The sequence below is a fragment of the Onychomys torridus genome, chromosome 8 (assembly GCF_903995425.1).
Source record: "Onychomys torridus chromosome 8, mOncTor1.1, whole genome shotgun sequence".
In the NCBI taxonomy this organism is placed as follows: domain Eukaryota; kingdom Metazoa; phylum Chordata; class Mammalia; order Rodentia; family Cricetidae; genus Onychomys; species Onychomys torridus.
Genome location: NC_050450.1, coordinates 86,855,160 through 86,986,258, shown reverse-complemented (window position 1 = coordinate 86,986,258; position 131,099 = coordinate 86,855,160). Strand labels below are relative to the sequence as shown.

Genomic DNA, 131,099 nt, shown 5'->3' with positions numbered 1-131,099 from the left:
CACTTGCAGATACAAATGCTCATCCACTCTTAGAACGGTCCCAGATAAAAACGCTTAGATACATTCCGGGTCATGACAGCCCTCCCCTCGGGTACTCACTTACTTGCATGCACAGCAAGACTCATGTTATGTGTCCTCTGCAGAAATACAACCCAGATGATCAGATGACAGAACACTATTCACACTAGTTCATAAGAACATCTGTATTCTCTCCTTGGCCCCAGGAAGACTCCCAAAGCCGTCATAATTCCCTACAAGTACAGACTTTTTGTCTTCTCCATAGCAAACTAACAATCCCATCATCCCCATAATCTAAGGACAGCACCCCAGTAATCTTAAAACCTAACCCAGCCAACCAGGCTTAATTTATAAGACCCAGGGGAAGCTGAGACTAAAGGACAGGCTTTATTAAGGAAAATTCTAATGGAGAATGAGATTCAAACACGATGCAGACAACTTCAGCATCCACAGCAACAAACTAGCAACTACAGAAAGTTACTTGGAAGTTTCCTGATGCTGAGTTCAAAATTCTCTGAAGTTGCAGCTAGAGGCAGAGCTCAGAGGCAGAGACTGGCCTACCTGCCTCATGAGGCCCTGAGTCTGGTCCTCAGTATCACCAACATTAACAAGTGAGCTAACTGAAGTACCTACCTCATCTTCCAGGAAAGCCCACACCCTTGCCTGACCTCTCCACTTCTCACCCAGGCACTAGCTATGAGAATCTTCTTTCCTCAAAACACATTCCTTCCTTAGGACCTTCCCCTAAACCACCCTTTTTATCCTTTTCATGCCCCCACCCGTCCTGAGGGTTCACCTTAAAAGTCAGTTTCTCCAAGCTCTCCCCTGACTGCTCTCTACTCAGCCAGGCTGGGCTCCCCAACAGCTGCCTGCACAAGGTACAGCAACAGCTAGCCCTCTCTTCACAGGAGGTCTTTTCCACTAGACCAGAACTGTCACAGAGGCCAAAGCTCTGCTAATTTGTTCTCAGCTGTATCTCTAACATCCAGCACAGTGCTTGGCACACATTAGGGAAATGTCCTTATTTTCTGACCTTCAGAATTACTTCAAAGGAAAAAATATTTTTAAAAAAAGGTGAGCATGTGGCACACACTTAAAGGCTAGCCTGAGCTACAAGGCCCTGCCTTGAGAAAACAAAACAAGGAGCTAGAGAGATGGTTCCACTGTTGAGAACATTTGCTGTCCTTTCACATGACCCAAATTTAATTCCAGCTTCCCCACTGGCCGGCTCACAATCACCTCTAACTCCAGCTCGATGAAGTCTGACAACCTCTTCGGTCCTCCACAGGCATGTATGAGCAATCATGCACACATATGTCATTTATTTTTAATGAGCTAAGGGTTGGGCTATAGTTCAGTTCATAGAAAACAGAGACTGAGAAAAAAAAAACTCTAAAATCAACTTCAAAAGGTCAATAATACATTGTGGTAATTTTGGAGCATAGCATGTAAGAGTTTGAAACTGTATCAGGATAGGACAAATCTATTTATCACTAATGGGGAATAATGACCAAAATACATTTAAAGACAAGAGATGTATGCTGAATTGGGAGCACATACACTAAAACTGGACCAATTTGGAGAAAATCAGCATGGCCCCTGCTCAGGATGACATGCATATTGGTGAAGTATTCCACGTGTTAAAAAGCAAGAACAAAGCTGGGCATCGGTGGCGCACACCTTTAGTCCCAGCACTCGGGAGGCAGAGCCAGGTGGATCTCTCTAATTTCGAGGCCAGCCTAGTCTACAGAGTGAGTTCCAGGAAAGGTGCAAAGCTACACAGAGAAACCCTGCCCCCCCCCAAAAAAAATTTGCAAACACCAATTTCATCTTTATTTTTCTTTTGAAAGTTGTATGTCAGCCAGGCGATGGTGGTACATGCCTTTAATCCCAGCACTTGGGAGGCAGAGCCAGGCAGATCTCTGAGTTCAAGACCAGCCTGGTCTACAGAGTGAGATCCAGGACAGGCACCAAAACTACACAGAGAAACCCTATCTCGAAAAACCAAAAAAAAAAAAAAAAAAAAGGTGTGTGGTGTGCCACCCAGTGGTAGCGCATGCTTTTAATCCCAGCACTTGAGAGGCAGAAGCAGGCAGATCTCTGAGTTTGAGGCCAACCTGGTCTACAGAGTGAGTTCCAGAACAGCCAGGGCTATTACACAGAGAAACTCTGTCTCAAAAAAAAAAAAAAAAAAAAAAAAGTTGTGTGTGTCTATCTGAGTGCATGCCACATACGTGGGTGCCCACAGTATCCAGAAGGTGTAGCTGGAGTTAGTCAGTTGTGAGTGACATCTGATAGTGTTAGGAACTTGGGACCAGTGAAGTGGCGAAGTAGTGTATGCCCCTCAACAATGCAAGCCTGATGACCTGAGCTCAATCCTTGGAGCCCACATAAATGTAGGAGAAAACTGAACCCATCAATTTGTCCTCTGACTTCCACATGTGTACAGTGGCATGCACACCCTTACCCTTTCAACACAAACACACACATACACACAAACAACGCATATAATAAATAAATAAATAAATAAATAAATAAATAAATATCTTTTTTGTGTGGGTTGTTTTTTGTTTTGTTTTGTTTTGTTTTGTTTTTTTGCCAGACATGGTTTCTCTGTGTATCATTTCAGGGTTACCTCCAACGTTATGAGGCTACTGCCATACAGTCAAGAAAACATCTTCATAGCCACACACCCCACCCCTCACCCCCAGCAAGATCCACCGGAGGGAACATCATCTTCAACTACCTACTTCCTGAAGAATAAACAATCGGCTAGCCTGATAGCCAGGTAGCCAAGCCCTTGCTCAGGTATCTGATAACCTATGTGCCTCCACAGAATCTCTTTGCATGCCAAGCCAAATCTCTTAAGTTATTAAAGACTGGCTTAGATATTAACACACCTATCAGCAATTTTTCCCTAACGTCGTCATTAAGTTCTTCAGACTCCGTCCCTTTAGGACAGGGTCTTACTCTGCAGCCCAGGCTGGCCCTGCCTTTGCAGTCACCCTCTGCCTCCCAGTGCTGGGATCACAGGCAAGAGCCACATCCGGCTTGTAGTGAACGTTTTTCAATATCCTTTTGTGGTTGTTGTTTTAATTTTATTTATTTATTTTGTTTTTCGAGACAGGGTTTCTCTGTGTAGCCCTGGCCACCCTGCATTTAATCACCAGATAAATAAGAAGTAGAAAGAATTGCCAAACACTCCGTGGAGAGTTCTGCCTCTATTTCCTTGCAGAGCAGCTCTTGAGATCTAGCAGAGGACTTCATTGGACGTGGGATATCCCATGCATTCTAATCCAAGGCATACATCCCACAAGAGACAGTCAATCAACCAGAACTCTGCCAGCTTCTTCTTGGGAGCTGTGTGAAGAACAGTTAACAAGAGCTTACTTTGAGAAAGAGATCAACAATCACACTCTTAAAGAAAAGAAGTGATTTGGCAAAGGGATGCATGTTGCCAAAATGTTAGTCACAGCTTCCAGGTCCCAGTCTGTGTCTCTGCCACTATTCTTTGCTTTGACAGAGTCCATTCTCTGGCTCAAGGAACCCAGCTCAGCTTCTGTCAGCCTCCACATTTGAAGCAGTCAAGAATCCTTTCATTTCGGTGGCTTCAAGCTGTGACACAGACAGGATGCCCACCAGAAGAGAGGGAGGGCAGCTTGCCACTTGCCACTTAGGCCGAGTTGAAGCAGCGCGATGGGAAAATGTGTCAAGACAGGAAAAATGAAAACCACTGTGTTACAGAAACAAGCCATACAGCAGCCATGAGCTTCCATAAGTTACAGCAAAACCCTCTTAAGAATAAACCAAAAAAGCCGGTGGTGGTGGTGGTGGTGGTGGTGGTGGTGGTGGTGGTGGTGGCGGCGGCAGAGGCACAGGCACAGGCACAGGCACAGGCACAGGCACAGGCACAGGCACAGGCACAGGCACAGGCACAGGCACAGGCACACACCTTTAATCCTACCCTGGGAGCAGAGGCAGCAGATCTCTGGAGGCCAGCCTGGTCTACAGAGCCAGTGCTAGCACAGCCAGGCTACACAGGAAAACTCTGTCTCAAGAAAACAAACAAATAAAAACACTATCACACAGGTTTTCATCTCCAGATGAGTGCACACACTTCATCCCTGCAGCTAGCTCTCCTGGAGTTGGTATGAAGACTAGGGTTTGCTAGAACAGCCTGAACTAACAGGCCATGAACTTCAGAATTACTTGAGGGCAACAAGAAAAGCACACTCAAGTGTGCCAGGGAGCAGTTCAGAAAGTTAAAGTCAGGCAAGAACATGTGATGGTATTCCCTTCAACAGAAAAGGATTCCTTTTCTTAAACTCCAGGGTAAAACTCAAAGCTATATCGACTTGTCCCAATACCCTTCCCCTCCCCACTCACCTGTGTGTCCACATCACTAATCAGCACCACCTCATGTCAACACCATTTCTGATATCAAGAGTGAGGCAGAATTAAAACTGCCCAGTCTTTGGCAAATCACATCAGACCTCAGAAATGCCAAGACTCTCAGAAATGCTTCTAGGCAAACAAGTTCACTTACCAACTATCAGAGTAGCACAGCCAAAGAAAAAAGCTGAAAGAAAATCTCAAAGGACTGACAATAAAATCCTGTCTACAAACAGGCCCCACTCTGACAGCAAGGCCACAGATACTGACTGACCCAAGGCATATGGCTCACCTCTCTAAAATACTCAGGTAGTTAGAAAATAAAACACTGCATTCTCCAGTCACTAACAGCTCAATTCATTCCGACTCTAAAATCCATATCTTCCTCTTGGTGCTAACCAACACAGTAACTTAAAATTTTTGACTATTAAAAATATTAAGGGGTTGGAGATTTAGCTCAGTGCTAGAGGACTTGCCTAGCAAGCACAAGGCCCTGGGTTCAATCCTCAGCTTAAAAAAAAAAAAAATTAAGATATAAACTAGTATAAAACTAAAGATTATATATTAAAATGCATATAGATGCTGGGCAGTGGTGGCACACATCTGTAATCCCTGCACTCAGGAGGCAGAGGCAGGTGCCCACCCTCCATGAGTTCAAGGCCAGCCTGATCTACAGAGCAAGTTCCAGTACAGCCAAGGCAACACAAAGAAATCCTGTCTCAAAAAACAAAAAACAAAAACAAACAAACAAAAAAAAAAAATAGCATTATCTCAATCTTGTTTTTCTTTACACAGACTTCAAAGATCTAACAGGTTAACAGTCTTTGAGGGGACAGATGGGTCAGACCTATACTGCAAAGGAGGAAGAGAATGGGAGTTTAATGATCTGTCACAAAGTTACATGTAAATCTATCTATACATGAGCTAGAGTACTTCTTATTCCCCAAAGTTCTCTTGTTGTTCATGAAAAGAGAAAAGAGTAGCCAAAAACATGTGACATGTCAGAAGACACAACTCTAAAGCAAAAGTAATAAGCATGAAAAAAAGGAATGGGTCCAGGGAGAGATCAATCTTACTATTCAAGTCGCTTTAAAAATATGAGCTCCAGCTGGACGGTGGTGGCACATGCCTTTAAGCCCAGCATTCATTCAGGAGTCATTCGGGAGTTCGAGGCCAGCCTGGTCTACAGAGTGAGTTCCAAGATAGCCAGGGCTACACAGAAAAATCCTGTCTCGAAAAACCAAAAGCAGAAAAAAATTCCAGGGTTCGGGAGCAGGTTAGAGGTAGAGCCCTTCCTTGCCCAGCATACAAGTGGACCAGGATTCAATCCCCAGCAAGGAAGGGGGGTTGGGGGAGATCCCAGTGCACACCAGCTCCCTCCAGCTTCTCGTTCCAATACTATCCTTCCAGAATACGCCTTCCTAACCATTCCTAATCAGTAACTCAACCGCACGCACAGCCTACGTTTAGCGCCTTCAGATTTCCAGTCCCTCATTTCCCACCGCTCCAACAGGAACCTCCAACTCCAGGTGCTTCCAAACGCGTCTCAGACGTCTGTCTCTCCGACTCCCTCTCACCGACACTCTCAAAATCTCAGACGCCTCCTCTGATGCACGCCAGCTTCCCTCTCAACCATCCCTTTTCACCCGAATCAATCCCCAAATGTCACACCGGCCTCCTCAACTCAGAGCATCCTGCTAATAATTACCTTTCCCAACAGGTCCTCCCTCCCTTCCCCATCTCCCCCTCTGCGCACGCTTCGCCTCCTTCCTCGCGCAGAGCGGCCGTCTTACTCACCTCACCCAACCCTTCAGGATCTCTAATTTCCTGTCTCTCCAAAACCTCCCTCCTGCCCACTTGCACTGTCCGCCCCGGCCGCACACCACCGCCCTCCACTCGGACGGCCCACGCCCCCTCTCCAGGGTCCCCAGGCCCCGCCCCCAGCCCCCTCCCCGCCCCAGGCCCCTCCCCCGGCGTCCCCTCCCCCAGGCCCCCCTTCGCGGCTCCCCCTCGCACTCAGGTCCGCAGGTCACCTCAGCGGCGGGCTCCGCCGCCCCGGCGTCTCTCCCACCTGGCCGGGCCTGCTCCGGGAGCGACTCCTCCGTCACCTCCGTCCTGGTTTAGTCCTGCCCGTTCGCCCCGCGGCAAGCTCTCTTTCTCGCCGCCGCCCCTTTTACCAACCCGGAAATGGATCCGCTCCCACCGTCCCCAGCGTCCGCGAACAAAATGGAGGCGGGGGAAAAAGGAGGCGGGAGCCGGGAGCCCGGAGACGCGGGGCGCATGCGCCTTGAGCAGCCGGCCCTCTCCCGGCGCACGTGGGGGCGGAGCGCCACCATCTTGAGAAGGTCGCAGGACGAGCTCCGCAGTGGAAAGCCGGGTTCGCCTCCTGGGCTGCGGTTGGGACCTCCTGCGGGGCTTTCAGGGACTGGTGATGCCAGGGTTCAGCCCGTGAGGTGCTTATTTAATTGGTCAAATTCAGTCTGACCGTTAAACTTGAGCAGATGATTTTAACTTCTGGCCAACGTAGAGAACCACTGAGCTAACCGCTGTTTCTTAAATATGAGTTTTTTTCCCACTCAGCGGGCACGCGCGCGCACGCACACACACACACACACACACACACACACACACACACAAGCCCTTATATGGTCTAGAATGAAGGACACGACTCCGCTACCCTTGCTGGAGCCCAGTAGACGAGCTCCGGTTGTCATAGCAACCGAGAGGCAAGCTTCTTCTTACATGTCATTCTAACCACTGAACACCCTCCTCAGCAAGAGTATCCCCAGCTCACTGGGCTAAGCGGTGGTGTTGTGAACTCCTCTAGGGATAGTAGTGGGGCTTAATCCCCACTTCCTAGCAATGTGCTCTGAGGCCTCAGCTACCTCATAGCGTTTGTCCTTTCTAATAGAGTCCGTGAAGGCTCATCGGGTAATGAATGGGAAAGCATGTGATACGCCATAAGCTGTTATTATTTTTGTTTTCCCTGTGTTCTGCCTCAAGGGCTGGGCCCCACCCACTAGTGAAGCAAATGTCATATTGAGTATCTGCTATGGGTCACACACTAGGCTAGGTACCAGGAGATGGTTCCAGAGGTGACTAAGAGTTCTGCCCTCGGGGAACTCACCCTGTTGGTGCACAGACTGACAGGTAAACAGCTAGCTGAGATCCAAGTCAGCCTGTGATTAGTGTTATGGTGACGAGTGCTGGGATGTCACAGGAGTGATTAGTTCCTGCTGAAGAACGAGAAAAGATTTTATAAATGGCTTGAACTGGTCCTTGAAATATGAGTAGAATTTGCTGGGTATGGTGGCCCTCAGGAAGCAGAGGCAGGTGGATCTCTTGAGTTTGAGGTCAGCCTGGTCTACAGAGCAAGATCGGCACATGGAGAAACCCTGCCTCAGAAAACCAACAGAAAAGGAAAAAAAAAAAGAAAGACAGGTAGAATTCCATTACTAATCATCGAAGGCAAGGAACTCATGCCAGGCAGGATCAGTGAGTGCAAAGGTGAAGATGCGCAGGAAGCTACATCCTGCATACCTGACAGTGGGGTGATTGGACCCATTGGGCAGTGGATCTAGACTGTTTCCTAGCTCTTTGCCTCATTGTTTTTCCTGTCTCATCCTTAGTGGCTCAGCATTATGTGGACCTACTCCCAGTTCCTGAAACATACAATGGAGTTTGCACCTCAAGGCCTTTGAACAGGTTACCCTTGTCTCATCAAGCCTTGGTCAAGCCTTTGATTCATGCCTCCCCTCCAGAGGGTATCCCCTGCCCAGTATAGCTAAGTAAGCCCCTGCTCTCTTATTACATCACTCTCTGTTGTCAAAGGCAGCCTCTAGAGTAAATACAAGGAAATCTCATTTGGGGACATATCAGTAATAAGCTTTACGAAGAAAGAAACCAAGAGGCTAACTCTCATTTTCTACATGAAGTCTGTATGAAGGGGCCAGGGTAGGAAACAAAAGAAAGCATTCTTGGGAAAAAAAAAATTGTTCAAAGCAAAAAGAATTATTTTCCCTCCACCCCCCACCCCCCCCCCCTTTTTTTTTGAGACAGGTTTTCTCCGTGTAGCCCTGGCTGTCCTGGAACTCGCTCTGTAGACCAGGCTGGTCTCAAACTCAGAGATCCACCTGCCTCTGCCTCCCGAGTGCTGGGATTAAAGATGCATTTTTTGTTTATTGTGTATAGGGGAGCACACCACAGGCCACGTGTGGAGGTCAAAGGACAATTTTCAGGCACTGCTTCTCCTCCCATCATGTGGATTGTTGACGGGCTGGAGGGTGAGCACCTGTGCACCGAGCCCTCTCTCCAGCTCCTCCCTCCCAGAACAAGGGCTTTGGTGTACTTAGAGCTACAGCAAAGGAGAAAGAAAGCAAGGTTTAAAAAGTAACTGAGGCCAGGAGGAGTGGCCTAGCCTTTGGGATACAGAAGCAGGCCTGTCAGTTTCAAGCTAGTATAGAGTACGTTGTGAGTTCCAGTTGTGAGTTCCAGGACAGCCAGGGACACACAAGGAGACCCCGTCTCAACCAACAGGAAGACATGAGAGGAGGAGGGAGCATGTTGGACAGAAAAGTTCCAGAGGGAGCAGGAGGGAATAAAAGATACAAATTTTAAAAAGAAACCATAAGGTTTGACATTTATTGCAATTTGCCATGTACCAGTCATTGTCATAACTTCACATGCCATCCTAATCTGTTTAACTCCTCAGCTTTCTCAAGAAGGTAATAGTACTCTCCTGCTTCCCAGGTGAAGGAAAGGAGAGACCCAGAGCTTAACCATCAACGTTCAAGTCACCTACCTGCAAAGTAGCAGTCATGGCTTCAGGTTCTGTGCTCTCCATGCTCACACCAGCGCCTCTGGCCCCTCCTTGTTGTAAATGAGTGGTTCTTAAGTGTATGAGTGTTCTGCCTGCACATGTATGTGTACCTCAGGGGAGCCTGGTCCCTTTGTGGGTATGAAGAAGGCACTGTGTCCCCTACAACTAGAGCTGCAGATGGCTGTGAGCCACCCTGTGACTGCTAGGACTCGAACCTGCGTCCTCCATAAGGGCAGTAAGTGTTCATAACTGCTGAGCCATCTCTCCAGACCCATGATTGTAGTTTTTATTATTTGTTTATTTATTTGGAGTCTCACTATGTAGCTCTAACTGGCCTAGAACTCACAATATAGACCAAGTTAGCCTCAAACTCATATTGCCATGGTTAAAGGCGTTCACCATCACACCCAGCTTATGAGACCTTTTTTTTTTTTTTTGGAGCTGAGGATCGAACCCAGCGCCTCGCACTTGCTAGGTAAGCACTCTACCACTGAGCTAAATCCCCAACCCGAGACCCTATTTTTAAATAATAATAATAATAATATTAGAATTGGGGAGGTGGCTCAATGGTAAAGTGCTTGCTGCCTAAGTGGGAGGACCCGAGTTTGGCTCTGCAGCACCTATGTAAATGCTGTGTGAAGGGCAGTTGTAACCCCAAAGGTGGGGGACAAAAACAAGTGGATCCTGGGGTAGCCAGCTGGGCTACCTAAATCAGTGAGCTTCAATGAGAGACACTGTCTCAAAAAATAAGATTGAGGATGGGCTTGTGACCCATACTCTTAATCCTGGCACTTCAGAGGCAGAAGCAGGCAGATTTCTGTGAGTTCCAGGCCAGCCAGAGCTATACAGTGAGACCCTGTCTCAAGTTGGGGGAAAGCTCTAGGCCAGATTCCCACTCCTAGGCACCTTGAGAAAGTGTTCTCTGTGGTGACACCTGGCGGTTGAGAATGTCACTGCCTAAATTCCTTGCTCTCCCCTACTTACCACTTCAACAGGGTTCTGGATAGGCTGGTCTTTGGACCACTCCAGATTCTTTTTATCATCTTACCATCCAGTGAGACCCAATGCTTCCGTTCAAAGGGTGGATTTGAGACCCAGGATAACAAGTTGGCCTCCTGTTGCTTCTGGTTTTAATTTTTTAAAATTTTGTTTAATTTATATGCATTGATGTTAGGCCTGCATGTCTGTCTGTCTGAGGGTGTCAGATCCCCTGGAACTGGAGTTACAGGCAGTTGTGAGCTGCCATGTGGGTTCTGGGGATTGAGCCCGGGTCCTCTGGAAGAGCAGTGAGGTCAGTGCTCTTAACCACTGAACTATCTCTTCAGCCCCTCGTTGCCTCTGTTTTAAAAAAAGAAAAAATGTCTCTATCCAGAGATGATGGTTTACGCCTATAATTCCAACACATGGGAAGTGGAAGCAGTTGGATCAGGAGTTCAAGGTCATCCTCAGCATCATGGAGAATTAATTCCAGGTAAAAACAAAAGTCTCTCAAGTTCTCAAATTTTCAGCTAGAAAGTAGAGCTGACACAGCCAGCCAGCTCTGTGGGTTTGCTGGAAAAGAGAATATGAACAAACCCTAGAATCTCAGAACTCAGGAGGCTGAGGGGGGAGGATTCGGAGTTAGAGGCTAAGCTAGGGAAACAAACCACGAACCTGAGCACAGGAAATGGCAAAGGCCCTGTTCTGGAATGTCACCCTGTAAGTAATGACTGATGACTGGTGGTTCCGAGAGTGGCTGAGACCAGGATGAGAGGCACACACTAACTAGGTCACTTCTGTTGCCTGCCCTGGGCTGGGAGCACAGCAAAGCAACATCCTCCGTACACAGCCGAAACTGCTCAGCAGCCACGCTCCCGCTCCCCCTGGAAGTCCTGCACTGGTCCTATAGGACGGGGCAGCCCTCCATACTGAGAGAAGCCCAATTCCTGAGCGACCCCAGTGGCTCTTCTCCAGCTGTTCAGTTCCATATTCTGGCTGCCGATGGAGGTACATGCATGTAGCCCAGCACTCAGAGGCTGAGGCGGGAGGGTGGAGAGTTTGAGACCAGCCTCGCTACATGAAAAGACCCTCTCTCCAAAAACCAAACAACTGGGTTGGGGATTTAGCTCAGTGGTAGAGTGCTTGCCTAGCAAGCATAAGACCCTGGGTTCCATTCTCAGCTAAAAAACAAAAATAAAAACAAACAAACAAAAAACCGAAAACCAAACAACCAAGCACACCAGCAAGAAGAAAACAGCCAACCCTGGCCCTGCTGTGGACTCATCTCTTCAAAGGAATTTTCTTATTTTCTCTGCTCCCATTCCCAGGCCAACAGTGATTCTCCTTGGCCTAATTCCTAGAGCACTTAGCATCTTGCATTGTGTCCTGCTCCTCTGGTTCCTATTACAACCAACTTAATTTATTCATTCAACAAATATGTATTGAGTATCTGCTCCGTGCCAGCTACTATTGCAGTTACGGCCAACGAGCAAGAAAGATCCACTCCCAGGGATGACCCATTCTGGTGTGGGAGGTAACCACCAAGCAAATGGACGAAGAAGCATAAGTGATGTCATGAGTGAGGAGCGCCTTGAGCAGAGCAGAGACAGAGAACAGAATAGAGGGTGGGTTTTGTCCGAGTGGCCAAATCTGGCTTAGGGAATGGAAAAGGCAAAATCATTTTGCCAACAATGATGGTCAGGATGGCCAGAGGAGAGTGAAGGACAGACAAAGGAACAGGAGATGTGATCAGGGACAGGGGAGAAGGGGTTATATATAATATTTAAAGATAGCCCTGGCTAGCCTGGCTAACTTTCTGTATAGAGCAGGCTGGCTTTGAACTTGGCAGAGATCAGCCTGCCTCTGCCTACTGAGTGCCAGGATTAAAGGCATTACAAAACATATACATTTTATGTGAATAACCCAATGGGTATACACATGCCTGTGGAAGGTTCACAATATGGGACATTTCTATTACTCCAGAAGGCCCCAACATAGGCCATACAAGTCCTCAATATCCCTAAGGACCACCCTTTTTTTTTTTTTTTTTTTTTTTTCTCTCCAGGCTAGTCTTGAACTCACAGAGCTGTCTGCCTCTGCCTCCCCAATGCTGGAATTAAAAGGCATGTGCCACCACCACCAAAAACATTTATTTTTTTTTTGTGGATTTGTATTCTCCTGTGTTGTAGTGTGTATGTGTGTGTGTGCATGAATGTGCATATGTGTATTTTTGTTTTGGGATGAATTCTTCCTCCATAGTTCAGACTTGCCTTAATTTATGACCTTTCTCCAACTTCCTAGAGTGCTGGAATTCTACATGTGTGTCATCATAGCCAGCTTTCTCTATGGTGTATGTGCATATATGTATTCAGGTGCATTTGTACATGCATATGAATACAGAGACCAGAGGAGACTGTCAGGTGTCCTTTATCGCCCTCCACCTTATTCCCTTGAGACAGAGTCTCTTACTGAGCCTGAAGTTCACTGTTTCAGATAGGCTGGGGGGCCAAGAAGCTCCTGAGAACTGCCTGTCTCTGCTCCCCAACACTGGCACCGTAGGTATGTGGGGCCATGTGCAGCTTTTATGTGGACGTTGGGAATTCAAACTCAGATATTCATGCTTGCATAGCAAGTGATTGTACCCACTGAACCATCTCCTCAGCCTCCCACACAGCTAGCTTTTCTATCTTTGTGTCTTTGTTGTTTTGAGATAGGGGTTCACTCTTTTTTAAACAGGTTATTTTATTATCTTTGTGAATGTGGATGTTTTGTATGCATGTACATCTGTGCATCATGTACACGCCTGGTACCTGCAGAGGCTAGAAGAGGACGTAGGAATTCCTAGAACTGAGTTGCAGATGGCTGTGAGCTGTTACATGGCTTCTAAGAATTGAGCCAGGATCCTCTGGAAGACCAACCAGTGTTCTTAACTGCTGAGCCATCTCTCTAGCTCTGTCCCCCTTTTCTGTTCTTTTCCTTTGCTTCCCTACGCCCAGCCCTGAGGAACTGAGCAGGTGTTCTACCATCAAGCTATACTCCCAACCCCTCTGGAATGTAAGGCGTAGCTGAAGCTAGCCTCGGTTTGCAGCAACCTTCCTGTCTTAGCTAACCAAGTGCTGTTTAATTCATCACTATAAAATTGCCGTAATCACCTAAGTGGTCCCCGGCTGTAATGTCAGAACTTGGAGGCAGAGGTTAGATGACTGAAGGTTCCAGGCTAGACCAAGCTACATAGTGAGACTGTCTCCGAGTGGGAAGAAAGAAGGAAAAACAACCATAAAACAAAACAAACAAAACCCCTCCATGATTGCTAGCATATATGCCTTGGACTGATTTCTCTTGGGTATGTGCTCATGAGTGGAAATGTTAGGTCATGCACTATGTATTTGTTATATAACCCACTTTTAGCAGATATTGCCAGTTTTCCAAAGTGGTAGTGCCAGTTTACACTCACCAGCAGCCTTTAAAAGTTCCAGTGGGCCGGGCGGTGGTGGCGCACGCCTGTAATCCCAGCACTCGGGAGGCAGAGGCAGGTGGATCTCTGTGAGTTCGAGGCCAGCCTGGTCTACAAAGCGAGTTCCAGGACAGGCTCCAAAGCTACACAGAGAAACCCTGTCTCAAACCCCCACCCCAAAAAAGAAAAAAGAAAGAGAGCTGGGACTGGCTGATAAGATGAGAGAGGCTGGGCATGGCAGTGCACCCTTTAACCCTAGCACTTGGGAGGCAGAGGCAGGTGGACCTGCTGTGAGTGAGATCACATAGTGAGCTCCGGGCCAGCCAGAGCTATCTAGTGAGGCCCTGTCTCAAAAGCAAGTGAGCGAGCAAAAAAGATGAGGGAGAGTACGTGGAAAGAGAGAGGTAAGTTCAGATATTCGTTTCAGACAGGGTCGAGCTATGTCGTCCATAGACCTCGCTATCCTGCCACCACCACCCCCAAGTGCTGGGATTACAGGCACGTACTACCACACCCAGCTGGTCAATGTGTTTGTGGATGGGCGCATGCGCAGAAGCCACGGTGGGTGCATAGCAGCCAGGGGACAATTTGTGATGTCTTTTCTCTCCTTCCACTTTTACACAGGTTCCGCTTTCAAACACTGGTCATCACCAGACTTGCAGGGGAAGCACACTTTACTCGTCAGCCAGCTCACGGGCCCCTAAGTTCTGGCTTTTGCCTTGAAAAGCTGAGTGGAAACCCAGTCAAAAGCAGAGCAAAGTTGGGAGAATGAGAGGTCTGATAGCAAGATCCAGGGAGACTTAGACGAGCTAAGGGCTCACATAAGGCTATCTAAGTGCGCAGTGTCTCCTGGAGGTCAGGCTACCGCGAGCGTTAACACAGGCTCCGTGTGCCTCTCTGTCTTGGCAAGACTGGTAACTGCCGGCTGCTTTTTAAGCTTGTGTGGCCTGCAGCAGGCTGAGCAGGGCCGGGAGAGCAGGCCTGCCCCATCCAGCCCTATAACTTCACCTCAGACCTTGCAGGGTTAGAAGTGTGAGCCCATATCCAAGTGACCCGGAAGAGGTGAGAACAGAAACATCTCCTGAGTTCCAGACACCAGACACAGATCTTGTGAGGCAGGCTCCTTCTTCTCCCACTCACATTTGCCAGGTCACTCTAGACAGCCCTGCTGAGGAGGCTTAAGTGCTGGGAGGGCACCCCCTGTTCCCTCTCCCAAGCTCAGCCCTTCCCCCCACCCCCCCGTTTCAGAGAAACACTGGAGAACACTGGGCAGTTCATTCATAGACTTGAGTGTATTTTCTCTATCCAGCGGTTTCTTCATTGACAACTGGGCCTGTACAATACACACGGTTCACTCCGTTAAAGCTACAGGGTTGGGGGGTGGGAGCCCCTGAGAAGCAGTGGGGCAAGCATCACAATCAGAGGCAAGCAGCAGCCAACGGATGGGGAGGAGGTGTTCTTGGAGGCTAGGGAACTAGAGAAGGCTGATGAGGGGTTGCTGAAGAGGGGCAGGAAGCTTGGGCTGCAGGGGGAGCAGCCAGAAGTTGCATGGAAGAAGCAGAGTATGGGGAGATATGGTTACCATTACCATCATGGGCTGGGGGTGGTGGTGGCATGGTCACCATCACCACTAGGAGCTTGGGGGAGTGGTATGGCATGTCTGTGGGTATTTTGACAGGAACTGCTGTATAAAAGGGACTGTACAACATAACCTATGATACAATGTTTACATATGATACAAGGTTCTTTCCCTCTTTGGGTTTTAAAAAATAAATGTACAATTCCAGAGCTTTGGGTAAAAAATATATCCACTCCCAGAGCAGGAGCTACAGCTGATTTCCCAGCTGCCACGGCCACCGTTACCTCTTCAGAAGGGTCAGGAAGGAGGGTGAGGCTGTGCCAGGAAGCCCCACCCAGTAGCTGCCAAGAGCCCCTGCAACCCCTCAGCCCTGGAGCCCTTGATGGGAGAGGGAAGGGTGCCGGAGAGGTAATAAAGGCCTTTCTGGAGCCCAGCTTCTTCTTTACAACCAATGCTGCCCTGCCTCCCCACTTAGGGAGGCGCCAGCTGCCCCAGGTACTGAGGTCCACCCTGAGTCTATAGAAAGACAAAGGGCGGGGTAGGGGTGAAGACAGATAGCCAGACTGTGTGGTTGGTGGCAGACACAGAGCCAGAAGAAGGATGACAACTCCCCCCTTAGCAGTGAGATACCCCCAAAAGCAGAGAGGTATGGGCAACAGGTGCCCCTCCCTATCTCCCGATACCACTGCATTCTACCCACTGCCGGGCAGAGATGCAGGGTCCTGGAGGCAGCGTAAGCCTGTGTTTCCCTGAGCATCTTTATGCCTCTCACTGTCATATACCCAGAAATCTTGGGGAAGCTTGGATGTGGGATTTACAGGAGCTAATGGGTACTAACTCTCTTGCCTTCTGATATTGCCTGCCTTCAGGAACAGGTTGGCCCACAGTTTTCACATGTAGGACAGCAGGTGGAGTTGGGCAGGGAGGGAGGGAGGGAGGAAGGAAGGGAGGGAGACAGAGTCAACAAGGGTAGCACCAAACAGAAGGGATCCTCAAAAAACAAAAGCAAAAAAAAACAAAAACAACCAAGCAAACAAAATCCCCACTTGTGATACTCTCCCTACCTTATCAGATGCACTCTTGTTCCCTAAGAGGGGACATGTAAATCACACACACACACACACACACACACACACACACACACACACACACTGTCTTGGGGTGTGTATCCAGGGATCTCAGCCCCCATAAGGGGGAAATAATCAGGTGGCGGGGAAGAAGGCTTCCAGTGCCTCCGGTACCACAGCTGAGATCTGGCAGCGGGTGCTTCCTTCCTGCTTGGGAAGCAGAGTCTGGAAACTCCATCTCTGGAATAGACCTCACTGGGAGAGGTCAGAAACCAGGAGTGTGGAGGAGCATGGTAAGAGGGCCTCAGCAGGACAGACAGACACACTTATGCATTCTGGTAGATCAACCCAACTCCAGGGGAAAGATGGCCGATGTGGGTTGTTGAGGGCGTCGTGCAAAGTGCTTGAGTACCAGGTGCCAAGGACCTAGGTGGGAGCAGCTGGGCCCCTCAACTCTCATTGACTATTAGCCTCCAGCTTGTAGGAGAGCTCGAAGAGGAGATTCTGGTTGTCGATGACCTGGAACTGGCGCACATAGGCCTTGGTCTGCAGGTGATGTGGGGAGGCCTCCATGTCCAGGCCTGGGGTGTAGAGAGGGAGAAGTGGTCAGCTCTCAGCTTCCTTTTATCCCCTATATGCATGCCTGGGCAGGGCAGGGCAGGGCGAAGGGGTGAATGGGGACAGCTATCGGCAGGGAGCCCAAGCGAAGAAAGAACTGAGCAGTGTAACAAAACATGGAGTTCTCCCACTCCCTCTTGCACGCTCACTGAGGACCAGGTACTCACAGAGGGGCCGGCTCCGGTATTTTCGGATTGTCCTCACTTTCTCAGCCACGGAATGCTGGGAGATGACAAGGAATTAGCCCCGAAAAGGGCACAGACAGCCGCTTCCCCCTTCGTTCTCAACTGAGTTAGCCAGTTCTGCCATCTCCAGGCTCCAGGGATGGGGCCTCTGAAGGGCCAAAGGATGGGTGAGAGCAAGGTGCCAAGAGAGGGAGGTAGAATGGCCCGCAAACTGCCTGTCAGCTTTGCCTCTGGTGGGTGGGTTGCCACAGTGACGCCACCAGAGAGACAGTCTGGAGTCTGTTAGGCAAGCTGGGCACCAGAGGAGAAGGCTGCTATTTTGAGGAAGTGACAGTGACGGGAGAGGGGGAAAGGATGGGCACAGCCCCTCGCTCCCAGGTACCACTCACCAACTTCTCAATGTTCACCAAACCATCCACCAGGGTCTTACTCCCCTCGTGCAGGAAGGTCAGGTCTAGGGAACAGAAAGACAGCTAAATGTGAGGACTGTGTAGGCAGAGGGAACCCATGCCCCCCTCCAAGACACATGCGGTTTGGGGGGGGGGCACTTCTCTGCAAGTAGGCACTCACAGCTGAATTGAGAGGGGCTCTGAGGCAGGCCTAGGATGTGGAAGAAGGGATTGTGGAGAGGAGAGGCACAGCGTGGGAGGGACTGACCTTTGAGGATCAGGGGCACGAACGGAATCACAGGGGGCTTCATTTTGGAGATGATTTCTCGGTAGCTTTTATGGTTCCGGCAGGGGTCCTAGCATTCCAGAGAAGGAGCAGAAACAGATGGGCCCCTGGTACCCCCCCCCAAAGGTGTTTCTCATTCTCTAGGAGCTGATGAAAGCCAACCCCACTCACCGTCAAGTCCTCAAATTTGCGGAAGAGGTTCTTGAATTTCCCTGGCAGTTTCTGCAGAGAGTTCGAAGGGAGAAAAAAAAGAAATGTCAGCGTGGAGCTTCTTGAATTTCATGGACGCATGTGATTAGTCTTTCTTAGAGGGTTATAGGCTTACATGTCTTTCAGGGGGAGGAAATGCTAGCAGGTGAGGACATAGAATCAGCCCTAAGGGTAAACCAGCCTGGAACTCCCTGAGGAACAAATTATTCTGGACATAGTAAGACCTATGCAGGCACCGTGGACAAAGGCGCTCCCAGTGAGTGCTGACAGAGACTCAGCTGATGCTCACAGTAAGGGCACATGGGCTGGGAGTCTAGCTACCTTTTACTAATTTGCAAAGACGTGATGTGCAAAGCTCTACGCCCTGAGAAGCAGAGGCCAGGAGAGGGCACCTGCTTCCCACTGGCACAAAGATTCCCCACAGAGCAGCAGCAGCAGGAGGGGACCACAGATCCTGAGGTGGCATGACCAGTCTGGCACTGTGGGGAGAGAAGGGAGAGGTCGCCTCACCTCCCAGGTGAGCCGCAGGCGGCTGACGGCAGCGTTATCCAGTCCCATAACCACAGCATAGAAGGACAGGAGGTCCTGATTCTGCTTGCAGCTGTGTGGGAGGGAGGGAGGCAGCGAGGTTAGGGCGCATCTGGGAACTGGTACCTCCCCAGCCTCCAGCAGCAGCAGCACTCACATGGCGGCGATCTTGATGAACTTCTTGAGCAGCTGGACCCGCTTGCCCGGGGCCTCACAGAGCAGCACCTCCGTGGCCACCCAGTGAGTGACCTCGCTGCAGCGCTGCAGCAGCAGCTCCAAGTTGGCTGTCTCCCGGCGACCACGCTCCCCGTGGAACACATAGTCCACGAACTCCAGCTGCAACCACCGGGCAGAGCGGAAGCCGGGGCAATGGGGATGTGGGTAGGAAGACGGCCGGACCGGACGCACAGAGCACATGGAGAAGGAAAGACAGGAGTGAGTGGGTATGAAAATAGAAACATGGGACAGGAGAGGACTTACTGGAGACAACTAGTGGGAACAGTGTTCTCCACGTAGTGAGCAAGGAGGGACCACGCCCATGCCCTTGCTGAAATCTGTGTTCTCTTCCCTCTGGGAGACACTTATCACTGCCTTTTATCTTTCTTTCTTTTTTTTAGAGGATGGAGCGATGGCTCAGTGGTTAAGATCACATATTGATCTTGCAGAGGACCCAAGTTCAATTCCCAGCACCCACATTAGGCAGCTTACAACTGCCTGTTACTCCAGGGAATCTGACACCTCTATGACCTTATACACAGAAATATACAAGTACTCATGAATAAATAATAATAATAATAATAATAATAATTTAGAAAATGTTTTTTATTTTTGGGGCTGGAGATATTGCTCAGTGGTTAAAATGTGTACTGATCATCCAGAAAACCTAAATTTGGTTCCCAGCACCCACAAAAGGAGGTTCACAACTGTCAGGGGGATCTGATGTCTCTGACCTCTGTGGGCAACTGTATCACATGTGGGCATGTATGCATGCACACACATGCACATACACACACACATATACACTCACAATTAAAAATAAATCTCAGAATAAAATTGCCAGGTGTGATGGTGCATGCCTTTAATCCCAGCACTCAAGAGGCAGAGGCAGGTGGATCTCTGTGAGTTCAAGGCCAGCCTGGGCTACAGAGTGAGTTCCAGGACAGCCAGGGCTATATACTAAGACTCTGTTTCAAAATCAACAAACTAAGACTTTAATATTTATTTGTGTGTGTGTGTGTGTGTGTGTGTGTGTGTGTGTGTGTGTGCGCGCGCGCACGCGCACACATCTATGTGCACATTTGTGTAAAGGCCAGAAGTGGGCATCAGAGCCCCTGACGCTGGAGTTACAGGTGGTTGTAAGCCACTGGCCACTGGTTTTGATGGGGCTGGGACTCAACTCTGGCCCTCTGGAAGAGCAGCAAGCACTCTTAACCTCTAAGCCAATTCTCAGGCCCTCATTTTTTTTTTGTCTGTTTGTTTTAATTTATTTACTTTTATTTCACATGCTTTGGTGTTTTGCCTGCATGTATGTCTGTGTGAAGGTCTTGGAGTTACAGACAGTTGTTAGCTTCCATGTGGGTACTGGGATTTGAACCTGGGTCCTCTGGAAGAGGACCACTTAACCATCTGAGCCATCTCTCCAGCCCCCTTATTTTTTCGTTTTGATATGGGGTTTCCTGTATCTCCAACTCATCATGTAGCCCAGGATAATCTGGCTTCTTCTGCCTCCACTTCCCAAGGGCTGAGACTACAGGCATCCACCACCACACCTGATTTATTCAGTGGTGAGGACCAAACCCAGGGTTTTGTGCATGCTAGGCAAGCACTCTACCAACTGAGTTACACCCTCAGCTCGATAGTAAACATCTTTATGAATCCTGATATGAATTCCAATTCAGAGTCTATGTAGGCAGCCCCTGAAACAGGCTGCCTTAGAGGCTCTCTCCTGTTTTCCCAGATGAGGGACAAAGGCCTACAAAGGTTTTACTTGTGCTCTGCCCACCTGTGTGCTGCCAGGGAGCCTTCTAACTAGGACTGTCTGCTGCAAAAGCAGCCGCCTACCAGCACCTGGCCCACCCCACCTCCACCCCCAGCACAAGCCTCAGGCCCACCTCATGCACACATCGGAAGAGCTCCCAGTGGAAGGCGGTGAGATGGTTGGCAATATCTTCAGGTTCCACCCGGTGGATCTCTGTGTCTCCAGGGGAGACCTGGATCTCCTCAGGAAGGGGTACCTGGTGGCAGGTGGGGTCAGAGAAACTTGGCTCCCTGTGGTAGGGTGAGAGACGTGCTCTCGGCAGCCCCTCCCCCCAGCTCTTGTTACCAGCCAAGACAGGTGAAGGAATTCTTACCAAAGCCTCATAGCTGTCCCGGGTACAGGCAAACAGGTGGCTGTTGATGCCCAGAGTGGTGAAAACACAGTCTTCCGTTGGCTGGAGGAGGACCTTCTCTGCAGAGGAACAGGCTGTTCAGCTTTGGCCACCTACACCTCTCACATACATACCTGAGCCACCATCACCCTTCCCACCCAGAAACCTATAACACTCTTCGGACACATCCTAGATTAATGGGATTCTTATCGTCACCAGCTTATACCATATTTACATTAAATTGTTAAACGTTTTCTCCTGCATTTATAGACTCCACCCCATATGTAACCTGTTTCTCATTCCTTCATCTCTATGACACTGGACAGGCTGGAACACTTTTTTTCTTTATGGAAAATAAAGCAAAGATTAGCATGACTGAGCATGCCTGAAGTCCTGGCACTTGGGAGGCTGAGGCAGGAAAGACTGTAAATTCTAGACCAGCCTGAGGGGTTTTTTTTTTTGTTGTTGTTTTTGTTTGTTTGTTTGTTTGTTTGTTTTGGTTTTTTTGAGACAGGGTTTCTCTGTAGCTTTGGAGCCTGTCCTGGACTAGCTCTGTAGACCAGGCTGGCCTCGAACTCACAGAGATCCACCTGCCTCTGCCTCCTGAGTGCTGGGATTACAGCTGTGCGCCACAACCGCCTGGCCTTTTTTTTTTTTTAAGATTTATTCATTTATTATGTATACAGAAGAGGGCACCAGATCTCATTACAGATGGTTGTGAGCCACCATGTGGTTGCTGGAAATTGAAGTTGGGACCTCTGGAAGAGCAGTCGGTGCTCTTAACCTCTGAGACATTTCTCTAGCCCTCAATATAAGGTTTTATACAATACACACACACACACACACACACACACACACACACACACACACACACTATGCTATTGCTGGCTCTTTGCCTCTCCACAGGATTAGGACCTACCCTATGTCTTCAGCCTTAAAAAAAAAAAAAATGGAGCATATGAAATGCTGGGGAGAGTTGTGTGTGAAGGACCAGAACACAATCTCCAGGTGGGTATTAGGTAGCACCCAGGACAGAACTGAATGATTCTGAACCAGTGTGTCCCAAATTTAAATGTGCATAGGGATCCCCTGAGTGGGAGGGGGGCGGGTCTGGTCCAAATTGTAGATTCTAATCCTGTAGATTTGGGGTAGGGTCTCCTAGGTGATGCATGCACTCACCAAGGCTGGACCCAAGATGACACTCTGAGTATCAAGGATCTCGAATTTAGCCTTTACCCCTGCCTAATGTGCTGACCCTCACCTCCAGAGGAGGCAACAGCGACCAGGATGAGGGCATCCTCACGCTCTGCCGGCTCTTCCGAATACTGCAGCTTCTCTGTCACAGAGCCCAGAATGTCCTGCACTGATGCTGAGAGGCGGCTGCGTATGGTCACGTAAGAGTGGTCAGGCATGTAGACCCGGCAGAAGACTGGGCAAAGACAGGAAGGGTTCTGTGAAAGGGGCTGTGGAGACTCCGTTGAAGGTGCAGAAGGCCCAGGGACCCCATCCACCTCCCTGAGCCACCCCAGAAAATTATGCTTTTCCTGATGGCCATACTTACTCTCATCAGAGCCCCGGAAAGCGACCCGGGTCTGCAGACAGGAGTCTATGCGGCGGAAGTGGCGGAAGAGCGGTTTAACCGGCTTGCCGGGCGGCTGGCTGTCCTCTGGAGTCCTGGCAGGAACACAGCCGGGCATCAGCAAGCCCTGCCAGGCATATGGAGCACCAGGCAGGAACATCAACAGGGAAAGCACAAGGACCAGCATAGGACGACTGTCCAAGTGATGATCCGGATCCAATGCCGCCTCTTTCAGGGGCTCCTCCCTAGGCTACCCATCTAGGAGTCTCAAATGCCATAAAACAATATTGTTTGTGTTCAGGACATCTTTTCTACAAGACTGACAGGTTTTGAGGAACGGGATTAGTTTATACGGAGTGTTTTTCACCCTTCAGGGTCTAGCACACTTCTTGGCACATGATAGGTAGTAGGACATCAGATGTCTGAGTTTTGCCGAAAAGGACTTCACAGTCTGCGAAGGAGACAGACGTGCACGCAGCTACTTCTAACACCAGCCAGGAAGTCAGGAAGTGTTGGTGAGATGGCAAAGGTACCGGGGAGTGATGTGGTGTGGGGGAGGATGGAAACTCTTCCCGAAGGAAGGGCAAATCTGAGGTGTTTCCATGGAAGAGATGGCCCCTGACCTGGACCTTAAAGGATCACGGGAAGAAAAAGTAGGGACGCACAAAAGTTGCCGGAGTAACAGGTGAAGAGGGATGTATGAGAGGAGATGGGAAAGATCAGCAGATGGCAGGAAGGGAGGGGGGTGCAGGAAGGGAGGGGGTGCAGGAAGGGAGGGGGTGCTGATGCTGTGCGAGGGCATTTAACTTGGAGACGTTAGGGAACACGGATGCTTTGGGAACAGGAGGGTGGAGGCATCGTTTGAGGAAGTCTAGAAAATATCTTTGGTGTCAGAAGAGAGGAGGCAGAAAGATGCAAGGCCAGGAGCTGAAGTCCCGAGCGGGAAGTCCTGAATGGGCCATGGCAACAGTCTAGGCAAGAGTTAATGAACCTTGTAGCACCAGGAATGGAGAGGAGAAATGTACTCCTGTCCTGAAGCTAGTGAGGTCAGTTTGGGGGAATTCTACCAACTGTTCGTTTAGGTAATTGCGGGGCTTAAACCCTGGACCTTACACATATTAGACAAGCAGCCCACCACTGAGCTATATCCCAAGCCCTTATTAATTTTTTTTAAAGACTTATTTATTTATTATGTATACAATGCCCTGCCTGTATGTATGCCTGCACGCCAGAAAAGGGCACCAGATCTCATTACAGATGGTTGTGAGCCACCATGTGGTTGCTGGGAATTGAACTCAGGACCTCTGGAAGAACAGCCAGTGCTCTTAACCTCTGAGCCATCTCCCCAGCCCTAATTTTTTTTTTTTTTTTTTAATTTGAGACATGATCTCACTAAGTTGTCCAAGGTGGCCTAGAATTGATGATTCTTCTCCTTAAGCCTCCTGAATACCTAGGATTACAGGGATGTGCCACCACGCCTAACTGATAGATATTGTTTTTGTAAGATTCATTTGTATTTTGAATGTGTATGGGTGTTTTGCCTTGTGTACCATGTGCAAGCACTACATTTGGAGGTCAGAAGAGGGCATCAGATCCTCTGGAACTGGAGTTACAGGTGGTTGTTAGTGGCCATGTGGGTGCTGGGAATCCAACCTGGGTCCTTTGGAAGAGCAACAAGTGCTCTTAACCACTTGTTAAGAGCAGTCCCTGCTAACTGATTTTTTTTTTTCCAAGACAGGGCTTCTTTGTGTAGCTTTAGCTATCCTGGAACTCGCTCTGTAGACCAGGCTGATCTTGAACTCATAGAGATCTCCCTGCCTCTGCCTCTCAGGTGCTGAGATTAAAAAATGTATGAGCCACAGTACACTAACTGACTTTCTAAGGACAGCTATTAAATATGTGTGTGTTCACTCATACACACACATTTTGCAAACTTGAGGTCAAATAAATTATTATAAAAAAGACAGTTCCAAGCCAGGCAGCACGGCACAAATCCATAATCTCACCTTGGAGGCAAATACAGAAAGATTGCTGCAGGTTTCAAGGACTCTGTCTCAAAAATAAATAACTAAGAAAAAAAGAAAGGAACGGTAGTTTTCTAAGTTCTTTTTTGCTGTTTTGTATTGCCTACGCTCCGGCTTTTTGACGCTTCTGTAACAATGTGGTGGGAACACTAGTAACCACTACTGCAGATCGCATCCCAGCTTTGCGGTCAGTGATGCCTTGTTGATAGCTTGGTGAGAGAATTTACACTGTGAGAATCAGAGCGATCAACCAGAGCTGTTTCTCATAAAGCACAGGTTGTTAAATATCTGCCAGAACACTACCATATTAATAGACAAACCGATGGAAAAATGGACAAAAACTAAAAAAGCCTGGACCTGGTATCTGAGACAGGAAGATTATTGGTAGAAGCCATCTTGGGCCACACAGTAAGTTGGGGGTTAGCTTGAGCTATATAGTAAGACATGTTGCTTAGCCCTCCCCACCAAAAAAAGAAAAAAGAAAAAAAAAAAGAAAAAAGACTGGGTTAGAAACAGTGTTCTGTGGTTCTGTGTTACTGTCCAGTAAAGGAAAGGAGCTGAAAGAAACCATATTGAAGAGTTGAAGGGGCTGGAGAGATGGCTCAGTGGTTTAGAGCACTGGCTGCTCTTGCAGAGGACCCCATCTCTGTTCCCAGCAACCACGTGGTGGCTCACAGCTGTCTGTGACTCAAGTTCCTGGGGACCCAATGCCCTCTTCTGACCTCAGCGCACCCAAGCATGCAGGTGATACACAGATACACATGCAGGCAAAATGATAAAAATAAATAAATATCTCAGAAGCAAGCAAGCAGACAAACTAATATGTTGAAGCCACAAGACCAGAGGCAGCCCCTATAATAGAGGAATTCAGGGAACCCCTCCCCCTCACTTTAGCTCCACTGTCTCCACCAGCTGGTGCAGCCTCAGAGTGTCCTCTCGGAGGTCTTGGTAAAGGGACTCATCCTTCATAATCAGCAGATACAGTTCCTAGAGAGAGTGACAGATGAGGTGAAGGCAGATGTCTGATCCTAAGGACCACTCACTGCAAGGACTGAGGCATGGCCTCCATGCCTCAAGCACTCAGGAATCACAGGGACCGAAGCCCACTGGCATCTTTTGCTCCAGATGCCCACCTTGCAGAGTGTGACTCCTTCAAAGGGCCCCCTTCCAGAGCTGAGAGCCAGCTCATACACCTTTTCCTTGTCAGGCCCACCTTGATAATGTGGCCGGCCCCTTCTTCCTCTTGTAACAGTCCTTGGTAGGTATCCAAGAAATGGAGGAGTAGAGCTAGACAGGCTTGCTTCCGGCCCAGCCCCTCTGGACCCTCCACATCCCTTGACTGAACAAAGCTGACCCCTAAGTTAAGTAAAAGTTCTGGATAGCCAAGGAAATTGGGAAACGCAAATTGCCCCCAAATATTCTGGGCTTGGGTACCAGAGGAAAGGTTTTCAGGGCCTTGGAACCAAGAGTTTTTTACTCATACCAGCCACGGTTTTGCTGACAGTACAAGGAGTGAGGGCTTCAACTTGACCACATTCAGCTCTTGCCTGTTAAAGAGGTTCGCTTGAGAATATTGCCAGGACCCATCTAATCTCTGGCCAACCCACAAACCTGACCTTACCTCATGGTGAGGCCTGATTATTCTAAGAGAGCCTGACATTCTCCTCAAGGGCCTGACAGGTACAATCAGATTCTAAAATAATTCAAAGAAGCCAGGCATGGTGGTACAGTCCTGTAATCCCAGCATTCAGGAGGCAGAGGCAAGAGGACCACCACAGGTTAATGATAGCCTGATCTACATTAGAAGTTCCAATGCCTGGTGGCACACACCTTTAATCCCAGCACTCGGGAGGCAGAGGTAGGCGGATCTCTGAGTTCGAGGCCAGCCTGGTCTACAGAGAGAGTTCCAGGATAGCCAGGAACACGCAGAGAAACTCTGTCTCAAAACAACAACAACAAAAGTCCAAACTACCCAGGATTACATAGTGAGACCTGTCTCTAAAAACAAAAACAAACAAACAAAAAACAAGTAAAGTGAATGCTATATGCTAGCAGGAGACCCAACCAATAGGCCGGCAGTAGCTCATCTCTAGCTGACCCCACTGAAGCACTACCACGGCCTAATGCTGATATCAAACCCTACGTTTAGAGCAATATCTTTTATTTATTTATTTTTTTATTATGGTTGTTTTTTTGAGACAGGGTTTCTCTGTGTAGCTGGCTGTCCTAGAACTTGCTCTATAGACCAGGCTGGCCTGGAACTCACAGAGATCTGCCTGCCTCTGCCTCCTGAATGCTGGGGTTAAAGGTGCCTATCACCACTGCCCGGCTTGCACCTTCCACTTGTATAGGTCTCCCCAGAGCACTCCCACACCTGGGGCAAGGCTGATCCTCAGAGCAGCCCCGAGCAGAGCAACTATTTATCTCCACTTGACTGACTGAAGCAAACTGAAGCTCCGGGTGTGAAGCCATCTGCCCAAGGTCACACAGCTGATGAGATAGAGAGCCGGCTGTATCTTCTCAGGGAAAGCTTGCACTGGGTTGTAGTTTGTGGGTGGGAATGACTCCCCTCTTGGTCTGCCCTTTTATAAGCTCCATAAAAGGATATTACTGGTGTAACTCTTGTAGAAACTTCTCGGTTGGCAGGAAGAGGGAATGGGTGAGGACAATGTCATCAAGCAGAATATCTGTGGAGATCAATGGGTGTCGCAGATGTCAGGATGGCGCTTCTAGAACCGTCTGGAAACCCTGCGCCCTCATTTCTTGCCTCTTTGGTAAGGCTGGAGCCCTGGCCACCTGCCCTGTCATGCTCTGCACACGCGCACACACATGTATGAAGGTTCTGGGCAGCCGCTGCGGGGGTGGGGCTGGCAGCTGCCAAGGCAGCTGGAGAGAAGGGGGGGGGTGCCTCTGAAGGCCATGCACACTTCTTTTCAGTGTGTGGGAAGTTGGTCAGATAATACACCGTGCCTGAGGTCTGCTAGGAAAAAAGGAGTCCACAGAAGGGACCCTAAACAGAGAAGTGGCAAACAGAGGTTATAGTCAGAGGGTGTAGGTGTGTGGGGATGTATGTCCATCCTCCCTCACCACGCCTTACCTCACAGCTTTGAGACGGCAGGTGGGGACCAGCCCCATTAAAGTTAGGAGAGACAGACTGCCACCCCTTGTTCTCAGGCTTTAAATAGAGCTCCTGTGTCCTCTGGGTGCCCAGAGGTGGAAGGGTTAATGATGAAGAGGAGAGGGGAGGGTTCCTCTCACCACCTTCTTCCACACCCCTGTCTGGGCCTGGCTCAGCCAGTCAGCCAGGTACAAGGTCGCCCTGACTTGCAGCCAGCCTTGGGGTGGGGCAGGGCTGCTTGGCACACACAGACAGACAGGCAGGGCACAGGGTGGGAGCCAGGTGTCCTCACCAGGACAGGTTAGGGCCAGGTCCCCAGGCACTGCTCCAGGACAAAACCAAGGCTTCTGACAATTGCCCTGCTGCCAGTGCCAGCCCTGAAGGGAGAGGGAACCCAAGATTGTCTACTTCAATCTATTTCATTTCGCAGATGAGAAACTGAGGCCCACAGCTAAGAGGCACTTGCCTCGAGCCAAAAGAACCTAGATTACTGAGTTTTAGTTCTTTTCTCAACAGAGAGGCAAACAGGGTGTCAGAGTAGAATCTAGTGGCCACAAGGGGCTGCCTAGACTTCTGAGGGGCTCTGGCTGGGTGTGGAGAGCCCTCAGCAAGCAGTTGCTTCCTCCTACAAGCCTGGGAGGAAACCAAATGGCTTGAGAACACGGCTTGTATTGGAAATATTGGAGTGGCAGGTTAAGCTGGTCGATTTCCCAAACCAGTTTCTCTGGGGATTCAGCCTGCCAAGCCAGATAATCTGGGTGACAATTCGGGAGTCTTAACCCAGGGGAAACTGAACAATCTGTGGCATCATGCCCCTGCAGAAAAAGAAAGTCAACCTCTCTCTCCCTCTCTGACCAGCTACCCTGCTGAATTCTGAAAGTAAATGAGAAGCGCCCTGGCCCTCATGCCCAGCTCCATGGATGGGGACTAGGCATAAGGTGGCCTGACGTTCTTCCTAGCATCTTTATCTCACTAGAGTGTGAATGATAAAACCAGAGTAAAGGGAAAGGAACATGGGCAGAGTGGGGGAGATGCTGATACGGGGGCTACAGTTTGGCATCTGTTTCTTCCAAAGCAGGCTCTGGTCCAACGCACAGCCTCCCTGGGGAATGTGTCATAGAGACACAGGGTGTGTGGTGTAGGCGGGAAGTTATGGTTAAGAGAGCTGTGTGTGTCTGATATTTTTTCTAATTAAATCCAAAAGGTGTCAGCTCCCCAGGGCAACTGCAGCCCGAGCCAAAAGAGAGGACCCAGACCTTCAGGAAAAGAAAAGGGGGGAAAACAAACAAACCAAAAACCAAACAGAGTAGAGGGGAGCGACATCTACTTCTAAAGACAGCATTTTGCAGAGGATGAGGAGCAACGTGTAACGCCCTCATCTTCAGGGTCTCAACTTTGGGCTCCCAAACCTAAGACCCTTATGGGTTCAGTGGAGTGTCTAATTAGACCTACAGACCCTGATGTCCTCCACCTCAGTGCTAACCAGTAATGTGGGGCCTCGGTTCCTCATGAGCTCTCTAATAGGGTGCTGGTGGAGTGGGGTGAAACGGTATCATCATTTAGGGAACAAGCCTCTAGGGGTGTGGCTATTATTTTTCAAAGAAGCCTTATGCTGAGGCATGACATAGGGAGGGTGGGAGCCGCTGAGGCCCAGCTCCTTCTGGATGCTGCAGTCTCCTGGTGCCTTCCTTAAAGACCTTCAAATTCACCCCCAAGGAGGACACTTTCCCAAAAGGCAGCTGGGCCCTATGCCTATCCACACTGCCCCACCAAGAGAGCCAGCCTGTGCTCTGCGGTCGTCCACACAGCCAGGGGAATCTTGTCAAGGTTTTTAGGCCTCGGATATGGTCTGGAGGGTGGTAAAACCTCAGCTGGAAAGCTTCCTTCCATCAGGGTGTCAGGCCCTAATTTGGGGGCATGGGAGGAGGTAGGCAGTATCAAGGGCCACGGGGGACTGGCTTAAACGTCCAAGGGAGAGGGAGGAGGATGGCTGAAGGAGAGGATGGTTGGCTTCTTCCCCGAGGATGAGGCTCACGTTCGGAGAAAGGTCGGTGGGCCTACCATGTCCCCTTCCCCTATATTACTGCGGGGTTACCCTCAGCTCCTACACTGGTGCTAAGGACAAGAAAAGAAACCAGGGCACCCCCTGGCCCTGGGAGGGATGAGCAGACTTACCTGAGGCGCCGCTGTCCCTGGTAGTCCCTCCAGCCAGGCGCTCCAGAACCCGGTTCAGAAGATGCTCTGGCCGCTCGGGGGCGCCCAGGGGGGCCCAGGGAGGTGAAGCCAGGGGCTCGCCCGGGGATAGCTCATCTGAGGAGTACGAGGAAGGGGAGCGCAGGGGTACCCCGCACCCCAGCGGCCCGGGCTCGGGCACCTCCTCCAGCTGCAGCCAACACGGCCCCCCGCTGCCCGGCTCCTCCGAGAGCCCTAACGGCTCTCCCCCTTCCTCCTCGGCCGGTGGCTCCAGCCCGGACTCGGCTGAGGGCTCTCGGAGGAAAGCTGGGAGCAGCAGGCGAGACACGCTCTGACGCCGCTGCAGCGGCCGCGGTCCCCCGGTCGGACCGCCGCCCCCGCCAGGGCCGCCACCCCCTCCCGGCCCTCCGCAGCAACCCGGACCCCCGCCGGGACCTCCTGCCACCGCTCGCCCTGCCAGCTGCGACGTCTGCTTCTTCAAAAATTTCTCCAGTGGCTTCATGCCCCCCCCCCCCGCCCCTCTCCCAGGGGCCGCCGGGGGACCCAGGTGTCCCAGGCGCGGGCGGGGGGGGCGGGGACACGATGCTCAGAGCCGGAGGAGCAGAGCCGAGGGCCGTGCCAGGCGCCGGACTGCCAGCCAGAGGTGGCCGAGGCTCGCTGGCCAGAGTCCAGTGGCCAGTGGCCGGGGGAGGTGCCAGAGGGGAGAGGAGCTGGCTCTCAGCAGCCCCCCATGCTGGCTGCGGCCGAAGGGCGGGCGGGCAGGCGGAGGGGCCGGTGTCCCCGGCTCAGCGCTCCGGGGCCGGGCTGAGGCGGCAGAGGCAGCGGGCGGAGCGCAAGGCTGAGGACGCGGCGGCGGCGGCGGCGGCTGCGCTCCTGGCCCCGGGGAAGGTGGCAGAATTGAGACCGCGCCCCCTCATCCAGTCCCCACCCCTACCCTGCCTAGGCCCGCCCCCACGCGGCCGCGCGAGGCTTGAACTTGGGCGCTGGTGCTGACCGCGAGGAAAATTCGGACTTGGTTTCTGACAGTCGCAGAAGCTAAAGGGCAAAAGAGGGGGCGGGGGGATTTAGCAATGGAGAGGGGAGTGGAGAACCAATGGTTCTCGATTACCGGGTCTCTTACGATCATTTCAAATAACCAGGGAAAACCTTTGAAGTACACCTTGACGCGCCGACCTGTACACAGGTAAGGCTTAGAAGACTTCTGAACTCGTGGCATCTTTCCCACAGTTATGTGGTCTTTATCTCCCACCCGTGAGAAGGGCTGGGACGGCGTCTTGGGTGAACTGGCATTGGCACTGGGGGCGGTACCCACATCCTTCTCTGATAGGGTATAGTAGGTGGTGCAGGGCCGCCCTGTAAGGCAGGTACCGGCAGGTAGGAAAGAGCCAGGCAGACCAGCAGGTCGTGGCAGGTCTAATTGGGGTGAAAAGATAGTAGGCAGCGAGAGGAGGCCAAGAACACAAGGGCACCCTAGCCCAGGTAGCAGTAGCAAAAGGAAGCCAGACCGAAGAGGTGGGTGGTAGGTCCCCAAATTGCTGACTATTGTCACCAAGCACATAAAGTTCATGGAATGGGAGAAATGCTGTCCTTACTCCTGATGGCCATGCCAGAGCATTCTGCCACCCAGGGTACACTGCGATTGGAAGATGAGGCTGAAGAGACAGTGTGAACACATCCAGGCTAGGTATGCACAGTGAGGGAGTATCACCAGGATCCTGGTGGGTGGGGCTCCTTGGACAATTCTCCAACCCTGTTTACTGTGCACCAGCCAGGCATGGAAGGACAGGAATGCTAATAGCTGGGAGTGGTGGGACTGACGGGGTGTGCACTACACTTGTGTTGCTGTCTGTGCAAACCCAGTTGCATGTGTGCATGTGTTCACAGAAATAAAGCTCTGCACACCCATCTGTGGATTTGGAGAGGGAACAAAAAAAAAAAAAATAGCTCTGATTTTGGCTAAGAAGCTAGGTTTGAGTATTGACTTTCTGGGTTCCCGTACTCGGACACTCAGCATCTCAAGGTTGAAAGTAGAAACTGGCTTAGAATGGCTTGGAGCTCCCCAGGTAACCTTTTAGGAACCAAATAAGAAGAGGGGAGGGCTTCTCTTGTGCACATGCCACAGTTACCAGATTAAGCGGTTGCCTTGGTAACCTCCTCTCTGGGCAGGATTTGGGATTGTCGGTTAGGAAGGGTGAAAAATTAGGGAGGGTAAAGGGTGTGGGGGCTGGAAATAAAAGGGACTGAGAGACTTCTAGAAACTAAAGGCTTGGTTTTCCAACCCTTCCATTCAAGGCCTTGAATCAGAAGAAAGGGGGGCATTAAGTACTCCCAGAACATCAGTGGTTTCCACTATGGCTACACACTGGAATCACAGAGGAGCTTTTCAGAATTGCTGGTGCCTGGGTTACACCATAGATCAATTATGAGATCCTCTGAGGCAGGCCCAAGGCTTCTGTTAGATTAGAAAGCTCCCCAGGTGATTCAAATACCCAGCATTGGGCCAGGCAGTGGTGGCACACACCTTTAAGCCCGGAGACGGGAGGATTTGAGTTGGAGGCCAGTTTGGTCCACAGAGCAAGTTCCAGGACAGGCTTCAAAACTACACTGAGAAACCCTGTTTCAAGCAAACAAAAAAACAAACAAAACAAAGCCGGGCAGTGATGACACACTGTAATCCCAGCACTCAGGAGGCAGAGCCAGGCGGATCTCTGTGAGTTTGAGGCCAGCCTGGTCTACAGAGCTAGTCCAGGAAAGGCTCCAAAAAGCTACAGAGAAACCCTGTCTTGAAAAACCAAAAACCAAACAAAAAACACCAACCAAAAAACCCAAATAGCCAGAGTTGGTCAACCCTAGCAGGCTGCAGATATCAGAGGTATTTGCAATTGCAAATCCTTGCTGTTTTACCTACAAGGTTGGTCCATGAACTGACCCTACTGAGTGTGGGGTTTGGGGGGATTGATAGGGCATCTGTACTACTATAAGAAAGGTAGGGTGGTGTAGAATTACTTAACTGAGGGAATGGAGGCCAACAAGCTTAACTGAGCCTGCCCAACCCACGAGCTTCTAAAAAAGGTATTGGACAGGGCTACCAAAGGCAGTAATGTATCTGCCCCTTAAACTCCCATTATTTCTGCCCACAGAGAGGCAGGCTGAGAGGACGGAGAACCTGAAGGCTTTGCTGAGCTTGAGTTTCTTCTTGCTGAGCCGGTTACCAGGGCAACAGAGAGAGCAATGGGCTCTAACCAGAGGACTGGGGAAGAGGCAGGGGTGAGGAAGAAGCATCCTAATATTCCTTTCCTGCCAAAACCCACTCCCAAAGTTGGTTGGCATTCTTTGCATGACCCAGGAGACCAGGCATATAGTTAGTTACCCATCACCTGTGGGACAGAGGGAAGATGTCCCAATGACACCCACACCACCAGTGTAAAGCTTTGTGGAATCAAGAACCATTGTTTCCAGCCCCACAATACCCAAATGTTCTTCCATACCCATAGTGGCCTTCGTATAACAGTTGAGAACTTCCACCCAGGGAAAGTTAATTCAAAACTGGTAATTACTATGTGTCTTCCTGAGTCTCAAGTGAAAGGCAGAATGAACCAGTTGGTGGTTTTGTTTTCCTTGTCTTTACCAGAACCAAGACTGGTAGCTGTCCTTCAGACTGTAGGCCTTGGTATTTTAGTACAATTTCCCCCTACCCTTCTACCCTCAAGACAGGGTTTCTCTGTGTATACCTGGCTGGTGCTCTGTAGACCAGGCTGCCCTTGAACTCAGAGATCCTCCTGCCTCTGCCTCCCAAATGCTGGAATTAAAGACCAGCATTCTTTAATCCCACTATGCCCAGCTGCGTATAGTTAGTTATCTTTCTTGGAAAGTAAAGACAGCACTAAAAGCCAGTCATAGTAACCCACAGTTTTAATCCCAGTACTTGGGAGGCAGAGGCAGGTGGATGTCTGTGAGTTCCAGACCAGTCAGGGTTACATAGTGGGCCAGAAATTTTGTGTGGTAGTACACACCTGAAACTCTAGCACCTGGGAAGTGGAGACAGTAGGATCAGAAACTGAAGGGTGAGTTAAGAGGCCAGCCTGGACTGTATGAGCCCCAGGTCTGAAAAACAAAAAAAGAGGGATAGAATGAGAAACTATTGGTGAGCACATTCAAACTTGGGGCCTCACAGGGACTCCTTACCTCTCTGACCTTCCATTTTACCAGTTTGTGCTGGCTCAAATTATGACTATGATTCTACAGTGAAATTAGAGTGTCTTTCTTTCCTCCCAAATCAAGATACATATAATAACTGGCAACAGAGTCAAGTCTATAGTCTAAATTTTATTATCTCCAAGTCACAATGCTGATCACAAATATGCACCTTTAAAACAGTAACAAAAACAACACACAGGGTGAAATCTTTGCAACTAAACACAGTGGACCAACAGACAACTGTCACAGTGTCTTAAGGTCTGGGAATTTGGGCATGCGCCCACAGGCTTGAGGAAACATCTTCAGGTTTAAGGCAAAGGGAAACCCATAAAAGGCACAACCACCAGCTACCCCTGGAAGAACCTCCTTGGGGGTTACCCCCCACCCTGACTCAAGAGTGGTTAGGCCAGCTGTAGGAGGGAAGAATAAAAACAGTGACATTACTGGGGAGAGACAACCACCACCTTTTCCCTCAGGTTCTGTAGGAACCCGGCAGGCATAGTGTTGCAGTAACAGACTTCCACAGAGGCACAGGGATGTGGTTTGGTGCCATGGAGAGGAATGACAGGAGGGAGAGCCTTTGCCCAGAAGGTGATTTGCTTCCTTAGAAGTCAAGGTACAGTTACCTTCTGTTTCCAAGTACAGGAGCAGAATTTGGGGAAAGTAAGGTAGTAACATCTAAAAACACTTGTAGCAGGGAAGGCATGGAGAAGAACTGCAAAAGACAAGGCAGACAGACTGCTGGATAGTATCTGTCTCTAGAGATGCATTGGTCCACAGCAACTGGGAGGGGATGTAGTAGGAGGGATGTAAAGAAAAGAAGCAGGGCCCACTAGTTCCACTTACCTCAAAGACAGCCCTGAGGACTCAGCCATGCATTCCCCCATCCTGCAGAGGATCTCACTCCACCCTCCCTTCTCACAAAAGCATCCAGTTTGTTTTCTCTCTCCACAGCAGAGTCTACCTCCGTGGAGGACTGAAGCCCATCAGAATAGAGGTACTGAAGGAGGCTCAGACTTGTAAGATCTACACCCCAAACAAGGGCTCCTACTCACCTACTGAGCTCTCCTCTACAGTGGGACACTGCGTGCAGATAGTTTCCACAGGGTTAGGAGTTAAGAGACTAATAAAGACCAATCACAAGGAAAAGGCCAGCTATTTTTACACTTGGTTCAAACAGTCTCAATTATGTGGGAGTCAAGGAGGAGTCAAAAGGGACTCCAGAAAGGGTAGTAAACTAGACTGAACTTGTTTCATGTAAAGTGAAGGGACAGATCAGGGAAAAGGAGAAAAAACTAAGAATATTAATTTAAGAAGAGTAAGTCAGGCTTTAAAAATGAACATTCAAACAAATAAGCAGGAAGGAACTTCCCAGGGAGCAGAAGACACTTGAATTTTCGGGGAGAAAGTAAACAACAGTGAGATGCAGGCTTCTGACTCTGCAGGAATCTGGACTCTGAAGCCTGGGCTGTCCAGTCTCTGCTCCCATGAGTCTAGGCAGCTGAAGTGAAGAGTGGAGGTTTCTTCTCTCTATATAGCAGGCCTGTCCTCAGAGGAAGAGGGCCTCTCGTGCTCAGCTGGCAGGGTCACCCCACATTTCTCATCTCCCCCAAGTTTTCACCTTTCCTGTTCTGTTGTGAGTTAAAAAGAGAAGAAGGTGTCAGTGGACCTCTGGATATTCATATAAGCCTTCTCAGAAGGCCACATTTCTAAATAGTGTGGCTTATTTGGCGCCAATGATCATCCTGGGCTTCTAAATAATGTGTTTGAATGACCACAAAACAAAACAAGAGCAATAAAAACACCCCAGAGTCAGGTGTGGCAGCCCACACCTGTAATCTGAGCAGTCAGGGGTGGAAGCAGGAAGATGGAAAGTTTGAAGCCGGCTAGGATTATACAGTGCGATCTTTTTTCTTAAACAAAACCACACTCCTCCAAAGTTCTGTAACAGTCCCACAGCCGCTCTCTTCTAATAGCTTTACAACTGGCTTCTCTGGCTATAACAACTTAAATTCAGATTTTTTTCTTTCTTTGATCTCTAGTTTAGATTGGGCTCCTGTTTTTCTTTTTCTTTTCGGTTTTTCGAGACAGGGTTTCCCTGTGTAGCTTTGCGCCTTTCCTGGAACTCACTTGGTAGCCCAGGCTGGCCTCAAACTCACAGAGATCCTCCTGGCTCTGCCTCCCGAGTGCTGGGATTACAGGTGTGCAACATCACCGCCCAGCCAGGCTCCTGTATTTTTATACTTCAGTTTCCCAAACAAAACTTTGAAGGTAGGGATGGTTTCTCTTCAATTCTGCCCAATGCATTCATAAAACAATTTCCCTGAGATATCTCATGACTATAATGTAAAGCATTAGGTGGTTTTACATTTATTTCTTATTTATTCATTCATTCATTCATTTTGGTTTTGTTTTTTTTTTGTTTTTTTTTTTTTTTGAGACAGGGTTTATCTGTGTAGTTTTGGAACCTTTCCTGGAACTCACTCTGTAGCCCAGGTTGGCCTCAAACTCACAGATATACACCTGGCTCTGCCTCTTGAGTGCTGGGATTAAAAGTGTGTGCTACCACTGCCTGGCTAGGTAGTTTTATTAAGCACATAAGGGTGAGAATTAGTTTTAGACTAGAGTCACAGTACACTGGGTACTTACTTTCACATGATGTTACACTTAAAATATTTGCAAACTCAGTATTAACTGGAACCCCTGCTTACAACCTGAAATAAAAGAAAATTGGAATTTGTTATGTTACACACAAAAAGACTTCCATTAGCTAGGTGTGGTGGCACACATCTTTGATCCTAGCATTCTGGGAGACAGAGGCAGGATCTCTGAGTTCAAGGCTAGGCTGGTCTACAGACTGAGTTCCAGGATAGCCAGGGATACATGGAGAAACCCTGTCTCAAAACAAACAAAGACTTCCATAGAAACACAACCCCTGGAGAAAGCAAGCCCACATGCTTAAAGTGTGGGAATGAGGCTTACCTCAGGTGGAGGGGGCTTGATGGAGACTGGCTGGGGAGTCCTCCGGGGTGGGGAGGGTTTTGGCTGCACCTGCTGCTGGGCAGGGTTATAGTAGGTCACTCCTCCATACACCTGCGATGGAGCCTAGGACCCCCATAAAGGCAGGAGAAAAAAAAAAAAAGTTAAGAATTAACCCAAATTAGGAGAAACAAAACATTAGCCAGCTACAAAAATAAAAAGCATTGAAGAACTTCAATTTTTTAAAAAAATGTTTCTTTTCTTTTTTTCTTTTGACAGGTGGAGTGGAATGCTCTACGTAGTGAGACCTTGTCTCAAAAAAATAAACAAAACAAAACAAAAAGAAAGAAAGCAGGCTGAGCAAGCCATGAGGAACAAGCCAGAGAGCAGCACTCCTCCATGACCTTTGTTCCTGCCTCCAGGTTCCCAACCTGACTTCCTTCCAGGATCAACAGTGATGTACAAGTGTAAGCCACATAAGCCTTTCCCCCAGGTAACACTGATCACATGACTGCTTTTGTTTCACAGCAACAGTGACCCTAACTGAGACAGTGTCTGTGGGACTGTATGCTGGTGTCCTCAGAGGCCAGGAAGACCCCTGGAGCTGGAGTTACTGCCAGTTGTGAGCTACGTGCCATGGGTGCTGGCACTGAACCTGGGTCCCTCCACAAGAGCAAGTGGCCTTAACTATTGAGCCATCTTTCCAATTCCTGGTTTCCATCCTTTAAAGTAGTCCCACTCTTCCCAGTCCATCCATTAGCTGACAAATAGAAAGGCTGAGCTTAGTGGTGGCATTCTATCTAGACTCCAGATGATATCAAGCACTCTCAGGACAGGGATAGGATATGTTGTCCAGGACAAGAATACACTGCTTCGTACAGCTGAATAAATAACACATGGGGCCTGGTGGTGGTGGCACACACCTTTAATCCCAGCACTCGGGAGGCAGAGGCAGGCGATCTTTGTAAGTTCGAGGCCCGCCTGGGCTCCAGAGTAAGTTCCAGGAAAGGCACAAAGCTACACAGAGAAACCCTGTCTCGAGGAGGAAAAAAAAATCTGTAACATATGGGGAAACCCATGATATACTGTAAGATACTGATCCTTAAAGAAACTGAAGAGGCATGGTTTTCCCAAGGCTGAGGATCATATATATATTCCCAACCAGTGAGACCCTGCCTCAAAATACACAAAACAAACAAACAAACAAATAATAAAAATAAAGAAAAACTGAAACAAAAAAATCAAGGCCACACTTAGTAGTGCATGCCTTTAATCACAGCACTCAAGAGGTACAGGCAGGAGGATCTCTGTGAATTTGAAGCCAGCCTGGTCTACATAGCATAAGTTCCATGCCAGTAAAGGCTATATGGTGAGATATCCCACATCAAAAAAAAATGTAACACCGACAAAAAAAATACTCTGAAATAAGAAGCAATGACAGATATTACATAACCTGCATTTCCAGCTTCTGACCACCAGAGGGTATTCTAGTGCCACACAGGAGAATCAGGGGCACTGAAATGATCTTACAAAATTCTTTTTAACATTTTCCCCTTCCACATTCCTGTGCGATTTAAAGGATGTATACCTGGAAGAAAATTAGGCATCTTACCTGTGTGTTAGGATACAGATGAGGAGGTGGAGGAGGAGGTAATGCTCCTGGAGCATAAGGGTAACTGGGATTACCAAAATTCATGACACCTGGAGCAGAAAAGTAAGTAGGAGCAAGCAACTGCTGGGGGGGGTGGTTGTCCAGGAGACATGGACACTGGTGGTGGGTAGAGACCCGGATTGGGCAGAGGTGCTGGTGACTGATGGGGATGTAAACCTAGGCAAAGAAAGACAAACAAACACTGTAAAGGAGGATACCACCTCTGTCATGGGATGGCTTAACTTGGACCACCGAGCACAACAGGTTAGATTGCAATCCTTAAGATGGACTTATAAAATTGAGTTTGCTACATAAACAGCCAGGGTGGTCAGCATCATTGGATAGCATAACAGTGTTGAAAAGGTAGGGCTTGTAGAGTCCCTAACACAGATCCTTGCACACTGTAAGCATACAAGAGGGATGCAAGCGTACCTGGGTGAGGAAGGTGCATTTCTGGCTGTACAATCATTCCCTGTGGAGGCAGTGGGGCAGGGCTGTCACCATGAGTATAGATTGGTCCCTGGAACTGCACTGTAAGATATATTGAGATTCTTATAAACCCCGACTCTTCATACCACATCAGCAACTCTTTCTGTCCTATAGTAGACCTTTGATGTTTGTTCTAAATCTCCCATATGAAGAAAATAGCAACTAGACAATGAGAGAGAACCACTGTGAAGTCAGAAGGGAATTAAACGGTAGAAGGCTGGACACTGACAAGAAAGGTATCCCAACAATAAGAAAGAACTCACATGGATCATAGTAATGTCCCTCCATGATACTGATATGCACAGGAGGAGCAGGGGGCTCGGGCACAGGTCTCTGCCGCTGGGATGAATAACGTTTAGCTCGACCACCCTGGACGCCCTGAGATAAAGAGATGAAAAATATCAGCATTTGAATGAACCCAAACCCTCTACATTTCTGAGGTTCAAATTAAAATAAAACAAATCCCATGAATAATCAATGGAAAAACTGCTATCAAGAACTTATATGGGGGGGCTGAAGAGATGGCTGTTTTTCTAGAGGACCTGGGTTCAACTCCCAGCACCTACATGGCAGCTCACAACTGTCTATAACTCCAGTTCTAGGGCTTCTGACACCCTCACACAGACATTATGTGCAGGAGGGAAAAAAGAACATAAAAATAAATTATAAAAGAAAAAATTTAAAAAGCTGGGCAGTGGTGGTTCATACCTTTAATCCCAGAACTTGGGAGGCAGAGGCAGGTGAGTTTGAGACCAGCCTGGTTAGTTCCAGAACAGCCAGGGCTATTACTCTCAGAGAAACCATGTCTCAAAAAACCCCAAAAAACAACAACAAAAAACCCTACCAAACTTACATTGGCTGGCATATCAGCCTAAGCCTGTAGCCTCAGGATTCAAAGCAGGAGGACTGAGTTTGAAGCTAACCTGAGCTATATGATAAATTCCAGGGTAGTCTGTGTTGAAGGATGAGACCATCTCAAATAATAAAAAGAGCTTATTTTGGTTTTAACAGTGAAAAAGTGTAGTGGTCTCAATGAGAGTGAACCACATTTGAATACCTGAATACCCCAGTTAGTGGAACATTTGGAAAAGATCAGGAGGTGTGGCCTTGTTGAAGGAGGTGTGTCACTGGGATGGGCTTTGTGGTTTCAAAAGACTGGGCCTTTCCAGGTGTGCTCTCTCTGCCTCCTACTTTCAGCCCTCAGATGATCCTGCTGCTATGTCTGTGCTTTGCCACCATGGCCTCTAGCCCTCCGGAACTGGAAGCCCAGTTACATGCTTTCTTTTATAAGTTGCCTTAGTCATGGTGTTTTGTCACAGTAACGAAGGTCCAGGCATAGTGGTGCACACCTTTTAGAGGAGAGGCTGACAGATCTAAGTCCAAGGCCTGCCTAATCTACATCGGGAACTCCAAGTCAGAGCTAAACAGTGAGATTCTATCTTAACACTTTTTTTGATAGTACTGGAAGCTGAATCAAGGGTGTCATGTATTCTCTACCACCAAGTACACACAACCCCAATCCTCCTCCTTCCCATTTTGTACCATTTCTTCAATCCGGTTAAACTGAGGCGGAGGGCCTGCTCCCATATGGATATGGTTGGGCACACCTGTAATACACCAAAAGTCACTGGTTGAACTCACATGTAAGTGAATAGGAATCAAAGGTCATCAAGAAAGTAAGTGCAGCTGGGCATGGTGGTGCATGCCATTAATCCCAGCACTTGGAAGGCAGAGGCAGGTGAATCTCCATTAAGTTTGAGGCCAGCCTGGTCTACAAATCAAGTTCCAGGAAAGCCAGGGCTGTTACACAGAGAAACCCTGTCTCGAAAAACCAAAAGAAAAGAAATTAACAAATGCATTCTTCTCTTCTTTTAAACTACCAAAATTCCTTTTAAAACCGTCTGCGTAACTTGTCACTCTTGCAGAGGACCTGAGTTCAGTTCCCATCATCCACCTGCAAGCTTATAACCATCTGTAACTCTAGTTCCAGGGGATCCAATGCCCTCGCATGTACACACATCAACTCAGGTGCGCGCGCGCGCACACACACACACACACACACACACACACACACACACACACACACAAAATAAATATTTTAAGCTATCTGCTTACTGTCAATGCTAGCATTTGAAAATTTGCCCTTGTTGCCCAACATCTTTATTATAACAACAAAGTCCTTGAGAAAAGACTGGAAAATAAACTCAAGTTCAAATTTTTCCTACTAAATAAGGTATTTCTCTATATAGAAACTTTAGGAGGTTGTAATTAGCACATTAAGAAACATGTTATAAAGTGCTGGCCCAAATGTTTTCTAACAACACTAGCTATGAGAAAGAGAGTACATTCTCTCTGGATAAAAGTGACTTGGAGGGGGCTGGAGAGATGGTTCAGAGGTTAAGAGCACTGGCTGTTTTTCCAGAGGTCCTAAGTTCAATTCCCAGCACCCACATGGTGGCTCTCAACCATCTGTAATGAGATCTGGCTCCCTCTTCTGGCCTGCAGGGACACATGCAAACAGAACACTGTATACATAATAAATAAATCTTTAAAAAAAAAAGTGACTTAGAATAAAAAGATGGCTCAATGGTTAAAAGCACTCACTTGGTGGCTCACAGCCACCAATAACCTATCCCCTTCTTCTGGCCTTGGCCTCCTCAGGCATCAGATATGTATATTGCACAATTAAACATGCAGGCAAAATACATAAAGTAAATAAATCATAAAAATTTTATTTGTTTGTTTGTGTGTGTATGTGACCAAGGAAGTCAGAGATGTACTGGCTCCCTGAAGCTGCAGTTCTATGCAGTTATGAGCTGCTTGATGTGGGTGCTGAGAATTGAACTGGGGTTCCTCTGCAAGAACAAGCCTTATATGCTCTTAACCAATGAGCCATTTCTCTAGTCCTAAAGCAAATAAATCTTTTTTTTTTGGTTTTTCGAGACAGGGTTTCTCTGTGTAGTTTTGAATCTTGCTCTGCAGACCAGGCTGGCCTCAAACTCACAGAGATCTGCCTGGCTCTGCCTCCTGAGTGCTGGGAATAAAGGCGTGTGCCACCGCCACCTGGTGCAAATAAATCTTAATAATAAACAAATAAGTAAGCAAGTAAGTAAATAAATAAGATGGGGGTGGGAGGTGGCTCATGCCTTTAATCCCAGCACTCAGGAGGCAGAGGCAAGTGGATCTCTGAGTTTGAGGCCAGCCTGGTCTACAGAGTTCCAGAACATCCAGGGCAATATAGAGAAACCCGGTCTTGAAAAACCTAAATAAATAAATAAAATAAGTAAAAATGATTTTTTTTAAGTTAAAGGGGAATGTTTTATAGACAGTCTCCCAAAGATAGTAAAGTATCAGTACAAAAAATTAAACTAGCGGGGCGGTGGTGGCACATGCCTTTAATCCCAGCACTCGGGTGACTGAGCCAGTCGGATCTTTGTGAGTTCGAGGCCAGCCTGGTCTACCGAGCAAGATCCAGGAAAGGCACAAAGCTACACAGAGAAACCCTGTCTTAAAAAACAAACAAACAAAAAATTTAAACTTCTCTGTCCAGAAACCAACTAGGACAAATACAGTTTATACTAAATTTTAGTGCTCAAAAATTGCCTGTACCAGCCCAGAGACTCCTCAGCTGGAACTGATCTGAAAGCCTCTTCCCTGATTACTAGCTTTTGTGGTTCCAAAAGGCACCATGCAAGCTTCCAAAGTAATCAAGAATACCCAGCTAAGACATCCATGAACCACAATGAGGACCGGCATGGCCCGGATGACCCAAGGGTGGAGTGGCACACCAAGCTCCGTGGTAACCAACAGCTCTCTCCACCCCTTTCCTAAATCAGCAGAATCCCTAACTTCCTTCTAAATCTCTGTCCTTATACCCACAGATAATGTAGTCCTGACCACTCATCAAGGAAACTTCTCTTTGCAATAGATGAAGACCACTGCAGAAAACCACAACCAATCAAAATGCAGTTTTAGAGCATGTCCCAACAGATACATCTATAAAACAACTTCCACACCTAAGAATCAGGGATCACTGAGGAAGAGTGGGGCAGAAGAATCTTAAGTGCCAAAGGATCAGGGAGTCTGCTGAGAGATTTTATTTCCTAGTATCAAAGAAGCCTTATGCATAAAACCTCACAAACCTGAGACGAACAATGACAACAACAACAACAGACAAAGTGGACAGTGGAAAACCTACCAGGTCTTAACCCTACACAAAGACCTACAAGCAACTAAGGACTGCTGAGAGAAGGAACAAGTCTCCTGCTGGGGAAGAGCCACTGGTGACGCAATACCAGTCAGCCCTGAAAACACATCGACCAGTGGCATACAGACTGAGCAGGGTGAATAATGATGTATTTAGGAATACAAAAGTATAGACATATATGCATGTAGTAACAGTTAATAAAAAAGAGGCCATGAATTTCAAAGAGCAAGCAAGGAGGAAGATATGGGAGGCTTTGGAAGGAAGGAAGGGGAAAATGATGTAATTGTATTATAATCTCAAACATTAAAAGGAATAATTAAAATAAAATCACCTGTACCAGAGTGCCAAAATTCCCAGTGCTCATGGAGATTTCCAATCTTTAAGTTTGGCCTAGAGGGCTAGAGATGGCTCAGTGGTTAAGAGCACTGGCTGCTCCTGACCTGGGGTCAATTCCCAGCATCCATATGGCAACTTACAATCATCTATAATTCTATTCCCAAGGGATCTGATGCCTTCTTCTAGCCTCTGTGAGCACTTATACATGGTGCACAGACATGCGTGTTAGCAGAACACCTACACACAAAAATAAATAAAATCTAAAAAAAAAAAAAAAAAAAAAAGTTTGAGCTAGATTTCAAAAACTAAATGGTTTTATTTCATTTTATTTTTTCAGAGACAGGGTTTTCTGTGTAGCTCTGGCTATCCTGTAGACCAGACTGGCCTCAAACTCAGAGATCCATCTGCCTCTGCCTCCTGAGTGCTGGGATTAAAGATGTGTGCCACCACCTGCCAGTGCTATATGTGTTTTTAAAACTGATGAACTAAATAAAAGTCCAATTCTTCCTTCTAGCCCCATTTTAAATATCCTAAAGCACCAGCATTCTATGTATTTCTAGTGTCTCTCATCTGTCTCTAGAAAGGATATCAGAAGGGCTTTCCTTTTAGAACGAACTATCCAGACTCAAATTCAAGTGTGTTTCTGCCTTTAAACATTTAAGCACTGGCTCAAACAGTTGGAAGATGCTATCTTCTGTCACTTCTCGTGCAAGAAGAGAAAATGAATCTTGACCGACGCACCAAGTACTGATGGGACAGGCTTGGGTAACACAGAAAACTGCCCTGAGGACAGGGAGACCAACTGAGAATCTACACTTTTTGGTCTGTTAAGGACAGAGAGCTTTCTGTTAAGACACTCATTCCCGAGAGGGAAGTCCCAGGGACACAATAAAATCTAGTGCCCAGCCTGTAGTGCTTACCTCGAAGCTCCCGTGGTTGGAGGAATGAAGGCTGTCCTGGACTCCAGTTCTGTTCTGCTATATTGAGCTGTGCCACATCTTGCTCCAGTCCACCTGTGGTAGAATCTACTGGAGGCTCCCAGTTCCCAGTCTTAGCAGCTGGAGGTGGAGCTGTTTCTGGGATTGTGGCTGCTGAAGTAAGCCCTTCAGATGGAGGAGGGACCTCCTCAGCAGCTTTGACTGCATCCCCAACTTTGGTCCGGGTCCTTCTTGCCCGGGAATAGGATTTCTTCTCAATGGGCCTGTCAGGAGCTGGTGGTACAGCATCAGGAACAGTAGCTGGTGTCTCTGAGGCCGCCTCTTCTTTCTCAGGACTGCCAAGCAATGGAGCATCTGGTTCTGGAGATGGATCCCTCATAGGAGTCTGCTCCAGACGCCGTGACCGGTAATTAGCTTCATGCTTATGAGTCTCACCAGACCGGCCACCATGCTGCCCACCAACCTCCACAGGCCTAAAACCAGTACGACCTTCCTTGAAGCCCCCAGATCGAGAATAATTCCTGGATGCAGACATGCGGCCAGTACCTGCTGCATTCCTGTTAATAAATGTCCTTGGTGGTAGGGTGCCCCCAGGACCCTGGTGGCGGTGGGACTTGTTTGATCGATCACCAATCCAGTTTGGATCTCTTTGTGGGGGACTTCCAAATCTGAAACAGTAAAATTAAGAAAAACGTAAGAAAAGAGCCCTACAAGTAAGTACATATGCGGAGAGTCAGGGAGTTGTTCACATCCCATACTTACTCACTTAAAAGATTAGAAATGCATTCAGAAAAGCAGAATATCTATAGTCTAGGCTCCTGAATTTCCTTACCGAGGTTTCCGGATTCTTCGGGGTTTGATGTCATCAGGATTGTGAGCGGATCGAATATCATAGCCATAAAGAGCAATGAGCTCCTGTCGGGACTTCGGGGCCTGTTCATCTTCACGGAACTTATCATGCTCCCAGCGACCCTCATCCTTCCATAGCTTTCGCTGACGTCCTTTGGGTCTGGATCAAACCAACCAGAGGTTTCTTGAGACAATTAATACTTTGAAATTACCTCTCTACTAAAATGTGGCCTATAAAAACTACCTATCTCAAGAGCCACAGGTTAAAGGCCATAGAGGTGATGATTTAGTATCTGAAGACAGACCACCCTGAATCTGGATCCCAGCTCCTTTACCACCAACAGTTACCAAATCTTTTTTTTTTTTTTTCTTCTTCTTCTTCAAGACAGGGTTTCTCTGTGTAGTTTTGTGCCTTTCCTGGAATTCACTCTGTAGATCAGGCTGGCCTTGAACTCACAGAGATCCGCCTGCCTCTGCCCCCCGAGTGCTGGGATTAAAGGCATGTGCCACCACCACCTGGCTAAGACTTTTTTTTTGGGGGGGGGGCTTTTCGAGACAGGGTTTCTTTCTTTTTTTTTTTTTTTTTTTTTAGCTGAGGATCAAACCCAGGGCCTTACGCTTGCTAGGCAAGCGCTCTACCACTGAGCTAAATCTCCAACCCCAGACAGGGTTTCTCTGTGTAGCTTTGTGCCTTTCCTGGATCTCGCTTTGTAGTAGCTAGCCTTGAACCACAGAGATCCGCCTGGCTCTGCCTCCCGAGTGCTGGGATTAAAGGCGTGCGCCACCACTGCCCAGCCATCTTTTCTTTTTTTTTTTTTAAGAAAAAAAAGTAACTCTGGCTGGCCTGGAAATTGCTGTATGTAGACAAGGCTGGCTTTGAACTCTTTCTCTGAGATCCTCCTGCCTCTGCCGTCTGAAGCCGAGATCAGGGGTCACACTAGCACACCCACCTCTTTTTGCTTTGAGACAGGGTCTCACTATGTAGCCCAAGCTGGCCTCAAGCTTATAACCATACTGCTTCAGACTCCTGAGTGCTGGGACTACAAGTGTATGACATCATGCCTAGCAACTAGTTACCAAGTACCGTAAGTGTATTTTCCTCATCTGTACGGAAGGAATAATCCTAACACTTATCTTAAAATGCTCTGAGTAGTAAAGGAAACAATACAGGCGAAGAAGTCATCAAAGCATCCGACACACAGCAAGTACTAAACACAAGCTAGCCAGTAGTGGGAATAGCAAAAGATGGCTGTTACCGAACTTCCTCTTCCTGAGTCTGTCCTCGAAGATCATGCTCAAAGAAGAGCCCTTTCCTGGGTATATATGCTGGATTTTTCCGATCTTCATCATCATCCAAATGCTTAGGGCCTTTTTTACCCACTTTGTTCTCTACAGGCTCTGTGCTCTCCTGGAAGACAAAGGACTCCTTACTCTTCCAAGGAAGTGAGAGGCCCTATGCCAGCCCCCAAGTGGAGACTACGCTGGGTACTGACCTGTCCATCCCCACTTTGCCTCTCTCCGGTCACAGTGCCTTTAGTATCAGGCTTTTCTTCTCCCTTCTCTTTTGCTGAGGAATCAGCAGCATCATTAGCCTCTGATTTCAACTCCACTTTGGAGTTTTCCTCTTCACTGTATTCTCCTTCTTCACCCTGAAAAAGTGTCCTTGTTTATCATAGAGATGAGATCTGAAGAGTAAGTTTTTATTTTCCATTCTTTTGGGAAACACTTCCTGACAACCTTTTACTAGTTTAGAACAGAAACAAGCACTGCAGTATGGCGGCACATGTGTACAATCCCAGCAGCTGGGAGACAAGAAGACTACATGTGCAAGATCCCTTCAGCGCATAGTAAGTTTAAGGCCATCCTGTGCTACATGGGACCCTGTCACACACAAACAAAACACGTGGACTGGAGAGATAGCTCAGTTGATAAAATGCTTGCCACAAAAGCATGAGGACCTAAGTTTAGCACCATGCACAAAGCCAGGCATGATGGTACACACTTGCAATTCCAGAGCTTAAGAGACACAGATGGGATTCTCGGGGAATTGCTGGCCAGGTGACCTGACTCAATTGATAAGTTTCTGGGCTTCATGAGAGACCCTGTGTGAAAAAATGAAGTAGATAGCTCTAAGGAATGACACCTGAGGTTGCCCTCAGTCCTCTAAGACAGACAGACAGACAGAACCCCCCAACACACACACACAAGCAATTTTAAAAAATGGATTACAGTAGAAATTACCAATCTTTCTGATTATGTAGCTTGAGGTGGCACACACCTATAATCCCAGCAACTCAGGAAACTGAAGTGAAAAGATTGAGAGTTCAAGGCTAGCCTGGGTATCCCATTAATATCCTACCTAAAAAAATAAAATAAAATAAAATAAAAAAAAGAGTCCTTTTGAATCTAGCATCTCCAACTCTCAATATTTCTATAAGCAGACTGAGAAAACATGAAGACAAAAACTTTCCATGGCTCGTGTGGAGGTCAGAGGACAATTTGGGAGTCAGTTCTCTCCTTCCACGTATGGATTCTAGAAACTAAACTCAGGTTGACAGGCTTTACGGCAAGTACTCTTACTCACTGAGTAAGTAACCTCAAGAGTCTCCATATCCCCTCTTTTGGAGCTAGGGATTGAATCCAAGGCCTGGGGTATATTTATTCTACTGCCGAACTACAGTCCTACCTTGCTTACAGTTCATGACTTACTTTTTCCCCCCTTACTGTGGATCAGACTCAGGTCCTCAAACAGGCAAAACAAGCGCTAACCAGTGAGTTATGTGCACTCCAGGCCCAAGTCACACCAATTTGTTGTTTTAGAGACAAGAGTCTCACTATGCAGCACTGTCTGCTTTGAACTTGTTTTGTAGACTAGGGTGGCCTGGAACACAGAGAGATCTGCCTGCCTCTGCCTCCCAAGTGTTAGAATTAAAGGCATGCACTCCCATGCCCAGCTTCTAAGACTGTATTTTTAAAAAATATTTATTTATTTTATGTATATGAGTGACCTGTCTTCATACATACCAGAAGATGGAATCAGATACTATTATACCTGGTTGTGAGCCATCATGTGGTTGCTGGGAATTGAACTCAGGACCTCCGGAAGAGCAACCGGTGCTTTTATCTGCTGAGCCATTCTCTAGTCCCTAAGATTGTACTTTTTATGTCTATGATAGGAGTACTGAATTTCCTACAGCAAGAGATTCCCAGAGAAAACAAACCCTATCCACAACAACATCCTGAAATTGAGATTTTTATCTGGAAAATCTTCGAGAATGACCTGCCATAGAAATGAAAACAAGTAATGCAGGAGTACTCTCTCTGAATTATTACTCCACCATTACCACCCTTTTTTTCTGAGACAAGGTCTTGCCATGTCTTGATTGGCCTAGAACTTCCTATGTAGTCTGGATTAGCCTCAAACCTGCCTCTCCCTCCTGGTGTTGGGATTAAATGTGTGAGCCACCATACTTTTTTTTTTTTTCCCTTCTCTTAACACACAAATTTGAATAATACAGTTCTTAACAATGTTAGGTCTCTTGGGTCAGTGGTGGTGCATGCCTGTAATCCTAGCACTGGGGAGCTAGAGGCAGGCAGGATCTCTTTGAGTTCCAGACAGTCAGAGCTACACTGAGAAACCCTGTGGGGTGTGGGGAGGAAGGTATTATTAGCACACTGAAGTGGGAAAGGAAATGAAGGTATGGCTAGCTCCACACAGGGAAAAGCAGTGGCTATAAAATGTGGTCATACTCTTCCCCATTCTCTCCAAACCTGATGCTTAGGAGACATAACTGGATTACAGAGGGAGGTTTAAAGAGCTATTAAGAATGCAAAGAAATGGGCTGAAGGGAAGGTGGTTTAGTCACTAATGATGTGTTAAACCTCTGCCACCTGCTGGATGTATACACACTGGTCTCCTATTCTCCTACTGTACAGCACCTAACCTAAATCCGACTGCCTTCTCACTTCAGGCTAGCCTACCAGGATCTGGTCAAAGATACTATGTGCGAGTCCTGGCTAGGCCTGAAGCTTTCAATGTTCTGCCCTTTTTTTCAAATAAAGCTAAGCTTGCCTAATTGACCTAGACAAACAAGCCAATTAATCCCTCTTTCCATTTCTGTGTTTATACTCCAAACCACTCATCATCTGGATGTTTTGTTTTCAAAGTGTTGAGGGACAATTCTCAGAAAAGAGATGCAGAACTAAAGAAGCTTCACAACACCTGCAATGTGACTACAATCCAGTCTTTATCTACAGCTTAACAAGCACCCTTGATTCTTTTCATCCTCTGCAATTCAATTGTTTTCCCTCTCTTTGGGGATGAGAGGATGGTAATCATTCAGTACTTCCCTTACTCCTAGGTTATGGAAAGGACAAGGACTTGCTCAGTGTACATACATACTTCTTTACTATGCTCTTCTACTCGTATGCTCTCTGAATTTCACCCTTAAATTTATTTTTATTCTATGCATATATGTGTGCACCTGAATGTATGTTAAGTGGACCACAAACATGCAGAAACCTGTGGCTGTCAGGAGGCAGAAGATCCCTTGAACTGGATTTACAGGTGGTTGTGAGCTGCTATGTGGGTGCTGGGAACAGAACCAGGGTCCTCTGCAAGAGCATTAAGAGTTCTTACCCACCGGTTTCCCACCCTCACCTCTGTCCTCTTTCTTTCCTTCTTTCTTTCTTGAGGCAGGGTCTAATTATATAGCTTAGGCTGGCTTGGAATTACGTAGCTGAGAATGGCTTTGAATCAGTGAGCTATCCCCATCCCAAGAGCTAGATAGGCATGCTACCATGTCCAGCTAATTAATTTAAAGATTTAAAAGTAATATTAGCTGGGGCTGGAGAGATGGCTCAGAGGTGAAGAGCACTGACTGCTCTTCCAGAGGTCCTGAGTTCAATTCCCAGCAACCACATGGTGGCTCACAACCATCTGTAATGAGATCTGGCGCCCTCTTCTGGCCTGCAGACACATATGCTGTATACATAATAAATAAATAGATCTTTAAAGAGTAATATTAGCACTATTAATGAGGGAACTTTGTTTTATACAACATTTTATTTAGGCAGTTTGCTAGTTGTAACGATACACACCTTTGAAAGCAGTTTAGGGAGGCAGAAGCAGGCAGATATGTGAATCTGAGGCTAGCCTGGTCGATACACAGTGAGTGCCAGGACAACCAGGGATAAAAAATGAGACCCAATGTTACACACGAACACAAAAGGAACAGCATAGTGCTGAGAAGACTTCAAGTCAGACCCAGAGCCTGTAGTCCTCGTGTGCCCTGTCTCCACACAGTAATCAATGTCAAAGGTGTCTAAGTATGTTGTAGAGCGCTATTTTAAGCTGTGTTATCTGCCTGTCTAAAACACCCGATTGTCTAATGAAGAGCTGAACGGCCAATAGCCAAGCAGGAGAGAGAAGTAGCCAGGGCTGGCAGGCAGGGAGAATAAATAGGAGAAATCTGGGAAAAGAAGACCTAGAAGCAAGAAGATTAAGGAGCGAGGAAAGATGGGAACAACCACCCAGCCACCCACCAGCTAGGGGTAAGAGCGGAAAAAAGATATACAGAAGTAAGAAAAGGGAAAAGCCCAGAAGCAAAAGGTAGAGGGGATAATTTAAGAGAAGCTGGCGAGAAATAAGGCAAGCTAAGGTGGGCATTTATAAGAAAAAAATCTCCATGTGTGATTATTTGGAGCTGGGTGGTGGGCCCCCAAACAATAAAACAACCAACAACACAAGTGTCTGCAGACACTAGAAAAAGGTGTTAGATCCCATGAAGCTGAAGTTACAGGTAGCTGTGAGCCACCCAAAGTGGGCCTGGAACCTGGGACTGAACTCAGGTTCTCTGGAAGAGCAGCAAATGCTCTTAACTGCTGAGCCATCTCTCCAGCCTTATCTAATAATAAATTTTAAAGAATTTGTTTATTATGAATACACTAAAAGAGAACAAAGCACAATTCTTCAACAGGTGTGACTGATGTCACACGCAGACCAAGTGCTTTAAAAATCTGTTCACTGCAGAGTTTGTCTCCTCAGCCACTGCCCACAAGTCTGAGAAAGTCATGGATATGTAGGTATAGACATGAGGCCTGGTTCCATCTGAAACTTTGTGAAAGGAGACTTACACTCCCATGTACCACTTAGACAGAGCCCAGGTGGTAAGACCTCCTGGGTTTTCCACCCTGGACCAACTCTACTTTTTCTTCTCTCTTTCAGGTGTCATCATTCTTAAGTTTACTTTTCTTTTCTTTTTTTTTTTGGAGCTCAGGACTGAACCCAGGGCCCTGTGCTTGCTAGGCAAGCACTCTACCACTGAGCTAAATCCCCAACCCTACTTTACTTTTCTATTGACTTGAAGTAGTCCACAATGAAGTATGGTACTTGAGACTTTTTTATTTAGAGACAGCAACAGTAAGCTGCAGCTGCTTCTTTTTTGTTTGTTTGTTTTTTTGTTTGTTTGTTTGTTTTTCGAGACAGGGTTTCTCTGTGTAGTTTTTGGAGCCTGTCCTGGATCTCACTCTGTAGACCAAGCTGGCCTCGCAACTCACAGAGATCTGCCTGGCTTTGCCTCCCAAATGCTGGGATTAAAGGTGTGTGCCACCACGCCTGGCCCTAATAATAACATTTTTTTAAAAAGTTTCTTGGACCACTCTGGGAAAAATGGAAGTAACACATCTTTTTGGTTGTTTTGTAATACTAGAGAGTGAACCCTGAGCCTTGTAAATACTCAACAGTCTACCACTGAGCTATAAACCCCAACCCTTTTTCAATTTTTTTTTTTTTTTTTTTTAAAGTTTTTTTGAGACAGGGTTTCTCTGTATAGCCCTGGTTGTCCTGGAACTTATTCTGTAGACCAGGCTGGCCTTGAACTCACAGAGATCCACCGGGCTCTGCCTCCTGAGTGTTGGATTATAGACATGAGCCACCACTGCACAGTCCTTTTCAAATTTTTATTCTGAAGCCTGGCATGGAAGGATATGCTAGGGCAGAGGCAAGTGGATATCTGTGAGTTCAGGGCAGGCTTGATCTACAAAACAAGTTTCAGACCATCAAGTACACACAGATCCTGTCTCAAATTGAAATGAAAGAAAAAAATTCTGAGACAAGATCTTTCTATGTTGCCAGGCTGGCCTTTGTGACCTCCTGCCTCACCATCTTAAGTATCTGAGATTACAGATGAGTACTAACATGCCTGGCTTCAGCAACACAGTTTATTTCTCTTCAATCTCTCCATGGAATGATAGTTTGTAGACAGCAGAGCCCAAACCTTTACAACAAAACTATGTTAATAAGGCATGTCTTAAACTTCCCCTCCAAATGTATACACACAAGCACTGGCAGCCATAGCACTTGCATAGTGTGGTTTAGGCGGAGGCAGAGACGTAATAGACCAAGGAACAGGAAAGAAACCCTTAAATAACCAGCAGGCACTGACTGCTGAGACCAGGAGGGTTATACCCCACAAATGGAAAAGCTCATGGTACAATCCAAGGGTCAGACTAACCAGCTGTCAAGGTTCCTTCCTGAACATGGACAGCAGAGGCTGCTGAGAGGGAACAAACCAACAGCACAAGGGAGTCAGTCCCAGCACAAGCGGGGAGAAGAACGGAAACAAGAAACCTCCGAACACCACGGAAAAATGGGAGAGGGAGCTCTGGGAAGTGAGAAAAGGTACAGTACCTTTCTAACAGTACCCCAAACCATGCTTTCTTCTAATGCGTTAAGGAAAACAAACTTACACGAAAATGAATAGATAAATGGCTGGAGAGACTTGTTGCTTTTGAAGAGGATCCAGGTTCAAGTCCCAGGACTCATAGTGACTCACAACCACGAATACTCAAGTTCTAGGGATCCAACATACTCTGAGGGCACTAGGAATACATGTGTTGCACATACATACATGTAGGCAGAACATTCATACATATAAAATAAATAAATCGGGTTGAGAATTTAGCTCAGTGGTAGAGCGCTCGCCTAGCAAGCCCAAGGCCCTGGGTTCAATCCTCAACTCTAAATAAATAAATAAATAATAAATCTTAAAAACAGCTGTGTCTTAAGTCTATCCTCGTTGTGACCTCTATATAAATCGGGACACTTTAACACTCCCTCTCCACCTGCAAGCCTGCACAATGTACCTAAAGAAAAAAGGTCTCCCACTCAAGGACAGAATCCTGGGGTTAAGAAAAATAAAGTTCAGGCCAGCCAGGGCTACAGAAAAAAAGACCCTGTCTCAAAAATAAAAAAAAAAAAAAATTAATTTGAGGCCAGCCTGGTCTACAGAGTGAGTTCCAGGGTAGCTAAAGATAAAGAGAAATAGTGTCTTGAAAAACTAAAAAAAAATAAAAATAAATCATATATTAAACTTTAACACTTGAAAGCCTGAGAGGTTCCTTTGCTCTTAAAACATCCCAAATCTAGTTGGGTTGCTTAATGTTAGAGCACCAGCCTCACAGGGACAAGCCCTGAATTGGAGCATGAAAAAATAAACTTAAAAAGCCATCTAAAACTTAACTCACTGCTGAATTTCTGAGTATTGTGTCTTTTTTAGTTATTAACTCCATTAATCAATCTAAACATTGACTCCTTCTTTAGATGTCAAATTAGATTTAATTGAGGGGGGGGTCCTTTAGTCCAAACAAAAGGATTCTCACACTGGTACACACCCTGCCAGTCTCACTAGGTGTCTAGGGAACCACCATCAAGTTCCTTAGCTTAGCTTAAAAAACATTTTTTAAACTCTTTTTTGGAGACAGTTTGCTATGAAGCCAAGGCTGGCCTTGAACTCTCGATCCTTTAGAGTACTGGAATTATAGGTGCAAACCTGTGCGATTTCTTTCTTTCCTCTCGGAATTACACCCAAACTCCTTTGTAAGCAGAATGGTAAGCCCCTGTACACTTACAATTGGGGCTGGAGATTCAGCAGTTAAAAAGCACTCGCTGCTCCTGCAGAGGACCTACCTGGTTTCAGTTCCCACCACTTACATGGCGGCTCAAAACCATTTGTACTCATGAACATGCTGCAATACATAAATTCAGGCAAAACACACATACACATAAATCTTAGGGGAAAAAAAGTTTCTGTTTTGTTTTTTTCCTGATAGGGTCTTGTTTATAGCCCAGAATGGCCCTGAACTTGAAACAATCTTCTTGCCCCTGCCCAAGTACTAGAATTTGAAGAATATGTCTGTGCAGAAATGTGCACATATATAAACATGCGTGTGGAGCTCAGAGGATTAGATATTCTTTCTCAGGAAAGGTGTCCATCTTATGTTTCTGAACCAGGGTCTCTCTGTGGTTTGGAGCTCACCGGGAAGACTACACTGTGGCCTCTGGCACTCTGTTTCTGCCCGTATCACACATGCCATCACACCCAACTTTTTACACTGGTTCTGGGGATTGAATTCAGGCCCTCTTTACCAACTGAGCCATCTCCCCAGCCCTTATTTTAATTTATATTTTGCTGAATTTATTTCTGTGCCACAAGCTTTTGTTTTCTCAGTTTTTCTAGAATACTGTTTTCTTCTAAAATAGGAATTTTGAAATAATGTTTACTGTTACATCTCCCAAGTTGTAATACAGTCTAAGACAGTCAAAATCCTAGGAGATTTATAGGATAAGGGCTGAGGTAGTAGCCTCAGTGGTAGAACACTTCTCTGCATGCACCCACCTCTAGGCTCAAGCCCTAGAATCACAAAACAAACAAATCACAAAATCTAACTAATGTAACAAACGTATTTATAGAACAAATCTTTGACCCACAATCCAATTCTCCCCAATAAAACCCCCATCACCAAAATACAAAACTTAGGAGTCTGTTCAACAACTCTGGGGCAGATCATTCTAGGACAAAGTTATTCTGACAGTATCTACAGTTATTTAGCCAATCAAAACAAAACATGCTGTCTGCCCTGGGAAACACTCCCATAGACACCAAAAAGCCCTACCTATAAAATAAGGGTTGGATTTTTTTTTCCCCATAAGGAGAGGTCCAAGTGGCTGTCTTTTCAATTTAGATGGTATAAAGTGAACTGTCACATCTTGTAAAGGATTTCAGTATCTTCTCATTCTCTGCCTCAGAAACTCACTTTGTTCAAATGAGAATAAACCAATTAACACTGTGATCCAAAGCTTGAAGAAGCATGTCATCAGCTTAACAAGATCTTCTCTAAAAGACATTTTTTTGGTTATTGTTTTTCGAGACAGGGTTTCTCTGTGTACCCCTGGCTGTGAAGAACTTGCTCTGAAGACCAGGCTGGCCTTGAACTCACAGAGACCCACCTGCCTTTGCCTCCAGGACTGGGATTAAAGGCGTGCACCACCACCGCCAGCCACCCTGCTTCTAACAGACTTTTAAAAGCATAAACGAAGAACACACAAACAGAGAAACAAGTCAGGGAATCTTTGTAACACGCAAATGTAGGTTTTAAAAAGACATTTTCTGACCATAAGGAAAAAGAATCTATCACACTCACTTCTGAATCTTCTGCACTTTCATAATCGGAAAGAACAGCTGCAAGGAAAACACAAATATGTGAAAAGGGGGAAGAAAACAATAAAAATTACTTTAACTACATTCTTGACTGCTCGATTTGGATCAGGCTGAAATCCTCACTTAATTTGGACAGCAACTTTTGAGACGCGTGAAATTATAGTTTCTATTTATTTAGAGATGGAGAAGTTGGTGACTATGCTGACCAAAAAAAAAAAAAAACCAAAACAAACCTATGCTATTGGCAGGTGGTACAGTAAGTTACTGCAGTGATCTCAATCTGTCACCTTCCAAAAAGGAACCAAAACAACCATGCTCGTGATCACTACGGTACAAAAAGCTACTCCTGGGCACACTCCCCGAAAAAAACCTTAACAAACGGAGAGAAATCCACCGTTAGAAATAACGCGGCCTCGGTTCATGTCCAAAAACCTCATCACGATAAAGTAAAACCACTCACCATCGCCTTCCATGCCATCTTCACTCTCCTGAGAGGAAGAAGATGACAGACACGGGTTAGAGCTGTAATTCCCAGACGTGGGGAGCCCACCCGCCATTAAATGTGGGGGGGGGGGGACGGAAAAATCAACACAAACGGTTGACTAGGGATATGGAGACAGGTCAATCTCTGTAAGTCACACTCAAGAAGGCCAATTCTCCACACCTCCAGCCCCAGTCTCTGTATAAACATCCGCGGCGCTGCACGCCCGGCGCTCAGAAACCACCCAGCCCTGCTTCCCGGGGGCTGGATGCAAATTCGCAGCGGGATGACCTGTCCCTCTAGGAGGAGGCCGAGCGTCTCGCAGCACCGACACCCCGCCCCTTCCCCGGCCGCCGCCCGGCAGCCGCTCGCTCGCTCACTCACACACTCCGACTCCTCGGCGCTCTTGACGCCCCCGCTCTCCACCCGCCGCAGATGAAGGCCCCCGCCGCGGCCGCCGCGCTGAGAAGGCAGCGAGCCGCTGCCGCCGCCCCCGGCGCTCCCGCTGCAGCTGCCGCCGCCCCGCGCCGGAGAGCCGCTGTCGGAACCCGAAGCACCAGATTCCTCGTCCTCAGTGTCCTGGGAAGCGCGCTGCCGACGCCGGTCCGCCATCTTACGGAGAACGGCCACCGCTGGTCAGCTCCTGACGCACCACGCCCGTCGCAGAGGCTGCCGGGAGGCTCGAGAGGCGTCCCGGCGTGCTTCACGTCCAGGGCGGACCGCCCCTCTTTCCGTGGGGCGGGGCCTGCTCCTTGCGGCACGTTTTCGGGAGAGCGAGATTACGTAGTCGGTGACGTAAGGGGGCGTGGCCCGGCGCTTCCTTTTCCCCCGTGCGGGCGCGGGGCGCGGGGATCCGTGTCCTGTAGCTTCTCTGGGTGCTGAGCTCGGCCATCTTGGGCTTTCCTTGGGGAGGGCTTCGACCTGTTACAGCTCCACTGTGGCGTTGGAGCTATTGCATGATTTTCGTCTCCCATTTCTCGTTTCTCCCTGAGTTTTAGACAGAGCATTTTACTGTATTCCTTCGCATGATAAAATCACGAATCCAGGTGGAAAAGCCTTAGTCCTGCGTCAGATTTGCCAGCTATTCACCTCAGTCTAAATTTAGGGGAAAGGAGAAATTGCAGTGGAGACATAACACCGCGGTGTTTGCTTGTGTGTATTCAAATTTTCCTCTCTCCGAGTGTCTTCCCAACCTAGTTACCACATTTTTATAAGTTCAGGTTGGTAGGACACTTAGGGCTGGATCATCCTTGGCTGCGTAGTTAGAGGCCAGTTTTGGAATCATGTCTCAAAAAATAGAAAAAAAAAAAAATGCCTCGGCGTATTAGTAGAAATCTAGTGTTTAAAATCCTGATGTGTTAACTGACAGAAAATGCTTTTGGGCAGTGCATTTGTCAGCCATGAGAAAAGAACTCCATACTGCCACCTCGAAACAGCCTACAGTTTCTTGAACCTGTTACCAGTGCACATTGATAATGTACATCAAATCGTCATAAGGCAATAGGATCCTAAGCTTTTTTCATAAATAGTTATAAAGGTCCCACCGCTTACCAGATTTACAGTCAGTATGAGACTAGAAGGAATCATGAATATTTGCAGGGGCTGGTTCTCTCAACTGGAAACAGGTGGCCAAATGTATCATGGAGTTCAGCTCCAAAACCAACTGCCTGAATTCAAAATGGAGGATGCATGATTTAATGAGTGTGAAAGGCATTAAGAATCTTAACCATCACAAGCTAAAATGTGCAGTAAGACTGCCAAGTTTAGTGTCTAAATAAGGAAAAGGATAGTCTGCCACTCTGTCCTTTGTTTGGTCTGAGTCCATTTTTTTTTAAGACTGTCTGTGACCTCAGGCCAGTCCTTCTTGCACTCATGATCCACCAGCCTCAGCTTCCCCAGGTGCTAGGATTTCAGGTGTGCACCACCACACCCTGCTTGGTCCAACTTTGTTTTTGAGAGTGGGTCTTATGTAAGCTAGGGTGAGTGCTTGGGATCACAGTCCTTCTGAGAAACAGCTCTTAAGAACTGTGCGTGTTTAGCACGCACAGATGGCCTGGGACACCAGACATCTTACTAGAAGACCTGTGAGGGAAGAGATTATCTCTTCTCCTCACTCTAGTCACAAAACACAAACCATGGGGTTCAAGTTACAATGAAGGTTTTCAAACATACAGAGAAAGATGTGCCGGGCGGTGGTGGCACACGCCTTGAATCCCAGCACTCGGGAGGCAGAGGCAAAAAAAAAAAAAAAATGTGTGTGCAGAAGACACAGTTTAAGTAGATCTGGACTTCATTTGTCTGGACTGTTTGTTATCCAGCAGAAATCATGTATCGGGGCTGAGTTGATGACCTATAAGGTCTTGCTATGACCTTTGTAATTTGCCATTTATGTACAAAGAAGGGTTCAGGACAAAGGAATGAAACATAGTCTGTACTCTGACACAAATGTAATGAGTCCCTTATTAAAAGGGGGAAACAATGTGTTGTTCTATTTTATTGGAGAATAAGACTTTCCCAATCTTTCATATAGACAAACAATTATTTAATGTTTCCCAAGAAATCTAATAAATTGAGGCAAAAGTTCAAAAATTAACGGCCACAATAGTTTATTTACACTTGAACTCTTTGTAAGATATTTACAAGACAGCCGACTGTACACATCAGAAATGGTATCAAAAGTATGAATACAGCACAGACAACCATATGAAACGGCATGAAACAAAGCTGAGGTGGAGAGACAAGCAACTCCTCTTAATTTATTAACACTAGCTTAAACTTTGTTAAAGAAAGAAATAAGGAACTATGTTTTAGGAGAACTGCAGGGCCTTTCTTTCTGCTGAAGACTGAATTTCAGTGTTGTATCCCATGTAGGGAAAAATAAGACTAATTTTCCCCACACTCTTAACACACTGTAATTTCACTCCTGGAACTTTGCTTCAACCTCCTTCTCAACAAACCTCACATACCCAAACCAAAGAAATCTAGGAGAGGACATAACAAGTACTAGGTCCTCGGGAAAAGGAGAACCAAAGCAACAGAGTCCACTAAAGTCCTGCAAGGTAGCACCTCATGGATTCCTCTCAGTCTAGCAAAAACAGGATCTGTGGACTCCTCTGTGAGAGGTCAGGGCTGCTAACCCACACCCAAAGTGGGAATCTGACAAGTCACGGTAGCAAGAAGAAACTGAGGGGTCAAGAAACAAAGAGAGAGACAACTGACTGAGGTTATTCCTTTTCGGGGAGCACATTCTAAAGAGCCCTAACGTAGGTCAGAGTAGAAGCATTAACCAGCTTGCCTCAGTGAAACAAACAAAACACAAAATCTGGCCCAATGTTTCTAATATATCCTCATCCTTAAGGTGTGAGATGAAAGCCCCTGTGGAATAAGCTCTCTTCTCTCTACATCCTTGCTGCAATGAAGTTTATGGCAGCTTCCATTAGAGACCACACTCCTAAGCAGATGGAGTTACAATGAAAACCCATAGCCACACACAAACACACACAAAAGAATTGAGAGCAGCAAGATCATCCAAGAATACTACATGTACTGCTGGAATAATTCCTTTCAAAGTCAAACCCAGGGAGCACAGGTAACATCTCAAAAAAAAAAAAAAAGCTTTAGCAGTGGGAGCCCCTGAGGAACTTTTCTTCTCTTCCCACAATGGCAACCCTATTCTCTCATGCTCAGCTGATGGGCCAGCCACACACCCTACAATACCTTGGCTTCTCCTCTAAAAGTGCTAATAATCCAGGGACATATTCTCTTCAAGGATAAAAGCCCCTACCTCCTAGGAGATCAGACCCCTACTTGTTTTTATACAATAGTCCTGAAGACTAGTGAAAGGCAATTCCTATATATAAGACCAGAGGTCTCGGCTTGATTTTCCCTCCGGATAGTTCACAGGGATCTTACACTGAGACCAAGTGGCCTGGGAGTGCTGTCCGTCCTGATTTTTTTTTTTTTTTTTTCCTTTTGGTAACAAAACAAGGGCAGGAGATGGGAACCAAGATGGTACATGTATAAATCTATCTTTTCTAAACAAATAGAGGTTCATTAGGTACAACTGTTTGTTTCAAGATGTAGACATTTGCCAGCCAAAGGAAGCATATCTTTCCGTACCCTTCCCCCCACCCTCCCCCAATTTTCTACCTCCCCACCAAACGTTTGGCTAATAGGACGAAATCCCACTAAGGAATACTTGAGAAGTGATGGGACACAAGGACATCTACACAGATTCTGGCATGCCATCCCCAGACGACAAGGCATCTGTTTAGCACTGTGACTAGTTGGAAATGTACATCCCCAATCTCTTTCTCTGAACATTTTCTTTTTTGAGGAGTGCAAAAGAACTTCAGTAACCCATTAAGAAAGTGATTGGCCAGTTGTGAGAACCAACTTCCACAGACCTGCTCTAATGTCTTCCTCTGGGAGGAGGGTCGGCTTCCTCTGCTGTTCCCCCTTGGGCCCTAGAGCTCACGGTGAGGTCTTTTTGTCTTACTTTAGTGTAAAATCTACTCCACCCAAACTACTTGGAAAGTGCACCAGGGAAGCCCAGGGTCAGGGCAGGCACAGCTCCATCTTTGACATGGCCAATGAAGAGCCCTTGTACCCCTTTAACATACAAGTGAGTAGAAGTGGCTCCTGAAAACGCCAAATCCACCATCCTATAGGACGAGCTCGAGCTCATTTCCCCAAAAGAGGGAAACTGAGTCCCAAAAACTCTCCATAATCACAATTAGCCCAATGCAGGAGGTTTTTGTTTGTTTCGTGAAGTCAGAGTGAAAAAACAAAACTCAAAAGGGAGACTGGAAAGGCATTACCAGTGAGTGATAACATACACGAGGACATGGGGCACACACACAGGTCTCAGCCATTCTCTTGGAACGGCATGCTACAACTATCTGCAGACAGGGTTCTTGACAGCACAGCTACTTCCGACACGTCCGATGAGGTGTTTGCTTCTTCTGGATCTCCAACCTGCAGCGGCTTCGCTCGTCCAACCAGGGCAGCTCAAAGTTCCTGGCAAAACCATGAGGAGAACAGAGTGAGAAGGCCGCTTCCAAGCCTAGCAAGTCAGCTCACCACCAAAGTGGCAAAACCACCTGCTTCTGACTTAAAAAGCATTCCTACTTATCACCTGCTTATCACCAAAGAATCATGACTATCCCGGAGCCATGTGGTCCCCATTATATCGAGGCTGCCATAGAGTTTGAAAAGGAGGAACAAACTACTCAAGAAAGGAGGGAGGAAGAAACCTTTATACTTACTGCGGAGTTAATTTTGGTAATGGTCGTCCAAATGCTACAACAGGCAAGAAGGGGGTAATCATCAAACTTTCAACTATGGAAGAAAATCATATAGGACCTTGTTAGCAAGAGGTAAGAAAGGTTAACGCCGGGCAGTGGTGGCACACGCCTTTAATCCCAGCACTCGGGAGGCAGAGCCAGGTGGATCTGGGTGAGTTCGAGGCCAGCCTGGGTCACCACGTGAGTTCCAGGACAGGCGCAAAGCTACACAGAGAAACCCTGTCTCGAAAAACAAAACAAAACAAAACTGTAACAACTATACTACCTCCAAAACACAGCTTACTCATCAGAACAAGCTATGCTGTAGAGACTTGAACCCTTTTCTTCCTTGAAAAGCCTACATTTGTAAGTTAATTTGCTTTATTTTATATTCTGTGTTTGTGAATGTGTCTGTGTGGGGGGTGCACACGTGAGTGCAGTGCCCTCTGAGGTCAGAAAAGGGCATCAGGTCCCCTGCAAATGGAGTTACAAACAGTTCTGGGCTGCCAAATGTGGGTGCTAGAAACCAAACTCTGGTCTCTCCAAGAACAGAAGTGTTCCTAACCACTGAGCCATCTCTCCAGCCCCAAAATTTTTAGATAGACACAACTTACCGTCATCGGGCTCAGGGAAAAATGAGGTAACCTCAGGCTCAGATTCCTGAATTCCTTTCTTTTTGTACATTCTGAGCTGCAGTCGCTGTAAAATTCTTTGTTCCCTGATCCTCTGAATATCCCATCTGGGAAAAACCAGACAAACACAAACAAACCCAGCATTACTATTGACCTAAAAATTGTCCTACAAAAACAATTCATTTTCTGGATGCTAGAAGATCCTTATTTAACTCCTCTAGATGGGGTAAAGGGAACTGACGACCTGGATGAGGAAGAACCCTTTGGGTCTAGCAGTCTAGATTATATGTTGGTATTCCACAGAAAATAGTACTGAGGGAAGACATCCAAGAAATGGCCAACATGCTTGTTTACCTGTAAGAACCACCCCCCAGCTAAGACACTCAGCTAACTAGAACACGAGTACCACATGGATGTTAAGTGCCCTAAGACTCTCCCCAATATGGAAGAGGGAGTCTCAGTCCTGGAGGGGAGTCTTGGCCTTACCTTTTTCTTCTCTTCTCATCTAGCTCCAGTTTTGCATGCCTCTTTGAAAACACACTGTCATCCAGGTTCTGGAAGAGGAGCGGCAGGAGTAAGCCCCCTATGACCATGCTGGAACAACTCACAGTTTTCAGGAGTGTAAAAATGTAACTAAAATTATCTAAAGAGTTCTGTAGATCATGTAAACCTTCTGGTAAAAGACTCAATCAAATAAACTCCTGTCTTTACCCCTATCCTTTCAGAAACCCCAAATTTCAAATATAATTCCCATAACTTTCCAGGATAAGTCATGTCAAATCCCTGTGAGAGGGCCATAAACTCTTCCTACCTCTATACTTTATAAGAGTCTGAATTCAAAATATCCTTTTTTTCAATAACCAACTAAGTTGGGAACATAGAATTATGTTGCCAAGTGGCACAGCCTAACTTCTGTACTCAGTATGGAATCTACCTTAGTTTGGAACACCATCTCAATACCAATTTTGAAAAATAACATAATTACTCTAGAACCCACTTTTCTCATCCATAAGGTGAAAAACAAAGACTAAACAAATAACCTCAAGTTCCTTTCTGTTCTTAAAGAGTTCTTTTTAACCCATCTACAGTTATAAGAAATATTAAGGTTCCCCCTCCTCCCATGCCCTTTTTGAAGATAGTATCTCCCTATATTGCCTAGACAAGCCTCAACATCTTAAATTCAAGTAATTCTCTTGCCTTAGTTCCTTGAGTAGCTAGGACTGTGCCAACCACAGGGGCCAGTTGTACCCCCCTATATTCTATTGTTTCCAATTCTCTTCATTAACAGTTCTTGGTACTTACCTCCAAAATGTCTGAAGGATTTGGGTCCCTTAGAGGCTCTACTGAGTGGTCCCTCCAAGAAGGAACTGAAAAAATAAAGAAAAAGAAAAAGAAAAAGAGGAGGGGTGGAACCACCCTTAACTCCAAAGTCCCGCAACTGTCCGACTATTCACTAGGACAAGCGGTCTCTCCCTAGATAAGACAGTTACCAAGTGATAGGAATCCATTCTATGGCCGCATCCAGAGCCACAGTCAGTGTCCTCGCTATGGTATACAAGAATCTAAAATGCCATTGCAGTCTGCCAAACCGAGGATCACAAAAACCCCTAAGCCAATACCTGACAATTCTTATAACAGATGCTACTGAAGTTCCTGAAAAACAACTGAAACGTGTTGTCATTGTGTTGTCTACGGTAGTGAGTTCAAACACCAAGGAATCTTACTCTTCCACATCCAATGGACGGAGAATGACGCTCCCAACCAGCCGCCATCCCACCAATCCCCACCCCAGGCCCAGCCAGCAAGTCCTAATCTACTCACCAGCCAAGACTGAAGTTTCTCCTGCAACACTTGATGGCATCAGACACCCTAAATAATGCAGGAAAGAAGAATCATCTCAGTGTAAAAAGAAAAAAAGCCCATACCCAAAATGGAGGAAAGGAGCATCACTGATGTTCTCACTAGGAAGCCATTTTGTTTTTTGAGTTGTTCTTTTGAGAATTTCTCTCTGGGGAAGGGGAAGAGGGAACAACAGACAAAAGAAAAGAAAATAAGCCCACCACTTTTTTTTTTTTTTTTTTACACTGAGACGACTTCTTTTCTTCATTATTTAGGGTGGTTTCCCTGCAACAGTTGATGGCCAAGGATACCAAACCTTAAACTCAGAACATGGCAGGTGAGTAAAAGTCGACCCTAGTTGTCAAATAAATAGACGAGTGTCCTCAGCACTTACGTACGGAGTCTTCTTAAAGTTTCCTCCTCCCTCCACACAAACTACCTTGCTGGCCCAGCCTGAACAACACGCACAAAGACTTGGGCTTCCTTAGGATAAGTCATTGAGACTTCCTCTTGACATAGGGGCGTCATACAAGAAGGGTTCACACATTTATGCAGAACTCAGGCTCCTCAAGAGACTGGGATCTCCCAGTCACACTCCCTCATAGTGTTATGACCACAATCTCAGATGTGTTTGGAACTTCTCTACTAGAGTAGACAGGGTTTCAAAAGCCAGTCACACAGAAGAACTCCAGACCAAGCCATTTCCTAATTCCGGATGGGAAGTTGCTTCACGGTTTCTCCTAAAATCGTTACACAGCATTGCTGTAGCAGCAAAATTAACTATTAGGATGAACCTGTTCAACTGACTGAAACAACAGAAAGTATCAGACTCTAGAGCAGGACCCTGGTCTGTCTCGTATACTCAAGCGTGAGGCCTACTAAAGGTTAGATCATTTATCTGTCTTCCCCACAACAGCCAAACCAAGCCTGGAGACTGCTTACATCTTATTGGAATGGATTCCCCATCTCTGCTATAGTAAGGCACAAGGGTAGAAACTAAGGCTCTAGCTAAGAAAGCTTTCCCCACCATTACCCAAGAGCACCCACAATAACTGTCATAGACTAATATAACACACTTGAAGACACATCAGTTACTGGTTCATATAGAAGGTGGGGATCATCTCTGTGTGGAAGCCATTAAGAAAATAAACAGGTATAAAGACCAAGTTCCCACACCCCACCCCCTCCCCAAGCAGCTCAGATATCCCAAGATAGTCCTTATTGTTTGAAAAATAGTTTGTAGACCATTTTATTTAAATATATGAACAACCAATGGGCTACTGCAATGCAAGTCAACTCTTCACATCTTAGAACCTTGTGAAGTGTAGTAAGGTAAAATAAGACTGTTGGCCTTTGGCAGATCCCTCCTGCCCCCAGACCGGGACATAGAGATACAGATAAATGTTTATGTAGTTAGAGAGCGGAGGCCCAGGTGAAATTCCCCACCCCAAGCTGGCTCCCCAACCAAAAATTACCATTGGCCCCTGAGAACACCCAAAGACCACCCTCCCAGGTTTCACACAATATCAATGCAGGAACAGTCGTGCACGGCAAAGTGTAAGTTCTATGCATTTCACAGCACAGAAAACCCTTCTTTCAGAGGGCATGCAAGTTGCCGGAGATTACACCCCCAAGTCTGGTGCTCTTGTGATGAGCAACTTACTGGCAAACACATCTCCCAGTGTTGTAAGCAGACACATACATTGAGCACATTTTGCTGTAATTCCATCTATTTGCAATGCCTGCACAGTGTCTGTCTCTGGCTGTTAACTTACTCATTCTTGACAGAACTCTGCTTTATTGATTGCACTTTTTAAAAAATGCCAAAGGCATTTCACACTTGTTAGCTTGACCGCCACCACTAGGGTATAAGAGCAAGTGTTCTCTATGCCTTACTTGCTACAGTCTCCTCCTTCTTTGGAGAGGATTCCCGTAATGGTAACGGTGATGGGGGAGGCTGGTGCCAACGACACAAATACATTTCTGTGGTGGAAAGGTACGGCAAATCTTCCATCTCACTTGAGAAGGCTTTCTCCTTGGGGTGGGCGCTGGGTCCCTTTTGGGGAGTGGAGAGTCTTGGTGGGGTATCCACTGAAGAGCGGGGCTTTTCTGGGGTTTCTTGGCTCCTCAATTCACGTTTACAAACAGTTTCTGATAAGGAACCACAGGGTTCCTCTTTAATGGGAGAGTGCTTAGGAGTTTTTGTTTTGACTTTTGAAAATTCAGGAGCCAGCTTTTTAACAGGAGTCTTTCTTTCTGTATTTCCAAATGGGGTTTTCCTATTAGGTAAGAAAGAAAATGTTATAAAATTAATTGACTTCTGAATAAAATCTGATTAGAATATTTGAAGGCAAGAGCAGCATCCAGGTACCTAAACATCTACTGTTCATTTGGAAGACATGCATGGCAGCAAGTGTCATGCTTGAAAATATACAGAACAGGTCTTCAGTAGATGAGCAAGCATCTATGCTTAAGAATATCTAGGGCTGGAGAGAAGGCTCAAAGGTTAAGAGCACTGGCTGCTCTTCCAGAGGTCCCGAGTTCAATTCCCAGCAACCACATGGTGCCTCACAACCATCTGTAATGAGATCTGGCGCCCTCTTCTGGTGTGTAGACATACATACAAACAGAACGCTGTATACATAATAAATAAATATTTAAAAAAAAAAAAAAAAAAGAATATCTAACTGAGGGCTGGAGAGATGGCTCAGTGGTTAAGAGCACTGGCTGCTCTTCCAGAGGACCCGACTTCAATTCCCAGCAACCACATGGCAGCCAACATGTCTGTAACTCCAAGATCTGACACTCTCACACAGACAGACATACATACAGGCAAAAACAACAATGCACATTTAAAAAAAAAAGAAGATCTAATTGAGCCGGGTAGTGGTGGTGGCACACGTTTTTAATCCCAGCACTTAGGAGGCAGGGACAAGTGGATCTCTGAGTTTGAGGCCAGCCTGGGCTACAGAGCAGAGATTCCTTGTCTTGAAAATAATTAATTAACCGTTTTATTCCCTACTAGATTTAACAAGGTAATGCTTTTACCCATTCTCTTTAAGATATACTCTGCATTTGTACTTAGTACTGTGACCAAAAAAAATGTTTCTAGACAATTTCTCAACACAGAAACTTGGAGGGGGCAGTTGTTTGTTTAGAACAAGGTCTCTATTGCCCAGGCTGGCCTTGAATTCACCACAGTCCTCTTGCCTCAGCATCCTAAGTGCTGTGATTACAGGTGTGAGCCACCATGCCCTTAGCAGAACAGACTTCTCAATTCAGGCTCTGGGTGTTATAAAGCCAATTCATAAACCCCAATCCCACACTCCCAGTAACAGTTCCTCATCTTGTTCGGATAGCTGGAATAAAGTTATCAGCACACCTTTTGTGTCCCTTTCCACTCCGTCCACATGAGAAAGGCTTGGAAGGCAGAGCCTGGGATGTCTCGCAAAGCTCCGGCTGGCGCTCCAGTTTAATTTTCTCAGACAACTCTGCTTCCTCTCTCTCTTCAGTTTCATAGCCCTGAAAGAGCTTGTGTCTTTCTTTCTCGCTATCCCTCTTTACCAACTGCATCCGCCTCTCCATACGTTCAATCCGAGCAAGGAGCTACAACAAAGTGACAAGACGCAGACTTACACACTCAAGTTAAATACCAGCACTTAGCCCCATTTAGAGTCAGCGGTCTTCGCCCTGTTGCCATGGACCCACCGATTCAACTTTACTTTGGATTGGCAGACACGAATCTGAACAGCTTTCCTTAAACTCAACGAAGGCAAAAGACACTTAACTGTAGGAGTTGGTCTGGATGGTAAGAGGGCTGAGGCAATTCTAAGCTCATTCTTCTGAAAGAAGATCCTCTCCACGGTGCTGGGCCAGTGTGCCCTTTAATGAGAAGGCCGCCTCACTTCAGCTAGCCATGTGGCTTCAGGTTCTTTGGGAGTCCTGAAGTTATATGTGATGCTAGGGACCGAACTAGGGCCTCGTGAGGGTGCCTGGCAAGCACGCTGAGCTACACTCTCCGCTCTGTGTTCTTTTAAAGTATCCTAGGGTTATCCAAATTCTATCTGCTTTATGTTCACTCCAAAACTCCAGACCCAATGGAATGTTCAAACAGTACAGTAAAAAGGAATCAGGAGCGCAGAGTGTCACTAGAGATAGTAGTATTACGTGAAAATGTTATGTGTGTGTATTTGAGGGAGTACTTCTAAAACATTCTGCTCTGGGAAGAATTATAATAGATACGAGTATTATATTAATACCAACAAATATGACATATATTCTGCTTTGCATTTGAGACAACAAAAATAACTTATCTAAATATTAAAATTGCTTTCATTCTAATTAAAGTGAACCACAAAAATCAAGCAGAAAATAGAAGTCTATTGTCATCAAAAACTGATTATACTTACACCACACTACAAGAATTTGCCTGGGTTAACAGTGATATTAATGCTGCCTTCATTACATCCATGGCCTGGATTTCAGTGGCGGCCAAACAGTAACTGTGAGAGGAGGAACGGGCTGAAGCAATACTAAGACTGCTGCAGTACACAAGAGAGGCAGGGAAGGCCAAGTTCAGACAGGTCCTCTCTCCTTAACTCACCCCTTTCTCCTACCTCCAAAAGCCTGGGAAGGGGCCATGCTTCAGGGGCTCAGCAGAGCTCTCCTTGTCAGCCACCCTCTCACTTCATCTTCTGATTCACAGCCTTCGCGTTACTTAGCCATGTTTTGCGGGTGACATATTCTTGATGTCTTCTCCTTTACTGCTCTTTCTCTTCCCACCCCCTTCCCATGGAAGGAAGGATATGATGTGTTGTAATTACAGTACCATCACACCCTTAGACTGCAGTACAGCATCTGAGCAGGGCCACCTCCATGTTGAGTAACTTCCACAAATCAACACTGAGGGGTTTCAGTGAGGGCCGCCTCAGCTCCCATTCCACCTTGCAGAAGGCAGTCTCGGATGAGACAGTCGCCGGATGGCGATTCATTTAGAGAACAAACAAATGAGTAGCTCTTCTGCCCCCTGCTCAGCCCTGGGTGCCCCCAGCACCAGGGGGAGAGGAGAGAGGAGAGCCAGAATGAGAGCAGCAGCCTCAACACAACTGGAGAGACCATGTTTATTTTTAGGCAGTCAAAAGGTATGTTAGCACAGAAATGCCCCGCCACACCAGCTTCCCTGGGCGGGAGGCAGTATGCTTAACATGGAGGTACCCAAGACTGCTGCTGTAGCAGTGGAAACAGTGCTATGTAGTCATGTTCCTCAGAAGTACAAAGAAAGAACAGGGCTTCTCTACCACCTCAAGGTTCTGAAACGGGTCTGGGAGGTGGAAGGAGCTACTGAATACCCTGAATAGGCTCATGTCTCAAAATCTTCCCGCTTATTCAAGAGACTTGGTTAGTGGGTAGTGTTTTATAACTCAGATTCCTCAAAAACAAAACACAAAAACAAAAAACAAAAAACTGCCTGAAATCAAAGGCAGTGATTCTCATCCAGAAAAGCTAATAGGATTCCACGTAAGCCATCTTTACCCTCTACCCGCTGAACGCCCCATGACGACCCTCCCGTCTGAAGATGCTGCAGCAGCGGTTGGAGCAACAGCTGTTATGTCCCTCTCGTCTATGATGCACTTCTAACGCAACAGCGCTTTAATTTAACCCTTCTATACAGCCGCCACATCTGCACCGCACCCTATCTATCCTCTTAACCCCTCATAAATCCGTCTTTTCCCACTCTAAACGTCTTTCCCACAAGTCTGGGGCTGTCATTTTAAATTAACCCTTTGCCAACCGAAGTCTTACACACACACACACACACACACACTCACACACTCACACAAAGGTTGCCCTTTAGCCCTTCCCCCTGACCCAGCGTCGTCAGTGAGCCAGGCTCCTAACGACCCAGCAGCATCTAAGGCACTCCTGCGCTGGTGGCCAACTTCCTCTAACCCTAACCAAGCGGGGACCTCGGCCTCCTACAGCCCCCTTCCCCCGAGCATGCGCACAGCCCGCTCCCGGCCCTAATGCAGATTAACCCTTCCCGTACCGTGTCTCTCTCGGACTTGAGCTCCTCGATCTCTTTTTCCTTGGCCTGCAGTTGCTGCTGCTGCTGTTCGATGAGGTCCAATTGCAGCAGCAGGATCTGTTTGAGGCAGGCGGCCTGGCTGGAGGCTCCCGAGCCGCCGCCACCCCCGAGAGGGCTCTTCCTCATACTCTTCCATCTGCCCTCGCTGGCCGCCAGGGTCCCGGCAGCGGCGGTGGGCGCGAGGGGTGGCGGCCCGGGCAGAGGTAGTGGTGGGGGTCCCGCCGGGTCCGAGGCGGTGGCAGCTGGGGGAGCCGCCCCACCCTTGTCCCCAGCCCAGGGCGTAGGCTCCTTGGCCGTCGCCACGAGAGAGCCCGTCTGAATGGGCAGCACCGCCTGATACTTGGGCCGGGGGCTGCAGCCGGCGCCCGCTGCGACCGGCTCCCCGCCGATGCCGGCTTGCTTGGTGGCCGGGGGCGGGCAGGGCAAGGGCACCGAGCCGCCCCAGCTCTCTTCCTGCTGCCCGGGGGCCGCCCCGGCCGGGAGTACCAAGCCCCGGCCCTTGGCGCCGCAGCCGGCTGGAGAGGGCGCGGGACTCCCGCCCTGGGAGGAGGCCAGCGGGGGCCCCGGCTCCTTGAGCTTGCGATGCCGGGGGAGGAAGTGGGCTTCGGCCGCCCCGGACTCGTCCTCGGGCCCGGCCAGCGCCGCAGCCCGCTCGTAGTCCAGTCGCGGGTCGGGGTTGCCGCCGGCAGGCGCCGCGGCCGCCTTGAACACGGCGGATCTCATGGTCATAGTGGTCCGGAGCGGCGCGGGGGACCGAGACGGAGGAGGGGGTGGGGAAGGGGCGAGGTGCGGGGGGTCGAGGACGGAGGAGGGGGAGGGGAGTTTGGCGGGCTCGCCTCAGCACAGCGGCCGCAGGCCTCCGCTAACGCGGCTTCCCCGAGGCCCGGGCGCCATCCCGCCGGGCGCGAGCGGACGCGTGGAGGCCGCGCCGGAGGCCCGCCGCCGACCCATGGGGGCCTCGCCGCCGCCTCTGCTGCCGCCACCGTCGCCTTCGCCGCAGAGGCAGGAGCTCGCACCCAGCCGCCCCCGAGCTCATCCCCGGAGCTCGCTTCGGCCCCCCCCCGTGGCCCGGCCGGGCCCGCCTCGTCTCCCCACCCCGCACCCCCCTTCCCCGCCCCGGCCCCCCGCCCCGGAGCTCGCCTCAGCCGCCCCGAGCCTCCATGTCTCCCCCCACCCCCCGCTCCCTGCTCCTCCTCGGGAGGGGGTGGGAGGGACGGGTCCGCCCAGAGCCCTCCTACTCCGGGAGGGGGGGACCTGCCGCCTCCCCCGGGGGTCTCCGCCGCTCCGGCCCCCTCCCCCACAGTCAGCCCCGGCGCCCTCGGCGTTTCCCTTTAAAAAAAAAAAAAAAACGGAGCCGGAGCCGCCGCCGCCGCCGCCGCCGCCGCCGCAGCCGCCGCCGCCCGGACTGCGCCTGCGCCGAGAGGGCAGCGGGCGGGAGCGACCCGGGAGCCGGGCGAGCAGGGAGGCGGGTAGCGCTATTGTGAAAGGGGCCGCTGCCGCCGCGCGGGGGAGGGGACCGGGGCGCGGGGGCCCACGAGGGGAGGCCGGGGGCGCGGGCGAGCGGCGCAGGGGCGGGCCCGGGACGCGAGGAGGGCGCGGGCGGCCGCGGCGCAGGGGCCCGGGAAGGCGGAGGGTCCCCGGAAAAGCGAAGCGCGAGAGAATGGGGCTGGGAGGGAGGGAGGGAGGGAGGAGGTGGCTGCGCCCGCCCCTCGCGGTCGCCTGCCCGCCTGCCCGCCTGCCCGCCTGCCTCGGGTGGCCCTTCCCCGCCCGGCAGCCGGGCCCACGCCGGAGCCCCTCGGAGTGGGGCTGGAAGGTAAAGCTTCCACCCCGTAGGCTCCACGAAATGAAGGTCTTTGTCCCTACGGGATCCGGCACCAGCAATGGGGGGCCCTCTGGTTCCCGAGGCGGCAAAAGCGATGATGTGCGCTGCCCAGGGAGTTTTTACCCACAACCTTCTTGGGGTGGAGTGCTGCCAACAGCCCTGTCCCCAGACCTCCTGAGCGACTGCTAGCATCTTCGGGGAGAAGGCGCAGGAAGTCCAGGAGGAGATGCAGATGCTTGGATTATCACACTAAGCGTTCTCTGGGGCCTTCTCTTTGGATGGAGCACTTCTTCCCATACTCCGGGTCCGTGTGTGTGTGTGTGTGTGTGTGTGTGTGTGTGTGTATGGAGCACTTCTTCCCATTCTCCGGGTCCATGGTGTATGTGTGTGTGTGTGTGTGTGTGTGTGTGTGTGTGTGCGCCACTCCACTCACTTTCCAAGCAACTTGGGCCACCAAGTCCTCACATTTCCCTATGGGAAAACTTGTCAACAGCTGTAAATTAATCGGTTGCTTCTCTGTCTGAAGTGCATTTCTAAAACAATTTTATGGCGATACCCTGGTGTAGTAGTGCACGCCTTTAATCCCAGCACTTGTGAGGCAAAGGCAGGAGGATTTCTGTGAGTTAGAGGCCAGCCTGGTTTACAGAGCGAGTTTCAGGACAGGCAGGGCTACATGGAGAGACCTTGTCTCCAGAAATAAGTAGTGCAGGGATAGGACATCTGGCCAGTGTCAAAGCTTCTCGTTAGAAGCGCCCTCTGCTTTGCGGGCTCCAGCCCTGAAACACTCGACACGCTTGAGGGAATGGGTGTGGACGTCCAGAGTCCCAGCCCTCTGTCCGTCAGACTGGCCTCAACTCTGCACGGAAGCCCTGGGCTTAAGGGTACGTGGGACTAGACGGTCAGGGGGTTGAGAAGTCTGTAGGATGTGATCTTTCTCAGTGTGAAGACTCTCCACCATCTCACTATGAATTGACATACACCGAAACCCCCCAGATTTGTAGCCTGTTGGGCTTTTACTCCAAAATCCTGTCCCCAAGCGCCTAGAACGTGTCCAGCTGGGTGTCTAAAAGGCATTTCAAAGCCAAGCTTTTGATTGCCACCGAGGCCTGCTTCCCCATATCCGGTCAGTCAGTTCACCTTTCTTTCAAAATACAAATCCAGAATAATACACTTCTGCATCATCTCCACAACGTCCACCATGATGTAAGCCACAATCTCTGCTTTTTTTTTTAATGTATTGTTTTAATTATGGAATGCTTGTAATTAGTCTCCCAGCTTCCACCTTTGCCTAAGTCTTCCCTGGGCATCTACAGTGGTCCTGATAGAAGGTCATAGTCATTCTCTGTTCTGAAGTCTCGTGGCTTCCTGTCTCACTGGGAGTAAAAGCAGCCATTGGAATGGCCTGAAGAATCGGCCCCTTCACGTGTGCACTTGAGAGCTCCTCCTGCTGTCCTTCACTCCTGCCACAGTGGCCTCCTGTCTGTCTGCTCAGGTTTGCTGCTCCCTCTGCAGGGACGCTTCATCCGCCGGCCACGTGACTTCCTTGCTTCCTTTGGCTCTTGACTAAATGCCATCTTTTAATGCTTTTTTTTTTTTTTTTTTTTTTTGCTGACCTTCATTTCTTCTGCAGAATTTCTCACCACCTACTAGTCATTTGTCCTGCATTATCCTCAACCCCTAACATGTGAATTTCACAGACTGTTAACTACATGCATCTAGACACATACCTGTTAAGAGTAGGCTCTTAATGTAAGCCAGCTTGAAAACTGTTAGTTCAGGTGTGAGGTAGTGAGTAGTTCATTTAGGGTTCCAGGGGTATAGGGCTATGTAGAGAAACTACCAGAGTGTGAGCAGAGGGCCAGGCCTGTCTCAAAGGCCAGTGATATCCGGAGACAGAGGTAGGACTCTCCCAAGTTCAAGACTTCCCAGGTCACAGAGCGACGAGTCTGTGCTGTGGTTCAGTGGTAGGGTGCTCTTGGCTTACCTAGCATCCCCAGAGTACTAGGTTCAGCCTTCAGTGTCGCATAGAAAGAGGACAAGTGAGGCGGCTCCAAGGGTAAGGGAAATTGCCACCAAGCCTAAGGCCCTGGCCTGGATCCCAGGAACTCAAACGATGGAAGGAGATAAACAAGTTGTCTTCTGACCTCCACTTCCACAGTGAGGGGACCCATGCCAAACGTAAATAAATGTAATGTAAATTCATAGAAGAGAAGCCACCAAGGCTGTAGCATGAAGCTACAGAACGTGTTCACAGGGCTGGCGAGCTGGTTCAACAGGCACAGGTGCTTGCCCTGTGAGCCTGGCCCCCTGAGGTAAATTCCAGGATGTGTAAAGGTGAGAGGGAAGCGACTCCACAAAGTTATCCCGACTTCCACAGAATGCTGTGACATTCCTCCACGTGCACACACATAATAAACCCAAGCCAGCCTTGTCATTGAAACTGTGGATGTGCAAATGACCAAGTCCCACCCTAGACCTGACAATTCAGAAGCTCTGGTCTGGGGTTTTGTTTGAGACAGGGTCTTGAGTAGACCAAACTGGATTTCTGCTACCATGTCCCCTCCTGAGTGCTGGGATTACAGGCGCACACATCGTGCTAGGCTAACCCTACTTACCTACTCTTAAAGGGCCAGACAGTAACTATTTTAGGCTTGGCTGACTATAAGGCTTTTTTTCCCCTTCTAACCTTCAGTTCTAGTATTGTGCAAAAGCAGCCCCAATGCACAATATGGATGTGGTCATTTTCCAATATAACTTTATTACATGATATTTGCATTCCTGACCATTTTGCTTAGAATATATATATATATATATATATATATATATATATATATATATTATTATATAATATATATCCATCCCAGGTAGCCTCTAATTACTGTATAACTGACAAGGACCTTGAACTTTGTATTTTCCCTGCCTCTACCTCCTGAGTGCTGGATTATAGGCACTGACTATTGTATGCAGTCACCACAGGCCAAGGGTATTCAGTGCTGGAGGTTTTACCCAGGGCTTCAGGATTGCTGGACAAGCACTCTACCAGCTGAGCTCACCCCAGCCTTATTTCCAGTAATCCTAATTTACAGTCTCATTTTAAAATTTGCAACTATGCTGGGTGGTGGTGGCACACCTTTAATCCCAGCACTCGGGAGGCAGAGCCAGGCGGATCTCTGTGAGTTCGAGGCCAGCCGGGTCTACAGAGCAAGATCTAGGACAGGCACCAAAGCTGCACAGAGAAACCCTGTCTGGAAGGGGGGGAAAAATTGCAACTCTCGAACATTCTTGGTTTGGTTTGTTTGTGGTAGGGTCTCACTTTATAGCCCAAGCTGGCCTGGAGCTCACAGTGAGGGGCCTGCCTCTGCCTCCCGAGTGCTGGAAACAGTTCTTAGTTTGTGAGGCACACCAAAAGGTGTCAGGTCGCCGGGCCTGAAAGTACCTATCTGTAATCCTAACTCCTAACACGAAGCAAGAAGATTATAAGTTAGAGGTCAGCTAGGGTACCTAGCAAGATCCTGTTCATTAAAAATAAATAAATAAATAAATAAGTGCTGAGTTGGTTCATCTGGGGGCACACAGACTGAACTGGAGTCAGTCTGGGATAAATTGTGGGTGGGAACACTGTCTAGTGCCCAGCCATAGGTGCAAGGTGTGTAGGAGCAGTTTCTAATGGAGATAAGCTCTTTTGTGTTTGCTAAAAAGTACCAGACATTGAATCTAGGACTTCATGAGTGCTAGGCAAGCAGTCTACTACCGACCTATATGTCCAGCCTGCTTTCAACTCATTGAGACAGGCTCACCAAATTACCCAGGCTGACCCTTCACCTGTGAACTTTCAATCCACTGGCCTAAAACATGCTTTCTTTTGTGAAATGATGCCAGTAATCTAATCAATGGTAGTACTTTTAAAATATCTTTACCGGCAGGCAAATTATCAGCTGGTAATCCTACATCAGTCCCCAACTTTATTTTTCCTGGAAACTTCTCAGCTCTAAAGTCCAAAGTCTACAATTTCACCTCATCAAAGTAAGTAAACACACTTTTTCCCCAAAGGCAAGAGTGGAATCTTTGGATTGGCGGTCTGATTGTAGCTTAACTCCAAGGGATAAACCACCAAAACCCTAGAAAGGTCTTTCTGGACTTTCTTTTTTCCCCCTTTTTTTGAGGCGGGGTGTCATTCTGTAGCCCAGACTGACCTCCAACTCTTTATGACCTTCCACTAACCCCCCAGCAAAGTGCTGAGATTCCGACAGGTGAGAGCCTCCAGGCCAGGCAAAGAAAATTACTTTCATTAGAAATCTTGCTTCTAAACCATAAAGCCTTAAGCTTCTGTGACCCCCAATTAAACACATAAGGAAGTGAGGTTTCAAAGTGTGAAGGCCAGGAGAGGTGTAGGGCGCGCCTGTAATCCCAAACCCTGGAAGGAGGCTGAGGCCAGAGGATTTTGAGTTCAGCTTGTTGTACATAATGAGTTCCAGGCCAGCCTGGGCTACAATAGGAGAGAAACCCTGTCTTAACACTAAAAACAGAGTCAGCTTCGAGGGAACCCAAGAGAAGCAGTGCTTCACACCCACAAATCAGTCCCTAAACTATTTTCTCTCCAGTGGGACGACAACCACTTTGCCTAGTGGCTGCAAGTCTGCAGAGAGTTCATGGCAAGTCTTTCACCCTCCTACTCAGGTTTAAGGAATTGCAGAGGGCTGGAGAGGTGGCTCAGAGGTTAATAACACTGACTGTTCTCCCAGAGGTCCTGAGTTCAATTCCCAGCACCCACATGGTGGCTGACAACCATCTGTAATGACATCTGGCATCCTCTTATGTGTACATAATAAATAAATTAAAAAAAAACAAAAAAGTTCCAGCCCTCCATTCTTTGGAGGGCACCCCTGCGGTGTGGAGAGCATTCGGCAAAGCCATTTTACCTGTCCGGGTCTTGGTTTTCCCAGACACCACACCGACCTCCACTACAGCCTCCTAAAGAGCTCATCCAGCCCGTCTCTCCCATTTCTGACAGTGAGGCTGCGGTCACGGGGGGAAGAGGGTACAAGAACTTGCTAGTGAGAAAGCGAACGTTTGTCTTGGCTTCTCTCCAGGGAAGAGGATTCTCCTGGGCGGCTTTCCGAGGCGCTCAGAAAAGTAAACAAAAGCTGGAGTTGCGTGGCTGACATTAGCTCCGTCCCACACGGCCCCGGAGGGAGACCACGGCTCCGTCCTCCATGCAGTCTAGGAAACCAAGCAGCCGGGAGCCAGAGCTTCCGTGGACGGTCTGCAGGGCTCAGGGCGCTTGCTGCCAGCTGCCCTGCCCTGCGTTCCAGCGGGTACACCCGCCCGCCTCTTCAGTTCCCTTCCCAATCAGACCAGAACTCAAATTTGGGTGGTTTTTTATTTGTTTGTTTCCCCCCCATCCGCCAGCCCCGCCAAAACTTGCAGAGTGTCCCGCCCACTCCACGTGGACCTCCCTTCCCCGTCCCAGCAACCCCTGCGAGAACCACCCCTAACACGTGGTCAATTGTTATGTTTCCTTCCTCAGGCTCCCGTATAGCTGGCACGAGCCAGCCACTGAGCAAAAGTGCCCCCTTCAGGGTGAGGTTGGGGCGGCAGCCTGGGCTAGGGTTTTATGAGTTAAGGTAATGTGGCTGCTTCAGCTGAAGATGACTTTACACCCACCTCGTTCTCTGGGTAAGGACGAAGGGTTGGGGCCCGGCGTAGTGGAGCAGGCAGGGGATCTGTGAGTTCGAGGCCAGCCCGGTGTACATCGTGAGTTCCAGACCAGCCAAAACTACACAGTGAGACTCTGTCAAACAAAACCCAAACTAACTTCAAGGGTGCACAGAAGATGTAATCCGGGCTAATGGGGAGGTTGAAGAGGGTAGCCACATGCAGGCCAGTCTGGGCTATTTTAGCCGCACCCTGTTTCAAAATAGTAAAAGGGTTGGGAATGTAGCTCAGCGGTAACATTGCAGAATGGTGGGGTGTAGGAGCTGGAGCCTCTACATTCAACCCCCAGTGCCCTCTTTAGAGACCAGAGAGAGTTACCATCAATGACAGTTGTCTTGGTGTGGAGTTAGTAAAGTTTGGTTACCTTCATTCCAACTCCTTTAGACTTCATAGTGTTGACTGAGAGCCGAGAGAGCAGCATTCCCGAATTGTGAACTGGGTGATGGGTGCGGTGCCTCTCCACAATGGGCGGACGGTTCCCAAAGGACCCCTAGCAACACTAAGTAGTTCTCTATATGAGCTCAGTCGGACGGTCAAGCCAACGGGTTTCCAAAACAGTATCTCCCTGTCAGCATTAGGAGCGCTAGCTTTGAAAGGAAAGAGCCCCAGGAGATGGTGCCGGAAGGAGGAGAAGGAGGCACGCAGTGAAAACTAGCCCAGGGCCCAGCATGGTGGCCCATGCTTTTAATCCTAGTACTGAAGAGACAGCCAGATCTCTGTGAGTTCGAGGCCAGCCTACATAGCAAGTTCCAGGACTACATAGAGAGAACCTGTCTCAAATAAATAGATAGATAGATAGATAGATAGACAGATAGATAGATAAATTAAAAAAAAAAAAAGAGTTGGACAGGATTCTTGTGCTCATTATCCTGATTTGAGGTCTCTTTCTTCTCAACACTGGTTCTCAACTTATTTGGGGGAAAATACCTTGAGCAAAATACAACGGCAAGAATCTCCCCTTTCCTGTTCTAGAAATAAAAGAATTGGATGGGGAACTGGGGTCACAGAATTGAGGAGTGGGTGGATCGTGGACAACGTTCACAAAAAGAAAGGGCTAAGTGGCGTGGGAAAGAAAGGGTAAATGTAGTAGGCTGGCATGGTGGTGCGAGCCTGTAGTCCCAGCACTGGAGAGACTACGGTAGGAAGATTGGGGCCAGAGGGGATGATGGAGAGGGCTCAGTAGTCAAGAGCATCCCTGGTCTGCCAGAGGAAGAATCCCCAGCACACACGGCTGCTCACAACCACCTGTGACTCCAGTTCCAGGGGATCCAGTGCCCTCTTCTGGTCTCTGCAGGTATCAGCAAGCTGTCTCTACAGCCCCAGTTTTAAAAAAGAAGAAATAAATTAAAAATAAAATTGGAATCATTGTGGGCCTATTTGTGGTTCCAAGGTCACAGAAGTCATAGCCCAAGAGCTACAAGCCTGGGAGCCCAAGGAAAGGGACCCTATTGTGGCCAAGAAACACATAAGTCAGGGACACGTTAAGGAATGAAGTGCAGAAATGTGGGGGGAAATGGGTAGAGTCCTCAGACCCCACCACACCCGACCACAACCCTCCCCCGATTTTCCTCGTGTCACTATTAGCTCAGACCAGCCTTGAACTTGCAGTCTTCCTGCCCTGACCAATCAAGTGCTGGGATTATAGATACGGACTGTCATGCTTGGCCTGGAGCACCTACTTTTAAGGGAAAGAGTCCCAAAGCGATCAAGTCAGAAGACTGGCGGGGCCATTTGCTCTCCTATAACTCAGCATCTGTCAACGCTCCCATTACAGGTGCTATTTCCAGAGTCCGGGCTTAGGCTGAGGAAAAGGGAGGAGCAGGGACATCTAGGCAAAGGGACACCCAAAGAGCGCCTCCCCCCACCCACCCCGCCCCACTGCAGTTCCCGCTGTTAGCCACTCGGGGGCGCCCAAGCCCAACCAGAGCAAGCAGGAGAGAAAACAAGCGAACTGAAGTAGCTGGTAGAGGACAACTTGGGACGTCAGGGATGACCCTGAACGGAGAGTTGACACAAGGACCCTCTGCTCTGAGGCCGCAGACCCCTGGCATAGCCGCTGGAAAAGCATCCAATTTCATCTTCGCTAAAAGGGTCTCGTGACACTGCAGGTATCTCCACCTTCCACACTACGGTCACTTCTTCACTGACTTGTTTCCTTCTCCTCCCCCTCCTTCTGTGGGAACCATCCCACACAGCCGGTCAGAAGGTTGAGGAATGCTCTGCCTTGGCTAGGTGCCAAGCTGTGGACTTCCTGGGCTTTGGGGTGGGGCTTGGCAAGGGGAAGCCCTTTGGACACAGAGCCACCCAGTCTTGCACGGCCTGTCTCCCCTCCCCCCAACCCCTCTCTCCGCTAAGTGAAAGGCTCTGAAGTCACTCTTTGTGACCACAGTCTAATTTCCTTCCCCCACCCCAGGAGGATTTCCTAGCCCGTGTAAAAACATCTACAGTCTGGGAGCGGGTGGTCACCCTGAGCTGGCTCATAATGGGTAGGGAGGTACCAATTTCAGGATCTGCTTTCCCTGTCTGGAAGGAGGGATTCTGTTGTCAGGGTCTCCAGCCATCAGTTACTAATGGCCATTCACCCCTTCAAGTTCCTTCCCAGAACCTTGGGTCTAAAGTCTCTATATGATGAAACCTAGGAGTAAGCTGATTTCTGAGTACCTGACCTTGACTCAGCCTCCATTTTCCCTGAAATAAATCAGCTGAAATCTGAACTCACTCATGCAGCTCAAGACCAAGGAAATCTTTGCGGCCCAATGCAGCTGACTGGGATGCTTTTAGCGAGAATGAAGAGACTGGAAACATAAAAACAAAAACAACCCACTTTGAGGTCCCTGACAGGGACCTTTCTGTCCTACTGAAGGGGCTCACTGCTCAAAAATTCTTTTTGCATCTGTGGGCAGAGAATCTTCTGCTATGTCCACCAAGGCCCTGATAGGAAAAATGAGAATTCAGTCTGGTGGCTGCCCCTTGCCTCACAGATCCCCAGTGCCACTTCTGCAACCAGTCTGTGCATCATCTATAGACCTGTGCCAGATTCCCAAGCTGCTATCTGGAAACTTCAGCCCCCACAGCCCAGGCCTAGGGGAGAACTGATGTAGGTCACTGCAGCTAAGGCTGCAGGGCTGTCTGCTCCGGGCCCAGGGCCTTTCAGGCCCAGAGGAAGTCTTGCAGAGAAGCAAAAGAAAGAGCTCCCTGAGATTCAGAGAAAAATCTATTGCTCAGAACAGGAATCAGGGAGAGTGAAGGAGTCTGTAACTGGAGCCTGAACCTGTGACCAGCTCCCCGTGCTGGAGGGAAAGCCTGAGAGGCTTGGGCACACTCCGGGTCCTGACATCCCCCCTTCTTGCTTTCTTTGCCTGTGTAAGGAGACTCTGCTTCTGGCACCTATGTTGTACTCTCCAGTCATGTTCCAGGCTCAGCTTTCATTCTCAGGAAAACCTTTGTGATTTACCTCTGAGAGCCTCTGGCCACAGCTTTCGGGTCTTGGCACAGGCCAGTGCTATCCCCACCCTCTCCTACTGAAAACCTTTTCCTGCCCTTATCTGCTAAACTCATTTGACCCAGGGGACTTCCAACCCCTCATCCCTTCTCCTGGCTCTTCCTACCCTTACCCTGGAGAGATCTAAGTAATCTGAGTTCGGGCAAATGTGTACTCATGCATTAGTTTCACACTGAGCAATCAAGGGTCTATGGCTAAACCCAGCTCAAGACCCCCAGGCCCAACAAAAACAGGCCCCGTCGTCCACAATCATCTGTAACTCCAGTTTTAGGAGATCCAATGACCTCCTGGCCTCTACAGAAACCAGCCACGCATGCAGTACACAGACAGGCCAAACACTCCTATACATAAAATAAAATAATAAAAAGAAACGAGAGAGGGTGGTGGCGCACACCTTTAATCCCAGCAGAAGGCAGAGGCAGGCGGATCACTGTGAATTGAAGGCCAGCCTGGTCTACGGAGTGAGTTCTAGAACAGCCAGAAATAGTCGAAGAAACATTCTCTCAAAAACAAACAAACAAAACAGCTAGATGATGGTGTCGCATGCCTTTGATCCCAGTATTGGGGAGGCAGAGCCAGGCGGATCTCTGTGAGTTCGAGACCAGCCTGGTCTACAGAGCAAGATCCAGGACAGGAACCAAAACTACATGGAGAAACCCTGTCTCAAAAAACAACAACAAAAACCCAAAATAAAGGAAAAAAGTCTACCTCTAGCCTAAAAAAGGAAGGAAGGAAGGAAAAAAGGAAGGAAGGAAGGAAGGAAAAATCACAATAAGGGGCTTTTCTTTTCATGGGAGGGGGCATTGACTTGTTCTTTGCTTGCTTTTGAGAAAGGGTCCCACTGTGCATAGTAGGCTGGGATCCACCTGCCTTTGCAAACTCTGAGTGCAAGGACCAAAGATGTGAAGGTCCCTGTCTGCCACCTGTCTGGTCTCAGTGCTGGGACTTGAAGCCGGAGCTGCATCTTCAGCCCCTCTAATCAGTTGCTTGAACAGGAAACTCAGAACGCAGGTGTGGGGACGAAGGGGAGGGAAAATGGAGGATCTGCTCTTCTGGTTGCTTGTTCTTCCTCCAGTACATTCTCCTCCCCTTTGAGAACCCAGCAACTCACTACCCCCCTACTGTTGTGCCATTTGCCCTCATTACCAGAATCCTGGCACACAGAAGGCACTCGATAAATGGGTTTTGTACAGAGTCAAACTAAATCTGACAATGCTTTCTGGCTGAACTCTGAGATGTTGCCCCACATTGGAGAAAGGTAAAAATATCCCCAGATCATGGCTGTATCTCTTGGAGAGAACTCAGCCCTAGAGCTGTGTTTCCCTCTGACAATAAATCCCCTGGTGGACGTCCTAAACCAGATTCCTGAGCTGCCCCCAGCGTTCCAGAGTCTGCGAGCCTCTGGTGGGCCTGAGAATTTGCATTTCTCACAGGGTTCCAGGTAACGCTAATAATCTCCACATTACTGATCTGAGAATCATTGCCTCGGTGAATCCCAGCCCCTCACCTCAATAGTCACCACGAAGACCTGGTTGGTCCCCATTTTATATAGGAGGAGGGAAGCGGGGAGCATCGTGGGCACCTCACTTTTGCATGGACCCTCCACCCTACGCATGTCAATCTGGAACTTGATTGTTGGTGCTCTTTTTATTTAGTCCGCTGACTATCCTTATTGAAAGTCACTTCCCCCAAAACATGTTTTGCTACAGCGAGGGAGCACTAGGAATTTCCTGTGGCTAGGCAGCCCAGCGTCTGCAGGGGTGGAGGCAGCGCCCAGCAATCCAGTCCTTCCCTTGGCTCGGGCAGGGCCACGTGCCCCACCCCCTCGCTCGCACATGTCTCCGCCGCCACCGCCGCAGCAGCCAGGCTGTTTATGAGCGAGTTGTTGTGGTAGAAATGGAGCAGGCTGCACATGCCCGGGCCATGTGACCCGGGCAGCCCGCGTGAGCTTCAAGACGGCACAAACACACTCGGCCCTGTCCTCCAGTGGCCGGGGAAGCGGGAGGGATGGACGGGGAAGGAGTGAAAGGCCACCGGGCCGCCCTGTTGTCTGCTGCCCTGTATTCCGCTTGGGTCCTTTTTTTTCCCTCTCTCCTGAGCCACGGGCAGCGCAGTCCTCAGCGAGCTTGGTCACCTCCCAAACAGCCCCTTGGCATTTACAGTTCTCAGAGCTCAGATTCCCCCAAATCACAAGGGGCCTCTCCAGGTCAAGAGCCCAGCATCTGTCACCCCAGCCTCCTTATGATGTGGGGTTCTGGCCTCCAAGCTCAGACCTGCTTTCCCGGCAGCCTGGGCTCCCCAAACCAGGCTTCCCGGTCCCCTCTTTCTAGGAAGGCGGATGTCACACACGCCAGGATTAGAACAAGGAGAATCAGGGATTGGTGAGTCGGGGACAGGAAGCTAAGAACATGTCTGCAGCAGGGGTCTATGGAGACTGTGGATTGGAAGGGGAAGTCCCTTTGGTAGTCCGCGGTTAGGAGGAGCTGGAGACCTAGAAAGGCTGTCGCACCGACTCCTGTCCAGAACAAGCAACCGGGCAAAAGACAAGTTTAGCTTTCATCCTCACTGAAGCGTCCCCTCCCCCCGCTCGCAGGCGTTGTAACCCCGGAGCCCCTACTTCCAGCCCACGGCTTCTGCCCAGCCCACTGGTGACCCTGTTTCTACACCGCAGTGCCTCTTGCTGCGAGGTGAGGCTGTGCTGGCAGTCAGGCGGACAGTAGGTTAGCAGGAACAAGCAAATGAAATGAGAACGACCCACATTTCCTCGCACACCAAAAACTTTGCAGATCCTGCATTGCAGAGCTGGCGCTTTTTATTTTTTTTTTTAATCTCTCCTCTGGGCCCCTACACACGTCTGCATTTTTGCAACCAGCACAGATTTTTTTTTTTTCTCCAAGGGTGCAAACTGCGCATTCTAATGAGCCAAAGCTCCTTCCTGCCGCATTGAAAATCCCATCAAATTGCCAGCGCTCCCCCCCTCCATTTAGAAGAGGGGGAAGGATCCTAAATTTGTGAAGTAGCATCTTCTCCCTCCTTCCCCTGCCTCCCTCCCCCATCATCCTGCAGACCTTCCAACCAACAGCTGCAACCAGTGAAGGGCTGGAGGAGGGACAGAACGTGAGCTTTATTCCTTCTTTCCACACAGGCTGAGCTGGCGGGGCGGGGGTTGCTTTTTTTTTCTTTTTCTGGGAAGCCTACTGCACCCTCCTTTCCCTCCTCATCCCAGCCAGTGTTTATGTAAGCCTCGCAGAAGCTACACAGGGCCCCCGATGCCTGCCCAGGCCCCAGTTCCTCCCAAGTCCATCCTTCTCACGAGGACTGTCATGAGCCTCTCTGGCTCCCCTAGACAGCTGCACTGAGATCTGCAAAGGCCCAAAGAATAGGAGAAGCTGGATCAGGAGAGGGTTTGACATGCAGCTTAGAACTGAGATAAAGCAGGCACAGAGGCACCCTGCCTTCTCTCTCTCTCTCTCTCTCTCTCTCTCTCTCTCTCTCTCTCTCACTCATTCACATACACACACACACCACACACACCACACACACACCCTACAGTTCTCTGCAGAGGCTCAACTCAAGGACAGCCAGTGTGCAGGTACAGGAGCCTGGAAGATGGTTTTCACCAGTGGGCTACAGCAATGGAATAGCACAGAATGGACAGGAGACATCAGCATGACATGTTGGATGCTGCTGTCCCCCTAGCTAGGAAGGTGGACTCTTTACCAGATGAAGGGTCACCTTGGGCTTATCTTGTACTGCTAAGGACAGTCCAGGATCCTGTGATGTGACTTAAGATCATGAGCTCAGAGAAGGGGACTCTCCTTTGAGTTCCCAAAGCATTGAAGTATCATTGATCTTAGATGGTGGTGGCTTTAAAGGTATGCATATCTCAGGCAGATAAATGGGAAAGCCAGATTGTCTTTCCTTAGGGTCATGTCACAACTTATATCTGTCCTTGATGGCCTTCCAGACTCTTAGCAAACCCAGCTCATTCATTCATTCATTCATTCATTCATTTCATTGAGTAAGAGTCTCACTGGCTGACCTATAACTCACTATACAGACCAGGATAGCCTGGAACTCACAGAACTCTGCCTACCTCTACCTCCCCAGCTAGGATCAAAGGTGTGAGGCACCATGCTTGGATTTAACACATCCCTTGAAGGAAGCACCAAGGGGCTCTGAAGACCCTGGCCTATCAGCCCTTCCCCTATCCATCCATTACCAGCTGTAGACCCTCTAATTTAGGAGAGGAGACCTGAGCTCAGATGTCTGCTTGAGTCCCCCACCTCAGGAGGAGCCCATGTGGAAGTTTGGTGTATTGTTTAATTGGCTGGTTGGTTTGGTTTTTGCATACTGTTCTGATTGGTTCCTACCCTGTGCCACCAGACAGCGGGATGTAGGGTGGAGAAAGAGTTTAGGGGAAGAGGAAATGCTGGAGTTGAAGGAGAGCTTCTGGGAAGCAGAGGTTCTTGTGTGGGAGGGATCAGAAGTTTCTCTCCTTGGTGCTATACCTCCCCTCCCAGTACCACCATTGCTTGGGAGCAGGGCTCAGACGCACCCCTGCAGTCCCCATTCTCTCTGGGAGGGGAAGGCTTGCCAGTTGAATTTCTTCCTCAGGTCTGGCACTGAACCCCAGCACTGCCATGCTTGTTGATGGTGACATAGAGTGGCTGCTCCAAGCATGGATAGGGAGCTTTATCCTTCCAATAATCTCTATCACATATCATTCTTTGATATTGTTCTGTAAATACAGCTTCAAGACAAACCCTAGTCCCTTCTGGCATCCTGGCCGGGTTAACAAACATCTTTAAGCCTCAGTTTCCTGATCTCCAAAATATAAAATATGATCTACAGTCACGTGGTGGCCCATGCCTTTAATCCTAGCACTTGGGAGACGAAGGCAGGTGGATCTCTGTGAGTTCGAGGCCAGCCTAGTCTACAAAGCTAGTTCCAGGACAGCCAGAGCTGTTACACAGAGAAACTCCATCTCAGAAAAACAAAACAGCCCCAAAAAACCTGACTGTGATCTACAGCACTGAATTGCTATGGAAACCAAAGGAAGTAATGTTTATAAAGGTCCTTAGCACAGTACCTGGTATACAGTTGGTACTTAATACGAAATTTGTTGTCTGGTTTCTGTTGAAAGCATTGTAGTGGGAAAGGGTGGAAAAACAGAACCCCTGAACCCCGTCAGCCCTGGCTCCTGCCTTATCTTTTCTCAAGTTTTCATAATAAATTAACTCAAACTTTGTCCCTCTGGTCTTGAGGTCCCTCACGAATGGTAAGATGTTGGATGGGGTAGAAAAAACTAGCTGGCCTTTTAGAAACCAGGACAATGATCCAGGAAGGCAGGGAACGAACCTCTTTTAGGTAAATGTCTGGTTCCCCGATTCAGGGGCATCCCTGGGTTTCTATCCCAGGTTTGCATCACCTGGGCCAACAGGTTCTTACCCTGGACAATGGGTCCCTGGTGAGAAAGGAGGGGGATGGGAAGGCACCTAACTAAAGTCTGACCTATTTTCAGTAGGGAGGCACCCTCCTCAGTCAGTCAGTCAGTCAGTCTGCCCAAGATTTAGGCCGCTCAAGATTTGCATAGGGCGTTGCCCTGTTACCCAGAACAACCAACTGTCAAGGAGACTAGATCAGACCCCCACCCACTCCTGTACTCACTGCACATGTGCACATGTAAAGGTGCTGTTTACATTCCTCATCATAGCCCCCAGCCCCCTAAAAGCATTCCAAGGAGCTCTGACCAGAGCTTAGAGCCCCTGATCTCTCTCTCCTTTTTCTATTTCTTTTCTTCTTCTTCTTTTTTTTTTTTTTTTTTTTTGAGCTGAGGATCTACCCCAGGGCCTTGTGCTTGCTAGGCAAGTGCTCTACCACTGAGCTAAATCCCCACCCCTTATTTCTTTCTTTTTAAAGATTAAAAAAAAATGTTTTTATTTTGTGTGTGTTTCATCTGCATGTATGGATATGTACCAAACACATGTCTGGTGCCTGAGCAGAGCAGAAGGCATCAGATCCCCAGGACCTGCAGTTACACCCAGTTGTGAGCCACCACATGGGTGCTAGGAACTGAACCCAGGTCCTTCGCAAGAGCAGCTAGTGTTCTTAATGGCTGAGCCATCTCTCCAGCCGTTTTTCTATTTCTGATGTCATCTCCAGTTCCAAGAATCCTGGGAAAACTAGACATAGTTGAAAACACAAACACAGAGGATCTAACAAAGCCTCCAGATAGTGAGGTCATGCCTCAGAATCCCAGACTTCAAAGAAACCAAGTGGAAGTGCACACCATATGGATCCAGGGCTGTGCTTTATTGAGTGCTGTTCACTGAGCCTGGCATCTTGGGAGCTAAAATTAGCTCTATATGTACATGTGAGTGCGTGGTGTGTGTGTGTGTGTGTGTGTGTGTGTGTGTGTGTCTTAAGCTACAATGTCTGGCTGGTGGGAGTGTGAAAGGTGTTTGTTTTTGGTAAGTTTTTTTTTTTTTTTTTTTTTTTTTTTTTTAATTGATTGATTGAGACCGGTCTTCTACTGTACTGTAGTCAAGGATCAGTGGCCTGGAACTCTAAGTAGCCCAGGCTCACTTTGAACTCATAGTAATCCTCCTGCCTTAGCTTCTAAACTCCTTGGATTATAGGCTTGATCAGCCACCATACAGTAGATTGTATTGAACTGTATCTGTTTTGTTTTTTTTTTAACTTGTTTTCTATTTTATGGCTATGGATATTTTGCCTGCATGTATATGTGTGCCTGGTACCCATGGAAGCCAGAAGAGTTTGCCAGATTCTCTGTAGCTGGAGTTACAGATGGTTGTGAGCTGCCATGTTGGGTGCTGGGACTTGAACCCGGGACCTTTGCAAGAGCAGCCAGCGCTCTTAACCACTAAAGCATCTCTCCAGCCCTACACCTGTTGTCTTAGGCCAAGGTTTAGGTCAAAGAGAGGCCACTCGTCTACTCTATTTCCCTGCTGAGTGTGACAGCACGCTCCTTTGGTGGCCCTGGTTCCTTGGTTCCTCTGCCCTTCTTCCAGAAGCTCCTGATAAAATAAAGAGCACAGTTTATATATCAGAATTTTCTAGAACCAAGAAAAAGCCCTATCTTTCATTTTATTACCTTGAATCCAACAAAAGAGATAGAGAGTGGGAAGTGGGCTTATATCCCACTGCAAGGCCTGACTATCCCGAGTCATTCTCTGACTTGGGGGTATGAGTAACATCTGTCATCCCCAGCACGTGGAAGGCAGAAGCAGGAAGATTAAAAATGCAAGGCCATCCTACAGAACTAGACTCTGTCTCAAAAAAAAAAAAAAAAAAAGCTCTTTGTCAGGGAGGAAAGTGCAGAGGAAACAGGGTCAGAGGTAATGGGCCTCCTTCCCTTCCTCCCAGCCTCTGCCTTCATACCTCACACAGACTGCAAAACAACCTTGCTTCTTGCCAAGGGCAGGGATAGGCCGAATGAATTGCAGCTCTGGTTCCCTCTGCCTTCTCACTGGCTGCAAAGTCCAGGAGACAGTCTTGATCTCTGGCCCTTCCTTGATATGGAAACATGCTCATCCAGAGGAGGTGGGCAGGATCACCACAGCTATAAACAGAGCAGAGGGCCTTGGGGCGACCCAGAGCAACTAAGGGGAGTGTGCTGTGTGGGGTGGGGTGGAGGATCTAGATAGCGCCACGGGTCCCATTTGGTATTTTGAGCAGCCCTGACAGATACCTGGGTGGGGTCCCTGGGCTCAGACCCAGTCAGGAAGGTCACAAAGAGCAGGCAGCCAGAGACAGAGCTCACCTCCCAGCTCTCCTTCTTCCACACAGTCTAGGAGGAGGAGGGAGAGGGAGTGGAGGCTGACTTCAAAACCAAGTTTTCCTGGAAAGTCTCTTTCCTTGTTTGTCCTAGCTCCTCCCAGTTCCTCCCATGATGCTCTGCAGCAGCTTCCTAGCTCTGGGCCCAAGGGACAGGGCGTGCCAGAGAAAAGACTGCTTCCCTGCCTGTCCCACTCTTGTTAGGTGTGAGGGAACAGAGCTGAAGCCTAGCCTTCAGATGAGCAGTGGCCAAGCCCGCTGCCCGGTCAACATCACTGGCCTTAACTCTCGGCTTACTTTTCCCTCAATGCCCTCACTCTAATTTTGAGGTGGGGGTGTCTCATAATGTATAAGTCACAAACCCCTGTGCTCAAGAGGTACTCCTGGCTCAGTTTCCCAAGTAGCCCAGGGTAAATCACCATGCCTGCCTATACGCTTTTCTCTGCTTCCTAGGTGGCTGCCCTGATTCCCAGGATTCCATTATTTCTTTCTCTGGAGCTGCCTAAAAGCAAGTGAAGAAAGGCTTCAGGTAAAAAAAAAAAGAACCATCCCCGGAAGCACTTCAGGGGACTTGGAGGACTTGGAGAGAGAGAAGCAGGTGGCTTAGCTCACTTGGCTGCTTGTGGATGCGTCCGTACAACCCAAGCCCTTCTCCAGACCCACGTCCGACTCCTGACAACTGCTGCCCTGAAAGAGAGATGGATGCTAATTGTTTCTAAGTCCCGTTCAGTGTTTCCTCTGCTCATCTACCCACGATCTCCGTGATGTTCATAAACAAGTGTGATGGCCCACATCTTTAATCCCAGTATTCGGGAGGCACAGACAGATCTCTGTGAGTGTGAGACCAGCCTGGTCTATAGAATGAGTTCCAGGACTAGTAGGGCAGTTACAGAGAGAAACTTCCGGCTTCAAAACAAAACAAAACAACACACAAAAACAAGCAGTGGATTTTTTTTTTTTTGAGCTGAGACTCGAACCCAGGGCCTTGCGAGTGCTAGGCAAGCGCTCTACCACTGAGCTAAATCCCCAACCCAGCAGTGGATGTTTGACCTTGGGCCAGTCCCTTCTTTTCTTTAGGAAGAGGAGGGAAGATTTCACCACCATCACCAGCAGCGTCCTGCCATGGAGAGCCACATGCATGGCAGTCCTCCTGCCTCAGCCTCTCAAGTATGCCAATTACAGGCATGAGCCACCACACTCTGCCAATGGAAGGGGGGATTAAAATGACCCTCATGTCCTCTCGGGTGACCTGTGAACTCCTTTTGCTCCCAGGAAGCGCTGCAGGGAGCAGACCCCTCCACATTAGCACCTCCAAGCACTTTCACCACATTGTCCTTTTTATTTCCCAGATAAAGGGAAATGACTCACCCCAAAGTCAGTTGAGTGGGCAGTGTGGTGTCATAAAAACAAACAGGGAGTCCCCAGGGATATCCCCACTATATCTATGTCATTCCTTCCCTGTGGGTGTTCTTCCTGGGGTCGTGGGGGTAAGGGGGGAGAGAAGGGAAAGGGGGTCACACTGTCTATCCCGCCTTTTCACCACAGCAAAAACCAGCTTAAATTCTTGACTCCAGGGAAATCTCCTTCCCCAGCTCGGTGCTCGGTGTCCCGTGTCCCGTGTCCCATGCTCCCCCATTCCTCCCCACTCCAATAACCTCAGGGTGAGGTTAGTTCTGCAATCACGTGAAGGTCTCACGTTTGCTAGGTTTGCAAAAAGGGCCTTTTTGCTTTGATCTTCCACGGAGCAGTAAAGCTTGCCAGGCCCTCCCCAGGAATTCACATGCCCTTGCCATACAAGGCTTTCCAAACACGCCACCCTGACTCTTCAGAAAACTCCACCCCAGTCCACTTTCGGCCCCTCCCCGCTGCTAACAAGCACTTTTGCTTAGCAGAAAAGGGGACTGTACGCACTCCGCCTACTTTGTCAGTAGACTACAAATCCCAACAATCTTGGCGGTGCGCAGACTCATAGAGCTCAACGTGCCGGCGGCTGGAAAAGTGTGTCACTGGGGCACGAGGCGCTCCCTGGAATCACATGGTACCTGCTCCAGTGCCGCGTGCGGCCCGGGAACCCTAGGCTGCTGGCGCCTGCGCAGAGCCCTCTGTCCCAGGGAAAGGCTCGGGCAAAAGGCGGTTGAGATTGGCAGAGTGAAATATTACTGCTGAGGGAACGTAGCAGGGCACACGTCTCTCTTTGCGTCTGGGTGCCTCGTTTCTCCATCACCTACTTACTTCCTGGTTGCAGCTTCTCTCCTTTGGGACTTTTGCACTCGGAGCTCCAGATTCGCTACCCTGCAGCGTTGCAGAGCCTTCAGGAGTGGCAGCTGGTGTACTGCAGAGACCCGACCCTCCTTGCTACCTAACAGCCAGATCTGCTGCAGGCTGATTCCTCACACACATTCTCTGTGCTCTTCCCATGCAAATCAGACCTCGGTTGCCTCAGCGTCCTACCCTTCTGCAGGGCTGCAGTCCGGCCACCCCAGAACCTTACTGCTCGGTGCCTGGAATCCTGATTTTGAGCCGCGGGCTCCACTTGTCTCCCTCAGCCATTGCCCAGGGGGCGAGAGAGACCATCGCAACCTCCAGTTTGTGTCAGGGTCCAGTTTGAATGACCGCTCTCAGCTGGTGAAGACATGACGACTCTGGATTCCAACAACAACACAGGTACTGCGATTCTTATCATCGTCCTTGCTCTGTCACTGTTTCCATTTCCATCCACGGCTTATGAGAGGAACTTTGTAAGGGATTGGGGATTCCCTCTGGCCGGTGTTTGCTACTGTGCTGACAGAGCCACTGGGTAGGATTTCCAGAGCCGGTTACTCTGGCTGGGAATGCGCCTAAAGCATATCATTACTCCAACCCCTCTGAATTCCTGTGCCCGAGGAACTTGAATCTTGGGCAGATGAAATGGAAGGTGGCTACTAGTGGCGAGTGGGAGAGTTTAGGGAAACTGAGCACTCTGAAGCAGTGTCTGGAAAGGTCCTCATCTGTTCACCCTTTGCAGCTGTAGTGTGCCTGTCGCTTTTCCCTTTCCTCCAGTTCTAGCCTACTTCCAAGGAGTCTGGGAAGCTGTGGGACTGGAGGGTCTGAAGGAATGGGTCAGATCTTGCAGGGGAATCCTCGGTGGCAGTAGGGAGCTCCAGTCTAGGAGTCGGGTGCTGGGGCTCAGCTCCAGGCAGGGCACCCACAGCGCCTGAGCCTGGGGAGGGCTCACATGGCTGCAGAGCCGGGCCCACGTGCTGCATTTGTTTTCATTCAGTAGAAGCCGTGGCCACCATCCCATTGGTCATTGCTTCCCGGCCTCGTTACATAATGAGCTCCGCCCCTCAAGTTGCCTGAGCAACGCGTGTTCCCGTCTCTCCTCCCTTCTGATGTCCCGGCCCAGCTTGTTTTTAGGGCCCAGCCTTCGACCCAGGACGCCGCCGGAGGGGCGGGGCGAGGGCGGGTTCCTGCTTTCGACAGTAGGGAAGAGAAGAAGGCGGTGCTTCGGGTTCCGGGGTTCCTCGTTGGGGAGCCACGTGCGAGGGGCACACGTGGAGCGGGGACGTGAGGCCAGCTGAGGGCCAGGCTCCCGCCCCGCCCTTCTCCACCTAGATCTGGGTGAAGCTGGGCTGACTCACCGCCCCCGCCTGCCTTCTTTTCCTCCCGACTGCCTGGCCCTCTTACCCTCCATGACCGAGACTTGAGTAAGATGGGGCCACCCCTGTGACTTCTTCTGGCCTCGACTTTATGCGCCCCAACGAGACCTCACACTAGATCATCCTTACTCCCCTTAATTCTAATCGCACCAACATCATTTTATTGCTTTTAGACCCAGCTTTTCCATACTTGTTCCCAAAGACTTACAGTACCCCAAGTAGCTCTTTGCCTGCCATGAATGTCTTTTCCGCCAAACATGAACATCTTAGAATCAAATCAGAAATCCTACTTCTTTTCATCATACTGGTTTTTTTTTTCCCCTCACAGAGAGGAAAACAGACCAAAAGAGGAAGAGTTGATTTCCTCTAGGTTGGAAAGCAAATTGGTAGTGGTACAGTTCTAGATTTAGAACCATGGTCTTTTAAGCAGCGCCCCTCAACCCCAAGTTGGAAGACTTTGTGAATGACTTTCTCATGCCCTCTTTCAGGATGGATAAACTAGGTCAGGTTCATTTCGGGCCACATAAATATCCCATCCCCCACCCCATCCGTGAAACTGTAGCCGCTTAGCCATTCTGCGACTATTTTACGGGCAGCTGGGTTCACCCTGACCAACCTTGAGCTATTTTAAGGCTGCCCTGCCTAGTTTAGTGTGTGTCAGTGGGTGAGCAAGACATGTGCTTCTGTAGACACGGTGGCATGGCATGTGTCAGCACACACACGTGTCTGGGGATCCTCCCTTTTCCCACTCCACCCATGGCAGGCCGAGCAGAGTGCTTGGCAGAGGCGTGGCGGGTAAGTCACCCTTGTCTTCTGCAAATACCACAGGAGCAGGGCCACCTGGTTGGCCATGTAACCAGAGAGACAAAGTCCTTGAGGGGCAATAGAGCCAAAGTCATCGTCTGGCTGAGACCCGAAAGCGGGACCGCCTAAATCCCCAAGCTGGACGATTTATATCTCCCTTCCATCTCCTGCACCTCCTATCTCTTAAGTCTTTCTTGGACTCAGAGTCATTGTGACTCATCGCTTGGAGGCCAGGGAACCAGGCTGAACAGAGTCCTTCCCTGCAGTACTCTATGAGACTGTGTCTTTGGGTTTGAAGCGAAGATGACTGTCTTACCTTTGTATCACCTCTGTCCTCTTAACTCTTGGCTAGCCGCCCAATCACTGGATAGGTCTTAGCGTAGAACCGGCAGCTTGGTTTGTGAATGGCTGTCAGTTGCCCATCCTGTCCCCACGTCTGCCCCTTATAACTAAGTTACTAGCTGCAGTTGCTATATCCCCCCAGAAAATATCTAGGGCCGGGGTTCCCATGTATGAGATGCACCGTGGGGTTCTGCCTCACACTCAAAGCAGAAGTTAAATGTATTGTGCAAATAAATGGCCATGGGTGTTCCTTGTGACTAGGTGGACTATCCTACGTAGTGTGTGATGGAGAGTTTCTTAGAGTGACTAGGTTGACCTCATCATGTCTAGTGTGTGTGGGAGAATTGCTTATTACTCCAAGGTTAGGGGCTCTACATGAATAACTCCTAAGAGGAACAGTATTTTGGTGATGATCAGGTGGTGTGCCCTTGACCCACAGACACAATGTTTGATACCCTCTTCTTGCATTCTCTTCTTATTAGGTGGTGTTATCACCTACATTGGCTCCAGTGGCTCCTCTCCCAGCCGGACCAGCCCAGAGTCGCTCTACAGTGACAGCTCCAATGGAAGCTTCCAGTCCCTGACTCAAGGTTGTCCCACATACTTCCCACCATCACCCACCGGCTCCCTCACCCAGGACCCCGCCCGCTCTTTTGGAAGTGTACCACCCAGCCTCAGTGATGATAGCTCCCCTTCTTCAGCATCTTCCTCCTCCTCCTCCTCCTCTTCCTTCTATAATGGGAGCCCCCCAGGAAGTCTACAAGTGGCCATGGAAGACAGCAGCCGAGTGTCTCCCAGCAAGGGCACCAGCAACATTACCAGTGAGTAAATGCCCAGCTGATTTAGGGGAAAGGAAGTGAGCCAGGGTTTAGTTGATAGTTGGTTTCCATCGGACCGTTACTCTCGGGGTCTACGTCCTGGCCTTTGGGATTTCTCTTAGAGTTGTATGAGCTCCTGTCCAGTCCAGTCACCTGAGTGTTCCCAGACATGGGAGCTCCCCCTTAGCCCTTCCCTCCTAGAATCTTCAACCCGGAAAGCCTCTATATCTCAGGCCACTCTGGCCTCTCTGCTTACCCTCTGCCTGTCTCTTCCCACAGAGCTGAATGGCATGGTGCTACTGTGTAAAGTATGTGGGGACGTGGCCTCAGGCTTCCACTACGGCGTGCATGCCTGTGAGGGCTGCAAGGTGAGGCGGGTTGGGGTTTGAGGACTCAGGCAGGTGATTGTGTGCCCCCCCCCCCCATGATGCACAGCCTCAGCTTAGATGAAGATGTTCACTAGTCGCCCCTGCCTTCCAGGGCTTTTTCCGTCGGAGCATCCAACAGAATATCCAGTACAAACGGTGTCTGAAAAACGAGAACTGTTCCATCGTTCGTATCAATCGTAACCGCTGCCAGCAATGTCGCTTCAAGAAGTGTCTCTCCGTTGGCATGTCCAGAGATGGTAAGGCAGCATCCCCATTCCTCCTCCTTTGCCCATTTCCTTCCACCTTGTTTCTGCCTTTATCCTCCCATTTAAAAGAGAGCCTTAAGTTGAGACATGGTACTGTGAGTGTCGTTTGCATGGAGGACGGACGCTCCTGTGTTGACCTCTTGGGCAAGCACTCTTGTCTCAGTCATTCCCGCCCCCCCCCCCCCCCCCCCCCCGGCTACTATCAAACCCTTTGAATGGGTGTGGCCTTGCTGGTTTCAGTTCCGAAGTGGAACCCCAGCTTTCAGGGTCTTGCCCTTTCAGGAGGAAGGAAGGAAGAGAGGCACATGAGTATGTGGGAACTTCCTGACTCTGTTCTCACCCTGTTGCAGCTGTGCGTTTTGGGCGCATCCCCAAGAGAGAGAAGCAGCGGATGCTCGCTGAGATGCAGAGCGCCATGAACTTGGCCAACAACCAACTGAGCAGCCTGTGCCCTCTGGAGACCTCACCTACCCCGCACCCCACCTCAGGCTCCATAGGCCCCTCGACACCACCTGCGCCAGCCCCCACGCCTTTGGTGGGCTTCTCTCAGTTCCCACAACAGCTGACGCCACCTAGATCCCCCAGCCCTGAGCCCACCGTGGAGGATGTGATATCCCAGGTGGCTCGGGCCCATCGAGAAATCTTCACCTATGCCCATGACAAGTTAGGCACCTCACCTGGCAACTTCAATGCCAATCATGCATCAGGTACCCCTTCAGCTACTACCCCACACCGCTGGGAGAGTCAGGGATGCCCACCTACCCCTAATGACAATAACATTTTGGCGGCTCAGCGTCATAATGAAGCACTGAATGGTCTATGCCAAGGCTCCTCCTCCTACCCTCCTACCTGGCCCTCCGGCTCTGCCCACCACAGCTGTCACCAACCCAACAGCAATGGGCATCGTCTATGCCCCACCCACGTCTACTCGGCCTCAGAAGGCGAGGCACCTGCCAACAGTCTACGGCAAGGCAACACCAAGAATGTTCTGCTGGTGAGGGCATGGAGCCAGTGTGGAGAGAGGGGGAGGGGGCTCAAAGGTTGGACCCAGAGGAAGGCAGCTAGTGTTCCTGGAGGCTGACAGTGGGGATACCCTCTGCCCAGGAAATGACATTCTACCCCGAAGCCTGGGTTCTGTCTGGGAACTCTTAATCATCAGTTGGCACCTGAATGCTATTTTAGGTGAGAGACCCATCCTGGGGGGGTGGGGGTGGGGCGTAGCTCTTAACCCAGGCAGAAGGTGGAAAGCAGTCCCGCTGAGGGAGCCCAGGTGAGCCCACCTGGCTGACATGCCCCTCCTTACTCCCTTTTCCCCACAGGCATGTCCCATGAACATGTATCCCCACGGACGCAGTGGCCGGACCGTGCAAGAGATTTGGGAAGACTTTTCAATGAGCTTCACGCCTGCTGTGCGGGAAGTGGTTGAGTTTGCCAAACACATCCCCGGCTTCCGAGACCTTTCTCAGCACGACCAGGTGACCCTGCTTAAGGCTGGCACCTTTGAGGTGAGCAGTACTTTATGTTGCCTGCTCTTGACTATGGGAAGGACCCAGGTCGGGGACTAGGGTGGGAAGGGGTTCACAGAGACTTCAGAAACTCCCACCACCGTCACCCACCCCTGGGTATGTGGGACTTCTATCCTCTAAGCTGGTGTCTACTCCAAGTCTCCCGAATCAGAGTAACACCTAGGGCACATGGCTCCCCTCTCTAGACAGGAGCCCACCACTGGTCTTTGGTTAAATGTGCATTCCAGAACTGATGGGTGCTTCCACCTGGGTCCCCCCTATTGATCATTCAAGAGGTCTCCCCCGCTTACTGGCAATCTAAGGCAACAAAGGCAACCCCCCTTGACGTTTTGGGCAAACTGTAGGGGTCGAATGCTTCTCCTCCCACCTCCCTCAAAATGGCTGTCCTCACTTCAGGTGTTGATGGTGCGTTTTGCATCATTGTTCAACGTGAAGGACCAGACAGTGATGTTCCTGAGCCGCACAACCTACAGTCTGCAGGAGCTCGGCGCCATGGGCATGGGCGACCTGCTCAATGCCATGTTTGACTTCAGCGAGAAGCTTAACTCCCTGGCGCTTACCGAGGAGGAGCTGGGCCTTTTCACCGCTGTGGTACTTGTCTCTGCAGGTAGGCCAAGCTCTCGCCTGACCCTGGAGGAGGCACACGCAGTTCAGTTCAACATACCTTTTATGGAGTACCTACTCTAGGCCAGGCCCGGCACTGGGCACTGGGGTACAGACATGATTCAGACACAGTCTAGCTTGGGAAACAGACTCATGCCCGACTAATTATAAAACAGTGAGATAAGTGTCACAGTAGAAGCATGAACCGGGGAAGAACAGACAACTATTTCTGCCTGGGGGAGCTGGAGAAGGAGGTGACACTTGAGTAGCCTCATAGGGACAAGATATTGCCAGGCATAGAGGGGGAAGGGCATCCCAGGCAGGGGGAACTACAGAGCACATAGCAAGGGAGCTTGGCCATGTGTGGCCTGCTCGGGGTAGGAGGGTGGTCTTGAGGGGTGGGAGGTGGCCAGCCTGTGACCTTGCTCCCAGCATTTGGGCATGCCCTGCTCTGGGGCAGAGGCCTTGGAGGAGAAGTAGCACCCTCCTTTTCCTCCCCCATTACCCTCCAAGGTGCCTCAGGGAGAGGCTGCCTTGCCTGCCAGGTCCTCGCAGACCTCCGGGTCCTCGTCAGAGGAGGAGGAGGAGGAGGAGGAGGAGCTCAGAGAGCTTGCCTCACTGATGTCTTCTTCCCCACAGACCGCTCGGGAATGGAGAATTCCGCTTCGGTGGAGCAGCTCCAGGAGACGCTGCTGCGGGCTCTTCGGGCTCTGGTGCTGAAGAACCGGCCCTCGGAGACTTCCCGCTTCACCAAGCTGCTGCTCAAGCTGCCGGACCTGCGGACCCTGAACAACATGCATTCCGAGAAGCTGCTGTCCTTCCGGGTGGACGCCCAGTGACCCGCCCGGCCGGCCTTCTGCCGCTGCCCCCTTGTACAGAATCGAACTCTGCACTTCTCTCTCCTTTACGAGACGAAAAGGAAAAGCAAACCAGAATCTTATTTATATTGTTATAAAATATTCCAAGATGAGCCTCTGGCCCCCTGAGCCTTCTTGTAAATAACTCCCCCCACCCCCATCACCATGCTTCCCACCCTCCCCTATTTAAACCGCTCCTGCTCTCCCACCCTCCTCTAGCCCCCCGATTTGTTCTGTTCCTGTCTCAAATCCAATAGTTCACAGCTGAGTTGGCTTCTGTGATGTGTGCTCGTTTGGGGGCTGGGGTTGGAGGGGACTACTGCCAAGGCTGGGGGGGGGGCACCTCTCCATCTGGTCAGCTTGTGGGGTGGGTACTCTGCCAGCAGATGGGAGAATATGGGGAAACAGCACACAAGTCTAAGGGGGGGGTGCCCACGGGGGTTATTTTCATCATATATTTATTACATAAATATAATAGTAAAATAGACGAGCAACAATTACCATAAAAATATCTTTCTTTAAAATCCTGACCCAAAACACAATGGGGTGAAAAATCGCACATAACAGACATACTGATTGTCAACTGTGGGGCAGGAGTAGGGAGCCCCTCGGGTCACCCCTACCGGTCCCACCGGACTCTGGGGAAGGGACCTACCTCCTTCCCTGTTTTCTAGCCATAACCCCCTCCCCCCACCCCAGCACCAGCCTCTCTTACATTCAGTAGCGCCTCTGGGTAGTGTCCCCCTCCTCCACCCAGGAGTTCCTAGGGCCGGAAGTGCATTTCCCCCTAATGGACGGTGTCTAAGTCGCACCTCCTGCCCTGCCCTCTCCCAGCCCTGTAGACCCACCCCCCGGGGAAGGGGTAGGGGCTCCTCCCCCACCCTCCCCAAGTCTGAGCAGGGAGGAGGCTGGATGAGGTATGTGTGTTATAAGTGATGGGAGGGGATACTGAGATGGAGAGGCAGTGGTAGGGGCAGGTAGTGGTCATGGCTCTGGCACCCCCTTGTCCTGGCCTGGCCCCCCCAACTTTCTCCCAGCAACCCCTTCTCCCATCAATACTGCACCCGCTGCCCCACCCGGCCTGCCCTAGTGCCCCGGGCCAACACTGGGGGAAGGCATGCTGAGCACCCACGCCAAGTCCATCCCCCATTAGCACCAATGGCCCCCAGGAGAGGGCCCTGTCCCCCACTTCCACAGCAGGGACTGGGACAGCTGCCTCTCTAGAGCAGGTGCGTGGCACTCCTGAGTCTCTCTGGCTCCTTCCCACAACGCGTATTCACTCATACATTCATACACGGGAACACACACATACACGCCACGTCACTGAGGGGGAGGGGAAGGGCTGAGGGGGAGGGGCTCACAGCTCATATGATTTGGGGGAGGGGAGGGGATTCCCAAGTGCCTATACGAGGCCGTGCCCATGGCTGAGATTGGGAATGGACAGGGAGAGGGGAGCCAAAGGAAGGAGGGAGACAGCAGGCAAGGTCAGGAACTCCACTGGGCCCCCAGGTTATGGGGGAAGGTATGAGAAGGTTTACCCATGGGGCTGGAGGAATACGGAAATCAGTACCCCAGGAGAGAGAAAGAGGGTAGAGACAAAGAGAGCACACAGGTGGCCCAGAGGCCCCAAGGGGTGGGGCAGGCACATGCACAGGTGTCAGGAGATGCTCCTCCAGGCCCTCTGCCCAGTTGGAACACCTGGACAGTGGTGGAGGACACTGCCCTGGGGACAGTGAAGCATTGCCTTCCTCTGCTTGTGTGTGTGTGTGTGTGTGTGTGTGTGTGTGTGTGTGTAGGGGCTGTGGCAGGCTGAGGGTCAGAGTGGGGTGGCAGGTTCCCCACCGCTTAAGACATTTTTTGCCCCAATAGTGCAAAGCGCAGGAAGCCCTGGCACCCCTCCCCCGCCCCCTGCCCCATTCCCCATGGCTTCCGGGGGGCATCTATGTCCACCCATCCATCCCTGCCGACATGCAGCCCTGAGCCCAGGGCCACTGGTCTGCTCGGTTTCTCCCTCTCCTCCCTTCCCTCCCTCTCAGGGGAGGGCCGCCTCCTCCCTCCCTCTCTGCAGAGGAGTGGGCTGTAATCAAAGGGAGGGAGAGGAGGGGGAGGGAGGACTGGGCGGGCAGCTCACCCAAGTGCAGACCAACAGAGCACTCCTCACCAAGGGTGGGAGCTGGCTCAAGCCAAAGTCCCTGAATTAGAAAAGAGGGGAGAGGGGTCCCAGGGGCGGAGGGGTGGCTGGCCTAAAGAGCGTCAAAGAAACAGGAGAAGTGCCAACTGCCTCCTCCCAGGGCCCCTAAGTGCCACTGATAGAAACACTCCCACTGCATGCCAACCTGCCCTACGTCTGGGTTAGTGCATCAAGTGCGAGTCAGTAGGGAGGGCAAAGGGAGCCCAGAAAACAGACAGGAAACAAGAGTCCCACAGGGGCAGAGGTTCTGGGAGACACACATGTCCACCCCTCCCCCCCATGCAGCAGCATCTGGATTGTAGCTAATACTGCAGGATATGAGGAGGGAAGGAGCCTGGGCCGCAGTTTTTCCTGTGTGGGGGTGCCAAGGTATAGGAGGAGGGGGAATAGGAGGCCCCTGGGGCTGGGCACTTGAAAGGGGAGCTGTGTGGGTAACAGGGCAGGCTGGTGAGGGGCCAGCTGGCATCCAGCGTGAGAGGTAGATGGAACTCAGCGGGCACGAGTGGCAGAGAGCAGAGGAAGTACTGGGGTGCGGTGCCAAAGGGGCACGGGGAGAGGGGCAAGGCGGGGGGGGGGGCGCCAGGACCCTGTTGTGTTAGCTCACAGCTCTAATCAGCAGCCCTACCCTTGTAGGTCTGCTGGGGGCATTTCTCTCTGGGGGTCAGAAGGGCAGTTCTCAAAGTGCATGGGGGTGGGAAGGGGGGGGTCCTTCCCCTTGGACCAGCCTCAGCTAATAACTTAATATCATCTCTCTCTCTCTCTCTCTCTCTCTCTAACGCTCTCTTTTTTTGTTTTTGTTTTTTGTTTTGTTTTTTTGTTTTTTGTTTTGTTTTTTTGTCTGTCTAGGTTTTTCTTCATTTATAGTCTCCCCTTACTTGCTTTCCAAAGTGCAGTTAGGATGACTACCATTTTTAGCCTCCAGGGGAGGAGCCGAGCCAAGCCAAGCTGTCCTTTACAGCCAGGACCCAGATTTTTGGGGAAGTAGAGACCTGTGGCCTGAAGGGGAATCTAGGCCAAGGAACTTGGCAGGGCTCTCCTGTGTGGATAGGGGTGAGTGAGGGCATCTGCCCCGTCCCTCATTCTTCCTGACCCTACAGTCAGGATGGCTTGCCCCTCTTAATTCTTCCTCACTTTCTTAGAGGTCGGGGGGTCCCGGGAACTCTAGGACTTGGGTCCCAGCCTCCCATACTGTCTTTCATAGCAAGTTCATTTGTTGCCCTGTGTGAGGGCTGGAGGGTCTGAGGGGGACTGGGCAGTGCAGGAGTATATGGGAGCTGCATCTATCCAAGGATGGGAGGAAGGAGAGAAGAGGTGGGGGGTTCTCCCTCAGCCCCCAGCTCTGTCCCTTCTCTCCAGGCTCCTCCCCACCAGCTCCGCACACCCTCTGGCCGCCTGAGGCTTTAGACTTCCTGATCCTCAAAGACCTCCAGGAAGAGAGGGGGAAAGAGTTCGGTGGGGCACTCGACTTTCATGTGGAGGAAGCGGCTGGCGTGGCAGGCCCCGATCATGCGGAGGTCAGTCACCTTCATCAGCAGCTTGGGCCAGAAGTGTGGAATGTTGTGTTTGCGGTGGTTGACGTAGTGCTCAAAGGCCAGCAGGTACGCCTCCTGACTCTTCTCAATCTTGTCCACACACAGCAGGCCGGAACGGTCTGCAGGGAGGAGGGAATGAGTGCTAAGGGCTGAGAAAAACACAGGAAAAACATTCGGGAGGGCATGGAGGGACACTGAGGCGGAGAGCCCGGGAGAGACCAGGGGAAGAAAATAGCATTGAGGGGCAGGCAGCGGCGGCGGTGGCTCACACCTTTAATCCCAGTGCTCAGGAGGCAGACACAGGCGGACCTCTGTGAGTTTGAGGCCAGCCTGGTCCATGGAGGGAGTTCTAGGACAGCCAGAACTACAAAACCCTGTCTCAAAAAAACAAAACAAACAAAAAAAAGCACCGAGGGACATGGGTAGGAGCAGCCACCTAGCAGGAATAGGGACTGGGGCTCAGGGAGATGCATGGAGAGCCAGGGGATATGAAGCCATCAATAAGCAGGAGAGAGAGAGCATTGAGAGAGAGGAGCTGGAGACAGAGGAGGAGCAGAGGCAGAGGCAGGGTACCGCTCTCAGGGGGGTCAAAGGCAATAAATAGTCTGGAGACCAAACACGAGGGGGGAAAATTCCTTAACAAATACTAGAGCATGGTCCAGGGCACAGAGGACGGACTGGGGTACAGAGAAGGAGCTGGGGAGTGAAGACACAGTGTAAAACTAGTAAGACTAACTTAAGGAAGGGGGCAAGCAGGCAGCCTAGGGTGGAGATTAAACTCTAGAGCCCCCGAGAGCTTCTGGGACCTCTCAGCCGCACGTGGCAAGATACCTGTTGACATTAGCAATACAGCCTGAAGCAGGGCCACTTCCGTGTCGTCCAGGTTAAAGGCAGAGAGTGACTTGCCCAGTTCAAAGATGGCGTCAGAGACTACACCCAGGCCGCCATTCTTGAGCTGCTCCCGCTTAACCGCCATCTCCCCGCTCAGCGTCAGGGTATCGCTCTCAGGGTCATAGCGGACAGCTGCCCGCAGGGACATGATCTCCATGCAGCACCCCTTCAGGAGGATGATCTGGTCTTCGCAAGGCAGCTGTGGAACAGCAGGACCACAGACCACTCAGTACATCCTCCCCATGCCCCACCATCTCCCCTGCCTCTCTGCTGGGCCATGCCCACCTATGCACTACTGCACTTAAACCTCACAGTTACGCCCAAGAGTGAGGGCCTATCATTCTTCCAGGCCTCTTCAAAAAACCGTAGAACAGGGCACCAGGGCACTTAGGCAACTTGGCCAAGGTCCCACAGCTAGTGCAGAAGCCTGTTTCCAGTTAGTGCCATCCAGAATGAAGAGATGAGTCATGCTGCCTGGAGGTACAATGGTCACTAGGGAGCGTGTGTGTGTGTGTGTGTGTGTGTGTGTGTGTGTGTGTGTACATGTGCGTATACACTCATGTGCTAAACATCTGTTGGTCTACAAGAATCACTCCCTCTGTCCAGAGAACATCAGAGGAGTACCCAGTGAGGCTGTGTGACCAGGGGAGTGACCCTGGGTTCCATTTGCTACTCACCTCGGAGAACATGGGCAGTTTTTTGGCAAAGTCCACCACACGGGTGATGGCCGGGGTGATGATCTTGGTAAACTCGCTGAAGGCCTCTAGGTCTACCTTGTCTCCATCCGGCATGGAGACAATGGGTGACTGGCCAATGTCATCCGGCTGGAGGGAGAGATGAGGGGGTCAGCTGGGGCTGCAGACCCCTTTCAACCACTCACTGAGTCTCCCTGCCCACCAGGGGGAGCTCCAAGGCAGCTTGGGGGAAAAGTCCCAGACCTGACTGTTCCAGCCTCAAAGTTTCAACTTTGGGAGAGCCCAGGGAGAGCATTTGAAATTTGCTAATACTGAGAATAGTGAGAATAGCAGTTAATAAATTGTACTAAAAACACAGCCATAATGACTGAAAACATGACACCCGGCTGTAGGATGGCCACCTGTTCTACACAGCTCCTTTTAGTCCTTACCACAAGTCTGTATGGAAGACAGAGTCACCAGCACTTCAGAGACAGAAGCCTAGCACAGCTAAGTAGGAAGACCATGACCACAGTCACACGACCAGTCCATTACAAAAACATCTGCCTGGCACTGGGGGAATTCTCTTAGTGCATTTTCCATCCGCTGGCATACTCTATCAGGGAGCCAGGCCCCAGTGGTCCATCTCCTTCCAATCTGACCACCCACTTGGCAGTCAGTTCTGTGAGGGTTTAACACAACACCCGGATCCCTGCAGGCGCCCCCAAACACTGTTATGTCCACTAAGTCCTCAGTCGCTGTGGGGACTGCCTTGGAATTCAGAGGCAGAGAAGGCCCGGTTCTCATAGCGCATCCCATTGGATGGAACAGACAGGCTCCGGAAAGCAAAGGCATGTGAATACAGGTACAGAGCACCAGCTTTGGGTTGGATTAAATCAAGAAGGCTTCCAGGCGAAGCAAGCCTTTGCACTCTCAACAGGCATGCTTTCTTACCAGGAATTTTCGCCTCTGCTTCCAATGGCTGCCCTGGGCATTGGTGCTGCGGTGGGCCTCCGTGGCAACGTGGATCAGATCCCACTCTTCAGGAGTGGGCTCCGGTCGCTGCTGTAGTGATCGGATCATCTCTTCCTTTCGCCTCCGCTCCCGGTTCTGCTCGATGAGCTTGCGTTTGGCCACCCGCTTCGAATCGTCTAGAACCACTGTTGACAGACAAAAGACATTTTGCATGGCAACCCCCCATGGGGCTCAGAAATTGCTCGTCCTAGTACAAAGGTCAAGTGACTTCCCAAATCACTTAGCAATAGGGTGGCACAATCCGGACCCTGTTTAATCACTGGGACCAAGTCAACTCTAAGCAGGCTGGCCCAAGGAATAATGTTCTGGTTTGAGCTACAATGTGAGGAGTTCCAGCTGACCCTGCTACCTAACCCACAGTTGAGGAAAGAGCCCCTCCTCATTTAGATGTGCCTTCCTGGGGTGCTAGTTTGGGGACACACAACAGCCAAGTTTTCACTCAACAACTCCTCTCTAAGGTCCTCAATTGGCAAGAAGCATCGAGCCTACCCGGCAACTCCATTTCTTTTGGGATGAGGGCACCAGATCCCAAATCTGAGACCAAGACTTCACAATCAGCCTGACTGACCTGGGTTGGCTACCACTCCGCCCTGAAGGGACCCAGGAAGGAATCTGCTACCCTTGCACTGAAGGGACCCAGGAAGGAATCTGCTACCCTTGCACTCATCCCCACCACAGATGCCTGACTCTACTGCCCCACGGGTGTCCCTTACAGTCCATGGCCATGCCCACGGCAATGCACTTCTTGAAGCGACACAGCTGGCACTGGTTCCGGGTGATCTTGTCGATGACGCAGCAACTGTCATATTTGCAGGAATAGGTAGGGTGGAGGTTCTTCTGGATTGTGCGGCGAAAGAAGCCCTAGGGTGGGGGGTGGGGAGCACATGGAGCAGGTTTTCACCCTTCTGACTTCCTCTCCTGAGCCAACCACAGAGTTCACCAAGAAGGGGCAGGGCAAGGGAAGCAAGTGTCACCTGGTACCCACATGTCACTAGGCCCAGGACTGCTGGATCCTCCCAGGCCAAAGGATCTGAGAAACACATGCCCTTGCCACCAGTCTGCCGAGGGCCGAGGGGCGTCTGTGGTGGCAGAACAGTGGGTGTAGTCGGCAACACTGGGCCTTGGGCTGGTGTGGGTGCTCTAAGGGCCTTGGAAATCTACTTTAAATCATTTTTAAGACAGTCTCATGTAGTCTAGGCTGGTCTCAAATTCACTATGTAGCCAAGTATGACCTTGAGCTTCTGACCTCTGGAGTGCTAGCTAGGATTACGGGCATGTGCTACCACAGCTGGTTTACGTGGTACCAGGATGGAACCCAGGGTTTCTGCATACTAAGCAAGCACTCAACCAAAAGAGTTACATTGTCAGCCCTAGAAAGTCCAATTAATATCTTGCCTGGCTTGCTGAATGACTCTAACGGCAACATGGACCCCAAAAGCATTGTTGTATACAATATTTTGCCTATTATCTGTGCAGACGGGATTTATAAAATAGGAAGGTTAATATTCAAGAACATGCATTGAGTGCAAACATTAATAGCTTGTAAATTTTTAAAAATTTGTTGCTCTAGTCTTTGTTTTAAAGGAAAAACCTGAAGAATCAGGATGATAAAAACATGAAGTGTTGACTCCTGCTGACCTAACTATGTGATGTGCACTCGGCATGTGCCTTTCATGCATGTTAGTTTTAACCTCGATGCCAGAAGTGGGCCTTCTCTAGAAGACATTAAGGTCTGAGAGTCCAGACCTAGAGTGAATTAAAATTACTGCACCAAGATACAGACTCCTGGGCCTCATTCTAGACCTACAAAACCAAACTCTAGAAGTGGAGACAGGGCACCTCTGTCTTGGGTGGATGTTCCCCTGGGGTGCAGTTGTCCTTTGGAGCTAAGGATGCTTGCTCTAGGCTTTGTTGCTACTATTATTTCCAGGAACACTGCTTTGAAACTTGGAATCTCAACTGGTTTTGGGTTTGGCTGACAGTAAGAGAGAGAAACTTCAAACTTCTGCATTGTGTATGTATACCTTTGTGTGTTAGTTTGAGAGAAGGTCTTGTTTTGTTTTGTTTTTCAAGATAGGGTTTATCTGTGTAGCTCTGGCTGTCCTGGATCTCCCTCTATAGACCAGGCTGGTCTCGAACTCAGAGATCCACCTGCCTCTGCCTCCGAGTGCTGGGATTAAAGGCGTGTGCCACCACCACCACCCAGCTTGAGAGAGGGTCTTATGCAGCCCAGGCTAGCCTCAAACTCACTATTTGGCTAAGGATGACCTTGAACTTCTGATTCTTTTATTCTGTCTTCTGAATATGGGACTCCAGGCACGTACTACCATGCCTGGTCTCACTTACTTTTAAGTGATCTCTTTCTGGAAAGACCTGCATTTGCAGGAGGTGGTGGTCCTGGAAAAGCCATACAGGTTGAAACTGGTTGAAATTAATAGGCTTTTCCAAGTCTGTGGCTTTGACCCTCTGTTAGAAAGAACGTCTGGTCATCTTTTCTTCTACGTCCCCATCATGACCCTTCAGCATGGGTTCTCACCTTTTCAGGTACATTGGGATCACCCGGGACACTTGGTAAAAGCAGATTCCTGGAATCCACCACAATAAGGTTTGGACTAAGTAGGGGGCATACGTAGCCTGGGAATCTGCATTACACCTAGAGCTGTAGGTCACCTGGGAATTATACTGAGAGCCTCCCCCCCCCCCCCCCCCCCCCCCGCGCGCCGCGCGCGCGCATGTGTGTGTGTGTGTGTGTGTGTGTGTGTGTGTGTGTACGTGTACATGTGGCGGACAGAGGTCAACATCTAGTGTGCTCCTCAATCACTCTTCACCCTTTTGATCTCATGTTGTATTTGACACAGGGTCTCACTATGGAGTTTACTGACCAGCTAGACTGGCTAGGCAGCAGGCCCCAAAGATCTTCCTGTCTTTGCCTCACAGCTCTGGAGTACAGACAGATATGCTGCCATCCCTGGCTTTTTATGTGGGAGCTGGGGATCTGAACTCACACCCTCATGCTTGTGCGGCAAGCGCTTTCCCCACAGGGCCATCTGGCCAAACCTACATGAGCCAGATTTTGAAAGACACTGATTCCTGTTTGCAGATTGTTTCTTGGGTAGGCTGCAAGTAGCTTGAGGGTAGGACACATACTGTATCCCTCCTGCTTTTTGTTTTTTTGACACAGGGTCTCACTGTGTAGCCCTGGCTGGTCTGGTATTCACTCAGTAGATCAGGCTGGCCTCAACTCATAGGCATCAGCTAGCCTGTGCCTCCAGGGCATTGGGGTTATGGGCATGCACTACTGTGCTACAAATTCTTTTTTTGAGACAGGGTCTTCCTATATAGCTGAGGCTGGCCTAGAACCTGACGTATAACTCCCAGGCTGGCCTTGAACTCACAATCTTCCTGCCTCAGTTCCCAAGTGCTGGAATTACAGGCGTGCACCACCACTCTTGGCTTCTCACCCCTGATTCCTAATACATTGCAAGGACGGATGATGCCTGGCCTTTACTAAACGTTTGGACATGCTTGGCGTTATTTTAAAGACTGTCACAGTCCTAATTCTTATGTCTGCCATACTTTTTCCAGCACTCTGCAGTTATTTAAAGCAGTGCCAGGTAAATTAATCTAATTTAATTTGCTTATTAACTCTATGATAAACGTAGCATAATTTCCCCCATTTTATAAATGAAGAAACCGGTGAGGTTCAGAGAGGTCAAGCAAATGGCATGTGAGAGGATTATGAACAAACAAATGAATAAATGAGAAGAAAATGATATAACAGGCAGGCTTTAGGTCACACATTTAGAGACTGACTGTCATGCCGGGTGTGGAAACTCAAAGGGGTCCGGGCTTTGGGGAAGGGACAGGAGATGGCTCATCCATACCTTGCAGCCCTCACAAGTGATACAGCGGTAGTGATAACCGGTTGCCTTGTCCCCACACACGACACACTGCTCGTCTTTGTCCAGGTAACTAGGGATATACCCTGGGAAGGGGGAAAGGATGGAGGTGGTGGGCATGCTGTGGAGCCCGGTAGAGGAGCTCCTAGACGCTGCCCACCCAATTCTGCCTTTCCCATTCTCCTAGCCCAGCTTCACTGAAAGTTCTTTATCTCAAAGTAGAAAGAAGTCCTGGGACGTGTAGAGGGGCTGAGGGGACTGCCCATCCTTTTCCCTTCAAACATATGGAACCTTCATTCTTCATGCTGCCCATTCAGTGGCCTTCCCCCACCCCCTCCTTCCATGTCTTTATTTATTCTTGTTTTGTTTTGTTTTCTTGTTTGTTTTTTGTTTTTTTGATTCAGGGTTTCTCTGTAGCTCTGGAGGCTGTCCTGGAACTCACTCTGTAGACCAGGCTGGCCTCAAACTCACAGAGATCCACCTGCCTCTGCCTCCCGAGTGCTGGGATTACAGGTATGCGCCACCACCGCCCGGCCATCTTTATTTATTCTTAAGGCTGGGTCTTACTATGTTGCCCATGCTGGTCTTGAACCCTGGGTTCAGGTGATCCTTCAATGTCTGTATCCTTAAGGGCTATAACTGCAGGTAGGTGCCATTACACTTGGCCAGGAGAGGGCTTTTTTTTTTTTTTTTTAAATGTTACATCTAAGTGACAGAATAGCACAGGGGATTAGGAGAAGAAACACCCCACCTTAGGAGAACAGACACCCTGAGGCTGGTGGATCCTTCAATGAGGAGGCTCTGGGAGGGTAAAAGAGGCCCTTCCTGACCCAATTCCTCCTTAAAGGCCAAGCAAGATATGTTTTGAATCACCCACCAGTCTCACCCCCATACAAATCCCACTCATGTTCTGAAGGCTGTTCCCCCTAGAGACATAGGAACTCCAGGCCCAGCCTTGGAGGAGCCAAGTGTGCCCTGCAGGGGTGAGGCAGGGAGAAAGGCATGCGTGTGTAGCTAGGCTCACCTGACATGCTGGTTTTCAGGGAACATTGGCCGTTCTTTCTTTTTCGCTTTCCATCTGGTGACCTGGCACTGCAGGGGGCAAAGTGGGAAGAATCACAGAGCAGCCTCTGGCCAGTTCCTTCTCACCTAAGAGGCTTCCTGAGCCCCCCAGGCCTGGCTCCCTCCCACGCCTGGCTCCCTCCGTCTTAGGTCCTTAGTCCACCTCCCACCCCTACATCAGCTGACAAAGCCGAAAAGGGTCTAGCTATCTGGTAGCTGCGTGGGAGAGATAAGGGGCTTACATGGGACCAAAACCATGTTTAGGGCCCCAACACATTCTCACAGACAAGTCTTGCTGTGAGACTCCAAAATACATACTCGTCTCACATGTAAGCAGTGTTCCAAAATCCCCCACCACCCTCACCCCCACATTTCACCCACAACCTATAGAACATTCACATAGTTAAGCCTACAACATATACTCAATATGCTGAAATGCTCCTTGGAATACTCTTAAAGCTATGTAACCTTTAGAATGTGTATATATATATATATATATATATATATATATGCAATATGACACCTACGCATGTGAATAACTATGCAGCCTTCAGTATAAACCCAAGTATGGTAATAAGCTTTAGGATCTACAAATTCATACAATTTTCAGGGCATTCTCAAGTGTATTAAATGACTTCTAGGATATGTCCATGTGTTGTTATAGAACCCCCTGGACAGGCACCCATTGGTACCTTCCTCTCTCCCATATGAAAATATGTTGCTTAATTTCTAGGTCATGCACACATGCTAAATAACCCATGCTGACTGAAAATATTAGGGTCACCCTGTCATGGCCTCCATATAACAAATCAGAAACTTAAGATGCCGTTCGTGCACTGTGACACCAAGCACTGGAACCAGCCAGGAAAAGGACTCTGAGCTGCGCCATGCAAGGTATTATTAGCAACTGTCAGCCACAGCACATATATGTTGCCAGGTTTTCCACATATGTGTTACATAACCTCAGGACACGCAGGTTACATAAGCCTCTACGCATGAAAGGATTGTATAATCTTCCACACCCACCCCATGTGTGACATGTTGCAGAGTCCCTCCTACTACAGCCTGGTGCAGCTCCCAACACACTGACACAGTGACCTTGGACAGGGTCACGGTCATAGACAGCCTTGTGCTTCACACACCCTGGGGATTACCCCTGTCTGGTTTCTACAAGGCTGGAAGGTCAGGCTTGTCTCCAGCCTTCTGTGTGTGAGTGAGTGCAGGGGAACTCAGGCCACCTAGGTCCCAGCTGAACAGGCTATCACCAGGCTCAGTGCCTCTGGGTGCAGTTCCACCCACAGCCACAAGGTGGTACATATCCATGGGGGAGGGGAAGGGGTAGGAGAAGAGGTGTCTCAATTCTGAGGGACTGGGAACCTTTATATATTTCTACCTTCATACAAGACCTTAGGGCAGGCTCCTCTGGAAGCCTTGGCAGGGAAATACTGAAGATACAGGGGATAGCTACAAGGTGACAGTCTGTCTCTGAGTCTAAGCATGGGACGAGAGTTTTAGGGGAAGGGGCTTACCCAGTACCCTACCTACACAATCACGAACTCCATCCACTATTTCTGCCCCTCCAAAGAACCAGTCTTGAATACAAGGGCTTTGCCTGGCCAAACTTCCGGCCTTCTGGCTCAGGACCTGATCTCCTAGACAACGGCTAGCTACACTGCTCCCCAGAGCACCCCACCCCCACTATTTCCCTGGCCATAGGCACAGGCTGTACCCAGCTCCTGGGACACCATGCCAAATGGGACAGAGCTCTGTGCCACTTGGAGCGGCCGGAGAAGGCAGGGACCCTCTGAACTGATCTAGGGCAGGCAGATGAGAGGTAGCCCCTCCCTAGTTGTGCGTACATGGTGACGGTGACGTCTCGTCCATGTGTAAGTAAAACCTTCATTGTTGATTCACACTTCCACTTCCTGGGAGGAGCGCCATCACAGTGCCCGCCTTTGACCATGAACAACGGAGAGTGTTTCCAATGGGTTCCAAAAAGAAGTGTGGGCTCTGACCAAGAGTTGTTGGTGCCTGTACCCGGAAATGTTATGTTAAATGCACCACGGCTTGTGGATGAGCATGCTTGTTTGTGGTCAGATGGTCAAAGGATTGGTAGAAGAAGAAAATGGTAAGGCCACTGGGATCCCACACGCTCAAGTGAGGGGAACAATGGAGAGGGGACAATGGGGGCATTTGAGACTGCCCAGCACTACCAAGGAAGGGGTCATATGTCTGTTGCCTGTAATGACTGTTTCCCATCACTTTCCCCTTCAAAGTAAGCCGCTCTCAAGCTTAGTGCCTAATTCTCTGAGACAGAAACATGCCCTCAGCCCCTAGGCAGCGGGCCTGCTGGCTTCATGTCCGTCTTCAGGGGTACTTAAAAGAGACCAGCTCTCTTAAGCCCAGAGAGCTACCCATGTCTGTTGCTATGAGGAGGCACTACTAGGTTGCTAGACCCATTCATTACCTGTTCTCCTCTGGGTCCGACCCACACTCCACCTTGCTTGGCTTCTGTTCCATTCACTTCAATTCCATCCAGGATGCCCTCCAGCACGCCAAGAGACTGGGGTGGGCACACTGCCCCCCCCCCACGCCCACAGGCCACCCGCCCCCCACCACCCAGGCCCTAGGGCACAGCACCCATGGTACCCGTCTCAGTACTCAGCCTTTCACACCATGCCCTGCGCCCCAAAGGGGTGAGGGCGGGTGGTGGGAGGGGCCAGGGAGTGGCAGGTGGGAGAGCTAGGGGCAAGCTGGGTTGGTGAATGGTACTGGGCTAGGGGCTGGGAGGTCTTCAGAGGCTTGTCCTGTTGGGAGAGATCTGTGGAGAGAAGAGAGAGGCAGGGGTAAGAAGGTGCCACAGGGGTGGGTCAGTGAGCAAGAGTTAATGGAAATATTTATTTAGTAGCTTCCTGGGACCTGTAGCAAAATGGCAGTGGGCATGGCGGGAAGGTACAGGAATAGGACCAGAATAATCTTCTATCACAGGTACAGTTGGAGAGCTAAACACAGGCCCCAGACACAGGGAGGGATGAGGGGGAAGAATGAGGTCATCTATGCAGCAGGTAACAAGTCTCAATACTCACATTCAAAAAGACGCCTGGCCTTTTATGAGCGCCTATTAAATATTAGCTATTGTTACCACCCTTTACCCAAGATTTTTTGGATTTATCAGTGTTATAAGGCAAGAGGGGATCAGAGATAAGTAGTTTGAAGCACAGGCATGGGGGCAGGGGTCCCCCCACAAAGGCAGGGTGGGGCAGAGGATAGCATATAGGGATTATGAATGTCCCAGGGCCTGTGTATGCTAAACCAGGACTCTACCACTGGCTTATGTTCCTAGCCCACTCTTTTTTTTTTTTTTTTTTTTTTTTTTGGTTTTTTGAGACAGGGTTTCTCTGTAGCTTTGGAAGCTGTCCTGGAACTCGCTCTGTAGCCCAGGCTGGCCTGGAACTCACAGAGATCCGCCTGGCTCTGCCTCCCCCATGCTGGGATTAAAGGTGTGCGCCACCGCTGCCCGGCCCTAGCCCACTCTTAAAGGAGAGAGAGAGAGACAACAAAAACCAAGGAGAATGGACGCTCTCTGCTTCCCGTGCATTAGCGAAACTCCAACTCTTGCCCCTCAAGGATATTCTTTTCCTTCTTCTGAGACCAGAACTCACTATGTACACCAGGCTGTCTTAGAACTTGCAGAAATCCATCTGCTTCTGGACTGCTGGGAGTAAGGGTGTGCCCTACCATGCCTGGCCCCTTCAAGGGTTTCTAGATCCCTCACACCAAGTCCCAAACCCCAGTGTCCAGTGTGAAGATGAGAATTAGCTGATTGGCTACCATCCATCAGGACGGGAAAAGGAAGGAAGCACATACTGGTATTCACTGAACAGACATGATATGCCTTCTGAAGGAGGCTCAAGAACTTTGCAGATGGAAGAGGCCGCCATGTGTGTCATCCCAGCACTTGGGAGCTAGAGGCAGGAGAATGAGAAATTCAAGGTTGGCCAGGTGGTGGTGGCACACACCTTTTATCCCAGCACTCTGGAGGCAGAGGCAGGTGGATCTTTGTGAGTTTGAGGCCAGCCTGGTCTACAGAGTGAGTTTCAGGAAGTTCCAGGATAGCCAGGGCTACGCATAGAAAAATTTAAAAAAAAAAAAAAAAGAAGTTCAAGGTTATCTTCAGCCACAGAGTGAGTTTGAGACCAGTCTGTTCTAGAGACCCTGTCTTAAAAAAAAAAAAAAAAAGAAAGAAAAGAAAATTCCCAGATAGATAGAGCCAGGTTTGATGATGTATGCCTATAGTTCAAGTACTCAGGAGGCTGATGCAGGAGGATTGTCACAAATCTAAGGCAAGCCTAGCCTCTACAGTGAACTCTACATCAAAAACCAAAGAGCATGACATTAACAAATAAAATAAAATGAACTTTCCAGGTGGGGAAACCAAGTCTCACCAAAGCTCAGTGAGTCCCTCAAGTTCATGCAGCTAGGAAGCTGGTAGCTCAGGGATTAAGACGTCACAGCCTGGCTCTTGCCTTATTCTGCTACTTGAAGGGAAGAGAGTGCTAGACCAGACTTCCACCTCCAGTTCCTCTGAGCTGCCCACTGTGACCCTGGCTGCAGGCCTAGGGTGTCCTGTCTGCATGCACAAGCAGGTGTGGGCATACGGGAGCGGGCAAAGCGTGCAGCTCCCCACATACAACTCCATCACGTGGGTGGCCGCGGCAGCGGAGACCTTGCTTAGGCCCCCTTCTCCACCCCCATGAGCTGATAAGGAGTCAGGGTGAGGGGAGGGGGCAGAGATAAAGCAGGGCATTGGGCAGGGCAGGGCAGCAGGACAGGGTCTCTGGACTCATGCAAGGCCCTGGGGTGGGAAAAATAGGAACACAGAAAAGGGGCCCAGTCTGTCTCTGACACCCCCAGGCCAGGACTGGGCACTGGGGGCTGGACAGGAGTCTGGAGGGGGGCAGTGAGTGGGGAGACAGCCCAGAGAGCCATCAAGAAAGTAGGTCAAGTTTTTCTTGGCTTGTGGAGAAATTCCTGTTATAAATTTATAATGGCGTAGCCAGCCCTAAGGGGTGGAGGTGGGGGAGGAGGAGAAGTGGGTGGGGATGCCCAGGGCTGGGCACTGGGGCCTACTGCTCTTAGCTAGAATAGGGGGGCAACAGTGAGGAGCATGATGGGGGCTGGACAATAGAGACCATTTTGTTCTCACGGCTGGCTGTGCCCAGCAAGGCTTCATTCAGTCAGTCTGTCTGCCTGTCTGCCTGTCTGTCTGTCTGAATCTCTCTTTTCTCTCTCTCGTCGGGTCTGGGTGTCTCCCTCCCTGTCCCCCCCTGCCCCTCCCCCCACCGCCCCGACTGTGCCTCGGTGCTTGGCACACCCTGGCTGCGGTGTTGCCCCCGCCTGTCTCCTGCCCGCCTGGCACACCGCCACCACTTGTTTACAGAAGCTGGAAAAATCCACTCGCCAGCCGGAGGCCCAAGCGCCCCCAGGGAAGGGAGGAGGCAGACCCAGGAGTGGGCAAGCAGAGAGGGGCAGCCCTGGGGAACAGGCCTTGGGGGCAGGCAAAGAAGGCCAGGGTGTGTAGGAATGGGTATTAGCAGCTGTGGGCAGGGCCAGGCAGGGAACGGCAGCAGGAGCCAGTGGCATGGGAAGCTCCTGCCTCAGGCCAGAGCTCTGGAGGTGCCCTTCCCCCCAGCATCCCACCACTACCAGTTGCTACAAGGCAGACGTGGGGCAGTGCCAATCTAAGCTATCCTGTTTATTTCCCCTCTCTCCTCCCTGGCCCAGCCTTAACTCCAAATGTGTCTGGGCACTGCCAAAGGCTTGCACGTGCCCACAGCGGGAGGGGCAGGGTCCTTGTCTGCCTTACCTCTGTGCTGAGCTGAATGTGCCCTGGTGCCAGGTGGTGTAGCCCAAGTGTTGGTTATCCCCTGGCAGTGGAAGAGGGTCAAGGTACTAGCCTCGCTTCTTAGAGCATTTTTGCCTGGCACCTAGCAAGAGTCTAGAACCCCTGGGGACACCTGAAAACCTCTCCAAGGACATATATGGGCCTACACAGAGCCCAGGCAGAGGCCCAACATGCGGGAAGGCACAAACCATGTGAGCCCATGTCAGCTACAGGCAGGAAAAGGTCAGTGAGGAAGGGGTATTACATCAAGGATAACCACCCTGAAGGGCAGCCTCTCTCCTCTCTTCTTGAAGTTCGCTTAATAGTCCCCAGCTCCTTCCTAGCACAGCCTTTGCGGCGGCAGGGGGGTTGGGGGTGGTGTCAGACCCAAAGAGACAAAAGAGGGTGGAGCTATGGGGTCCAGGCTCTCATCTGGACAGCAGGACTGCAAGACCCACCTGTCCAACGGCCTGGCCACCCACTCCTTCTTTGTCAGACAAGAGCTGTTGGGTGGCAGCATGGGCAAGCTGCCCATAGAGGGGGAAGCATTTCATTAAGCTTAAGTGATTCTGCAATGGGGGACCGGTACAAGAAGCCGATGCGGCATCCATGGGCACCATGCCAGGTTCCCACTGCTGCCTGCCCTACTCTGCAGTTCTGTGGATCCCTGGGATACGCCCAAAGGACTCCCGAGGAGGCTGCCAGCAGGGACTCTGCCCCCAGCCATCTAGTAGCAAGTAGTGTGCACGCTTCTGAGGCTCTGCACTGGGCTATGGCTCTACCTTTCTGGGGCCCCTGAACTTTGTCCTTAAATGCTTTGAAGAAAGCCTAGCCATCCTTCACACACACACACACACACACACACACACACACACACACACACACACACGGGAGCTGTAAAGAGGGGAGAAAAGGAAGGAAGAGACAGGTAAAGGGAATGATGGGAAAAGAGGGAAAGAAAAAGAGAGGAAAGGACAAAGAGATGAGGGAGAGGTGTGGGCAGAGCTAGGGGTGTCAAGGAAGTGGGGGGGAGGAAGAAGGGAGCGGTGGGAAAGAGGATGGGAGAGGAAGGGGTGAGGTGGGAAGGGACAGCTAAAGGGAGGAGAGGCAGATGAAAGAGAGAGACAAGGGGGGGGAAGAGGGAAGCAACAAAGCAAGATGGGTGGGGGGTGCTTCTGCCCTGCCCAAGTCCCAGCCCGCGGAGGCTGGGGGAGGGGGAGCAGAAATGGTTTCCACGGCGACAGCTGGTTCTTGGTGGCCTGGCATGTGGGCTATTAATAGTGCTGTGGGTAGGTTCACACCTCCCTCTCCCCTTCCCCTCGGCTTGCTACTAGGATGGGGGGGAAGAGTCCCCCACCCCAACTCCCAGTCACCCTGCATAGATGTCCTGATTCCGCACTGTGGAATCATCAAGGGTAATGTGGAGAGGCCAGGGCAGCCACTGTAGCCCAAACACACACGGGCATGCACAGGCAAACAGGCATCTGTGTGCAGACGTGCCCGGTGCCAACGTGGGTTCCCACAAGTAGCACCGACCTAACAGTGGCTAGGTAGGGGGCATCTATGGCCACTGAGGACCTGCAGTAGCAAAACATACATGTGTGTTTCGGGACAGAAGCCTCCCCCAGCACTGGGGCTTCTCCCTCCTTCCCCAGACCCATACCCTGTTCTGTTCTCGGGTGTGGATTGGGCAGGATTGCCCCACCCAATTCTCTGCTATCCCAGTGCCAGGAAAGAAAGAAGGCGGGAAGGCAGGGACTGTTTGGCAGGTGTGATGTGGCCGAGAAGTACACACACAGACTTAGGTGCAGTTTATAGGTGTGGGGGTGGGGACCGAGCGGCGCAGCACCTCTGGGTGGGATCTCGCTTGAGCACTCTGGAACTTAAAAGCAGTGACCCAGAAGTCAGATTTCCTAGCTATGGTAGGCCTTAAAACTAGGGAATGGGAGATTAGGTGGGGGATGTGCACTACAGGGAGACTGGTTGCTTAAACAAAGGATCCTCCCTGTCCGCCCCCCCCCCCTCCAACCACCACAAAGACTATAACAGGAAATCCCCCCCTGCAGGTCAAAGACAGAAAGACATAAACAGTAGCTCTGTCTTGGGCCACATGCCCAGTATTAACATCAAAGACTGTGTTCCCAACCCACTCCCCCATAGCCTTACCCACCTGCTTCTTCTTCTCCCTTCCCCTAGTTCAAGCTAATTCCATAAAGCATCAAGGGTGCTAGATCTAGAGGTCACTTCCCTGGTCATGCCCAGCCTCCACACTTGGTGATGGATGGCTGTCCACCCATCCCTCACAGAATTTCAGGTCCCCTTTCCCAATTCCCTTCAGAAAAACCAGCAAGAAATCTAAGTCGCCAAGAAGTCAGAATTAGATGCACTCCCCCCCCAAAAAAAAACAAAAAAAACAACCTGGGCATAGTGTATTCTCCCCACCCTACCCCCAGCCAAAGGGGTAATTGGAGCTGGGAGCTGGGGCAGCTGAATGCTGGAGGCATGAATGTCATGGGGCCAAGGCACTTGCACCAGATGGCATCATGGGCACAAGGCTTGGGGGTACTCCCTTTGCACTCCCCTCTTTCTAAGGCAGAAGTTGATTGCCAGCTACAGGAAGCATCACCTGGGAAGGGAAGGAATGGTGTAGGGAAAGAGAGGATGTTCTAGGCACCCCAGGGAGGCAAGAGCTAGCTCCCACCCAGTCAGAACTGGCAGAGGCAGAAAGAGGGAGGCCGAGAGCTGGAGAGGAGACAGAGGGGCAGAGAGGGAGGGGAAGAAGAGAAAAGGAAGGAAGGAGAGAATGGAATTGGAGAGATTAAGAAAGAGAGAAAGAGAGAGAAAGAGAGAGAGAGAGAGAGAGAGTGTGTGTGTGTGTGTGTGTGTGTGAGAGAGAGAGAGAGAGAGAGTGTGTGTGTGTGTGTGTGTGTGTGTGTGAGAGAGAGAGAGAGAGAGAGAGAGAGAGAGAGAGAGAGAGAGAGAACAGAGCAAATGCAGCTGAGTCTCAGGCACACACATGGACACGTGCAGACTCACACATTCATTCCGCATGCGCAGAACTACAGGGCTCCAGTACCCGTTCCAGGAGATATTCAGAGCCCTACCCAGCCCACACATGCACAAAACACTCTCACATGGATGCATGCACAACACACCCACTCACTGATGTGTATGAAAATGCTGATAGTTACCAAAGCTTGCCCCCTCCTCCCCCCCATGCCTGGGAAAAAGAGAAAATGAAACAGGCAGCCAGGGCTTCAGAGCCAGAAGCCCCCTCTTCTTTACAAGAGAAAGGGCAGGAGGAGGAAGAAGAGAGTGTGGGGGCTGCTTTGCCCAAACCACCACCACTCTTTGCCACTGTTGGGCAGGTGTGGCTGTGCCTCTGGCACTAACCTGTGAACCTTAACTCCCTCTCTTCAGGTCCAATGCCCACCTCCAAAGCAAAGGAGCAGGGCAGTATTTCCGGGTACAATAATATCCATTTTGTCTCCCTGTCTACCTGTGAACTTCTGACCCCTCTGAACAAACAGGAAGGCAGTCCCTACTGGTACCCCATCTCTTGCCTGTCAGGCAAAAGAACATGACACGTGTGCCACTGCACGAGAGCCACAGAGGTCTCGGTGAGAGACGGAACTGTCTCTGGTTCCTGGTGGCACGTGCATCCTCAGCCTGGTATGTGCCAGCCTGGGGAGGAGAGAGGAAGCCACAGGAACAGCTTACCATGCGAGGTAGTAATACAGACTGAACATGCTACCATCCTGCCATCCTGCCTTATGTGTCTTTTTTTTTTCCAGTGCTGGGGAGCAAACTTAGAACCTCGTGCATACAAGTGTTCTCCTACCAAGCTACAGCCCTATGCCCAATATTGTGGTCTTCACCCTTACCCTATGTGGATAATATATAATAAAAAGCCAGGCCCCAAGTTATACAACTGGCGAATGGCAAAAACCCAGTCCCCAACTCCCAGCCAGTAATCTTTCCACACACCACACCTGCCTCCCCTCAAGAGGCTCCAAAGTTCCCTAAGCACCTCTGCAACCATGAGAACTGGAATTGAGACCGTCTCTCACACCAAAGGCTCCAAGTCCCTCCACTAACCACACGACCCATTCATTGTCCTTACTTCACCTTGAAGGGCTGGGGCTGAATAAATGGGGCCTGTGGGAAAGAGGATCCTGATTCTTAGAGTCCTGGCCAAGTAAGGGACACCAAAACAGACCTAGGACCTCCAGGTGCTATGTGCTGGCCCTTCCTTAGCACATTTCCTCCCTGCCACCACCTTTTACTAGATGGGCACTGTGTGCCAGGGGAGTCTGGCATCTGTGAGGCAGGACTAGGTCCTGGTAGGTAGCTGGGGTGATGGTACCCTAAGGAGGAGGAAGGGCGCTGTGCTCCTTTCCGGTCCCTAGGCTTGTGGAGATGACCCTGCTTTTGTTCATGCATGCGTTCTCTCGCTTCCTCTCTGTCCCTCTCATTGCCAACACTCAGAATTGTCCCAAGAGACGTGGTGACACCCGGGTATTCATGCACGCACGTGCCATTAGCTGAGGAGGTGTGTCCCGGGCTAACATGCCAAGGACTCCTTTAAATTAAAAGGTGACAGTCGGAAGAGGAGGGGCAGAAAGGTCTGCTGTGGGCTCTTAGTTCTTGTTAGAAACAAAACACCTGTGAGCAAGAGATGTTATATGTGGATGGTGAGGAGGGTGGACATACATTGTTCCCCACTCACTTCGTTCCCATTTCTGTGACAGTCAGGAGACCCAAACCCCAATACACTCCTACCAGACATCCTAGGGTCTCCAGGTATGAATTAGGTGCATTTTGGGGGAGGAGTTGAGCTGGTCTCACTATGTGTCCAAGGCTGGCTTTGAACTCCTGGTCTTCCTTCCTCAGGCTTTCCAGCCACTGCTAGGAGACCAGGCTTGTGCCATTCACTATATCTCGCTATGAACTGGGCACTTTTATTCTGTCTCCCCCGCCACTGCCTCCCCCCCCCCCCCCCCCCCCCCCATTGCTGAGGATCGAACCCAGGGCCTTGTGCTTGCTAGGCAAGCGCTCTACCACTGAGCTAAATCCCCAATCCCGAACTGGGCACTTTTAAAACATTGTATATGTGTCTATCTGGCAATGTCTCACATAGCTCAGGCTGGCCTCCAACTCTCTATGGGGATGAGACTGGCCTTGATCCTCCTGCCTCAACCTCCCAAGCATTTAATATATTTTAACAACTATAAATGTCAAAGATAGATGAGAGAGAGATCATCAGCTCGTTTCTAGATAAGGCAAGAAGGAAACTGCAGTCTTCTCAAGGTCACACAACTAGCAGCAGGCATTTAGGATTCAAACTTAGGCAGCTGAACTCCAAAGCAAACAACAAAAGCCCACTTTTAACCCTAACAACCTAAGACCTGCAATGTGACTTGATAGAATAAGGATACCCTGCTCTTTCATCTGGCTGTGTATCCCCTGTGACAAACCTCAGTTTATCTTTCTGTTGAAGTCTATGAGTACTCTATGATGGACTTGTTACTAATATGTTCTCATCCAAGCAGGCCAAGGCTAGAAGGAGCAGAGCCAGGCATGTTTGTTGTGTCCATCCTCCCCCCCCCCACCACCACCCCAACCCCCACCCCGCCCCGAGGCTTTGGATCTCCTGTGCCAGTAGCCCCTGGACAAATTCCCTCGTTCCAAGGGCCACTCTTTCTGTCCTCACATATAGCATCCCCTAAAACTGGCTCAGCTGTACCCTCAGAACCAATCCTAAAGCTGGGCAAGGGAGACACAGCTGTTGGGACAGCTCTGGGGTGGGTCTCAGCTGCCAGGGGTGTGAAGAAAGGCCATCATGAGTCCTAATGTGGACCGAACTGGGTCCTGCCAACTCCTGTCACTGTGTGAGGTGCGTGGGCATGGTTTTCCCGCCTGGGTCAGTTAGGGGAGGAGCCTCCTCACTGCCTCCTTAGAGAGTTGCAGCCTGAACCTAAAGTGTTCCCACTGAACTGGTGTTCCCTGGCTGGGCCTGCCAGCTTGAGGGGTCAGCATAGGCAGCAGCCTACTCCCCTCCCTTTCCCCATTCCCAGCCCCCAAAACTTGCTGGCCAGCCACAGCTGCAGCATCAAGGAAGTGCAGGATGTCCTGAGCCAGCGGAGCACCCCCACCCCCCACCCCAACCTCCTGCTGACCCCAGAGGCAGGCTGGGCGGGCCAGAGGGCCCGAATTTGAGTATTAACAACTGGAAAAGTATGAAGAATGTTGCTGCCAGCTCTGAGAAAGAGGCCGTGGCAGAAATGGAGACGAGCACAGGGCAAGAGAGAGAGCTACAGACTGGCAGAGACACAAGGAGAGAGTCAGACACCCCAAGGCAGCGACAGAAATACAGACAGAGTTAGAGAGAAATTCCAAGTCAAAAATACACCTCACTCACGCAGACACTCGCCAGCATACGGCCTCCCAAGGAAAGCTTCCAAGTTTGGACAGGAGGGCCAGAGGTGAGAAAAGGGGCAGATTCACAGTGGGAGGCAGGCACTCAGCTGGGGACAACGAAGGGTCCCCAGGAAAGGCCCAGCCAAATAACCCCTAGCAGGGGCAGCTAGGTCCCCACTGGCTTATAGGCTAGGGATGAGAGTGAGCCAGAGAGCCACTCCCAACTCTTCCCCAGACACCCCTCCCCCAGCAACCAGGACAATCCCAGCTGCTAGAAGTCACTGGACACTGCTGCAGGCCCATGACTCGGCCCTCTGGAACCCCCTTGCACCCACTTTGCTCGTTCCCCTGTCTCTCTAAAGGGGAGAGGGGGGGAGAGCCCATTGCTACACAGTGGCTGAGCCTGGAAGATAGAAAGAAGCCAGAGGGAATAGTCGGTGATTGTGTGCATTTAAGTGCATCCCTGCCCCAGCTACAATGTGTCTATCTGCAGGGGTTATCTGGACACTTCCAGGTGGGAGCTGGGACTGCAGACCGAGCCCTGTGCATGGCCCCTGCACCTGTGAGACGAGGTGTAAAGGAGTGCACCTGTGCCTGGAGCTCCCACAGTCAATCAATTAACAAGTGTTTACAGAGCACACACTGTGCTAGGCTCTGGGTGGGATCCAGGGCTCTTCTAGAGATTCTCCCATGTCTCAAGGAGCTTGCCATCTAGTAACTGGGTGGTATGGCAACCGACAGTAATGAGACTATATTATCAGGAATGCATGCTTTGCACCATTATGCAGAAAAGTCGTTTCATACAGATGAATTTGATTTTCTCAGTAGTAGAGGTTTTATTGTCTACAGAACCTCAGCTCCACGGAAGAATCCAGGAAAATACTTGTTGCTAAGTTGTGTACACATGTATTGATGTGTAGCTATGTTTTTTGTTTGACTGAGTGAGTGACTGTCATGGCAAGCAATGACGACTACATGACTGGGCACATGTGAGCGCATGTGTGCTTGTGAGTGACAGGGTCTTTTGTAATTGTGTGGCTGTGGGCAGTTGCTGTGTGTGCACAAGCACGCATGCATGCATGCATGCATGCGATAGTGACAGAGACTCCTTGCCCCTGTGTGTGACAGCATCTTCCTGTGACCCTGTGCGTGGGTATGTGCACAGGCCTTCTCTTTGCTCACGGTCTCCCGTGGGTGTGTCCAACCCCTCTGAGCTCCACCATGCAGCAGCAGCCTGCCTCTTCCCTTGTCCCCATGTGGGTGTGTCCAGAAGCTCCTGTCCTTGAATCTGCCTGAGTGTCCCTGGGTGTGCATGTGGCTGTCTGTGTGGGCATATCTGTGTCTGCATGTCACCTTTGCCTCCCCCTTCATCTTGGACAATGGCCCCCTTCATCCCCTCCCCCTCCTGGGTCCAGAGCCAGCATTCAGGGGCAGGCTCCCATCTCCCTGGCTTTCCTTCTGTGTGCCCCCCCTTCGGTCCCTGAAATGGGTGGCTCTCTCCATTGCTTTTGACATCTTCCCAGGCCTTCCTGGACAAGGGAGGGCCCTAGACAGAAACGGGGGCACCAGAGACACGTTGCAAAGGGAGGGAAACATGGGAAGCATGCACACACACACACACACACACACACACACGCACGCACACGCACACGCGCGCACACACACACACACACACACACACACACACACACACACACACAAAACATGAGTCCATTCCTTCCTCTCTTCCCCACCACGGGCCAGCAATTCTCCTAATCATCCAGGGACCATCGAGTACACCCCCACTACTACACGCTCACATTCCCCCCACCCCACCCCACCCGCGGCGTTTTTGCAATTAGGAGTGTTGCAACCAGAAAGCCATGCTCAACTGGGAAGGCAGGGAGGGGAGGGGGGCTCTTTCTCCCCCAGCCCATGCAAGCCCCCCCACCCTGCCGCACCCACACTGCCCTCCATAGCTGGAGGCAGCTTTGCAAAGGCCCTTCGGCCTCCTTGACTGGGGGGTTGGGGGGGGACACGACAGGCTTCTGGCACACCGTAAACAAACCGCGGCGCGGCGGGCGGGGGAGCCTCGGCAGGCAGCGGGGCCCAGCCCGGGAATGCGCAGCAGACCAGCCGGACAGAGGCCGGGCGGGACCTCGAAGGGGAGGCCCAGACGCCATCTCCGCGGGCGAACCCCGGGGCCCACCGACCACGGAACAGCACCTCCCTTCCTCAGGGCGTAAGCGGCTGGCTCTCGGGCTGTGACAGGGTCACCCGGGCGCCCGGAAAGGCAGAGGTCGGCGGCGGGAACCCCCTGGGCGCCCCCAGCCCGCCTACGAGCTGGCCAGAGACCCGCGGCTTTGCATAATCAATCGCGATGCATTTGCATATTAATGCCCCCTCGCTCCCTCCTCCTTACCTTGGCTTGGCGCGCTGAACCGAGTTGGGCAACGACGCGGGGGTCTCAGCGCCCCGTGCCGGGGGCGTCCATGGGGGGCCGGTGGGGCCCGGGCCGCCCGCCTCCAGCGCCGGGGTGTGAGTGCGAGTGAGCGCGGGGGGGCGGGGGGCGAGTGTGGCGGCCCCGCGGCTCCTCCGGCAGAGGCGGCGGCCGCTCTGGCTCCTCCCTCCCCCGCCCCGCTCCGGCTGGGGCTCCGGCTCCGCGCGCCCGGCCGGCTCGCGGCTGCACCCTGCAGGCCGCCTCGCAGCCGCCGGCCCCCGCCCCCCGTCCCCCCCTCCCCCGCCGCGCCCCGGGACCCCGGCCGGCTGCCCCTCGATCGCCTTGGCCCCTACCAGGCTCAGACTCGCCCACCTCAGCCCCTGCGGCTCCGTCGAGGAGCGGTGCTCGGTGACACATTTTGAGAAAGATGTCTTTTTTTTTTTTTTTTTTTTTTTTATAAACAAAATAGCTTTCACTCGCTGGAAGAACTGGGGGTTTTCTGGTTTGCACCCTGGGGTAGAGGGGAAGTTTCAGGGAGCTCTCTGCACCTTATATATCCGGGGCAAAGTCCAGATACCAAACGTTAGAGGTTGTTTGTTTCAGAGTTCGGGTCCCTTCTTTCCAAGCAACTCTCTGTGTGACCTTGAACAAATTACAGCTGCCGAGGTTGGAGCTTAAAATCCAAGTGTTGGACAGGTTACTTCTGAAATCCTCCTAACACCAACAGTCCTATTTTCTAGCCCTTTTGGAGGCTCATTCTACGTTATGCCTCTTCTCTCATTTCTAACATTAATGCTGCATCCACTGCCTCCTCTTGAAAACGTTTCTGTTCTCCATAAAGGCTCTTTATTCACTGCCCACCAGCCATTCCCCAACAATATACAACCCGTGCTAAGCTTGAGGAGGAGCCGGGCGGGCAGGACTCGCTACTGGCCCTCATCCCTTGGTTTTCACTGAGGTGGGATTTCCTCTCATGTTTGCACCATCAAAACCCAAATGGATCCAGGGCTAACCTAAGGAGCAGGGTGGCTGCAAAGAGATGGACTCGTTTTCTCAAAGGAGAGGTCTCCATGCCAGTTCCGGACCCCTGCGCGCGCACGCGCACGCACGTGCGCCAACCACACACACACACACACACACACACACACACACACACACACACACCTCTGCATTCATGGACATAAAACCCTGTCAGTGACGCCAGAGCCCCTTTCATCTGGGGATCTACTACCGCCAGGCAGAGGTCTAATTACCCTAGCACCCCCCTCTGGCCCCGCCGGTTCCCCCGCTGTCATTAGCCCAGTTTTACCAGCGGGGGCCATAGCCTTCCCACGGCTCCCAGGGCGGAGCCCTGCCTCCACAGCCTGCACTTGGGGAGGAGCCAGTGAGTGTGTCAGGGGAGCTGCTCTTCTAACCGTTCAGTTTATGCTGGCTAGAATCATTTGCTGAGTGGGATGCTGACCAACAGTCTATCCAAGTTGGGCTGCCCTTGCTCATCTAAGTCTCAGCCACCTACACCCTGAGCCACGAAGCCACGTCTTTTCCGAGGGATTCTAAGGGTTCTCAATGCATGAGGGGAAGAGAGACTGCTTCTCTTGGGGCTCCTGATACAAAAGGGAAGAGAAAAGTTGAAGGCAACAGTTACTGGTGATGGGACACACACACACACACACACACACACACACACACACACACACACACACTGGTTGAAGGAAGCCTACACTGTACAGTGGGCAGCTGCAGTGGGGAACTGAGGCTGCAGTGTTCGGAGTCAGCATGCAGTAAATGAACCTGTTCAGTCCTAGCTCCCCCGTGGACATGCAACAGCTGCAGTTGAAAGCAGGAGGCTGCAGTGTGCAGTCAGTGTACTGAGGGTGGCTGTCTGCCAACTGAAGCCACCTCAACAATAATCAGATTTGACCGAAACCCTGGGGAGCAAGGCAGTGTACAGGCTCAGAGTCCATGTGCAAGCCCATATGGAAAGAGTCTCTGGAGACTGGGGTACCAGAGGAGCTGAGAGATAACCCCAGGGTATGAGAAATACAATTATATTCTGCCTGAGTGGTTCAGCACTGGTCTGGACCAGGATGAGGACTATAAGAATCCAGGTGGGAAGGTGGTATTCTTGTCCTCTCCCGTCCTGAAGGCGTTTTTGTTTGTTTGTTTGTTTGTTTTATTTCACTTGTTGGTCTATTTGCTTGCTGGTTTTAAAGTCAGGGTCTTGCTACTAATTTACTATGTAGCCCTAACTGCCAGAATGATTGGAACTCATGAGCCTTCAGCCTCTGTCTCCCAAGTGCTGGGTCCTGGGATTAAAGTCATGCTCCACCATGCTTAGGGATTCAGTCATCCTCCACTATATCTGTCTTGATAAAGGCTCTAAAGATGGAGGATACCTCCTTAAATCCTCAATATCCCGCCCCAAGTGAAATCCTACGTGACATCTAACAAATGAGACACCTTCAACCAGCCCTGCCAGGGATGGAGTAGGGCACACTGAACTTAACAACAACGGTTCACCATTCCCCTCTCCCCTGAGTTCCCAATATGGGCTGATAACAGACCTAGGCAAGGGCAACGTGAAGGGCATACTGCCTCCAGAGCTGGCATCTCACCAGATGCCAGGACCCAGTCCAGGTCTGGGCTTATAGCCCCTGACCTGGTGTTGCCCCATCCCTCTTACCACCTGCTCATCCTGCCCACCTGTTTCCTGGAGCTGCTAGCTCTTCTGAAATTCAGTGTATCCCCAGCTCCCGTTCTTTTCCGCGAACCACACCCCATCAGACTATTCCCTTCTATCCCCCCATCTCTGCTTCAAGGCACTCCTTCACCTAGGTGGAAAGCCAGAAGGTGGGGCATGAGTGAGATAGTTAAAGACCCTCCAAGGGGCTCTCTCTGCCAGCCCCTTCCCCTCCAGCTTGGATTTTGGTTGCCAAGGAGGCAGGAGGAACAGCCTGTTCTCCGGGCTCCAGTGGGGGAGCAGACGTGCCCAAGCCCCGCCCTCTCTCCTTTCCTCCTCTTCCTCCCTTCCTCCAAGGCTGTTGCTAGGAAGCACCCCGAGATTTCTTGAGAGTTCCACCCCCCTCTGAACCAGGAGATATCTTTCTACAGAGCTTCCTCCAAAAGCTTGGCAGCCAAAACCCACTCAGCATCCTTCACCTCTGCTAGGAAGCTTGTAGATCCCTAGCAATTTGAGGAAGGAGGGAGCAAGCCTTTCTGCCAGTCCGCCCTGCAGCTAGCTAGTTCAGACCTCAGTAATGGTCCTCTCTATATTTCATCTTTATTTGTTGTTTGGGGCTCAGACTCAGAGGCTGCAAAGCATACACACAGACTTTACCACCAAGCTGCATGCATGCACGCCCCTTGTTGCATTTCATCTGAGGCTTACAGAGTGATGGAGCTTACTGAGTGACGTCAGGAAGCGGGAAGGTCTCCATCAGATCTCAGGTCTGCAGATAAAGCCTCATTTATTGGGGGTGCGATGAAAAGAAAGCTGAGGAAATTCTGGTACCACCAGGTGAGAGAACCTAAACCCAAAAGCTTCTCCCTCTTAGTGCTCTCCAACCTAAGAAGTGTCAGAAGTGACTGGAGAGATGACTCATGGTTAAAAGCACTTATTGCCTGTGCAGAGGACCTGGGTTTGGTTCCCAGCACCCACGCGGTGGCTTAGAGCCATCCGTAATTCCAGGGGATCTAACAGCATCTTCTGAACCTCCGAGGGCACCAGACACACATTTGGTGCACATACAAACAGACATGCAGGCAAAATGCTCATGACATAAAATAAAATTGAATAAACAAACAAGGCAAGAAATAGAAATGAGAGAGGGTTGGGAATTTAGCTCAGTGGTAGAGCACTTGCCTAGCAAGCGCAAGGCCCTGGGTTCGATCCTCAGCTGGGGAGTGGGGTGGGGAGGAATAGAAATGGGTCAATGACATGGATTAGAGGGTCTTGCTGCCAAACCTGTGAGCCTGAGTTCAGTCCCTGAGACTCACTTGGTGGAAGGAGTGCATTCATTCCTGGGTTGTCCTCTGGCTTCCCTTTGTCTGTGTGTGAATGTGGACACACAGAAATGTATTTGTTTTGTTTTGGTTTGGTTTTGGTTTTTCGAGACAGGGTTTCTCTGTGTAGCCCTGGCTGTCCTGGATCTCACTCTGTAGCCCAGGCTGGCCTTGAGCTCACAGAGATCCGCCTGCCTCTGTCTCCTGAGTGCTGGGATTAAAGGTGTGTGCCACCACCGCTTGGCTTTTTTTTTTTTTTTTTTAATAAAGGAGCCATGCATTTAATTCTAGCACACAACAGGCAGAGACAGTTAGATCTCTGAATTCAAGGTCAACTGGGTCTCCATAGCAAATTCCAGGACAGCCAGGACTGCATAGTGAAATCCTGTTTCAAATAATAAAAGAATAATAGCTCCATATGCAGAGGTTTAAATAAATAAATAAATAAATAAAAACAGAAACGAAGGGGAAAAAAAGGATGATGAGAAGGGACAATATGTAGATTGGGGATTAGTGGCTGGAAGAGATGAAAAAATAGGAAATTACGGTTTGTCCTGCTAAAAGTTAAGAGGTTACTAATTTTCCCTCATCAATCACTTTTGTTCCATCAGGTGGGTCATTGTACAAGAAGCCAGGAGAAGGACCAGGCCTGGTGAGCCTTGCTGTTGGCACTCAGAGAAGATATGAAAAAATAAGCTAAGCCAGGAGGTGGTGATGGTGCACACCTTAATCCCAGCACACTGGAGGCAGAGGTGGGCAGATCTGTAAATTGGAGGCCAGCCTTGTGTACACAGCAAGTTCCAGGACAGCCAAGGCTACCCAGAGAAACCCTGTCTCTAATAGCCAAAAATAAAACTAAAATAATAAATAAAATAAAACTAAAATGCTTTCTCTGGGTTGTCTTTTGAGGCTTCTCCCACTTTTATCCATTCATTTGGCTTTCTTTCTTTCCTTTTTATTTTATTTGTGAGACAGGGTCTTGCTTGTAATCCCTCCTGGTTGTCCTGAAACTCACTATATAGACCAGAATGACCTCAAACTCAGAGGTCTACTTGCCTCTGCCTCCTGAGTGTTGACTTTGTTTTTTACAAAATATTATATTTATATGGGTGTTTTTACTTGTAATCATGTCTGTGTACCACATTCATACCTGGTGCCGGAAGAGGCCAGAGGAGAGCCTCAAATCCCCTGGGGCAGGAGTTGGCTTTGGTTGTTCGCCATCATGTGGGTGCTGGGAATCCTCTGTGTTGCTCAGATCCTCTGTGGTCCTCTGAGCCAAACAGCTGCCATCTTGGGGGCTTCAGGTGTCCCCCACTGCCAAAAGATCATGTCAGCCGGGCTTGTTGTTTTGCACCCCCTCCCCTTCCCGGGAGAAGTGTGGAGGGCCACAGGACCCTTCCCTGACCCCAGCTCTTCTCTACCATCTGTTGCATGAAATGCTGCCTTGATTGCAAGCAGTCTCCTGCCAGGGCTAGAGTATACACATGTGACTCCTGTCTTAACTCCATCTATTCAGCGATGGGGAAGCCCTCAACCCTGCTGGGTAAAGGCTTTGAGGTGTGGCCTGTGGGGAAGAAGCACCACACCCCATAAGTAAACCCTCACCTGGCTTTGTAAGGAAGTCTAGGAAACCCATGGTTCCACAGAGTGAACCTTGGTAGAACCATGCTGCAGTCTGTCACTGAGACCTTAGGAGAAGGGATAGAAATCGCTCACATCCCCTTCTGGGAAGGCATTTTAGCAATAAACAGTCAGTGCTCTTAACCACTGTGCCATCGCTCCAGACCCTCATTTGACTTTTAAAAAAAAATATTTAATGTGTGCCAGGCATTGGATCCTCCAAATGTTCCCACCTTCTGGTTTCATTTTCCCAGAATCCCCTCATCCTGTTTTTGCCAACAGAAGAGAAAAGAATGGGGCGGAGGCCAGTATTTACCATCAGAGAGTGTAAGGCTCGCCACCCGGCAGCCCTCCCCCTCCACTCAGAGGAGAGGATGACAGTCTGCATGGAGGTCAAGAATATAAGGAGCAGAGGGCTGAGGAAAGAGCTAAGTCAGCAGACTGCCAGCTTGGTAATCATGACGCGCTCAGTCCCATCCCCAGAACCCACATGAAAAGCTGTGTGTCAGCTGGGTGTTATGGTGTGCATCTTAAATCCCAGCACTCAGGAGCAGAGGCCAGCAGATTTCGGAGAGTTCGAGGCCAGCTGGGCCTCCATAGAGAGACTCTGTTTAAGACAAACAAACAAAATAAAACAACGAAGCTGGGTGTGGCCGCAGGAATTTGTCATCCTAGTGATGGGGAGGCAGAGCTGGGGTTTCCTAGCCTAGCCTATATGGTGAATTCCAGGCCGATGAGAGACCCTAGCTCAAATAAATAAATACATAAATAAAGGAGCAGAACCTGAGGAATGACACACACAGGTGTGTCCTCTGGACACACGGACATGCAAGTATGGAGTGGCAGGGTGGTTTTGGGAGCCTGAAGGGAAGGGTGCTACAAAGGACATGGCAGCTGGCCTCCCTTCCCTAAAGCTGGGGCTTTAGGGTCCCAGCACCTCCCTTCTTTTCTCCAGTTGTCAGGAGCGGGGAGTGGCGAGGTATCTATCCTTCAGGGTATTAGGAAGCTTACCGAGACTGGCTCAGAATCCACCCTTTTGTCTAGGATGTAGAAAGGCACACTTGTAATATTATTAAGGAAGCAAAACCCAGAGGAGGAGTCTGGGTCGGGTGTCTTAGTAAATTCCAGCCCAGCCT

General features: G+C 49.8%; 5 protein-coding genes and 1 non-coding gene across 7 annotated transcripts; 2 read left to right on the top strand and 4 right to left on the bottom strand.

Moving 5' to 3' along the window:
* Positions 1 to 1,556: 1,556 nt before the first annotated feature.
* Positions 1,557 to 1,661, top strand: LOC118590477. The gene has a single exon (XR_004945777.1). It is a non-coding gene; the product is annotated as a U6 spliceosomal RNA (small nuclear RNA).
* Positions 1,662 to 14,934: 13,273 nt separating this feature from the next.
* On the bottom strand, positions 14,935 to 30,680 carry Rapgefl1 (Rap guanine nucleotide exchange factor like 1). The gene is made up of 15 exons (XM_036197063.1): positions 29,789 to 30,680; positions 27,104 to 27,182; positions 25,709 to 25,844; positions 25,385 to 25,482; positions 22,454 to 22,566; positions 22,154 to 22,321; positions 20,875 to 20,972; positions 20,635 to 20,757; positions 18,681 to 18,859; positions 18,506 to 18,596; positions 17,957 to 18,007; positions 17,768 to 17,855; positions 17,500 to 17,564; positions 17,093 to 17,147; positions 14,935 to 16,888 (listed from the first exon to the last, which is right to left on the bottom strand). The coding sequence occupies exons 1-15, from the start codon at positions 30,306 to 30,308 to the stop codon at positions 16,764 to 16,766; spliced, it is 1,989 nt and encodes a 662-aa protein (XP_036052956.1). The 5' UTR covers positions 30,309 to 30,680; the 3' UTR covers positions 14,935 to 16,763.
* Positions 30,681 to 34,112: 3,432 nt separating this feature from the next.
* Positions 34,113 to 57,147, bottom strand: Casc3 (CASC3 exon junction complex subunit). Its single transcript, XM_036197795.1, is given in 15 exon segments — positions 34,113 to 35,634; positions 36,653 to 36,717; positions 36,986 to 37,108; positions 38,595 to 38,726; positions 38,728 to 38,810; positions 39,066 to 39,164; positions 39,386 to 39,500; positions 40,665 to 40,729; positions 44,586 to 45,271; positions 45,436 to 45,612; positions 46,709 to 46,860; positions 46,946 to 47,101; positions 55,935 to 55,972; positions 56,412 to 56,439; positions 56,817 to 57,147. Coding segments are annotated over 14 exon segments (2,106 nt in total). The 5' UTR covers positions 57,045 to 57,147; the 3' UTR covers positions 34,113 to 35,634; positions 36,653 to 36,693.
* A 1,866-nt stretch (positions 57,148 to 59,013) lies between these two features.
* Positions 59,014 to 71,063, bottom strand: Msl1 (MSL complex subunit 1). Of its 2 annotated transcripts, XM_036197792.1 has the most exons (9): positions 70,235 to 71,063; positions 67,571 to 67,794; positions 66,085 to 66,467; positions 64,171 to 64,218; positions 63,652 to 63,716; positions 62,836 to 62,903; positions 62,332 to 62,456; positions 61,700 to 61,772; positions 59,014 to 61,451 (listed from the first exon to the last, which is right to left on the bottom strand). In XM_036197792.1, exons 1-9 carry the CDS (start codon positions 71,000 to 71,002, stop codon positions 61,361 to 61,363), a joined length of 1,845 nt encoding a protein of 614 aa, XP_036053685.1. In that variant the 5' UTR covers positions 71,003 to 71,063; the 3' UTR covers positions 59,014 to 61,360. The 2 variants fall into 2 exon arrangements, with proteins under 2 accessions (XP_036053685.1, XP_036053686.1); XM_036197793.1 differs by lacking the exon at positions 64,171 to 64,218.
* A 20,059-nt stretch (positions 71,064 to 91,122) lies between these two features.
* On the top strand, positions 91,123 to 98,602 carry Nr1d1 (nuclear receptor subfamily 1 group D member 1). The gene is made up of 8 exons (XM_036198188.1): positions 91,123 to 91,776; positions 94,379 to 94,717; positions 94,994 to 95,082; positions 95,195 to 95,339; positions 95,699 to 96,342; positions 96,668 to 96,853; positions 97,271 to 97,481; positions 98,117 to 98,602. Exons 1-8 carry the CDS (start codon positions 91,746 to 91,748, stop codon positions 98,314 to 98,316), a joined length of 1,845 nt encoding a protein of 614 aa, XP_036054081.1. The 5' UTR covers positions 91,123 to 91,745; the 3' UTR covers positions 98,317 to 98,602.
* Positions 98,603 to 101,354: 2,752 nt separating this feature from the next.
* Positions 101,355 to 124,554, bottom strand: Thra (thyroid hormone receptor alpha). The gene is made up of 9 exons (XM_036198189.1): positions 124,324 to 124,554; positions 112,086 to 112,439; positions 109,581 to 109,648; positions 108,542 to 108,642; positions 105,371 to 105,518; positions 104,577 to 104,782; positions 103,626 to 103,772; positions 102,889 to 103,147; positions 101,355 to 102,176 (listed from the first exon to the last, which is right to left on the bottom strand). Exons 2-9 carry the CDS (start codon positions 112,136 to 112,138, stop codon positions 101,926 to 101,928), a joined length of 1,233 nt encoding a protein of 410 aa, XP_036054082.1. The 5' UTR covers positions 112,139 to 112,439; positions 124,324 to 124,554; the 3' UTR covers positions 101,355 to 101,925.
* Between the last annotated feature and the right edge of the window lie 6,545 nt (positions 124,555 to 131,099).

Excerpts from the sequence above, each read along its gene's own strand:
- Rapgefl1 (XM_036197063.1), bottom strand. The coding sequence starts at position 30,308 with ATGAAGCCACTGGAGAAATTTTTGAAGAAGCAGACGTCGCAGCTGGCA. Across the intron at positions 27,183-29,788 it reads CAGGGACAGCGGCGCCTCAG|ATATTCTGCTTGATGACATT; the intron begins GTAAGTCTGCTC and ends TGATCTCCACAG. Across the intron at positions 25,483-25,708 it reads GGGCCGGCCACATTATCAAG|GAACTGTATCTGCTGATTAT; the intron begins GTGGGCCTGACA and ends CACTCTCTCTAG.
- Msl1 (XM_036197792.1), bottom strand. The coding sequence starts at position 71,002 with ATGACCATGAGATCCGCCGTGTTCAAGGCGGCCGCGGCGCCTGCCGGC. Across the intron at positions 64,219-66,084 it reads GAAGGAGGAGACTGTAGCAA|GGTGTCTGATGCCATCAAGT; the intron begins GTAAGGCATAGA and ends TGCATTATTTAG. Across the intron at positions 61,773-62,331 it reads TTTCCCTGAGCCCGATGACG|TTGAAAGTTTGATGATTACC; the intron begins GTAAGTTGTGTC and ends TTTCTTCCATAG.
- Nr1d1 (XM_036198188.1), top strand. The coding sequence starts at position 91,746 with ATGACGACTCTGGATTCCAACAACAACACAG. Across the intron at positions 94,718-94,993 it reads GGGCACCAGCAACATTACCA|AGCTGAATGGCATGGTGCTA; the intron begins GTGAGTAAATGC and ends CTCTTCCCACAG. Across the intron at positions 95,340-95,698 it reads CGTTGGCATGTCCAGAGATG|CTGTGCGTTTTGGGCGCATC; the intron begins GTAAGGCAGCAT and ends ACCCTGTTGCAG.
- Thra (XM_036198189.1), bottom strand. The coding sequence starts at position 112,138 with ATGGAACAGAAGCCAAGCAAGGTGGAGTGTGGGTCGGACCCAGAGGAG. Across the intron at positions 109,649-112,085 it reads TCGGACCCAGAGGAGAACAG|TGCCAGGTCACCAGATGGAA; the intron begins GTAATGAATGGG and ends TGCCCCCTGCAG. Across the intron at positions 104,783-105,370 it reads CGTGGGCATGGCCATGGACT|TGGTTCTAGACGATTCGAAG; the intron begins GTAAGGGACACC and ends GTCTGTCAACAG.